General features: G+C 48.3%; 2 protein-coding genes and 1 non-coding gene across 7 annotated transcripts; 2 read left to right on the top strand and 1 right to left on the bottom strand.

The window, feature by feature from the left end:
• The first annotated feature begins 25,286 nt into the window (after positions 1–25,286).
• Positions 25,287–58,452, top strand: HLF (HLF transcription factor, PAR bZIP family member). Of its 2 annotated transcripts, none has more exons than XM_038757490.1 (4): positions 25,287–25,466; positions 28,990–29,358; positions 54,653–54,873; positions 56,660–58,452. In XM_038757490.1, exons 1-4 carry the CDS (start codon positions 25,352–25,354, stop codon positions 56,873–56,875), a joined length of 921 nt encoding a protein of 306 aa, XP_038613418.1. In that variant the 5' UTR covers positions 25,287–25,351; the 3' UTR covers positions 56,876–58,452. The 2 variants fall into 2 exon arrangements, with proteins under 2 accessions (XP_038613418.1, XP_038613417.1); XM_038757489.1 differs by having other exon boundaries at positions 56,657–58,452.
• Positions 40,548–40,619, top strand: TRNAA-UGC. The gene has a single exon. It is a non-coding gene; the product is annotated as a tRNA-Ala (tRNA).
• A 7,732-nt stretch (positions 58,453–66,184) lies between the features above and the next one.
• MMD (monocyte to macrophage differentiation associated) lies at positions 66,185–133,765 on the bottom strand. Of its 4 annotated transcripts, none has more exons than XM_038757384.1 (7): positions 133,745–133,765; positions 85,884–85,965; positions 80,046–80,206; positions 77,462–77,536; positions 75,290–75,391; positions 74,089–74,158; positions 66,185–68,082 (listed from the first exon to the last, which is right to left on the bottom strand). In XM_038757384.1, the coding sequence occupies exons 2-7, from the start codon at positions 85,959–85,961 to the stop codon at positions 67,882–67,884; spliced, it is 687 nt and encodes a 228-aa protein (XP_038613312.1). In that variant the 5' UTR covers positions 85,962–85,965; positions 133,745–133,765; the 3' UTR covers positions 66,185–67,881. The 4 variants fall into 4 exon arrangements, with proteins under 4 accessions (XP_038613312.1, XP_038613310.1, XP_038613309.1 ...); XM_038757382.1 differs by lacking the exon at positions 133,745–133,765 and adding an exon at positions 104,673–104,704; XM_038757381.1 differs by lacking the exon at positions 133,745–133,765 and adding an exon at positions 100,760–100,798.
• Positions 133,766–143,160: the final 9,395 nt, after the last annotated feature.

The raw sequence follows: 143,160 nt of genomic DNA, 5'->3' as shown, positions 1-143,160 counted from the left end.
ATTTTGTAACCTCCCCAGCGCTTAGAACAGGCTTCTGCACATATAATAAATGCCATTATTATTATTATTATCTCCTTGTGACCTCCCCAGCGCTTAGAACAGTGCTTTGCACATAGTAAGTGCTTAATAAATGCCATCGTTATTATTATTATTAATAGAATAATTCATTCATTCCATAGCATTTATTGAGCGCTTATTGTGTGTGGAGCACTGATTCATTCCATCGCATTTACTGAGCGCTTACCGTGTGCAGAGCACTGGACTAAGCGCTTAATAAATGTGATGGAATGAATAATTCATTCATAATTCATTCACTCCATCGCATTTATTGAGCACTTACCGTGTGCGGGGCACTGATTCATTCCATCGCATTTATTGAGCGCTTACCTTGTGCAGAGCACTGGACTAAGCGCTTAATAAATGTGATGGAATGAACAATTCATTCCTAATTCATAATTCATAATTCATTCACTCCATCGCATTTATTGAGCGCTTACTGTGTGCGGAGCACTGATTCATTCCATCGCATTTATTGAGCGCTTTCTGTGCGCGGAGCACTGGGCTAAGTGCTTAATAAGTGCGATGGAATGAATAATTCGTTCGTAATTCATAATTCTTCATTCCATCGTATTTATTGAGCGCTTACTGTGTGCAGAGCACTGTACTAAGCGCTTGGGAAGTACAAGTCGGTCACATATAGAGACGGTCCTGGCCCAACAACGGGCTCACAGCTATGGAATGAATAATTCATTCATTTATTCCGTCCTATTTACTGAGCGCTTACTGAGTGCGGAGCACTGGACTAAGCGCTTAATAAATGCGATGGAATGAATCATTCATTCATTGCATTCATTCATTCATTCACCTGTATATATGTATATATGTTTGTACCTATTTATTACTCTATTTCTTTATTTTACTTGTACATATCTATTCTATTTATTTTATTTTGTTAGTAGGTTTGCTTTTGTTCTCTGTCTCCCCCTTTTAGACTGTGATCCCACTGTTGGGTAGGGACTGTCCCTATATGTTGCCAATTTGTACTTCCCAAGCGCTTAGTACAGTGCTCTGCACACAGTAAGCGCTCAATAAATACGATTGATGATGATGATGATGATTCATTCATTCCATCCTATTTATTGAGCGCTTACTGAGTGCGGAGCACTGGACTAAGCGCTTAATAAATGCGATGGAATGAATCATTCATTCATTGCATTCATTCATTCAGTCACCTGTATATATGTATATATGTTTGTACATATTTATTACTCTATTTATTTATTTATTTATTTATTTTACTTGTACCTATCTATTCTATTTATTTTATTTTGTTAGTAGGTTTGGTTTTGTTCTCTGTCTCCCCCTTTTAGACTGTGATCCCACTGTTGGGTAGGGACTGTCCCTATATGTTGCCAATTTGTACTTCCCAAGCGCTTAGTACAGTGCTCTGCACACAGTAAGCGCTCAATAAATACGATTGATGATGATGATGATGATTCATTCATTCCATCCTACTTATTGAGCGCTTACTGAGTGCGGAGCACTTGACTAAGCGCTTAATAAATGCGATGGAATGAATCATTCATTCACTCATTCCATCCTATTTACTGAGCGCTTACTGAGTGCGGAGCACTGGACTAAGCGCTTAATAAATGCGATGGAATGAATCATTCATTCATTGCATTCATTCATTCATTCACCTGTATATATGTATATGTTTGTACATATTTATTACTCCATTTATTTATTTATTCATTTTACTTGTACATATCTATTCTATTTATTTTATTTTGTTAGTAGGTTTGCTTTTGTTCTCTGTCTCCCCCTTTTAGACTGTGAGCCCACTGTTGGGTAGGGACTGTCCCTATATGTTGCCAATTTGTACTTCCCAAGCGCTTAGTACAGTGCTCTGCACACAGTAAGCGCTCAATAAATACGATTGATGATGATGATGATGATTCATTCATTCCATCCTATTTATTGAGCGCTTACTGAGTGCGGAGCACTGGACTAAGCGCTTAATAAATGCGATGGAATGAATCATTCATTCACTCATTCCATCCTATTTACTGAGCGCTTACTGAGTGCGGAGCACTGGACTAAGCGCTTAATAAATGCGATGGAATGAATCATTCATTCATTGCATTCATTCATTCATTCACCTGTATATATGTATATGTTTGTACATATTTATTACTCCATTTATTTATTTATTCATTTTACTTGTACATATCTATTCTATTTATTTTATTTTGTTAGTAGGTTTGGTTTTGTTCTCTGTCTCCCCCTTTTAGACTGTGATCCCACTGTTGGGTAGGGACTGTCCCTATATGTTGCCAATTTGTACTTCCCAAGCGCTTAGTACAGTGCTCTGCACACAGTAAGCGCTCAATAAATACGATTGATGATGATGATGATTCATTCATTCCATCCTATTTATTGAGCGCTTACTGAGTGCGGAGCACTGGACTAAGCGCTTAATAAATGCGATGGAATAAATCATTCATTCACTCATTCCATCCTATTTACTGAGTGCTTACTGAGTGCAGAGCACTGGACTAAGCGCTTAATAAATGCGATGGAATGAATCATTCATTCATTGCATTCATTCATTCACCTGTATATATGTATATATGTTTGTACATATTTATTACTCCATTTATTTATTTATTCATTTTACTTGTACATATCTATTCTATTTATTTTATTTTGTTAGTAGGTTTGGTTTTGTTCTCTGTCTCCCCCTTTTAGACTGTGATCCCACTGTTGGGTAGGGACTGTCCCTATATGTTGCCAATTTGTACTTCCCAAGCGCTTAGTACAGTGCTCTGCACACAGTAAGCGCTCAATAAATACGATTGATGATGATGATGATTCATTCATTCCATCCTATTTATTGAGCGCTTACTGAGTGCGGAGCACTGGACTAAGCGCTTAATAAATGCGATGGAATAAATCATTCATTCACTCATTCCATCCTATTTACTGAGTGCTTACTGAGTGCAGAGCACTGGACTAAGCGCTTAATAAATGCGATGGAATGAATCATTCATTCATTGCATTCATTCATTCACCTGTATATATGTATATATGTTTGTACATATTTATTACTCCATTTATTTATTTATTCATTTTACTTGTACATATCTATTCTATTTATTTTATTTTGTTAGTAGGTTTGGTTTTGTTCTCTGTCTCCCCCTTTTAGACTGTGATCCCACTGTTGGGTAGGGACTGTCCCTATATGTTGCCAATTTGTACTTCCCAAGCGCTTAGTACAGTGCTCTGCACACAGTAAGCGCTCAATAAATATGATTGATGATGATGATGATTCATTCATTCCATCCTATTTATTGAGTGCTTACTGAGAGTGGAGCACTGGACTAAGCGCTTAACAAATGCGATGGAATGAATCATTCATTCATTCATTCCATCCTATTTATTGAGCGCTTACTGTGTGCGGAGCACTGGACTAAGCGCTTGGGAAGTACAAATCGGCCAAATATAAAGACAATCCTTACCCAATAACGGGTTCACAGTCTAGAAGGGGGAGACAAACAGCCAAACAAAACAAGACAAGTGTACAGTCTAATAATAATAATGGCATTTATTAAGCGCTTACTATGTGCCAAGCACTGTTCTAAGCGCTGGGGAGGTTACAAGGTGATCAGGTTGTCCCACGGTGGGGCTCACAGTCTTCATCCCCATTTTACAGATGAGGGAACTTGGGAAGCACTTGGGAAGCGCTTAATAAATGCCATGAAAAACAAAAAAAGAGGTGATGCCGGATTTAGATCCCATCATCATCATCAATCGTATTTATTGAGCGCTTACTGTGTGCAGAGCACTGTACTAAGCGCTTGGGAAGTACAAGTTGGCAACATATAGGGTCTGGGGAGGAAGGAAGGAAGACAGGAAGACTCCCAAGCCTGTGCTCTATCCACTAGGCTTAATTACCCTGCCAGTTTCAAATCAGGGGTGTGGATATGTGTGTGTGCGTTCAATTAAATCGCATTTATTGAGCACTTACTGTGTGCAGAGCACTGTGCTTAGTGCTTGGAGAAGCGGCGTGACTCAGTGGAAAGAGCCCGGGCTTTGGAGTCAGAGGTCATGGGTTCAAATCCCGGCTCCGCCAACTGTCAGCTGTGTGACTTTGGGCAATACTTGTATATATGTTTGTACGTATTTATTACTCTATTTTACTTGTACATATTTATTCTATTTATTTTATCTTGTTAATATGTTCTGTTTGGTTGTCCGTCTCCCCCTTCTAGACTGTGAGCCCGCTGTTGGGTAGGGATGGTCTCTATAAGTTGCCGACTTGGACTTCCCAAGCGCTTAGTACAGTGCTCTGCGCACAGTAAGCGCTCAGTAAATACGATTGAATGAATGAATGAATGAATGAATGAATAGGCCATACCAAAAGGAGAAGGCACCGGGCACTCAGCTACAGAATGGGCATAAAATGTAGTGGGAACCCCATCTTGTGGGTGAGAAAATGGAGGCTCAGAGAAGTTAAGTAGCTTGCCTGAAGTCACACAGCAGGCACACGGCTACATAATGGGAATAAAATATAGTGGGAACCCCATCCTGTGGATGAGAAAATGGAAGCTCAGAGAAGTTAAGTAGCTTGCCTGAAGTCACACAGCAGGCATACGGCTACATAATGGGAATAAAATCTAGTGGGAACCCCATCCTGTGGATGAGAAAATGGAAGCTCAGAGAAGTTAAGGAGCTTGCCTGAAGTCACACAGCAGGCACGCAGCTACATAATGGGCATAAAATATAGTGGGAACCCCATCCTGTGGATGAGAAAATGGAAGCTCAGAGAAGTTAAGGAGCTTGCCTGAAGTCACACAGCAGGCACGCAGCTACATAATGGGCATAAAATATAGTGGGAACCCCATCCTGTGGATGAGAAAATGGAAGCTCAGAGAAGTTAAGTAGCTTGCCTGAAGTCACACAGCAGGCACACAGCTACATAATGGGCATAAAATATAGTGGGAACCCCATCCCGTGGATGAGAAAATGGAAGCTCAGAGAAGTTAAGGAGCTTTCCTGATGTCACACAGCAGGCACACAGCTACATAATGGGAATAAAATATAGTGGGAACCCCATCCTGTGGATGAGAAAATGGAAGCTCAGAGAAGTTAAGTAGCTTGCCTGAAGTCACACAGCAGGCACACAGCTACATAATGGGCATAAAATATAGTGGGAACCCCATCCTGTGGATGAGAAAATGGAAGCTCAGAGAAGTTAAGTAGCTTGCCTGAAGTCACACAGCAGGCACACAGCTACATAATGGGCATAAAATATAGTGGGAACCCCATCCTGTGGATGAGAAAATGGAAGCTCAGAGAAGTTAAGTAGCTTGCCTGAAGTCACACAGCAGGCACACAGCTACATAATGGGCATAAAATATAGTGGGAACCCCATCCTGCGGATGAGAAAATGGAGGCTCAGAGAAGTTAAGTAGCTTGCCTGATGTCACACAGCAGGCACACAGCTACATAATGGGCATAAAATATTGTGGGAACCCCATCCTGTGGATGAGAAAATGGAGGCTCAGAGAAGTTAAGTAGCTTGCCTGAAGTCACACAGCAGGCACACAGCTACATAATGGGCATAAAATATAGTGGGAACCCCATCCTGTGGATGAGAAAACGGAGGCTCAGAGAAGTTAAGTAGCTTGCCTGATGTCACACAGCAGGCACACAGCTACATAATGGGCATAAAATATAGCGGGAACCCCATCCTGTGGATGAGAAAATGGAAGCTCAGAGAAGTTAAGTAGCTTGCCTGAAGTCACACAGCAGGCATACGGCTACATAATGGGAATAAAATATAGTGGGAACCCCATCCTGTGGATGAGAAAATGGAAGTTCAGAGAAGTTAAGTAGCTTGCCTGAAGTCACACAGCAGGCACGCAGCTACATAATGGGAATAAAATATCGTGGGAACCCCGTCCTGTGGATGAGAAAATGGAAGCTCAGAGAAGTTAAGTAGCTTGCCTGATGTCACACAGCAGGTCAGTGGCACATCTGTGACTCAAACAAGTCTTTGGGCTCCCAATTCTGTGCTCTTTCTACCAGATTAAGGCTGCAAGGTTCCTGTTCTCCCTTCCTCTTGTGGTGGAGGGGGAAGGAATTTTTTTTTTTTGGAGGGGGGTAGGGTATTTGTCAAGCGCTTACTATGTGCCAGACACTGGACTAAACACTGGGGTAGATACAAGATAATCAGCTTGGATAACAGCGTGGCTCAGTGGAAAGAGCCCAGGCTTAGGAATCGGAGGTCACCATCATCAATCGTATTTATTGAGCGCTTACTATGTGCAGAGCACTGTACTAAGCGCTTGGGAAGTACAAATTGGCAACATAGAGAGACAGTCCCTACCCAACAGTGGGCTCACAGTCTAAAAGGGGGAGACAGAGAACAAAACCAAACATACTAACAAAATAAAATAAATAGAATAGCTATGTACAAGTAAAATAAAGAAATAAATAGAGTAATAAATATGTACAAACATATATACATATATAGGTCGTGGGTTCTAATCCCGGCTCCACCACTTATCAGCTGTGTGACTTCGGGCAAGTCACTTCACTTCTCTGTGCCTCAGTTACCTCATCTTGTAAAAGGGGGATTAAGACTGTGAGCTCACGTGGGACAACCTGATTACCTCGTATCCCCCCCCGCCTTACCTCCTTCCCTTCCCCACAGCACCTGTATATATGTTTGTACGGATTTATTACTCTATTTATTGATTTATTTTCCTTGTACATATCTATTCTATTTATTTTATTTTGTTAATACGTTTGGTTTTGTTCTCTGTCTCCCCCTTCTAGACTGTGAGCCCACTGTTGGGTAGGGACCGCCTCTCTATGTTGCCAACTTGCACTTCCCAAGCGCTTAGTACAGTGCTCTGCACACAGTCAGCGCTCAATCATCATCATCAATCGTATTTATTGAGCGCTTACTGTGTGCCGAGCACTGTACTAAGTGCCCCAGATCACACAATAAATACGATTGAATGAATGAATGAATGATCTTCAATCTATCCCAGCACTTAGTACAATGCTTGGCACACAGTAAGTGCTGAACAAATGCTGTTGTTATCCTTATTATAAATAAATAATAACAAATATTATTTATTGAAGCAGCGTGGCTCAGAGCACGGGCTTTGGAGTCAGAGATCATGGGTTTCGATCTCTGCTCCGCCACTTGTCAGCTGTGTGACTTTGGGCAGGTCACTTAACTTCTCTGTTGGTAGGGACTGTCTCTATATAATAATAATAATAATAATAATAATAATAATAATAATAATAATAATGGCATTTGTTAAGCGCTTACTATGTGCAAAACACTAAGCGCTGGGGGGAATACAAGGCGATGAGGTTGTCCCACATGGGGCTCACAGTTTTAATCCCCATTTTCCAGATGAGGTAGCTGAGGCTCAGAGAAGTGAAGTGACTTGCCCCAGGTCACACAGCAGACATGTGGCGGAGCCTGCCAACTTGTACTTCCCAAGCGCTTAGTATAGTGCTCTGCACACAGTAAATACGATTGATTGATTGATTGATTGACTGTGAGCCCACTGTTGGGTAGGGACTGTCTCTATCTGTTGCCAACTTGTACTTCCCAAGCGCTTAGTACAGTGCTCTGCACACAGTAAGCGCTCAATAAATACGATTGATTCTCTGGGCCTCAGTTCCCTCATCTGTAAAATGGGGATTAAGACTGTGAGCCCCCCGTGGGACCACCTAATCACCTTGTAACCTCCCCAGAGCTTAGAACAGTGCTTTGCACATAGCAAGCGCTTAATGAACGCTATCTTTATTAAATCATAACAATAAAATAAAAATGATAAAAAAAATAAATAAATAATTTACGGACGGAAGGGCCCTGACTCTCTGTATATACAGGTCTCTCCCTGACCTGTATATATGTATATATGTTTGTACATATTTATTACTCTATTTATTTATTTATTTATTTTACTTGTACATATCTATTCTATTTATTTTATTTTGTTAGTATGTTTGGTTTTGTCTCCCCCTTTTAGACTGTGGGCCCACTGTTGGGTAGGGACTGTCTCTATATGTTGCCTTACTTGTACATATCTATTCTATTTATTTTATTTTGTTAGTATGTTTGGTTTTGTCTCCCCCTTTTAGACTGCGAGCCCACTGTTGGGTAGGGACTGTCTCTATATGTTGCCAACTTGTACTTCCCAAGCGCTCAGTACAGTGCTCTGCACACAGTAAGCACTCAATAAATACGATTGATTGATTGTACATATCTATTCTATTTATTTTATTTTGTTAGTGCATTTGGTTTTGTCTCCCCCTTTTAGACTGCGAGCCCACTGTCGGGTAGGGACTGTCTCTATATGTTGCCTTACTTGTACATATCTATTCTATTTATTTTATTCTGTTAGTATGTTTGGTTTTGTCTCCCCCTTTTAGACTGCGAGCCCACTGTTGGGTAGGGACTGTCTCTATATGTTGCCAATTTGTACTTCCCAAGAGCTTAGTACAGTGCTCTGCACACAGTAAGCACTCAATAAATACGATTGATTGATTGTACATATCTATTCTATTTATTTTATTTTGTTAGTATGTTTGGTTTTGTCTCCCCCTTTTAGACTGCGAGCCCACTGTCGGGTAGGGACTGTCTCTATACGTTGCCTTACTTGTACATATCTATTCTATTTATTTTATTCTGTTAGTATGTTTGGTTTTGTCTCCCCCTTTTAGACTGCGAGCCCACTGTTGGGTAGGGACTGTCTTATATGTTGCCTTACTTGTACTTCCCAAGCGCTCAGTACAGTGCCCTGCACACGGTAAGCGCTCAATAAATACGATTGATGATGATGATGATGACTCTCTCCTTCTCCTGTTGGTTCTCAGTTGGTCGTGCCCTGGGGGGGTAAGAAGGTATCATCATCATCATCATCAATTGTATTTATTGAGTGCTTACTATGTGCAGAGCACGGTGCTAAGCGCTTGGGAAGTACAAATTGGCAACATCTAGAGACAGTGGGCTCACAGTCTAAAAGGGGGAGACAGAGAACAAGACCAAACATACTAACAAAATAAAATAAATAGAATAGACGTGTAATATGTAATATCTAATAGATATGTGTCAGTGCGAGGGTTCAGTCACCCTCTCCTTCCTCCTTCCCGGGCAGGGCTTATCCCCAACTGAATGCCCACGGTGTTTGTCTCCGCTTTTCCCAGATTCTCCATTACCACCTGGCCTTACACGTCTGTTTGTTGGCCAGTTCGAGTCCTAATCCCGCCAGTTTCCCTTCCTTGTTGGGCCTGCACGGGGTGAGTTGGCCAGGATCCCTCCGGGTCCCTCCGGATGATGCCCGGGTGATTAAAAGTGTCCGGTAACGAAGGCCCTGAGCGGCTTAATCCTCCGGGCCCCGGGTCCCTTCGCTTAATAATCCTTGGCTTCGGCCCATCCTGTTTCTCCAGAGGCTGCACCTGCCTGGCGAACCCTTGCTGTGTGACCTGGGACACTCAGTACAGTGCTCTGCACACAGTAGGCGCTCAATAAATACGACTGAGAGTCACTTTGCTTCTCTGCGCCTCGGTTACCTCACCTGTAAAATGGGGATGAAGACTGTGAGCCCCACGTGGGACAGGGGTTCTATCCAGCCTGATTAACTTGGATCCGTCCCGGCGCTTAGAACAGCGTTTGACATCATCATCAATCGTGTTTATTGAGCGCTTACTGTGTGCAGAGCACCGTACTAAGTGCTTGGGAAGCACAAGTTGGTAACATATAGAGACGGTCCCTACCCAACAGTGGGCTCACAGTCTAAAAGTTTGACACACAATAAGCGCTTAACAAAAGCCATCATCATTATCGTTATTCTATCTGGCTCTCTAATAAAAATTGTGGTGTTAATCAATCAATCAATCGTATTTATTGAGCGCTTACTGTGTGCAGAGCACCGTACTAAGCGCTTGGGAAGTACAAGTTGGCAACATATAGAGACGGTCCCTACCCAACAGTGGGCTCACAGTCTAAAAGTTTGACACACAATAAGCGCTTAACAAAAGCCATCAGCATTATCGTTATTATTCTATCTGGCGCTCTAATAAAAATTGTGGTGTTAATCAATCAATCAATCAATCAATCGTATTTATTGAGCACTTACTGTGTGCAGAGCACTGTACTAAGCGCTTGGGAAGTACAAGTTGGCAACATATAGAGACGGTCCCTACCCAACAGCGGGCTCACAGTCTAAAAGTTTGACGCACAATGAGCGCTTAACAAAAACCATCATCATTATCGTTATTCTATCTGGCTCTCTAATAAAAATTGTGGTGTTTGTTAATCAATCAATCAATCGTATTTATTGAACGCTTACTGTGTGCAGAGCACTGTACTAAGCGCTTGGGAAGTACAAGTTGGCAACATATAGAGACGGTCCCTACCCAACAGTGGGCTCACAGTCTAAAAGGCTCACAGTTAATTGCTTGCTATAGGCCAAGCACTGGGGTAGATGGAAGATCATCAAATAAAACAAGGTCCCTATTCCACACAGGGCTCATGGTGAAAGTAGGGGATGGCGTAATGAATCCCCATTTTACAGATGGGGAAACTGAGGCACACAGAAGACAAACTGAGGCACCAGTCATCCTAGCGGGCACAGGCTGGAACTGGGATCAGAACCAAGGGCCTCCCTCTCCCAGGCCCGTGGCCCTTTCTAGTTTCTTTAATAATAATGATGATGGCATTTGTTAAGCGCTTACTATGTGCCAAGCACTGTTCTAAGCACTGGAGGGGATACAAAGGTAATCAGGTTGTCCCACGTGGGGCTCACAGTCTTAATCCCCATTTTGCAGATGAGGGAACTGAAGTACAGAGATGTTAAGTGACTTGCCCAAAGTCACACAGCTGCCAAGTAGCGGAGCCAGGATTCGAACCCATGACCTCCGACTCCCAAGCCCGGGCTCTTTCCTCTGAGCCATGCTGCTTCTCTTTCTAATGGGTCACGTTGCTTCTCGCTCTCCCTCTTTTAATAATGGCATTTATTAAGCGCCTACGCTGTGCAAAGCACTGTTCTAAGCGCTGGGGAGGTTACAAGGTGATCAGGTTGTCCCACAGGGGGCTCACAGTCTTAATCCCCATTTTACAGATGAGGGAACTGAGGCCCAGAGAAGTTAAGTTACTTGCCCACAGTCACACAGCTGCCGAGTGGTGGAGCCGGGATTTGAACCCATGACCTCTGACTAACAAGCCCGGGCTCTTTCCATTGAGCCACGCTGCTTCCTGCCAACTGGAGGGTGAAAAAAAATAGCCAAAAGAGACCGTGCCCAAAGGGGTGTATACGCAGGTCTCCTGGGGAGGGAGTGGGTTTGGGGTTGGGGGTGGCACACGGGAAGATGTGTAAGCTTGTTGTGGGCAGGGAATGGGACTGTTTATTGTTGTACTGTACTCTCCCAAGGGTTTAGTACAGTGCTCTGCACATAGTAAGCGCTCAATAAATACAATTGACTGAATGAATGAATGGTTATCACCTGTTTTTCTCCACACTGGTAGTCAGTCAGCACTTACTTTGTGCCGAGCGCTGTGCTCAACGCTGGGATAATAATAATAATAATAATAATTGGCATTTGTTAAGCGCTTACTATGTGCAAAGCACTGTTCTAAGCGCTAGGGAGGATACAGGGTGATCAGGTTGTCCCACGTGGGGCTCACAGTCTTAATCCCCATTTTACAGATGAGGTAACTGAGGCCCAGAGAAGTTAAGTGACTTGCCCAAGATCACACAGCAGACATGTGGCGGAGTCGGGATTCGAACCCATGACCTCTGACTCCAAAGCCCGGGCTCTTTCCACTGAGCCATGCACAAGAGGATTGGATTAGCCCCAATCCCTGCCCCACATGGGGCTCAAAGTCCAGGAGGGAGTACTGGATAAAAAAATGATGGTATTTGTTAAGCACTTACTATATTCATTCATTCATTCATTCAATCGTATTTATTGAGCGCTTACTGTGTGCAGAGCACTGTACTAAGCGCTTGGGAAGTCCAAGTTGGCAACATATAGAGACGGTCCCTACCCAACAGCGGGCTCACAGTCTAGAAGGGGGAGACAGACAACAAAACGAAACGTATCACCAAACTAAAATAAGTAGAATAGTAAATGCGTACAAGTAAAATAAATAGAGTAATAAATCTGTACAAACATATATACAGGTGATGGGAGGAGGGGAAGGAGGTAGGGTAGGGGGGTGGGGAGGGGGAGAGGAAGGAGGTACTATATGCCAAACACTGTACTAAGCGTTGAGGTAGATACAAGGTAATCAGGTGGTCCCACATGGGGCTCACAGTCTTCATCCCCATTTTACAGATGAGGTCACTGAGGCACAGAGAAGTGAAGTGGCTTCCCCAAGGTCACGCAGCAGACAAGTGGCGGAGCCAGGATTAGAACTCACGTCCTCTGACTCCCAAGCTCGTGCTCTTCCTACTAGGTGGTAGCCACCAACCAAGGCGACAAAATCAAATGGGGGTAATGGAGGCGTGTGATCTTGGGGTGACAAGTCCTCAGACGCCCTCCTTGCCCATCAGTCAAAATGAGAGAGCCTCAGTTCCACCACCTGTAAAATGGGGATGAAGATTGTGAGCCCCATGTGGGACAGGGACTGTGTCCCACCTGATTAGCTCATATTTACCCCAGCGCTTAGTACAGTGCCTGGCACATATTAAGAACATAAATAGTACACAAAAAAATCAGCCCATCAGTGGTATTTAGCGAGCGCTTTCAGTGTGTGAGACGCCGTACAATTCCTTGGGAGGGTCCACTACAGTCGATACCCACGACCGCAGCCCAGAAGGAGCTTTCACTCTAAACTTTGAGCCTTAGCTACCAACCCCTGAATCCTCTTCAGGTTTGAAAGGTTGCCAAGGAGGCAATGGGGCTGCCAGGGATCCGATCCGGGCCACCGGGCATGGGGATTGAGCAGCAAGCTTCAGTAATAATAATAATAATGATGGTATTTGTTAAGCGCTTACTATGTGCAAAGCACTGTTCTAAGCACTTGGGGGATACAAGGTGATCAGGTTGTCCCACATGGGGATCACAGTCTTAATCTCCATTTTACAGATGAGGTAACTGAGGCACAGAGAAGTTAAGTAGCTTGCCCAGGTTCACACAGCTGCCAAGTGAAGCAGCGTGGCTCGGTGGAAAAGAGCCCGGGCTTGGGAGTCAGAGGTCATGGGTTCAAATCCCAGCTCTGCCGATTGTCAGCTGGGTGACTTTGGGTAAGTCACTTCACTTCTCTGGGCCTCAGTTCCCTCATCTGTAAAATGGGGATGAAGACTGTGAGCCCCCCGTGGGACAACCTGATCACCTTGAAACCTCTCCAGGGCTTAGAACAGTGCTTTGCACATAGTAAGCGCTTAATTAATGCCATCATTATTTAAGTGGCTGAGCCGGGATTCGAACCCATGACCTCTGACTCCCAAGCCCGTGCTCTTTCCACTGAGCCACGCTGCTTCCATACCTTCACCTTTAGGGGCCCGGGGCCGGGTGTGCCCCTCTGCCCCCCTTCACCCGGACCCCAAAACCTTCCCTAATAATAATAATGACATTTATTAAGTGCTTACTATGTGCAAAGCACTGTTCCAAGCACCGGGGAGGTTACAAGGTGATCAGGTTGTCCCATGGTGGGGGCTCACAGTCAATCCCCACTTTACAGATGGGGGAACTGAGGCCCACAGAAGGGAAGTGACTTGCCCAAAGTCACCCAGCTGACAATTAGAGAAGCAGCGTGGCTCAGTGGAAACAGCCCGGTCTTTGGAGTCAGAGGTCATGGGTTCAAATCCCAGCTCCACCAAGTGTCAGCTGGGTGACTTTGGGCAAGTCACTTTGCTTCTCTGGGCCTCGGTTACCTCATCTGTAAAATGGGGATAATAATAATAATAATTTTGGTATTTGCTAAGCGCTTACTATGTGCAAAGCACTGTTCTAAGCACTGGGGGGATACAACATGACTGTCTCACGTGGGGCTCACAGTCAATCCCCAATTTACAGATGAGGTAACTGAGGCTCAGAGAAGTTAAGTGACTTGCCCAAGGTCACACAGCAGACAGGTGGTGGAGCCGGGATTCGAACCCAAGACCTCTGACTCCAAAGCCCAGGCTCTTTCCACTCAGCCACGCTGGGATGAAGACTGTGAGCCCCCCGTGGGACAACCTGATCACCTTGTAACCTCCCCAGCGCTCAGAACAGTGCTTTGCACATAGTAAGCGCTTAATAAATGCCATTAAAAAAAAAATTGGCAGAGCCGGGATTTGAATCCATGATCTCTGACTCCAAAGCCCGGGCTTTTCCCACTGAGCCACGCTGCTTCCCGAGGGGCTCAACCTCCAAAGTCTAAACGCCTAAGACATCCAGCTCCCCACCCAACCACCAAGCTACCTCTTGGCCTCCTCTTTTTTGGCCCAGAATCTGGACTGTGCAGATTTTTCTCTCCTCCGCCCCACTCCTTATCTCTGGGAGCATTTTCCCAGCCCAGACAGGATTGATCCGGTTTCCGTGGTTCCCCACACTGGCCTGATTCCGGAACCTCGTCTCACCTGGGATTCGGAAGGCTTTGTCTTCAGTTGGACCAGGAATTAGAAAGAACACACGGGGAAAGGAAGGGTGGGAAGGATTAGCGCAGAACAGAGTCCCCTGTGAGTTCACTTTGGGCTTGAAGGGGGGGTAATCAATCAATCAATCGTATTTATTGAGCACTTACTGTGTGCGGAGCACTGGACTAAGCGCTTGGGAAGTCCAAGTTGGCAACATATAGAGACAGTCCCTACCCAACAGTGGGGGGTAGTAGAAATAGTAATAATAATAATAATAATAATGACGGCATTTGTTAAGCGCTTACTATGTGCAGAGCACTGTCATAAGCGCTGGGGGGGATACAAGGTGATCAGGTTGTCCCGCGTGGGGCTCACGGTCTTAATCCCCATTTTACAGATGAGGCCGCTGAGGCCCAGGGAATCAATCAATCAATCAATCGTGTTTATTGAGCACTTACTGTGTGCGGAGCACTGTACTAAGCACTTGGGAAGTACAAGTTGGCAACATATAGAGACAGTCCCTACCCAACAGTGGGGGGTAGTAGGAATAGTAATAGTAATAATGACGGCTTTTGTTAAGCGCTTACTATGTGCAGAGCACTGTCGTAAGCGCTGGGGGGGATACAAGGTGATCAGGTTGTCCCACGTGGGGCTCACAGTCTTAATCCCCATTTTACAGATGAGGCCACTGGGGCCCAGGGACTCAATCAATCAATCATGTTTCTTGAGCGCTTACTGTGTGCAGAGCACTGTACTAAGCGCTTGGGAAGTACAAGCTGGCAACATATAGAGACAGTCCCTACCCAACAGTGGGCTCACAGTCTAGAAAGTTAAGTGACTTGCCCAAGGTCACACAGCAGACATGTGGCGGAGTCGGGATTAGAACCCATGACCTCTGACTCCCAAGCCCACGCTCTTTCCGCTGAGCCATGCTGCTTCTCTTTAAGCATTTATTAGGTGCAATCAATCAATCAGTTGTATTTATTGAGTGCTTACTGTGTGCAGAGCACTGTACTAAGCGCTTGGGAAGTCCAAGTTGGCAACATAGAGAGACGGTCCCTACCCAACAGTGGGCTCACAGTCTAGAATCAATCAATCAATCAATCAATCAATCGTATTCATTGAGCGCTTACTGTGTGCAGAGCACTGTACTAAGCGCTTGGGAAGTCCAAGTTGGCAAAATGTAGAGACGGTCCCTACCCAACAGCGGGCTCACAGTCTAGAAGGGGGAGACAGAGAACAAAACAAAGCATATTCACAAAATAAAATAAATAGAATAAATATGTACAAATAAAATAAATAAATAGAGTAATAAATACGTACAAACATATATATGTGGGGAGGGGAAGGAGGTAAGGCGGGGGGATGGGGAGGGGGAGAGGGGAAGTTAAGTGACTTGCCCAAGGTCACAAAGCAGACATGTGGCGGAGCAGGATTAGAACCCATGACCTCTGACTCCCAAGCCCGTGTTCTTTCCACTGAGCCACGCTGCTTCTCTTCAAGCGTTTATTAGGTGCAGAGCACCGTACTAAGTGCTAGAAGAGACTATACAGGTGAAAATTAGACACTCTCCTTGTCAGTCAGTCGTATTTATTGAGCACTTCCTGGATGCGGAGCACTGTATTATTTATTTTATTTTGTTGGTATGTTTGGTTTTGTTCTCTGTCTCCCCCTTTTAGACTGTGAGCCCACTGTTGGGTACGGACTGTCTCTATATGTTGCCAATTTGTACTTCCCAAGCGCTTAGTACAGTGCTCTGCACATAGTAAGCGCTCAATAAATACGATTGATGATGATGATGATATTAAGTGCTTGGAAGAGGACAATATAACAATAAACAGACACATTCCCTGCCCACAAGGAGCTTAAAGTCTACAGCCTTCCGGGGCGGGGAGTTGCCATTCTTAGAGTAGAGGGACAGGGGTATTCATTCAATCGTATTTATTGAGCGCTTACTGTGTGCAGGGCAGATTTATTGAGCGCTTACTGTGTGCAGGGCAGATAAGCACTTGGAAAGTACAATTAATCAACAAATAGAGATAATCCCTAGCCAACAACGGGCTCACAGAGAGGGTGTTCTGTAATAAACATTTGACAAGCAAAGGAAGGCACCAGAAAGGGCAAATACCTAGGCTAAAGGAGGGTCAGGGCCCTTGCTGGTTTTTTTTGTGCCGTTTTATTTTTTTAGTGCTACTTGTTAAGCAGTTGCCATGAGCCAGCCACTGTACTAAACGATTGGGTAGATTCAAGTTAATCAGGTTGGACATAGCACCTGTCCCACCTAGGGCTCACAGTCCCAATTCTTATTTTACAGACTGGGGCACGGAGAGGTGAAGCGACTTGCCCCAGATCACGCAGCAAAGTGACAGGACCAGGATTAGAACTCAGGTCCTTCTGACTCTCAGGCCTGTGTTGTATGCGCCAAGCCACGCTGATTCTCAGTCCTCCTCTGCTCGGGTCCACACTGCCAGTCAATCAATCAATCAATCAATCAATCAATCGTATTTATTGAGCGCTTACTGTGTGCTGAGCACTGTACTAAGCGCTTGGGAAGTCCAGGTTGGCAACATATAGAGACGGTCCCTAATAATAATAATGATGATGATGATGATGGTACTTGTTAAGCGCTTACTATGTGCAAAGCACTGTTCTATGCGCTGGGGGGGGGGATACAAGGTGATCGGGTTGTCCCATGTGGGGCTCACAGTCAATCCCCATTTTGCAGATGAGGGAACTGAGGCACAGAGAAGTTAAGTGACTTGCCCAAAGTCGCACAGCTGACAATTGGCAGAGCCAGGATTTGAACCCACGCCCTCTGACTCCAAAGCCCGTGCTCTTTCCACTGAGCCATGCTGCTTCTCTAACAAATGATGGCATTTGTTAAGCGCTTACTATGTGCAAAGCACTGTTCTAAGCGCTGGGGGGATACAACGTGATCAAGTTGTCCCACGTAGGGCACACAGTCTTAATCCCCATTTTTACAGATGAGGTAACTGAGGCTCGGAGAAGTGAAGTGACTTGCCCAAGGTCACACAGCAGACTTGTCCCTACCCAACAGTGGGCTCACAGTCTAGAAGGGGGAGACAGGGAACGAAACCAAACATATTAACAAAAGAAAATAAATAGAAATGGAGAGAGAAACAGAGAGGGGGCAGAGAAACAGACAGAGACAGAGAAAGAGAGGAAGAAATAGAGAAATGGAGAGAGAGAGGGAGAGAAACAGAGAGGGGGCAGAGAAACAGACAGAGATGGAGAAAGAGGGGAAGAAATAGAGAAATGGAGAGAGAGAGAGAGAGAGAGAAACAGAGAGGGGGCAGAGAAACAGAGACAGAGAAAGAGGGGAAGAAATAGAGAAATGGAGAGAGAGGGGGAGAGAAACAGAGAGGGGGCAGAGAAACAGACAGAGATGGAGAAAGAGAGGAAGAAATAGAGAAAAGGAGAAAGAGAGAGAGAGAGAAACAGAGAGGGGGCAAAGAAACAGACAGAGACGGAGAAAGAGAGGAAGAAATAGAGAAATGGAGAGAGAGAGAGAGAGAAACAGAGAGGGGGCAGAGAAAGAGACAGAGAAAGAGGGGAAGAAATAGAAAAATGGAGAGAGAGGGGGAGAGAAACAGAGAGGGGGCAGAGAAACAGACAGAGATGGAGAAAGAGAGGAAGAAATAGAGAAAAGGAGAAAGAGAGAGAGAGAAACAGAGAGGGGGCAGAGAAACAGAGAGAGACGGAGAAAGAGAGGAAGAAATAGAGAAATGGAGAGAGAGAGAGAGAAACAGAGAGGGGGCAGAGAAACAGAGAGGGGGCAGAGAAACAGAGACAGAGAAAGAGGGGAAGAAATAGAGAAATGGAGAGAGAGAGAGGGAGAGAAACAGACAGAGATGGAGAAAGAGAGGAAGAAATAGAGAAAAGGAGAAAGAGAGAGAGAGAGAAACAGAGGGGGCAGAGAAACAGACAGAGACAGAGAAAGAGGAAGAAATAGAGAAATGGAGAGAGAGAGAGGGCAGAGAAGCAGACATAGACAGAGAGAGAGACAGGCAGAGACAGAAAGAGAAACAGAGACAAACAGGGAAACAGAGGCAGAGAAACAGAGACAGAGAGGCAGAGACACACACAGAGAGAGAGTTAATACAAGTTAATCAGGTTGGACACAGTCCCATAATCCCCATTTTACAGATGCGGTAACCGGGTCACGGAGAACTTAAGGGACTTGCCCAGTCTAGAAGATAATAATAATAATGGCTTGCTAAGCACTTACTATCTGCAAAGCAATGTTCTAAGTTTCTGGGGAGGATACAAGGCGATCAGGTTGCCCTATGTGGGGCTAACAGTCTTCATCCCCATTTTACAGATGAGGTAACTGAGGCACAGAGAAGTTAAATCCAAGAGGCACACTTAACACTAACACAACGACACCCACCCTCAGCACTTTGGAGTGTTTTGGGTGTCTCAAGCTGGCATATTCCCTCTTCTCCATATTTTCCCCTGCTCCCGCGGTAACTAAATCCTGTCTGCCCGTCTCCGCCCGTTGACTGTAAGCTCCTTGGGGGCAGGAACGGAACCTGTGGCCCTCTCCCAATCCATCAATCGTATTTATTGAGCGCTTACTGTGTGCAGAGCACTGTACTAAGCACTTGGGAAGTCCAAGTTGGCAACATAGAGAGACAGTCCCTACCCAACAGTGGGCTCACAGTCTAGAAGTGGGAGACAGAGAACAAAACCAAACATACTAACAAAATAAAATAAATAGAATAGATAGGTACAAGTAAAATAAGTAAATAAATAAATAGAGTAACAAATATGTACAAACTTATATACATATTGATTGTATAGAGATATATATATATTATATATATAATATGTAGAGATTGTATAGAGATATCTGTATAGACATACAGATTGGCACACAATAGACACTCAGAAGAAATAACCCTCTGCACACGTTAGGCATCTAGTACGGGAATCTGCACTGCCCAGAACAGTGGCCTGCGCACAATGGGCGTCCAGCACAGCAGTCTGCCAACAGCAGGTGCTCAGCACAGCGGCGTACCCAATAAGCACCCAATTATTTATTGAATTTGTACATATTTATTCTATTTATTTTATTTTGTTAATATGTTTTGTTCTCTATCTCCCCCTTATAGACTGTGAGCCCACTGTTGGGTAGGGACCGTCTCTATATGTTGCCAACTTGTACTTCCCAAGCGCTTAGTACAGCGCTCTGCATACAGTAAGCGCTCAATAAATACGATTGAATGAATGAAAGAAAGCACCCAATAAGAGAAGCAGCGTGGCCCAGTGGAAGGAGCCCGGGCTTTTTAGTCAGAGGTCCCGGGTTCAAATCCCAGCTCCGCCAATCGTCAGCTGCGTGACTTTGGGCGAGTCGCCTCACTTCTCTGGGCCTCAGTTCCCTCGTCTGGAAAATGGGGATGAAGACTGTGAGCCCCCCGTGGGACAATCTGATCACCTTGCAACCTCCCCGGCGTTTAGAACAGTGCTTTGCACATTCATTCATTCAGTCGTATTTATTGAGCGCTTACTGTGTGCAGAGCACTGTACTAAGTGCTTGGGAAGTACAAGTTGGCAACATATAGAGACAGTCCCTACCCAACAGTGGGCTCACAGTCTAGAAAGCACATAGTAAGCGCTTAATTAATGCTATCATTATGATTATTATAGGCATCCAATACAGGAATCAACAGCCCCAGTGCCCATCCCTTCGACTCTACACCCCCTGCCCTATGTGCATGGAAGTTGGATGGCGCAGCGGTTAGAGCACGTACCTGTGAGTCAGAAGGTCATGGGTTCTAATTCCGGCTCTGCCACCTGCCTGCTGTGTGACCTGGGGCAAGTTGCTTTAATAATAATAATAATAATGGCATTTATTAAGCGCTTACTATGTGCAAAGCACTGTTCTAAGCACTGGGGAGGTTACAAGTTGATAAGGTTGTCCCACGGTGGGGCTCACAGTCTTCATCCCCATTTTACAGATGAGGGAACTGGGGCCCAGAGAAGTGAAGTGACTTGCCCAAAGTCACACGGCTGACAATTGGCAAAGCCGGGATTTGAACTCATGACCTCTGCCTCCAAAGCCCGGGCTCTTTCCAATGAGCCACACTGCTCCGCTGTGCTTTACTTCTCTGTGCCTCAGTTCCCTCATCTGGAAAATGGGGATCGAGACTGGGACCCCCATGTGGGACAGGGACTGTGTTCGACCCGACTTGGTTGTATCCACCCCAGCGCTTAGTACAGTGCCCGGCACATAGTAAGCACTTAACCAATACCATTATTATTATGGTGATGATGGGCTCCACCACTAAACGGAACGGGGATTGAGACTGTGAGCCCTAGGTGGGACGGGGACTGTGTCCAACCCGATTTGCTTGTCTCCACCCCGACGCTTAGTACAGTGCCTGGCACATAGCAAACACTTAACCAAAACCACAATAATAATAATGGCATTTATTAAGTGCTTACTATGTGCAAAGCACTGTTCTAAGCGCTGGGGAGGTTACAAGGTAATCAGGCTCACAGTCTTAATCCCCATTTTCCAGATGAGGTACCTGAGGCCCAGAGAAGTGAAGTGACTTGCCCAAAGTCACACAGCTGACAATTGGCAGAGCTGGGACTTGAACCCATGACCTCTGACTCCAAAGCCCGGGCTCTTTCCACTGAGCCACGCTGCTCAGTGGAAATAATGATTACTATTATTATACGCTCCACCTCTAAACGGCAGGGAGATTGAGACCGTGAGCCCTAGGTGGGACAGGGACTGTGTCCAACCCGATTTAATAAATAATAATAATAATGGTGGCATTTGTTAAGTGCTTACTATGTGCAAAACACTGTTCAAAGCGCTGGGTGGGGGGGATACGAAGTGATCAAGTTGTCATCATCAATCGTATTTATTGAGCGCTTACTATGTGCAGAGCAGTTCCACGGGGGGTTCACAGTCTTCATCCCCATTTTCCAGGTGAGGGAACTGAGGCCCAGAGAAGTCAGAGGTCATGGGTTCGAATCCCAGCTCCGCCACGTGTCTGTTGTGTGACCTTGGGCAAGTCACTTAACTTCTCTGGGCCTCAGTGACCTCATCTGTCAAATGGGGATGAAGACCGTGAGCCCCCCGTGGGACAACCTGATCACCTTGTAGCAGCCCCAGTGCTTAGAACAGTGCTTTGCACCTAGTAAGCGCTTAATAAATGCTATCATTATTATTATTATTATTAAGAGACTTGCCCAAAGTCACACAGCTGACAGTTGGCGGAGTCGGGATTAGAACCCACGACCTCTGGCTCCCAAGCCCGGGCTCTTTCCGCTGAGCCATGCTGCTTCTCTATTGGATTTGCTTTCCAAGCGCTTAGTCCAGGGCTCTGCACATAGTAAAAGCGCTCAATAAATACGATTGAATGAATGCTTGTCTCCACCCCAGAGTTTAGTACAGTGCCTGGCCCCTAGTAAGCACTGAACCAACACCATGATGATGATGATGATGATGATAATAATAATAATAATAATAATAATGGCATTTATTAAGCGCTTACTATGTGCAAAGCCCTGTTCTAAGCGCTGGGGAGGTTACAAGGTGATCAGGTTGTCCCACGGGGGGCTCCCAGTCTTAATCCCCATTTTACAGATGAGGTAGCTGAGGCCCAGAGAAGTTAAGTGACTTGCCCAAAGTCACACAGCTGACAAATGGCAGAGCTGGGATTTGAACCCATGACCTCTGACTCCAAAGCCCACGCTCATCATGATGATGATGATGATGATGATGTGGCTCAGTGGAAAGAGCCCAGGCTTGGGAGCCAGAGATCATGGGTTCTAGTCTCGACTCCGCCACTTGTCAGCGGGGTGACTTTGGGCAAGTCACTTCACTTCTCTGGGCCTCAGTTCCCTCATCTGTAAAATGGGAATGAAGACTGTGGAGCCCCCCCGTGGGACAACCTGATCATCACGTATCCCCCCCAGCGCTTAGAACAGTGTGTCGCACATAATGAGCGCTTAACAAATACCATCATTATTATTATTTATGAGCCACGAAGCAGCGGCTCAGTGGCAAGAGCCCGGGCTTGGGAGCCAGAGGTCGTGGGTTCTAATCCCGACTCTGTCACTTGTCAGCAGGGTGACTTTGGGCAAGGCACTTCACTTCTCTGGGCCTCAGTCACCTCATCTGTCAAATGGGGATGAATAATAATAAAAATAATGGCATTTATTAAGCACTTACTATGTGCAAAGCACTGTTCTAAGCGCTGGGGTGGTTACAAGGTGATCAGATTGTCCCACGTGGGGCTCACACTCTTAATCCCCATTTTCCAGATGAGGTAGCTGAGGCCCAGAGAAGTGAAATGACTAGCCCTAAGTCACACAGCTGACAATCGGCAGTCAGGATTCGAACCCACGACCTCTGACTCCAAAGCCGGGGCTCTTTCCACCGAGCCACGCTGCTTCTCTATGAAGACAGTGAGCCCCACGTGGGACTTGTAACCCCCCGCCCCAGCGCTTAGGACAGTGCTTGGCACCTAGTAAGCGCTTAACAGATGCTGTGATAATAATAATGGTGGCCTTTGGTTGTTTTTTTTTTAAATGGCATTTAAGCGCTTACTGTGTGCAAAGCACTGCTGTAAGCGCTTGGGAGGATCCAAGGTGATGAGGTTGTCCCACAGGGGCTCACAGTCTTCATCCCCATTTTCCAGATGAGGTCACTGAGGCCCAGAGAAGTGGAGTGACTCACCCAAAGTCACACAGCTGACAAGTGGCGGAGTCGGGATTCGAACTCACGACCTCTGACTCCAAAGCCGGGGCTCTTTCCACCGAGCCACGCTGCTTCTCTATGAAGACAGTGAGCCCCACGTGGGACTTGTATCCCCCCCCCCCCCCCTCGCCCCAGCGCTTAGGACAGTGCTTGGCACCTAGTAAGCGCTTAACAGATGCCGTGATAATAATAATGGAGGCATTTGGGCCTTTTTTTAAATGGCATTTAAGCGTTCACTGTGTGCAAAGCACTGTTGTAAACGCTTGGGAGGATCCAAGGTGATGAGGTTGTCTCACAGGGGCTCACAGTCTTAATCCCCATTCTCCAGATGAGGTCACTGAGGCCCAGAGAAGTGGAGTGACCTGCCCAAAGTCACAGAGCTGACAATACCGGTGGCGTTTGTTAAGCGCTTCCTAGGTGCCAAGCACTGGAGAGGATGGGGATGAGGGGGAGCAATCAATCGTCTTTATTATAATAATGATGGCATTTATTAAGCGCTTACTATGTGCAAAGCACTGTTCTAAGCGCTGGGGAGGTTCCAAGGTGATCAGGTTGTCCCACGGGGGGCTCACAGTCTTAATCCCCATTTTACAGAGATAACTGAGGCCCAGAGAAGTGAAGTGACTTGCCCAAAGTCACACAGCTGACAATCGGCAGAGCTGGGATTTGAACCCATGACCTCCGACTCCAAAGCCCGGCCTCTTTCCACTGAGCCACGCTGCTTCTCTAATTTACTGAGCGCTTACTGTGTGCAGAGCACTGGACTAAGCGCTTGGGAAGTCCAAGTTGGCAACAGATAGAGACGGTCCCTACCCAGCAGTGGGCTCCCAGTCTAGAAGGGGGAGAGCAGGTGCGAAACGCTGCGCGGGCGGCGACGGCAACCGAGGATTGCGGCGGGGGGGGGGGCGGGCCGGGGGCGGAGCCTGACGTCAGGCTCTGCCGGGGGCGGGGGGGGGCCGCACATGGAGGAGAAGGGGGGGCCCCACGGCTCCAGGGGGCCACAGTCGAGGCTGCCTGCGGGTGGCTGAGCAGGACCGCCCGGCCGGACCCCCTGCCCACCCCCTGCCCACCCCCTGGGGAGCCCGGGGCGCCCCCCTGCGGACTCCGGCCGCACCTCGGGGCGCCCCCCTGCGGACCCTCTGCGGACCCCGGGGCGCCCCCCTGCGGACCCCCTGAGGACACTCTGCGGACGCCGGTGCGCCCCCCTGCGGACCCCCTGCGGACCCCGGGGCGCCCCCCTGCGGACTCCGGCCGGACCTCGGGGCGCCCCCCTGCGGACCCCCTGCGGACCCCGGTGCGCCTCCCTGCGGACCCCCTGCGGACCCCGGGGCGCGCCCCCCCTGCGGACCCCCTGGGGATCCCGGGGCGCCCCCCTGCGGACTCCGGCCGGACCACGGTGCGCCCCCCTGCGGACCCCGGGAGGTCCCCGGTGCGCCCCCCTGCGGACCCTCTGCGGACCCCGGGGCGCCCCCCTGCCGATCCCCTGCGGACCCCGGGGCGCCCCCCTGCCGATCCCCTGCGGACCCCGGTGCGCCCCCCTGCGGATCCCCTGCGGACCAAGGTGCGCCCCCCTGCGGACTCCGGCCGGACCTCGGTGCGCCCCCCTGCGGACCCCCTGAGGACCCTCTGACGACCCCGGGGCGCCCCCCTGCGGACTCCGGCCGGACCCCGGTGCGCCCCCCTGCGGACCCCCTGCGGACCCCGGGAGGTCCCTGCTGCGGACCCCGGTGCGCCCCCCTGCGGACCCCGAGGGGCCCCGGTGCGCCCCCCTGCGGACCCCCTGAGGACCCTCTGACGACCCCGGGGCGCCCCCCTGCGGACTCCGGCCGGACCCCGGTGCGCCCCCCTGCGGACCCCCTGCGGACCCCGAGAGGTCCCTGCTGCGCCCCCCCTGCGGACCCCCTGCGGACCCTGGTGCGCCCCCCTGCGGACCCCGAGGGGCCCCCGGTGCGCCCCCGGTGCGGCCCCCCGCGGGCCCCGGAGGGCGGGGTGGCCCATCGCCCCGGCCCGCCCCATGGAGAAGATGGCCAGGCCGCTGCCCCTGAACCCCACCTTCGTCCCCCCCAGCTACGGGGTCCTCAAGTCCCTGCTGGAGAACCCCCTGAAGCTGCCGCTGCACCATGAAGACGGTGAGAGCCGCCCGCCGCCGCCTAAGGTCGTGTGGCGTCGTCGTCGTCCCCCCTCAAACCGGTCGGATTGGCACCACGCTCCCCTGCCCCCCGGGATCCATCCCCGGGGTGCCCCCTTAAGCCCCCTGGGCCCCGGGAGGGGCGACACCCCGAGAGTCGCGGGCGGCCCCGCACTGGCACACAGTGCCACCTCCTTCTCCTCCTTCTCCTTGGGGAGCTGTGGCCATGGGTGGAGTTGGGGTGCGGGATGGGGAGAGACGAGAGCGCACCCCTCAACCGTGCCCTTTTTCCGCTGGGGATCTGGCCCACCTGTCCACCCCCTGCCCCTCTACCCCAAGAGGGTCTCACGTCACTAGGCCCAAGGCAGATAACCCCCTGCCCCTCTACCCCAAGAGGGTCTCACATCACTAGGCCCAAGCCAGATAACCCCCTACCCCTCCATCCTCACCACCCCACACCCCCCCTTACCCCCTGTCTCCCCACTCCCCCGCACCCCCAATCCGCCTTTCGCAGTGTGCGCAGTGTCTTCAGAGCAGCGTGCGCCCGTGCCTTCTCGTCCACCCCAAGTTTGTCTCGCCCCATCTGCCCTGCCCCGGGCACGTTGGCAGAAAACGCAGTCGCCCCGTGACAGGTTCCTCCAAGAGCCTGGAAATATTCTTCCGGAGAGAAAATCAATTTTGGGGGAATTCCAGCCATCCGGCGGCTGGAAGCCCAGAGCTGGGGGAACTCGGGGTGTTCTCCTCGCCCCACAGAACCAGCCCTTTCCTTTCCTTTCCTTTCCCTCTGGCCTCCGGCTGCTCTCGAAGCCCCCTGGGCTAATAAGATCAGTAACTCGTTACCAAAGCAAAAGCCCGAAATAATAATAACGATGGTAGTTGTTAAGCGCTTACTGTGTGCAAAGCACTGTTCTAAGCGCCGGGGGGATACAAGGGGATCAGGTTGTCCCACGTGGGGCTCACAATCTTAATCCCCATTTTACAGAAACGTAGTTGAAATGTATTTGTCTGTCTTCTCCTCCCTCCCACTCCTTGCTGGTTTGCAAGCTCCCTTTTCTAATGGTATTGGTTAAGCGCTTACTATATGCCACGCACTGTACTAAGCACTGGGGTAATCGGGTTGGACGCAGTCCACGTCCCACATGGGGCTCACAGTCTTAATCCCCATTTTTCAGATGAGGTCAATTAGGCCCAGAGAAGTGAAGTGACTTGCCCAAGATCGCACAGCAGACAAGTGGCAGAGTCAGGATTAGAACCCAGGCCCTTCTGACTCCCGAGCCCGTGCTCTTTCCACTAGGCCACGCTGCTTCCTCGAGGGCAGGGATCTTGCCTACCCACTCTGCTGAACTGTCCCAAGCGCTCAGTACAGTGGTCTGCCCCAAGTAGGTGTTCAGTACGTGACATCTATCGATTGATGAAGGCGGACCCCCTCACGCTTGCCGAATTTTTTCCAGGCTGAATTATTTCCTCTTGGTCAGCTGCCAGACAGGGTTTGGGGGAAGCACTAGCAGTAATAGCATTGACTGAGCATCTACTGGGTACAGTGCACTGTACTGAGCGTTTGGGGAAATACCACAGAAGAGCCAGGTGCAATCCCTTCCCACCAAGAGCTCCTGCTCTGCCAGGAGAGGCAGACAAAAGCGTTTTCAGATAGTGGAATTAGAATCAAGAACTGAATGTATAAGTGAATTAACCGATTCACAAATTGCTAAAGGTAGGGATAAAAAGGCCGTGAATGCTAGCGACAGTCGACAGGGTCTGTGATGGCGGTGATGATTCATTCATTCAGTCAGTCAGTCGTACTTATCGAACGCTTACTGTGCGCGGAGCACTCTAGTAAGCGCTTGGAGAGTACAATTCGGGCATCTGTTTATTTAACTTGTACATATCTATTCTATTTATTTTATTTTGTTAGTATGTTTGGTTTTGTTCTCTGTCTCCCCCTTTTAGACTGTGAGCCCAATGTTGGGTAGGGACTGTCTCTATATGTTGCCAATTTGTACTTCCCAAGCACCTAGTACAGTGCTCTGCACATAGTAAGCGCTCAATAAATGCGATTGATGATGATGATGATGATCTGTTAAGTGGTTACTATGTGCCAGGCACTGTACTAAACTCTGAACAAGCAAATTGAGTGGGACACAGTCCCTGTCCCACGTGGGACTCATTCATTCATTCCATCGTATTTATTGAGCACTTACTGTGTGCAGAGCACTGTACTAAGCGCTTGGGAAGTCCAAGTTGGCAACATATAGAGACGGTCCCAACAGTGGGCTCACAATCTAGAAGACTAACAACCTCAATCCCCATTTGACAGATGAGGTAACGGAAGCACAGAGAAGTGAAGTGATTTGCCCAAAGTCACACAGCGGACAAGAGCCGGGATTTGTACCCCTGACCTTCTGACACTCAGCCCTGGGCTCTGTGCACTGCACCATGCTGTGGGATGCCGGCAATTCGTCGGGGAAGGCTGGCTGCCAGAAGCGGGGTTTCAAGGTGGCTTTGCCCGAAATAACGGCCCGAGGGGAGAGGCCGTTTGGCCTGATGGAAAGAGCTCGGGGCTGGTAGGGCGGGAGACCGGGGTTCTAGTCCCAACTCCCGTTGCCTGCTCTGTGAAAATGGGCAAATCACTTATCAATCAATCAATCGTATTTATTGAGCGCTTACAGTGTGCAGAGCACTGTACTAAGCGCTTGATATCCCATATCACAACCGTATCAAAGGGACATCTCCTCCAAGAGGCCTTCCCTGACTAAGCCTTCCTTTCCTCTTCTCCCACTCCCTTCTTGCTCCCTTTGTTCATTTCCCCTCCCCAGCCCCGCAGCACCTAGGTACATATCTGTAATTTTATTTATTTATACATATACATACAATAGTACATATTTATTACTCTATTTATTTATTTATTTATTTATTTATTTATTTTACTTGTACATTTCTATCCTATTTATTTTATTTTGTTGGTATGTTTGGTTCTGTTCTCTGTCTCCCCCTTTTAGACTGTGAGCCCACTGTTGGGTAGGGACCGTCTCTATGTGTTGCCAATTTGTACTTCCCAAGCGCTTAGTACAGTGCTCTGCACATAGTAAGCGCTCAATAAATACGATTGATTGATTGATTGATTGATTGATTGATTTGTATTCACATCTGTCTCCCCTCTAGACTCTAAGCTCACTCTGGTCAGGGAATGTGTCTGTTATCTCTCCCAAGGGCTTAGTACAGTGCTCTGCACTCGATAAGTACTCAATAAATACCACTGACTGACCGGGGAGAGCGTCGATGGAGGGGGAAGGAGGGGGGTGCTGGCAGAGGGGAAAAAGCGTGAGCGAGGGATGCAGAGTCAAGATTGTAGAGTGTCCTCTCCCAACCGCTTAGTACAGTGTTCTGCGCAAAGTAAGCACTCAATAAATACGATTGACCGACCGCCTGGCTCACTGAGGGTGAGGGAGGGAGGGGATAGGGTTGGGCCGGGGAGAGAGCGTGAAAAGAAGTAATGGTGGCCGCGTGCTCTGTGCTCCCGCCCACAGCGTTCGGGAAAGACAAGGACAAGGAGAAGAAGCTGGACGACGACGACGGTGGAGGCGGGGGCGGTTGCGGGGGCGGAGGGGGCAGCGGGGGTCCCGCGGTGCCCCAGTCCGCCTTCCTGGGCCCGACCCTCTGGGATAAGACCCTCCCGTACGACGGAGACACCTTCCAGCTGGAGTACATGGACCTGGAGGAGTTCCTGTCCGAAAACGGCATCCCCCCGAGCCCCGCCCCGCACGACCACGCGCCCCCACCTGCGGCCCACCAGCAGGGACCCTCCGTCGTGGACGCGAGCGGCCGCGCCAACGCGGCCCTGCACCCCGCCGGCCTCGGGACCACCCACGGCTGCCTGCCGGGCCCCGGACGACCAGGTACCTCTGGGGCCCGCCCTGGCACCCCCTTCCGCCCCGGGGGGCGAGGGGACAATCCGACGACCCACCCTGGGCCGGCCAGAGAGCGATCCTCCCTTATCCCAGATTCCTCCCACCCCCCACCGTCTGGATGAGCGGGTGGGGAAGTGATCTCCATGTTGTGCCTTAGCACTTAGTACGGTGTCTGGCACATAATAAGCGCTTAACCGATACCGTTATCATCACATGCCCAAATTCCCCAGGGGGCACCGGGTGGTTTGGGCTGGAGTGATGGGGTGATGGATCTTTGGGGTGGTCAGACATGACAGGAATCAATCAATCAATCGTATTTATTGAGCGCTTACTGTGTGCAGAGCACTGTACTAAGCGCTTGGGAAGTACAAGTACAACATATAGAGACAGTCCCTACCCAACAGTGGGCTCGGGCTAAGCGGGAGGCCCACCCCACTGACCTGGCCCGGTGTGGGCTTCCCCGATGGGGCTGAATCTCCCCACCGGAACCTCTGGAAAAGGCAGGGGCTGGGGTGATAGCATCTCCCTGGACCCTCCACGGGTTCCCTGCCCACATTTTTCAGCACTCTGGCCCCAGTTCCTCCAAAGGCCGCACGGCTTTGCCGAGGAAGGTGTCCAGATGGCATTCCGGTGCCCCTGTAGCAACCCTGGTGTTGGACGCTTCAGTCGCCTATTTGTTAATACAGTCAGCCAAGTGGGGCTGCTGATTGGGGCAGGATGGGGAGAGCTGGCCTGGGGTTTGGAAAAAGGGTTGGCAGACCGCGCAGCCAAAGAGAGGGAGCGGGACAAGCCAGGGAGGAGAGAAAGGCCCGTCATCAAGTAGCCTTGGGATGGAGAGTCTCTGATCCTCACCCTCCCAAGTCAAGCTCCGTGGTTTTCATTACGGTGTAGGTACCAAGCACTGGGTAAGCACTGGAGTACATATAAAATAATTAGATCATGCACTGTCCCTATCTGCACGGGGCTTACACTCTCAGAAGTAGGGAGATTGGGTAGCTCATCCGCCTTTTCACAGATGAAGAAACTGAGGCCCAGAGAGGCGACTTGCCCAAGGACATGTAATAGGCCAGTGGCAGCCCTTGGATTAGAATACAGATCTCATTTCCTAGTTGGTGTTCTGCCTTTCCTTGTAACCTATCCCCCTGCCAGATTCCTCGCCCGAAAACAAAGAAAGCAACCTGTTGCCTAGCTGTTTTGCTCCCTAGTTTTTAAAGCCTCAGACCCCATCCCTCAGGATTTTCTGGGGATGCGTTTCCATCCAAGTTGTTAACGGGAAAAAGCCACCTCGCCACCCTAGTTCTGACAGGGAAGAAAACCATCTCGCTCCCTTGTGACTTTCCACTTCATCGGTATGTACTGAGCACCTCCCGTGGGCAGAGCGCTGTGTTAAGCTCTTCCGAGAGTACAGTAGAGTTGGGAGACACATCCCTGTCCTCAAGGAGCTATTCCAACTGAGTTTGGCATCTCGCTGGCCTCTCCCGAAGGTGGTCTGTGCCTCACCCCTTGAACCCCGGCCTGGTATTTATTCCTGTGGGAAAACCAGAGGTGGAATCCCTCTCTTTCCCCATCGCAAGTTCTCCGAAGGGAAGACAGCCTCTCACCTGCCACCGGAGCTCTTGGCTATTCAGGGTTAGGGATCAGTCCCTCCTTCTCTCTCACTCTCACCTTCTCCAGCCGCTCCTGGTCTCCTTGCGATTGGGTGGAACATCCTGCCCACACAGACATATTCCTCATTCCGTCTTCTCCTTGCCCATTCCGTCCCCCAGCTTCTCACCTCCCTCCACAGCCACTGCACTCAAGGTATTGGACATTCTGCTCATCCTATACCCATCTAGAGTGCTTCTGGACTATCCTGTGAGGGACTGCCTTCTTCTAGAATAAGCATCAATTCCCAAATGAAATACTCTTATTTCTCCTTTCCTCACTGCAAATCCACTGTTGTTGCATCTCAAGAAAAAGAGACCGGATCGAATATTTCCCTCGATCAAAACAGCGCCGCTGTTTCAAAGCTGCCGTGGAAAACGTTGCAAATTGCCGAGGAAAATGGATTTCCGAGTGGCAAATTCCAAACGCTTAACCCAGGGACCAGCGCCTTCCTGGAAGAGATTCTGAGAGATCGTTCTGAAGGAGTCCTTGAGCCGTTTCGCAATGGGGAGGCGGATTGCTAGTTGTGGTGGTGGTGATTACTGAGGATCTGCATGTGCCAAGCATGGTACTGCGCTAAATACAAGGGTGTGGATTTAGACACTGAATATATTTGGTGGCTTGGATCCCCACTAAGTAGAGTGGGAAAGAAAGATAGCTGGAGGAGAGTGGATGAAGACTACCCAGTGCCGCTTGGGAAATGACTTTCAAAGCTCTCAGCCTGCTTCAGTGAAGCAGGGTCACCCTAGATTTATCAATCCATTTGTATTTATTGAGTCCTTACTTGTGCAGAGCGCTTGTGCTTTAGTTGAGAAGTAGCACGGCCTAGTGAATAGAGCAAGGGTCTGGAAGTTATAAGGACCTGGGTTCAAATTCCGCCCCACTACTTGTCTGCTGTGTGACCTTGGGCAAGTCATTTCACTTCCCCTGTGCCTCGGTTACCTCATCTCCAAGTGGGGGATTAATACTGTGAGCCCCACATGGGACATGGACTGTGTCTGACTTAATTAGCTTGTATTCATTCATTCATTCAATCGTATTTATTGAGCACTTACTGTGTGCAGAGCACTGTACTAAGCACTTGGGAAGTCCAAGCTGGCAACGTATAGAGACGGTCCCTATCCAACAGCGGGCTCACAGTCTAGAAGGGGGAGGCAGAGAACAAAACATATTTACAAAATAAAGTAAATAGAATAAATATGTACAAATAAAAGTCACGCAGCTGACAGTTGGCAGGGCCGGAATTTGAACCCGTGACCCGTGACTCCGAAGCCCGGGCTCTTTCCACTGAGCCACGCTGCTTCTCAAAAGCCGGCGGCAGGGTGGGTGGCGCGGAGGAGGCGGTGGCCTCGGTCCGGCCCCTCTCGTCTGTGCAAGCGCGCTCGCCCATATCTACCCCAGCGCTTAGTACAGTGCCGGGCACATAGTAAGAGCTTAAGAAATACCATTCAAAAACAAAAAGTTCTGAAATAATGACCTGCAGAGAAGGCCGTGTGGCCTGGTGGAAAGAGCCTGGGCCTGGGAGAGAGGAGACCCGGGTTCTCGTTCCAGTTCTAGTTGCCTGCTGTGTGACTTTGGGCAAATGACTTATCCCCCCTGAGCCTCAGTGTCCTCATCTGAAAAATAGGGTTTAGACAGATTGTGAGCCCTGCACAGGCAAGGAACCATGTCCAATCTGATGATTGTGTACTGACCACAGTGCTTGGCACATAGTAAGCACACCATCATCACCGTGGTTATCATTATTCATTCATTCATTCGTTCATCCAGTCATGTTTATTGAATGCTTACTGTGTCCAGAGCACTGTACTAAGCACCTAGCAGAGTACAATATAACAATAGACAAACGCATTCCCTGCCGACGAGTTTACAGTCTAGAGGGGAGACCGACAATAAATAAATAAATTACAGTTAGGTACGTAGTACGTAGTGCTGTGGGGCTGGGAAGGGAGTTGAATAAAGGGAGCATTATTATCATTAATAAAGAAGCAGTGTGGCCCAGTGGAAAGAGCCCGGGCTTTGGAGTCAGAGGTCATGGATTCAAATCCCCGCTCTGCCATTTGCCAGCTGTGTGACTTTGGGCAGGTCACTTAACTTCTCTGGGCCTCAGTACCTCATCTGAGACTGTGAACCGCCCGTGGGACAACCTGATCACCTTGTAACCTCCCCAGTGCTTAGAACAGTGCTTTGCACATAGTAAGTGCTTAATAAATGCTATTATTATTATTATTAACAATAATAATGATGATGATGATAAAAACAATAATAATAATAATTGCCCAGAGCTTTCACTCGGCTCAGGGATTCTATTCTTTGCCCCTTGTGGGTCCTGATGCCAGTCCTGCCCTCCTGGAAGAAAGGAAGTGAATCCGTAGTGCTATCTCGGGTGCGTTCGGAGCTGCCCAGGGGGTCTTGGGCAGTAAAAGAAAGGGAGTTGGCAATGAAGGGAAGGCCCTGGCCCCAACCCAGCCCACACTCGGGGTCAAGTTTCCTCAACAAATGGCCTTTAGTGCGGTGCTCTGCACACAGTAGACTGCTAGCTCGTTTAGGACAGGAATCACTACTATATTCTTCTTAAAGCTTATCTCTCCCAAGTGCTCAGTACAGTGCTCTGCAGACTAAATCAGCTCCTTGAGGTCAGGGATCGTTTCTACTAACTCTGCTGTCCTCTCCCAATCACTCAGTACAGTTTTCAGTATCCTTTGGCCCTCAGGCCGTGTCCGGCTAACATCCGGGAGATGGGCCCAGACCGAGCCGGTCTCAGCGGAGGGATCGGGTGAAGATGGGAGCTTCCCCGGCTCTCCTCCCATGGCCCTCTGGTCCCTACCTCAGATAATAATCATGATAATAATGATGGCATTTATTAAGTGCTTACTATGTGCAAAGCACTGTTCTAAGTGCTGGAGAGGTTACAAGGTGCTGAGGTTGTCCCACGGGGGGCTCACAGTCTTAATCCCCATTTTCCATCCTAGCCAGGGTGGCTCAGAAATGAACAAACCTCTGTGAGATGATGCAAAGTCAGAGCGGCCTAGTCTTCATCATCATCAGTCGTATTTATTGAGCACTTACTTTGTGCAGAGCACTGTACTAAGCGCTTGGGAAGTACAAGTTGGCAACATATAGAGACAGTCCCTACCCAACAGTGGGCTCACAGTCTAAAAGTCCTGGCCCTTTTCAAAACCTGGCGCTGGTAGTAAGGAAGGGGCAGGGGAAGTGCCCCCAAATCTCCCTGGCACAGCAGCAGCCATGGACCCTACAATGTCCTCCCTTTCTCCTTCTGTCTCTACCTCTTCAACCCCTTCCCCTATCTCCCCCAATTTCCCAAGCTCACTGTTCCTGGCAGTCACTTAGAAATGCTCCCAAGTGTTAGCACAGGGCTGGGACCCTCCAGGGGCTGACAACTCACCCCTGCAATCTGGTGAACCAGTCCTCCATCCCCAGCAACCGCTGATGGGCCCCTTCTTTGCCCTGGGGTGCTGGGCTCCCTACAACTCTCTCTCTTTCTCTCTCCACCCCCCTCCCCAGGGACATGTCTCACTGTCTGTCTGTCTCCATTTCTCCTCCTCCTCCTCCGTCTCTCCCTCTCTGTGTCTCATTTTCTGGAGAGCCCCGGGCTGGAAATCTAAATCTATTTCCAGCTCCATCCATGTCCTGTGGCCACAGCTAAGTCTTTGGGACCTCAGTTCTTCGCCCGTGAGGTCAGAGAAATCAGAGAGTCGATTTCAAAGCCCCGTCTGCCTAGCCGGTGCTGAGACAGTAGGAACCGTATTGGCTGGAGGCAAGGAGCAGAGGAGGAGAGGAGGGGAGGGGAATGGGGAGGAAGGGTAGGAAGACGGGAGAGAGAGGACAAAATTTGTTGGGAATGTGAGTTCCAGCTGGTTTGCAGGTCGGGGAAGCCTGCAAGTAGTCCTTGGCTATCCCCGTTTGGTAACCCCTCAGTCACTCTGAGAACCTCATTCTAAATTCTCACATCGATCAACCTGGCCATAATCCCCCCCCCCTCCCCCTACAGCCTGCCACCTCAGTAGGATAAATCAGCCTGTGCAGGATTCAGGCAAGATCATCATCATCATCATCAATCGTATTTATTGAGCGCTTACTATGTGCAGAGCACTGTACTAAGCGCTTGGGAGGTACAAATTGGCAGCATGTAGAGACAGTCCCTACCGAACAGTGGGCTCACAGTCTAAAAGGGGGAGACAGAGAACAAAACCAAACGTACTAACAAAATAAAATAAATAGAATAGATATGTACAAGTAAAATAAATAAATAAATAGAGTAATAAATATGTACAAACATATATACATATATACAGGTGCTGTCGGGAAGGGAAGGAGGTAAGAAGGTGGGGATGGAGAGGGGGACGAGGAGGAGAGGAAGGAAGGGGAAGGAAGGAAGATCACGTGCTGAGAGCCCTTAACGCTCATGGGAGAGTCACTGGACAGGGCCGGTGGGGAGCTGACCTCTCGTTCGCTATGGGCAGGGAACATGTCTAGCAACTCTGTTACATTGTCCTCTCCCAACTTTTTAGTACAGTGCAGTAAGTGCTCAATAAATGCAATCAGTTGATTGATTGATTCCGGGCAACAAAGTAGAGATGCCCACCAGCCCCACTCCCCTCCGCCACCAACTCTCGGTACTGGTTGGCAACAAGGAGGTGGTACTTCCCACCCCTGGTGGAGGGGTTTCGGGCAGTAAGACTCGTGGGTACCCCCCCAACCCTGCCGCACCTCTTCTCTTCTACCGAGGGTGTTTCAAAAGCTCCCAGACCAGGCACTCACCCATCGACAGAATAATCACACTGGTATTTGTTAAGCGCCTATAATCTGCCTAGCTTGAGGAGCCAGAGTGTGAAAATGGGGCTCTCCCAGGGCTCCTCCTGCCCCCCTTCTGCTCTGACTCCTCCAAAGGTCGGTGATCCACAGCAACCAGGAAGGGGCCTTGATTTCAGATGAGCAACAACCGCCACTCTGCACTCATTATGTGATTGAAAGCGATAAATTACTGTTGAGGTTTTGACAGCGACTCATGAGCCAGAAAAGCCATTGTTAAACAGTTCACTGTCATCGCAAGCTCTCCTTAACCAGGGTCTTTTGGGTTGCCATTGATGTCCGCTCCCCCAAAACACACAAACCCCCCCTTGCCCTCCTCCCTTCTGCAGTCGTAGGCGGGGTGCCCCTGGGGGAAGCCAGGCTGTCCAGCAAAGAGCTGGACACTGCAGTAGCTGCCATAAATATTGTATACGTATGGAAAGCAATAAGACCTAGTGGATAGAGCATGGGCCCGGGTGTCAGAAGGACCCGGGTTCTAATCCCAACTCTGACCCTTGTCCGCCGTGACCGTGGATGAGTCATTTCGCTTCTCTGTGCCTCAGTTACCTCAACTGTAAAATGGGGATTGAGACTGCCATCCCGACATGGGACAGGGACTGCGTCCAACTGGATTTGCTTGTATCCACCTCAGTGCTTAGTTCAGTGCCTGGAAGCACATAGTAAGCACTTAACAAATACCACTATTATAATTATAATCATTATTGTTAAATCGGCACGTTTTGCTTTGGTTTTGTTTTCTTAATAATAATGATAATAATATTTACTGAGGCTCTTTCTGTGGGTTAAACAAAGTGCAGGCCCAATCCCCGTCCTACAAGGGACTCGCATTTGTTTTATCCCCATTTTACAGATGAGGAAGCTGAGGCCCAGAGAGGTTAATTGACTTGCTCAAGGTCACACGACAGGCCAGTGGTGGAGCAGGGGCTCGAACCCAGGTTTCTCCCATCTCCCGGCCACGTGTGCTCTCCATTGAGGAAGTTTCCCTGGAACTGGGGTTCTCGGCCACCCTCGGGGCTGGGCGGATAATCACCCCAGGTGAACCCGCAAGCAAGCCAGTGAGAGCAGGGTGCACTTCCCCAGGCATCTCATCAGGGACAGAGTGTACTAGGAACACCATTGCATAAACGGATTGGCAGAAATAAGGAGTTTAGCAGGGACAGCCCTCTGAATCCTTGACTGCCCAGTCCAGATGTGGATGGGAAGCAGAGATTAGAAACCTCACTGCCTGGCTGGAGCTTCCTGATGGAATGCCGGTGGGGACAGGGCCCGGCTTGACCAGCTGCAGGGGGAACCTCAATCTGTCCTCCCCCCGCTCTGTCCGTGAAAGCGGCCCTCAAAATAGTGCATCGCACACAGTGGGTGCTCAGTACAGGGCATTGCCCGCCGCTTCAATGGGCATTCAATACAATTATTCACACCCAGTGGGTGCTCAGGAAAACAGGATAAATTACCACCCAAAAAATCCAAGAATCTACATTCCTGAAGATGCAATTCGCCATCCTGATCATGACGTCATGATCACCGTCCTCACCGCCACCACCGCCACGGGCTGTTTGTGCCTCTGATGAAAGCAGGCAGATGAGCTTAACTCACTGTGGGGTTCCTGGAAGGGAGATGGACAGGGTGGACCAGACTCCAGCCAACATGAAGGGAAGCGATACACCATCTCAGTGGGCAGGTTTCTACCGGCCAGCGGGTGGTATACCCTTCCGAAGAGAAGCTCAGGCTTCAGGGAACCCTTCGGCCATTAACAGTTGCTTCAACCACCATCATTTTAAAGTCCTTTGGTCCACCTGAAAATCGAGAAGAAAATCGGGGTTTACCAGTTATCCCTTAATGACTACTGACAGGGTGCCTCTGTGCGTGTGTTTTTTGGTGCGTATGTACGCTGCCATCCTCCTTCTACCCCTCCTATTGTCGGTTTCTAAATCCAGAGCCTGCTAGCTCTCTGCCGACGAGGGGAGATGCCGAGAAGGAGATTAAGGGGCTTCCTAGCTCCTGGGCGGAGGCCCCCCGCCCAACGTAAAGCATTTGGAAAGCAAAGGAAGGCTAATAGGAGAAAGGGGAAAACATACGGGGGCAGATCTGGAAGAACCGAGAGGGAGAGCTGAGAAAGGGATTCATTTAGTTGTGGGACTTCACCCTCTCTGACTCTGCTCCCCAGAGGATTAAAAATGGAGAGCTTTCTGGCGGGGATCCCAAGGAAGCGCGGGGCAGGCGGGCACGAACACGGGTGTGTCGCCTAAAGCCGTTCAAGACGCGGCCACCTGAAGTGGGGGTTGGCATAGCCCGTGTGGGGACAGGCTGCTGTTTGGGGCTGGCTCGCTTCAGCGCCAATAATTATAATAATGATGGTCATATTTGTTAAGCACTTACTATGTGTCACTGTACTAAGCACTTACTAGGTGTCAAGCACTGTTCTAAGCACAGTCTCGGTCCCACATGGGTCTCAGTCTTCATCCCCGTTTTACAAATGAGGAAACTGAGGCCCAGAGAAGTGAGGTGACTTGCCCAAGGTCACAAAGCAGACAAGTGGCGGAGCCGGGGTTAGAACCCAGGTCCTTCTGATTCCCGAGCTCTATCCACTAGGCCATGCCGCTTTCCTTTCCGGCATGCATTTCTCATGCCTGGTCAGATCTCTGCATTTCCCTTCGCGAGGTGGTGGGTGGGTGGGCGAACTCTGTGGGGACTGCAGCCCAAATGGTCTGGTAACGAGGAGGCAGAAACTCTTACCTAGAAACCACTTCAGGGGTGGAAAAGGACAGTCTTCCCCCAGACCCGATCTCCACCTGTGGAAGGGATGGTGCCGGAGTGAGAGATCTCTCCTTCCCGGGTCAGGTCCGGCGGGTACAGGACTTGGGGACTGGCACAGGGTGAGCTCGGGAAACTGAGGCATCAGTCAGGACAGAATCAGTCAATCGGGGGTATCGATTAGATGCTTGCTGAGTGCTGAGGCCTGAAGCGATGGGGACAGAAGGCGAGAAGCAGCATGGCCTAGGGGAAAGAGGGCTGGCCTGAGAGTCAGTGGATCTGGGTTCTAATCCCAGCTCTACCACTTCCCACTTACCGCTTTATGACCTCGGGCAAGTGGTTTAACTTCTCTGTGCCCCGGTTTTCTCAACTGTAAAATGGGGCTTTAATATCTGTTCTCCCACCTCCTTAATCTGTGAGTCCCAGGTGGGAAAGGGACTCTGATCTCATTAACTGGTATCTACCCCAGCACTCAGCACAGGGCTTGGCACATGGGAAACACTTAACAAATATCACCGTCATTATTATTAACAGAAAACACACAGCCCCTGCCCTCAAGGAGTTTCCGATCTAGCAGAGGAAGTTGGTAGGCACCCAGGATGCTCATTGACTCATTGATTGCGTGGGGAAAAGGGATTATAGTTACTAAATCTAATATGCTTTCCCAAGTGCTCAGTACAGTGCTCTGCACAGAGTAGACTCTAAGCTCCTGGAGGTTAGGGATCACGTCTAACTCTGTGGTACTCCCCCACTTGTGCTTAGTAGAGTGTCTCACAATCAATCAATCATATTTATTGAGCGCTTACTGTGTGCAGAGCACTGTACTAAGTGCTCACACAGCGGGTGCTCAGTAAATACTTCTGATGGATTGACGAATGTGCTCTCCTAGTTGCTTAGACTTTCTCAAATATCAGGAGATTGTTGGAGGCAGCCGTGAGGGCAGTCCGAGTCACGTCTCCTCACCAAACTGGGAGCCATTTCTGTTCCACTGAGGAAAGTTAAATCTTTGCTAACAAAATTTTAGTTTTCCGGCACCCAGGACCTAATTGAGAGTGCTCACAATGGGCTCCGGCTTCACTTCCACGTATGAGACAGCCTAGGCCAGATACCTCCTGAAATCAAAGGGGGAAACTTTGCTATTATCCTCCCAAATGGGCTGCTGTGGAATGACCCGTTTCGCCAGTGACTTTATCTTGAGGCTCCCGGCGGAAGGAGGAGGACAAGGAGGAGGTGGAGAAAGACCAAAGCAAAATCAAGTGAAAAAGTCAGAGCAAACAAGAGGAAGGGGCTCGTTGGATCATTTGCCCAGTTCCCGCTATTCTGAGAATGCTGCCGAAGTTCCTTCCTCCAGGAGCTGGAGCTGGGCCAGCGGAGGAGACTTCTGTAGATTGTTGTGGGCTGCTTTTCCTTGAGAACAAAGCTGTTTTATCTGGTTGGCTCAAGGCTTTCACAGCCTTGGTTTTGATGTGTGGAGTCTACCTCGGTCTAAATTTATCCCGGGTCCCTGTTGTCCCAGCCGTGGGGTGTGCGCATTCCGGCCAGAAGGGAGGAGGATGGAGTCCGGGCCCAGGGGGTCTTTGGACTCCCTGCCCACCCTCTGGGGATCCCTTGGACCCCCAGGGGTGGGGAGTTGGATGGCTTATACCCATGGCTCCGGGGATGCCCCGCCGGAGGCTGAGGGGATCTGAGTGGAAATGGAAGCTTGGCCCCCAGCCCGGCTCCCTGCTGTAATTCTCCTTGGGAACGAACGGCACAAAAAATTGTAGCTCCATGTGATGGTGGCCACCGGGAGGTCCGGGCTCAGTCCCTTGTACTGACCCAGTGGGGTCTCTGAACTGGATGCTCCGGGAGCTCCAAAGACGAGTGAGAATAGACCAATCTGTGGGCACTTGCTATGGGCCAAGCACTATACTGAGCGCTTGGGAGCGTCCAACAGAGTTAGAAGGCCAGGGGATGTAGCTCAGTGGTAGAGCGCATGCTTTGCATGTATGAGGCCCCAGGTTCGATCCCCGACACCTCCACTTTTAGGCTTCAGCGTGGCTCAGTGGAAAGAGCACGGGCTTTGGAGTCGGAGGTCACGGGTTCAAATCCCAGCTCCCCCAACTGTCAGGTGTGACTTTGGGTAAGTCACTTAACTTCTCTACGCCCCAGTTACCTCATCTGGAAAATGGGGATGAAGACTGTGAGCCCCCCGTGGGACAACCTGATCACCTTGTAACTTCCCCAGCGCTTAGAACAGTGCTTTGCACATAGTAAGTGCTTAATAAATGTCATCGTCATTATTTTCAAGCGCTTAGTACAGTGCTCTGCACACAGTAAGTGCTCAATAAATGCGACTGAATGAATGATCCCCGCCTTCTTGGAGCTGACAGTGCATAGCACTGTATTAGGCACTTGGGAGCGAACAGCAAAATTAGGACATGATCCATGCCCCCTTGGAGCTTACAGTCTGCTATGTGCAGAGCACCATACTAGGCGCTTGGAAGAGGACAATCCAATAGAGTTAATAGATTCGATCCCTGCCCTCATGGAGTCGACAGTCCCGTGTGTACCGAACACCATACTAAGCTCCTGGGAGAGGACAGCAGAGCTAGGAGACATACAAATAATTATTTGTTATGTGCTTACTATGTGCCAGGCACTGTACTAAGGGATGGGGTGGATATAACCAGATACGGTTTGACCCGATCACTGTCTCAGGTAGGACTCACAGTCTTAATCCCTATTTTACAGATGAGGTAACTGAGCCTCAGAGAAGTTAAGTGACTTGCCCAAGGTCACACAGCAGACAGACAGTGGATTCGAATCCAAGATGACTCCCAAGCCCAGGCTCTATCCACGTGCCCGCCCTGTTTCTCCCTGCCCTCAAGGAGCTGACAAGCGGATTGCAATCTCTGCAGACTCAGATGCCTTTGGTTTATCTGGGGAAGTAATGTGAAGACATAACAATAATTATGGTACTTTTTAAGCACTTACTATGTGCCAGGCACTTTAAAATATGTGCTGGGGTAGATACAGTATAATCAACTAGAACACAGTCCCTGTCCCACCTGGGGCTAACAGCCTTAATCCCCATTTTTCAAATGAGGTAACTGAAGCAGAGAGATTTGCCCAAGGTCACCCAGCAGACAACCGGACAAGCCGGGATTAGAACCCACGACCTTCTGACTCGCCGGCCGGCGCCCCATCTACTACGCCACGCTGCTTCCTTAGTGGGGTGGATTTGGGGGGAGGGCTCAGAGCCCCCTCCATCCTGAGACTGTCTCTGGCCAAATTCTGGACACGCAGGTGGAGAGCTGGGATCCTGGCAGGTGAAGGAGGCGCCCGCCGCCAGTCTCGTTGGGGCCCGATATTTTCATGAGCTCGGCGGGGGTGGAGGAAGGTTGCAATCGTCTGACTCACTCAGGGAGAGGTTAGTTAAGGTTATGGGAGAAGGAGGGAAACCTCGGTAGCAACGCCGAAAGGCTTGTGGGACTAGAAAGAACACCCGGAGAAGGTTGGCAGAACATTGGCTCTTTAGGGGTTTCGCTTGTATTCACTCATTCATTCATTCATTCAATCGTATTTATTGAGCGCTTACTGTGTGCAGAGCACTGCACTAAGCGCTTGGGAAATACAAGTTGGCAGCATAGAGAGACGGTCCCTACCCAACAGCGGGCTCACAATCTTGAAGGGGGAGACAAACAACAAAACAAAAACTGAGCCATTTGTCTGCTGGGTGACCTTGGGCAAATCACTTAACGTCTCTGCGCCTCAGTTCTCTCAGCTGTAAAAAAAAGGGATCGAGGCGGTGAGCCCCGTGTGGGTTAGGGACCGCGTCCAACCCGATTCTCTTGTACTTACCCCCACAGTGACCGGTGCACAGAGAGCGCTAAGCAAATACCACGATTATTGCAGTATTAGTGAGCGCTTACTTTGTGCACAGCACTGTCCGAAGCACTTGGAAGCATCAGCCGAGTGGCTAAACACGATCTCTGCCCACAAGTTCTCACCTTCCACTGAGGCTCAGGCGAACGAGCGTTTCGACGGCCAGTTGCTTCAAGGGAATATTTGTCTGTGGGGTCTGGGAGAGATCCAGCAATTTCCACCCCGGGTTTCTGTCAAGTAGGATTTCCAATAAGGAATGATCGAGACGCACTCCAAACCAGAGAACGGCGGCCAGAAGCGCCCTTGCGGGCCGGGTGCCCCGTTTCCGGAACTACGCTTCACTGGGCAAAGGAAAAATTGGCAGGCGATTTTCATTAGTGCAGATCGGAAAGGGTCATCTCCAGGACACTTGGACCAACAGAGCTCATTTATCCCTCCCCCTGCTCCTGTCACCTTAAATCCTCTCTTCCCCCTATTTCAACACTCCAAATACTGGACGTTGCCACTAACCTCGACACCCCTAAATAACCACGGTGTTATTTGACTATCCAGCCTCTGGGATCTAAAACACTTGGCCAGCTTTGTTTTTCAGAGCGTCCGGCGGGGAAGCTAGGGGAAAGAAAATAGTCTCACAAGCAAAGAAGGCAGGAGATCAGAAATATCCTGGGCCCTGCAAGGTACAGAAGCCGGAAACATGGGCAAAATCACAGGGTATTTTCTGCTCACCAAACTGTGGTAGCCTCTAACTCACTGGCTTCCAAAAAGTAGTAGTTGTAGTAGATGCAGTAGTTGGAGTGCATTGTACTAGATGCTTTGAGAAGCAGCGTGCCTTAATAGATAGAGCACGGGCTTGGGAGTCAGAAAGACCTGGGTTCTAATTCCGGTTCTGCCACTTGTCTGCTGTAGGACCTTGAGCAGGTCACTTCACTTCTCCGTTCCCTCGTCCATTATTATTATTATTATTATTATTATTATTACTTGTGGTATTTAAATGAATGCTTCTTATGTATCTTCTTTGGAGGCCTTCCCAAACTGAGCCCCTTCCTTCCTCTCCGCCTCGTTCCCCTCTCCATCCCCCAACATCTCACCTCCTTCCCTTCCCCACTGCACCTGTATATATGTATATATGTTTGTACATATTTGTTACTCTATTTATTTTTTTATTTATTTTACTTGTACACATCTATTCTATTTATTTTATTTTGTTAGTATGTTCGGTTTTGTTCTCTGTCTCCCCCTTTTAGACTGTGAGCCCACTGTTGGGTAGGGACCGTCTCTGTATGTTGCCAACTTGGACTTCCCAAGCGCTTAATACAGTGCTCTGCACACAGTAAGCGCGCAATAAATACGATTGATGATGATGATGATGTATCAAAATGCTAAGATAAGGCTGGAGTACATCCAGTCAAAGTCCCCGCCCGATATGGGACTCAAAGCTTAAGATGGAGGGACAGTGGGCATCTTACCCCCGTTTTACAGATGAACAAAGCGAAGCCCCTGAGGGGCTAAGTGACTTGTCCAAGGTCACACACGGAAAGTCAGTGACAGAGTCGGGACTAGAACCCAGGTCACCCCGACTCCCAGCCCCATGCCCTTTCCAGTAGGCCACGCTGCTTCGGTCCAACTTTTCCTCCCCGGGGGCCTCGTCCCCTCCATGGCCGGCTGCTGTCCAACCCTGGGACCAACACCCCCTCCATCCTGGCTTCTCCGCTCCATACGTGCCCTCGGCACTTACAGAAACCTCCAGCACCAGCGTAGCGGAAGATGGCTGGGGCTGAAACCGTTCGGGGCGTTTAAAAATAAAAGCAGCGCCTCGTGACGGGGGAGCGTAATCTGCAGTCAGCACTTCCAGCGGGCAGCGGGCACCTCCTCGGAGGCTGCTGGCAGCCTCCGGGCACTCGTGCAAGTAGAACCCACCCGACGGGTTCCCGATTGAGTGGGTTCAGTGTGGGGAGAGGGGCGGGCCGGGCTGGGTGGGCCTGGAGGGCTTGGCCCGCCGCCCTTTGGGGTAGATTTACTTGTTTCTCACCAAAGAGTCCTCTAGGCCGCTCCCAGCAGAGTGGGCGGGGAAGGTTTCTTCCAAATTACTTCTTCTCACCCCTCAGGGGACGGCTGGTGGACCTGTGGGAGATCTGGGGTGGGAGGGAACCGAATGGAAGCCAGTGCCAATCAATCGATCGGTAGATCGTGCCTATCGAGTGCTTATTGTATGCACAGCGTCGAGTCATTCGTGCTTACTGAACTCTTACTGTTTGCAAAGCCTGGTACTAAGCGCTTGGGAGAGTAATAATAGCAATAATTATGGCATTTGTTAAGCGCTTACTATGTGCCAGACGTTGTACTCAGCACTGGGGTGGGTACAAACAAATCACGTTGGACACGTGGGGCTCACAGTCTCAATCTTTATTCTATGGACAGGGTAACTGAGGCCCAAAGAAGCAAAGTGACGCGCCCAAGGTCACACAGCAGACAAGTGGAGGATTAGAACCCATGATCTTCCTACTCCCAGGCCCGTGCTCTAACTGCTACACCACGCTGCCTCTCAAACAATGCAAAAGACACATTCCCTGCCCTTGGCAAGCTTATGGTCTAGGTCGAGCTTACTGTCTGAAGTACCAGAACCAGTACCGACTGGGCCGGGCCACTGGAAGCACTGGGCTGCATGTTCCCAGTCCCAGTCACCAGTAATAATAATAATGATGGCATTTATTAAGTACTTACTATGCGCAAAGCACTGTTCTAAGCGCTGGGGAGGTTACAAGGTGATCAGGTTGTCCCACGGGGGGCTCACAGTCTTAATCCCCATTTTCCAGATGAGGTAACTGAGGCCCAGAGAAGTGAAGTGACTTGCCCAAAGTCACACAGCTGACAATTGGCGGAGCCGGGGTTTGAACCTATGACCTCTGACTCCAAAGCCCGGGCTCTTTTCCACTGAGCCACGCTGCTTCTCTAGTCCACCAGTTGCATTTCCTGAGCGCCTACTGTGTGCAGAGCACTGTACTAAAATCTTGGGAGGGTGCAGTAGGAGCTAGTGGACACACTCCCTGCTCTCGAGGAGCTGACAGTCTTCTGCATGCAGAGCACTGCACTAAGCGCTTGGAATACTACGGCAGAGTTAGAAGACATAATTCCTGCCTTCGGCATACTTAAAATTGAGTCAGGGAGACAGGCACGGAAGCGAATTACAGAGAAGAAGGAAGCAGTAGGTCCGTAAGAGGTTGTTGTCAGCAGGGAATGTGTCTACCAATTCTATTATATTGTTCTCTCCCTGGCAGTTGGTACTGTGCTCTGCACACAGTAAGCGCTCAATAAATACAATTGATCGATTGGTTAAGGGGGCAGGCAGCAAGAGGGAACTCACTCAAGGCAAGAGGGAACTCTTCCTCCTCCTCCTCAGCAATACTGACCGGCTTGTACGTTGTGCCAAGCATTTGCATTTTAGACTGTGAGCCCACTGTTGGGTAGGGACTGTCTCTATACGTTGCCAATTTGTACTTCCCAAGCGCTTAGTACAGTGCTCTGCACATAGTAAGCGCTCAATAAATATGATTGATGATGATGATTTGCACATCACCCCTTAGAGAGGAAGCTCCCTGGGGGCGGGAAATATGGCACTGCTTGGCACTTCCAGAGCGCTCAGTACAATGCGCCACAACCAATGCACATCACCCTCAGTCCCTCTCCCACATGGGGCTCATGGTCTAAGAAGGAAGAAGAGCAGTTGTCTTACTCTCTGCATGGAAGCAGAGTGGCTCAGTGGAAAGAGCACGGACTTTGGAGTCAGAGGTCGTGGGTTCAAATCCCTGCTCTGCCACTTGTCAGCTCACTTAACGTCTCTGTGCCTCAGTTACCTCATCTGAAAAATGGGGATTAAAACTGTGAGCCCCTCGTGGGACAACCTGATCAACTTGTATCCTCCCCAGAGCTTAGAACAGTGCTTTGAACATAGTAAGCGCTTAATAAATGCCATTATTATTATTACTCCCAATGTACAGATGAGAAAACTGGGGCCCAGAGAGGTCCAGTGACTTGTCCCGAGATCACACAGCGGGCCAGAGGCAGAACAGGGACTGGAACTGAGGTGTCCTGACTGTCAATCCTGTGCTCTTTTCCACTAGACCACACTGCCCCAAAACTAAGAGAAGCAGCGTGGCTCAGTGGAAAGAGCCCGGGCTTGGGAGTCAGAGGTCATGAGTTCTAATCCCGCTCCGCCACCTGTCTGCTGTGTGACCTTGGGCAAGTCACTTAACTTCTCTGAGCCTCAGTTACCTCATCTGTAAAATGGGGATTAAGACTGTGAGCCCCCCATGGTCCAACCTGATCACCTTGTGTCCCCCCCAGCGCTTAGAACAGTGCTTTGCACATAGTAAGCGCTTAACAAATGCCATCATTTTTATTACCATCATTATTAGCCCCCAAGCTGCTAATCACCAAGAAAGTAATCTAAATCGGTGGTATTGGTGGAAGTCAACTATGATGTCTGTGGTGTGTATAGGTATTCTATTTGTTAAACACTTACTGTGTGCCAATCACTGTTCGCTAGAGGCCAGGGTAGGTGCCGGATTATCAGATCAGTCACTGTCCTTGTTCCACACGTGTGGGAGACGAAAAGCAGGTGTTGAATCTCCATTTTGCAGAGGAAGAAACTGATGCAAAGTAAAACGACTTGCCCAAGATCATACAATAAGCGAGTGGAGGAGCCGGGATTAGAACACACAGTAAGCCCTCAATAAATACGATTGAATGAATGAACGAACTCGGCTCTCCTGGCTCCAATCCTGTGAATTACCCACTAGCCCAGGAGGTACAAGTCTCAAAGCCATGAAGGACAAGGACAGGTCAACTCCATTTAAGCTCAATGTGGGCAGGGAATGTATCTACCAATTCTGTTATAATGTACTCTCCCGTGGGCTTAGTATGGTGCTCTGCACACAGAGAGTGCTCAATAAATACAATTGCTTTTGCGCTCTCTCTCTCTGAGACCCTCTACAGATATTCTAACCTTCTTGATTCTGTCATCTAGTTCCTTGGCTCTCCTTGCATCATTGGATGGCGTGCTGCCTAGGTAGCAGGTAGACCACATTTAGCTTCACCTCCCCCTTCATACTTACTATCCATCCATATCGCCTCTTTGGGGCCGGGAAATGGTTCATTTTCTGCTTTACGGCTTTGGGAGGAAAAGACTGAGAAGCTGCCTTTCCATGGGTAGATGCATCAGCCTCCTCTTCCTCCTCCTCCTCCTCCTCCTCCTCCTCTGTATCCGTATCAGTGGCACAGTTCTGCTCCAATTGCTTCCTTCAGAGTGGCGTGCCACCCCTCCTCTGTGTTTGTGCAAGCCAGGCACTAATAACAGAAAGCACACAAAGGTGTGGAAGAATGAGGGAAGAATTCATGCCTTTTCACTTTCCTATGATTGTAGGGAGAGAAAGCTGCTTGTTTGTGTGGGCACCGTATGAATCTCTACAGACCTTCCAACTTAGAGAGAGAGACAGAGACACAGGGAGGAAGAAAGAGAGAGAGGAGGTGTAGGGAGAAGCTGAGACTTCATCCTGACATTTCCAGAGAAGCAGAGAAACATGTCTCTGAGGTGGTGGTTTTAAGGAAGACGCTCTGTAACTTAGAGGCGCTATAATTGATGTGATATGACAGTTGCTGTGGCAACACTACCCACTTCATGAAAATCCGTATTAACCGGAGCATCTAAGGTAAACCCACGGCCCTTTCTCAGAGACGTGCGGTTCGTATCGTCGGCTGCGATCTCCGATCCCCGGGCAGGCCGTGCAGAAGTGGTTTCAGACTTTCGGGGTCACCTGCAGCCTTGGTGGGTGTGACCCGCCATTTACCAATAAATGGTGGAGTGAAGCTGGGAACAGAGAGGCCGAGTGGCGGAGGTGGGAAGAACCGGAGCTAGTAGGAAGAACGGCTAGGCCCCCCAGGAAGAATCCATGTCCCCATTTCTCCGCTGCACGGATGCAGCTATTTGTGTCTTAGGCGACGTCTCACTCTGTTCTCCGTCAGAGCGATCGTTAAGTACAGGCCAGGAAAATCCACCTATTCGCAATGGCCCTGCAACAAAAGTGCATCTGGGGTCTTCTATCCCTGCATGCCTAGGGACCCCACCGGCCCTCCTCCTCTTCCTCATCCCCTCCTTTCCCAAAGACCACCCCCACAGTGCAGATGCCTGCAGCCCTCAAGTTCGGCTTGGCGCTCCGATCACCCAGTTTTCTGAAACCCGGGGGCCCAGGCGGTCCAGGATCTGCGACCTGCCGTGCGAGCAGTGAGGTCGCCGTTCCCAAAGGGTGCTGAAATCGTGCAGTCTGCTGTGGCACAAGCTACCCTGGGCAGAAGGCTGGGCTTCCTTAAAATGGACCGCTCAATGTCAGAAGGAGGGCTTTCCTTGGCTGTTTTTCTCTCGCATCTCTTTTTATTTTTAATTTAGTGCGAAAACGCTTGGGAGCAGAGACACTGCGGAAAGTGTAACGGATCCACGGCTTTCTGGCCGGGAGCCGCTGTTCCCAGACTAACTTAGGGAGAAGAGCCTTCCAAATCCCCCCGCCACCATCTCCGCTGCCACCACCCCACTGACCATCCGAGTGGGTCATCATCCCAGGGTTAGCGGAGGTAGGGGTTGGGGTCCGTCCACCCTTGACCCGCGCAGCAGCTGTGACCTGGGGCAAGTCGCTTCCCTCTCTGGGTCTCAGTTTCCTTATCTGTAAAGTGAGAGGCCAGTCGGTTTCGGCCAGTAGCTGAGATGCCAGGCGTCCACCGCTTGTCTCCATGTTTTGTTGTCTGTCTCCCCCTTCTAGACTGTGAGCCCGTTGTTGGGTAAGAACCCTCTCTATATGTTGCCGACTTGTACTTCCCAAGCACTTAGTACAGTGTTCTGCACACAGTAAGCGCTCAATAAATTAGATTGAATGAATGAACGAGGGGGGCGGGGGTCCCCACGGCTGGGGGAGTTGGACTCCGCATTTGATGGGATGCTCATCACAGTTCTTTGGCAAGACCCGAGTCTCCGGTCAGGGCCAACCAACCCCCAGTAGCGGGTTTCTGGGCAGTTCATTGCCTGCGGCCCTAGACTGAACCCCCTTTTTCCCCTCCTCCTCCCCACCCCCCTGCCCTACCTCCTTCCCCTCCCCACAGTACTTGTATATATGTTTGTACAGATTTATTTCTCTGTTCACTACTCTATTTATTACTCTATTTATTTTACTTGTACATATACTATTCTATTTATTTTGTTAATGATGTGCATCTAGCTTTATTTCTATTTACCCTGATGACACCTGTCCACATGTTTTGTTTTGTTGTCTGTCTCCCCCTTCTAGACTGTGAGCCCGTTGTTGGATAGGGACTGTATCTATATGTTGCCAACTTGTATTTCCTGAGCGCTTTAGTCCAGTGCTCCGCACACAGTAAGCGCTCAATAAATACGATTGAATGAATGAATGCAGCCTGCCCCTGCCCAGCCTCACCACCTAAAGTCCCTGCGACCTCTACTTGGGGAAGTTGTCCTTTTGGTTCAGTGGTCTGCGTGCTGTGAGCCCCCTCGGCTGACAGTGCATTGGAGGAGCCGTCCTGTTCGTTGCGGGCTTCTTTCTGGAGGGCATTTTGGTGATTCATTCATTCAGTCGTATTTATTGAGCACTTACTGTGTGCAGAGCACTGTACTAAGCGCTTGGGATGTACAAATCAGCAACAGATAGAGGCGGTCCCTACCCAATAGTGGGCTCACAGAGCACTGTACTAAGCACTTGGCAAGAGAACAATACAACAAGAAACAGACACATTCACAATGCAGTGGCCTGGCCCTCAGGCAGGTATCTGGGGTGGCTTCCGGGGGGCACAACTTCCAGACCCTCTGCGGCTTGGGTGGGGGGAGCTTATTCGCCCCCCCCGGATAGTTTCCCCAAAGAATCAACCGAACCCCGGACCCAAAGTGGACCGTCCCAATCAGAACCTGCAGCCACTGGGAGTACAAACGTGGCTCTGGCCATCAATCAGCGGTGTGTGCTGAGCACCTACTCAGACAGACCATTGTGCTAGGCATCATCATCATCAATCGTATTTATTGAGCGCTTCCTGTGTGCAGAGCACTGTACTAAGCGCTTGGGAAGTCCAAGTTGGCAACATATGGAGACAGTCCCTACCCAACAATGGGCTCACAGTCTAAAAGGGGGAGACAGAGAACAAAACCAAACATACTAACAAAATAAAATAAATAGAATAGATATGTACAAGTAAAATAAATAAATAAATAAATAGAGTAACAAATATGTACAAACATATATACATATATACCGGTGCTGTGGGGAAGGGAAGGAGGTAAGATGGGGGGGATGGAGAGGGGCACGAGGGGGAGAGGAAGGAAGGGGCTCAGTCTGGGAAGGCCTCCTGGAGTAGGTGAGCTCTCAGTAGGGCCAGTAGGCACCGGGGAGAGTCCCATAGAATTAATAGAAACAATCTCTGTCCCCAAATCCAACAATTATTCTCCCCTCCATCAAAGCCTTATTGAAGGAACATCTCCTCTAAGAGCCCTTCCCTGATTAAGGAAATTGTCAGCTGTGTGACTTTGGGCAAGTCACTTCTCTGGGCCTCAGTGACCTCATCTGTAAAATGGGGATTAAGGCTGTGAGCCCCCCGTGGGACAACCTGATCACCTTGTAACCTCCCCAGCACTTAGAACAGTGCTTTGCACATAGTAAGCACTTAAAAAATGCCATTATTATTATTATTATTAAGCCCCCCTTTCCTCTTCTCTCACTCCCTTCTGCATCTCCCTCATTTGCTCCCTTTATTTATCCCCTCTCCCACCTCCACAGCACTTATGTATATATCTGTATTTTATTGATTTATATTAATGTCTGTCTCCCCCTCTAGACTGTAAGCTCATTGTGGGCAGGGAATGTGTCTCTTTATTGTAATATTGTACTCTCCCAAGTGCTTAGTACAGTACTATGAGAAGTAGCATGGCACAGTGGATAGAGCAAAGGACTGGGGGTCAGGAGGTCATGGGTTCTAATTCCGACTTGGCTACTTGTCTGCTGTGTGACCTTGGGCAAGTCACTTCACTTCTCTGGGCCTCAGTTACCTCGTCTGTAAAATCAAGATTGAGACTGTGAGCCCCACATGGGACAGGGACTGTGTCCAACCCGATTTGCTTGTATCAACCCCAGAGTTTAGTACACTGTCTGGCACATAGTTAAGCACTTAAATACCATCATTATTATCATTATTTTTACTGTACACACGGCAAGCACTCAGTAAATACAACTGACTGACTCAAAGAGGTTAGTGTATACTGCGTGCAGAGCACTGTACTAAGCATGTGGAACAGTCTAACAGAGTTAAAGACAAAATCCTAACTGGGGAGAGTGACCATTAAAGTACAGACAGGGGGAAATACTGGCATGTAAAGACAGTACATAGGTGCCTCGCAGCTATGGTGGGGAGATAGTTCTGACGTGAAAGTAGGGAGACGAGAGATGAATCAGAGAAGGCCTCCCGGTAGAGATGGGCTTTCAGTTAGGTTTGAAGATGGGGAAAGCAGTGGTCTGCTGGAGGGGAAGGGCCAGGGATTTCCAGGCTTGAGGGAAGACATTAGCATCAGACACGAGAGTAAGGTCCAGAAGTTTGCTTACCAAGAGCCGGGGGCTTCCGTTGGCTGGACTGGGCCTGTAGTCCATTCCATTGGCTGAAAAGGGCCTTGGGGGGCCCGCTTCCTTTGGCTGGGCTGGATCAGGGCTCCCATTTCCATTAGTTGGACTGGTACAGGAGTCCCGCTTTCATTGGACAGGCCGGGGGTCCCACTTCGAGGAAGGTATAGCCGTGTGACGGGAAACATCTGGCTCCTACCCCTTAGCGGGAGAGAGTCCGAGTCTCTGAACTCTGTCCAGCTCGCTTGGGAATGCTTTGATCCGCCTTTGCGGTTCCCAGATCCTCCCTCCCCCTTCCCGGGAACACGGGGCCAGAGAGCCTCGCGGTCGTCGGCCGCTGGTCGGCCTCTCCCAGACCACCAACCCCGTACTCCACAATTTTCTACCTGTGAGTTGGCCTCCGAGAGGAGTCATGTTGAGACCTCTGCAGCAGCCTGTCACTTTGGCCATCAGCCCTCAGTCCAGCTCCTGTTGGCCCCGGCTGCACCTGGGAGGAGAGATTGGCAAAGGAGAGAAATCAGAGGGGCTCCTTCTGAGAAATTACAACGTGCTGAGTGGTTTTTGCCTAATCATTGTGGCACTCATTTTGTATTGAATGCTGTGCTGAACCCTGCGGAAATTAAAGGTTATCAGATCAGATACCCATCCCTATATTAAACAGGGCTCCCAGTCTAAGTAGGAGAGAGAAAAGGTATTGAATCTCCATGGTACAGATGAAGGAACAGAGGCCCAGAGAAGTTAAGTATGTCCAGGGTCACACAGAAGGCAAGTGGTAGAGCTGAGATAATAATAATAATAATGATGGCATTTATTAAGTGCTTACTATGTGCAAACCACTGTTCTAAGTGCTGGAGAGGTTACAAGGTGATCAGGTTGTCCCACGGGGGGCTCACAGTCTTAATCCCCATTTTACAGATGAGGTAACAGGCACAGAGAAGTTAAGTGACTTGCCCAAAGTCTCGCAGCTAAGTGACCTCCCCAGCGCTTAGAACAGTGCTTTGCACATAGTAGCACTTAATAAATGCCATCATTAAGAGTCGGAGCCGGGATTTGAACCCATGATCTCTGACTCCAAAGCCCGGGCTCTTTCCACTGAGCCACGCTGCTTCTCTTTGTCCGGAAGGGACCTCGTGACCTCTGTCCAACTCCGGCCTGCCTCCCCAGAGTTGTCTCAGGCTCTGTGACTGAGGGAGAGTTACTTAGCCTAATTGTTGCCAAAGTGCACTGTGTCAGCCGGGAGCTGGAGGCCGTGACCTCAATTCGGGTCCTCCGAGCTGAGGAAACTGTGTCAGCCCCCCAGCTCACCCCCGGATCGGGGGCCCTTTATGGAGGAAGAGTATTAGGACTAAGGGCTCAGGCCGGCTCCTGCCCATACAGGGTTGTAGCCAGTAGTAAGATTGTCCATCCCTCAGCCCAGGGGAAGCGCCCACAGCTCCCAGCCCAGGCTGGGGTTTCTTTCCGGGGCAATGGCTTTTTTCTACAGGGAATGTCAAGAGGGCCGTAGCACTGCCCTACTGCCTAGCCCAGTACTGAGTGTCCCCCTTCTAAGAGGGATGAGGGCCAAGCCACAGTGGCTGTGCTGATGAGGCCCCCCGGTCTCCCCTGTCCCAGTGGGAATCATGAGGTGACTGCATCTTCCCTGGCCAGGCAGCCAAGCGCACACTGCATTCTGATTCAGGGGTCAGTTCGGACGTCCCGATGTCCACCCTGAGAGCAGACGGCCTCGGCATTCTGTCACAGGAGCAGCAGTCCCTGAAGCAGGGGGTAGCTCAGATGACCTTGCCCAGAGCAGGTGGCCTTGGGCTTCCCAACGCAGAAGGCTGACCCCACTAACTATCAGTCGGTCAGTCAATTGTATTTATGGAGCGCTTACTGCGTGTAGAGCACTGTAGTAAGCACTTGGGAGAGTATAACAACTACAGAGACATTCCTGACCCACAGTGAGTTTACGGTCTAGAGGGGGAGACGGGCATTACTATAAATAAATAAATTAGGGATATGTACATAAGTGCCTTGGGGCTGGGAGGGAGGAATGAATAAAGGGAGCAAGTCTGGGCGACGCAGAGGTAGTCGATGAATAGGAAAGGAGGGCTTAGTTTGGGAAAGGCCTCTTGGAGCTGTGCCTTGAATAAGGCGGGGAGAGAAATAATTGTTGGATAGGAGGAGGGAAGGCATTTCGGGCCAGGGGAAGAACGTGGGTGAGAGGTCGGCAGTGAGACAGATGAGATTGAGGTATAGTGAGAAGATTGGTATTAGAGGAGCTAAGTATGCTGGCTGGGTTGTAATAGGAGAATAGCAAGGTGAGATAGGAGGGGGCAAAGCGACTGAGTGCTTCAAAGACCACCCCGAGAGAAGACCCGATTTCTTTTAGGAAACTTCCATATCGACAGATGATCATCGTGATCGAGCTCCTGCTTTTCCAAGTGGTGATGAGGGGGTGTGATCAGCCGGGCAGGCGGGAATGGGAGTCTCTGGGGGCAGGGAAGGGACCGCCGAATCCACTCAGACCTCCCCCCTCCTGACCTCTGCAGGGCAGATTTTAGCATCAAGCCGCAACACGCCGAGCCCCATAGACCCCGAGACCATCCACGTCCCGGTGGGCTACGAGCCCGACCCGGCCGACCTGGCCCTGTCCAGCATCCCCGGACAAGAGGTCTTCGACCCGCGGAAGCGCAAGTTTTCGGACGAGGAACTCAAGCCACAGCCCATGATTAAGAAAGCGCGGAAGGTCTTCATCCCCGAAGACCTGAAGGTAAATTGGAAACGGTGACGGGGCCGGGGGGATCTAAGGGGAGCAGATGCCTGAGGGGCTTGGCCTTCCTGGAGAAATCACTTATCTTCAGCGCACCCTAATTCTCCCATTCCTTGATTCCCGCTTCCCTTGAATGGCCAGCGTCATGTTGGGGGAACTTGGAGCCCTTTGGTTTGGGGGGTGAGGGGTGATGTGAGTTAGTTTAAGGAGTCAGTCAAAGATTAGGAGTTGGAGCAGAGCCCCGAACAAAGCATTTGGGAAAGCACGAGAGCTAGTAGACAATATGCCTGCCCTCACAGAGTTGTCAATCTTCTGTGGGCAGAGCACTTTGGAGGACACAAGAGCTAGAGGAACAACGTGGCTTAGTGGCAAGAGCCCGGGCTTCAGAGTCAGAGGACGTGGGTTCTAATCCCATCTCCACCACTTGTCTGCTGTGTGAATTTGGGCAAGTCACTCAACTTCTCTGTGATTATTGACACCTGTCTACATGTCTTGTTTCGTTGTCTGTCTCCCCCTTCTAGACTGTGAGCCCGTTGTTGGGTAGGGATCATCTTTATATGTTGCCGACTTGTACTTCCCAAGCACTTAGTACAGTGCTCTACACACAGTAAGCGCTCAATAAATATGATTGACTGAATGAATGTAAAATGGGGATTAAGACTGGGAGCCCCACATGGGACAAGCTGATTACCTTGTATCTACCTCAGTGCTTAGAACAGTGCTTGGCACATTCATTCAATCCTTCAGTCGTATTTATCGAGTGCTTACTGTGTGCAGAGCACTGTGCTAAGCACTTGGAAAGTACAATGCAGCAGTAAAGAGATACAATCCCTGCCTGCAACGGGCTCACAGTCTAGAGTGGGGGGAGACATTCAACTTACAAGTAAACAGGCATCAATATAAATAAATAGAGTGAAGCATAGTGGAGTGGTCTAATAGGAAGAGCACAGGACTGGTAATCAGGAGACTTCATTCCAGTCCTGGCTTTGCCACTTACCTGCTGTGTAACTATGGAAACTTATAATAATAATAATAATGGCATTTATTAAGCACTTACTATGTGCAAAGCACTGTTCTAAGCGCTGGGGAAGTTACAAGGTGATCAGGTTGTCCCAAAGGGGGCTCACCGTCTTAATCCCCATTTTACAGATGAGGTAACTGAGGCCCAGAGAAGTGAAGTGACTTGCCCAAAGTCACACAGCTGACAAGTGGCAGCCGGGATTTGAACCCATGACCTCTGATTCCAGAGCCCATGCTTTTCCCACTGAGCCACGCTGCTTCTCTGTTTCCTGGTCCATAAAATGGGGATAATATTAAGGGCTTAAGAAACACCATAATTATTAATAATAATAATAATGATGGTATTTGTTAAGCGCTTACTATGTGCAAAGCACTGTTCTAAGTGCTGGGATAGATACAAGGTGATCAGGTTGTCCCACGGGGGGCTCACAGTCTTAATCCCCATTTTACAGATGAGGGAACTGAGGCCCAGAGAAGTGAAGTGACTTGCCCGAAGTCACACAGCTGACAAGTGGCGGAGCCGGGATTTGAACCCATGACCTCCGACTCCAAAGCCCGGGCTCTAGTAGCAGACACGCTCCCTACCCTCATAGAGCTGACAGTCTACTGCGTGCAGAGCACTGCACTGACTGCTTCAGAAAGTACAGTACAGCAGAGCAGGTGGACACAGCCCCTTCCCTCAAGGAGTTTGCAGTCTAGAGTCCAAGTGTGCTGGGCCTACGGAAGTCGAATCCGTCTTTGCTTCACCCCTGTCATTCCTGAGCAGGATGACAAGTACTGGGCGCGGCGCAGGAAGAACAACATGGCGGCCAAGCGCTCCAGGGATGCCCGGCGGCTGAAGGAGAACCAGATCGCCATCCGCGCCTCCTTCCTGGAGAAGGAGAACTCCGCCCTCCGCCACGAAGTGGCAGACCTACGCAAGGAGCTGGGCCAATGCAAGAGTGCCCTGGCCAAATACGAGGCCCGACACGGGCCCCTGTAGTGGGCCCAGGAGGAGGGGTCATACAGGGTCCACCAGGCGCCCGGACGGCTGGATAGCAAAACCCCCACTCGATAGCCCCCCGCCCTTGGCCGACCATCCCGGAGTCAGCACTTTACCCAAAGCAGACGCGCAGCGGTGGACTGTCCCGGAACCTCCCACTTTTTCAAATCCCCAGGCTTCCCCGACCCCCTTTTTCATCACAAGCATGGGCGGCCCACCTTTTTAACGCGTCATCTGCCGCGGCCTTCCTGCCCCCTCCCTCAACCCGTCCCCCTTCACGCTAGATATCGGTTCCCTCCCACCCCCGTCCGCTCAGCTATCGGGGAGAACCCCAGCCCCAGAGGCAGATCTCAGTTTGAAGGGAGCAAGCCATGGTTGACGTGTCCGGTCAGATGCGACGACGTGCGAATCAGGTGCCCAAAATAACTCCGTCCCACCAGATTCACTCCTAGCTTGCTCTCCTCAGACTCCATCTTCAGATTCCAATGCCCTTCCACCCACTGGGTCCCACGTTCTCCCCATCGGCTAAGTTTCCTTCGGATTTCACCATCTCCAGGTAGGTCAGAGATCCCAGAGTGCCCGTCCGCACGCGGAAACCAGGAGCCTGTCGGGCACCGGAGCATGTTGGCCCCTGATTATCTGTAAAGGACACCGGCCCAGGCCCTCATCCTTGCAAATATAGAGAGAAGAAAACGTTGACGCATGCCAAAACACTCCCACCCCCCAGTTTCCTGGGACCCCCTGGCCCTCCAGAGCACAGCCCGCCGACCTATCCCTTGCTGGTGGGAAGAGAGGGCTGAACCCAAGTCAGACAGAACGGAACCAAAAAACAAGTAAATGAAAAAAAAAAAACCCAACAACCAGGTCCCCTGCTCTGGACGTTGAAAGCAGTTCCAAAGCTCCAGGCAATTCCAGGACCGACTCTTGTTTTTCACTTCTGTAACATATTTTATGTAGATAGCTATTGCTGCTTTTTTTTTTTTTTTTTTTAAATAATTCCAATTCAGTTCGCAAAGTCCCTGTTTCGCAAAGCCCCCGGTGAAGGCCATTTTGAAATGGGTCCAAAAGGGACGGTTCTGGAATTGACCCCCTCGCTGTCGCACCTTTGCTTGCTGTCGGACGCGTTCTGCGAGAACGCGGGCTCTGGAAGAATGAATGTAAGAGACGTTGGAGAATCCCAGACGGGGTTGGTGTTGTCACAAACTGTGCTTAATCCAATCCAGTTCAATGTTTACTAGAGACCAAAAGGAGAGATTATAAAGTTGTGTAATGTTTATACAGAGTAATTATAGGAAGTCCTTTTTGTACAGTATTTTTCAGATACAAATACTGACTATGTATTTTGAAAGACATATATTATATATAGCGAAGAGAAAAGGAAAAATATTTCGTGTTTTGAAACTCTATAGCAAAGATATATATTCACCGATGCTGTACAGAGAAGAACCACTTTGGAGACTTTTTTTTGAAATCTTTCCTATTTTAAGCCTGTCACCCACCACTCCCCAGCCCCCGACCCCAGCATGGTTTCTGCTTGAAATTAAAATGGAGGTTGCGAGGCTTTCCATCGAGTCGCAGAGTTCACAAGTGGCTCCGTTATTTTCCAGGAGGCTTTAGAGGTTGGGGGGGACGGGCGGCCCGCCGGCGCTGTCGGGACAGGAGGTTGGCTCAGTGCAACGAGGGCAGGCCCCCGTCGAATGCCGGCTCGGGCCTTTGGAGAGACAGTTCTTTTTTCCCTACACCGCAGCTATCCGAGAGCTTCCCAGGTGCTCAGGGAATTCCGTTCTCGACTAAAGTCACCCTTCGCCCCCAGGGACTCCAGGTGTCTGGCATTTCACCTGGTTAGAGGTTGGCAGCCAAAGCTGGGGCACCCCGTGCTCAGGGAGGGCGAAGGGTCAGCGCTCCAATGTGGGCTTCACCTACAAGTCTGTCCGTGCCCCCACCGCACCCCTTCTTCGGCCGGGGAGCATCCCTCAGCACCCAAGGAGCCGGGAGAACTCACACAGGTGGCCATCAATCAATCATTCAATTAATCAATTGTATTTATTGAGCACTTACTGTGTGCAGAGCACTGTACTAAGCGCTTGGGAAGTCCAAGTTGGCAACATATAGAGACAGTCCCTACCCAACAGTGGGCTCACAGTCTAAAAAGGGGAGACAGAGAACAAAACCAAACATACTAACAAAATAAAATAAATAGAATAGATATGTCATCATCATCAATAATACTTATTGAGCTCTTACTGTGTGCAGAGCACTGTACTAAGCGCTTGGGAAGTCCAAGCTGGCAACATATAGAGACGGTCCCTACCCAACAGTGGACTCACAGTCTAAAAGGGGGAGATGGAGAACAAAACCAAACATACTAACAAAATAAAATAGAATAGATATGTACAAGTAAAATGAATAGAGTAATAAATATGTACAAACATATATACAGGTGCTGTGGGGAAGGGAAGGAGGTAAGATGGGGGGATGGAGAGGGGGGCGAGGGGGAGAGGAAGGAAGGGGCTCAGTCTGGGAAGGCCTCCTGGAGGAGGTGAGCTCTCAGTAGGGCCTTGAAGGGAGGCACTACAGCAACTAGAAATGATTGATAAGCCCCCTCTCCACCCCCCACATCACCCCTTTCCTTAGCCAGGGTATCAGCATCACCTTCCCTAAGAGCACTGCAGGTCCTGGAGAGAAGTGAGAGACTTGAGCCCACTGTTGGGTAGGGACCGTCTCTATATGTTGCCAATTTGTACTTCCCAAGCGCTTAGTACAGTGCTCTGCACACGGTAAGCGCTCAATAAATACGATTGATTGATTGATTGGCCTGGAGGGGCTTGGGAGCCTGGACTGCTTCACTAGGCGGGAGGTTGGTTTCAGCGGGAGGATAATTCCCAGCTGGAGATGGGAAGAGCTGGAAATCCTGCAGGGGCCCAGATCACGGCGCTGAATCAGATTGGCAAGAAGTGACACCTGTGGTCCCATTCATTCATTCATTCATTCATTCATTCATTCATTCATTCAATCAGCAACTTAGGGTGCAACTAGGCTTCTGCAGCAGGGCAACCCAAAAAGGGGCCGAGGCTCTTCTGCTTCAATCAATCAATCAATCAATCAAACGTATTTATTGAGCGCTTACTGTGTGCAGAGCACTGTACTAAGCGCTTGGGAAGTACAAGTTGGCAACACAACTTCAACTTCACAGCCAGCTTCAATGCTGGCTCACAATGGGTTTGCCAAAGCAACACCCCCTTCACCTCCACGCTGCAGCCCCTCAAGGTGAAACCAAAGGCCGCCGGGACCCGAGGGTCACCCGAACTCCACCAAGAAAACTCCACAGTCTTCTAGACTGTGAGCCCACTGTTGGGTGATCAATCAATCAATCAATCGTATTTACTGAGTGCTTACTGTGTGCAGAGCACTGTACTAAGCGCTTGGGAAGTACAGACAGTAAGACTGTGAGCCCCCCGTGGGACAACCTGATCACCTTGTAACCTCCCCAGTGCTTAGAACAGTGCTTTGCACAGAGTAAGCACTTAATAAATGCTATTATTATTATTATTATTATTATTATTATTATCTGAAGCCCAAGCAATATAAGCACAGCCAAAGGGGCCTCAAGGAGGGGACTCTGAGAAAGCTGAGAGATGGGAAGCAGTGTGGCTCACTGGAAAGAGCCCGGGCTTTGGAGCCAGAGGTCCTGGGTTCAAATCCCGCCTCTGCCGACAGCTGTGTGACTTTGGGCAAGCCACTTCACTTCTCTGGGCCTCAGTTCCCTCATCTGTAAAATGGGGATTAAGACTGTGAGCCCTCCCTGGGACAACCTGCTCACCTTGTAACCTCCCCAGAACAGTGCTCTGCACACAGTAAGCGCTCAATAAATACGATTGAATGAATGAATGCTTTACACATAGTAAGCGCTTAATAAATGCCATCATTATTATTATTATGATGATTATTTGGGGCAGGAGGGGCAGACGACTGTGGGTCCGTTGTTGGGTAGGAATGGTCTCTGTTGCCGAATTGTATTTCCAAGCGCTTAGTCCAGTGCTCTGCGCACAGTAAGCGCTCAATAAATACGATTGAATGAATGAATGGCAGAAAAAGGGAGAACCAAATTAAAGAATGGGCAGGAGCCAGAAGGGACAAAGCCAAGGTTTTGATATCCCTATAAAACTTCTGCCAGATTTTAACCCCCCCTTTCCACAAAAGCAGCATGGCATAGTGGACAGACTATGGGCCTGGGAGCCTGAAGGTTATGGGTTCGAATCCTGCCTCTGCCACTTTGCTGTGTGGCTTTGGGCAAGTTACTTCACTTCTCTGTGCCTCAGTTACCTCATCCGTAAAATGGGGCTTAAGACTGTGAGCCCCACGTGGGACAACCTGATCACCTTCTGTCTACCCCAGGGCGTAGAACAGTGCTTGGCACATAGTAAGCACTTAATCACCATAATTATTATTAATAACCCGGTTTCCTTGTATCTACCCCAGTGCTTAGAATGGTGTTTGGCACATAGTAAGCGCTTAACAAACACTAATTATTATTATTACTAACCCAATTGCTTGTATCTACCCCACGCTTAGAACGGTGCTTGACACATAGTAAGCACTTAAACACCATTATTATTATTAATAATAATAAACTGATTTGCTTGTATCTACCCCAGTGCTTAGAAAAATGTTTAGCACATAGTAAGCACTTAGTACCATAATAATAATTATTATTAGTAACCCAATTTGCTTGTATCTACTCCAGTGCTTAGAATGGTGCTTGACACATAGTAAGCACTTAAACACCATTATTATTATTATTATTATTATTATTATTATTAACCTGATTTGCTTGTATCTACCCCAGTGCTTAGAAAAATGCTTAGCACATAGTAAGCACTTAGTACTATAATAATAATTATTATTAATAACCCAATTTGCTTGTATCTACTCCAGCGCTTAAAATGGTGCTTGGCACATAGTAAGCACTTAAACACCATTATTATTATTATTATTATTATTATTAACCTGATTTGCTTGTATCTACCCCAGTGCTTAGCAAAATGCTTGGCACATAGTAAGCACTTAGTACCATAATAATAATAATTATTAATAACCCAATTTGCTTGTATCTACTCCAGTGCTTAGAATGGTGCTTGACACATAGTAAGCACTTAAACACCATTATTATTATTATTATTATTATTATTATTATTATTATTATTATTAACCTGACTTGCTTGTATCTACCCCAGTGCTTAGCAAAATGCTTGGCACACAGTAAGCACTTAGTATCATAATAATAATAATTATTAATAACCCAATTTTCTTGTATCTACTCCAGCGCTTAAAACGGGGCTTGGCACACAGTAAGCGCTTAACACTATTATTATTATTGTTGTTGTTGTTGTTGTTAATAACCCAATTGCTTGTATCTACCCCAGCTCTTAGAATGGTGTTTGGCACATAGTAAGTGCTTAAACATTATTATTATTACTATTATTATTAATAATAATAATAACCTGATTTGCTTGTATCTACCCCAGTGCCTAGAACAATTCTAGGCACATAGTAAGCACTTAATACCATAATCATTATTATTAATAACCCAATTTGCTTGTACCTACTCCAGTGCTTACAATGGTGATTGGCACATAGTAAGTGCTTAACACTATTATTATTATTATTATTATTATTATTATTGTTAATAACCCAATTGCTTGTATCTATCCCAGCACTTCGAATGGTGTTTGGCACATAGTAAGTGCTTAAACATTATTATTATTATTATTAATAACCTGATTTGCTTGTATCTACCCCAGTGCCTAGAACAATTCTAGGCACATAGTAAGCACTTAATACCATAATAATAATTATTATTAATAACCCAATTTTCTTGTACATACTTCAGCACTTAAAACGGTGCTTGGCACATAGTAAGTGCTTAACACTATTATTATTATTATTATTGTTAATAACCCAATTGCTTGCTATCTACCCAAGTGCTTAGAATGGTGTTTGGCACATAGTAAGTGCTTAAACATTATTATTATTATTATTGTTATTATTATTATTAATAACCTGATTTGCTTGTATCTACCCCAGTGCCTAGAACAGTTCTAGGCACACAATAAGCACTTAATACAATAATGATTATTATTAATAACCCAATTTGCTTGTATCTACTCCAGTGCTTAGAATGGTGCTTGACACACAGTAAGTGCTTAACACTATTATTATTATTATCATTGTTAATAACCCAATTGCTTGTTATCTACCCCAGCACTTAGAATGGTGCTTGGCACATAGTAAGTGCTTAACACTATTATTATTATCATCACTGTTAATAACCCAATTGCTTGTTATCTACCCCAGCGCTTAGAATGGTGTTTGGCACATAGTAAGTGCTTAAACATTGTTATTATTATTAATTCTTATTATTAATAAAAATAACCTGATTTGCTTGTATCTACCCCAGTGCCTAGAACAATTCTAGGCACATAGTAAGCGCTTAACACCATAATAATTATTATTATTAATAACCTGATTTGCTTGTATCTACCCCAGAGCTCAGAATGGCGTTTGGCACATAGTAAGTGCTTAAATACCATGATGATGATTATTATTACCATTAATAGCCCAATTTTCTTGTATCTATCCCAGCCCTTAGAACAGGGCCTGGCAAAGAGTAAGCACTTTCCAAATACCGTAATTATTACTAATTTTTAGACTGTGAGCCCACTATTGGGTAGGGACTGTCTCTCTATGTTGCCAACTTGGACTTCCCAAGCGTTTAGTACAGTGCTCTGCACACAGTAAGCGCTCAATAAATACGATTGATTGATTGATTATTACAACCAAGGCAGAGCTTGAAGAAGCTGACCTGGCTGTCAGCGCCCCCTGGTGGCATCCCGTGGCCATACAAGCACGTTTCACCGCATAGGCAGCAACGCTAACACACATTAAATCGCATTTATTGAGCGTTTACTGTGTGCAGAGCACTGTACTAAGCGCTTGGGAAGTCCAAGTCGGCCACACAGAGAGACGGTCCCTACCCAACAACGGGCTCACAGTCCAGAAGGGGGAGACGGACAACAAAACAAAGCATGGAGCCAGGTGTCAAAATCATCTGAACAAAGAGAATTATAGAAACACACGCATACACAATTAGGGAAGGCTTCTCAAAGTGTGTAGTGAGTGTCTCTGCCTGGTCCTCTTGCCCTTTTTCAAATCCCCCAGCCCAGAGGTCTCTCCACCTTCCAAGCCAACTAAAATTCCACCTCCTCCCTACCCCCCTCGCCCCTCTCCATCCCCCCCTTACATCCTTCCCTTCCCCACAACACCTGTATATATGTATATATGTCTGTACATATTTATTACTCTATTTATTTATTTTACTTGTACATACCTATTCTATTTATTTTATTTTGTTAGTATATTTGGTTTTGTTCTCTGTCTCCCCCTTTTATCATCATCATCTATATATCATCATCTATATATATCATCACCTATATATGTATATATGTCTGTACATATTTATTACTCTATTTTACTTGTACACATCTGTTCTATTTATTTTATTTTATTAGTATATTTGGTTTTGTTCTCTGACTCCCCCTTTCAGACTGTGAGCCCACTGTTGGGTAGGGACTGTCTCTATGTTGCCAACTTGTACTTCCCAAGCGCTTAGTACAGTGCTCTGCACACAGTAAGCGTTCAATAAATATGATTGATTGATTGATTGAAGTCTTCAATCAATGGTACTAGGGAGCATCAATAATTAATAATAATGGATTTATTAAGCGCTTACTATGTGCAAGGAACTGTTTTAAGTGCTGGAGAGGTTACAAGGTGATCAGGTTGTCCCACGTGGGGCTCACAGTCTTTTCATTCATTCATTCGTATTTATTGAGCGCTTACTGTGTGCAGAGCACTGTACTAAGTGCTTGGGAAGTACAAGCTGGCAACATATAGAGACGGTCCCTACCCAACAGCGGGCTCACGGTCTTAATCCCCATTTTACGGTTGAGGTAACCGAGGCACCGAGCATCAATCTTATTTATTGAGCGCTTACTGTGAGCCGAGCACTGTACTAAGCGCTTGGGAAGTCCAAGTTGGCAACATATAGAGACAGTCCCTACCCAACAGCGGGCTCACAGTTGAGAAGTTAAGTGACTTGCCCGAAGTCACACAGCTGACAAGCGGTGGAGTCAGGATATGAACCCGCGACCTCTGACTCCAAAGCCCGGGCTTTTTCCACTGAGTCACACTGCTTCTCAATCAATTAATTCCACCGTGCGGATGTCATCACCCCCACAACCACCTTTGGCACGTCTAGACACATTGATTTACATTGGGTGATCTACTCATCACTCCACTCTGTTCTGCCGTTACTGTTGTACCAGCTTTCCCCTCCAGCTCCCACTGTATGTATGACGCCTACCTGCCCACCTCCATCCATCCTTCCTTCTGCCCGGTAGAGTGGAATCAATCAATCAATCAATCAATCGTATTTATTGAGCGCTTACTATGTGCAGAGTACTGTACTAAGCGCTTGGGAAGTACAAATTGGCAACACATAGAGACAGTCCCTACCCAACAGTGGGCTCACAGTCTAAAAGGGGGAGACAGAGAACAGAACCAAACATAGCAACAAAATAAAATAAATAGGATAGAAATGTACAAGTAAAATAAATAAATAAATAAATAGAGTAATAAATATGTTATAGTGGAAGCTCCCTGCGGGCAGGAGCTTTGCCTCATCCTTGGGGACCGCTCTCCCGGGTGCCTTGTTCAGAGCTCCGCACCCAGTACAAACCCAAGAGATACCATTGTCTATCGCCTAAAGGAACGGGACACCCTAAGGTGTCAGTTTCATAAAATAAACCATTCTGTCAGGAATTCGGACAGATAGAGGATGATGAACACAACCAAGGGCTCATGAGAAAGGCCTACGTTCATGCATCTCACTTGGATCATGTGGTCCCGTGGCCACAATATCATGAACAGCCTTGTTCTTTCTAATTAAGATATTCATGGTCTATAGCAAGTTCAGGGGAGGACGGTGCAAGCGAGGACTAATGACAGTAAAATTTCTTTAGGGGTGGGGGAGGAATAAGAGGAGGGAAAGGAGAGAAAAAAGGCGAAGAAGAGAGGGTAGATGAGGGAAGAAGTGCGGGACCTTTCCCCCTTATCTCTTTTTCTCTCCCTCCCATTCTTCCTTTCTTCCCTGATGATTTCACGATCCCCTCCATGCCCCTCCACCCTTGTCCTCCGGACTGGCTCAAGATCAAAACCGAAAAAAAAAAAATCTTCACCTTAGAGAACCGATCGAATCCGAGGTCGGGCTTTATTCTAAGTCACAGCAGAAGTTCGCATCCGTTTTAGTGGGTTTTTTTCTGTTTTTACACTGTGGCATTTGAATGGATTGATACATTAAAAGAGTTAATACGTGAAAACGACACACATGTTAAAAAGAAACAGGCGTCCAGACGTCCGAAGGACAGGCGTTCTGAGAAGGCGGTCTGTCTGGTTTCGATTCGACCGTGAATCTGGAGAAGAGCAGCCTGGGCTAGAAGTGTGGTTGTGTTACCAACTTCTGCTCATCCTTCTCCACAAAATTCATACAGTATCCAGAATTCTAGACCCTGACATTAAAAACCTCACAAAATTCACTCCTCCCCAACCCCCGCGTCCCCAAATTGCAAAAAGTCTCAACACTTGTGAATCTAGAGTGACTGACACTCCTGCTGGGAAAAACACTACATCTGAAATCAGTCCTGAAGGCAACAAGTTTGTTTTTTGTTTTTTTTAAAAAAAGATCCACCCCAAAATCAGGCATCGATCAAGCTGGGGGAGAGCTTCGATCTTAATATAAGACCCGGAGAGTCGATCGGGACATCGGGCAAGCGGTAGACACCCCGCAGCGGCTCTGAGCAGGGAAACGGTCAACACGACAAAGGAAGCAGGTGTCACTGGGCCGAGGGGGAAGCCGTGGGAACCCAAGCGTCCCATCGTGTGATTTCAAAAGCACCTCAAATCGCACCCACACAAGTCCCAATCATGCCACATGACGTGAGGCGTCCACACGCTAAGATAACCGTCCCATTCCCTCCAGCGTAACATGGCTGGCCAATTCATGATCAAGGCATGATCCACCCATCCTTCGAAGCGTTTCCGAAGCAAAGCCACGAGGGGAGGAGGGGAGGGTGAACGCGGTCTCCAGGAAAAGCACTTGCTCTCCCTTGCTGGAAAAACCACGTCAGGTCAAGCGATGTTGTTCGAGATACAACTCGGCAGGAAAGTGGCGAAATCCGTAGTTCTTAAAAATTGGCAATTACTCTGCTTGGAGTAAAATCGTTGGAAGAGGTATGCTTGTCAGTAGGTGGAATGTTAGCTGTTCATTGCTCGTCTTCGCAGTGTGCATGAATGACGGCTGCATAGATATGTTTTCAGTGAAACACTTAACAAAAAACTACAACCCCCCCCGCCCCCCAAAAAATTACCATTAATGAATAACCGTACTTTGTCCACATGAAACATGGTTTAAAAAAGTGGCCTGGTAGTTCCATTTGCATCCATGATTCTGGTTTCTCACAGCTAAAGGAAAAATGGTAGAAATCAATTCAAAAACAAAAACAAAATCTTCACGACGATTGCACTGGACTTCACGAGTCAGCTCAGTGGTTTAGAGGGGGAAAAAAAAAACCACACACAAAAAACTCACATCCACTAGGAAAACCTGAAAAATTAAAGTAGGATACAAAACCATGGTTTGTAAACATCAGTCGGCGGGCTCTACAGATTCCTTGGGGCCATGGGATGAAATGGACCGTCTGTTTGGGAGCCCCATTCTCCCGCCCATAGGAGAAGCTTGGGTCCAGAGTCACAGATCCATAGACACCTCCCCATGTCAGGGTCTCGGTTTTCCTAGGCGGGGGCAGGGATCTCCACACCCTAACCCGGTCTCCCCAGCCCCGCTTCCCAAAGGGAGAGCACCCCGGTTGGGAGCCCAGGCCCCGACGGCGTCATAAGTGTCGGATGATGTCGGAGGAATTCAGGTACAAGTATTTCCAGATGGCATAGTAATGGACGGCGGCAGCCGTGGCCACGAACAGGTGCCAGATGGCGTGCGCGAAGGGGATGATGCCGTCGCTCTTGAAGAACACAACCCCCAGACAGTAGATCAGCCCCCCCCAGGCCAGCTCCTCGAGGCCCTCAGTGTTACTCTGTTGGGTAGAAAGAGATGAGGTCAGAAGAGTGAGCCCCCGCCCGACCATCCCGATGTCTAAGCCCCCAGAGTTCACAAAGCAATTCATTCATTCAATCACATTTATTGAGCGCTTACGGTGTGCTGAGCACTGTACCAAGTGCTTGGGAAGTACAAGTCGGTAACACCATCATCAATCGTATTTATTGAGCGCTTACTGTGTGCAAAGCACTGTACTAAGCGCTTGGGAAGTACAAATTGGTAACATATAGAGATAGTCCCTACCCAACAGTGGGCTCACATATAGAGACGGTCCCTACCCAACAACGGGCTCACAGTCTAGAAGGGGGAGACAGACAACAAAACAGGTGGACAGGCGTCAAAATCGTCAGAACAAATAGAATTAATGGAAAGAGCCCGGGCTTTGGAGGCAGAGGTCATGGGTTCAGATTCCGGCTCCGCTACTTGTCAGCCGTGTGACTTTGGGCAAGTCACTTCACTTCTCTGGGCCTCAGTTACCTCTTCTGTAAAATGGGGATTAAGACTGTGAGCCCCCTTGGGACAACCTGATCACCATGTAACTTCCCCAGTGCTCAGAACAGTGCTTTGCACATAGTAAGTGCTTAATAAATGCCATTATTATTGTTATTATTAGTTAAAGCTATATGCACAGCATTAACAAAATAAATAGTATATATGTACAGGTAATAGAGTAATAAATCTGTACAAATATATATATACAGGTGCTGTGAAGAGGGAAGTAGGACAGGGTGGATGGGGAGGAGGAGAGGAAAAAGCGGGCTCCGTCTGGGAAGGCCTCTTGGAGGAGGTGAGCTCTCAGTAGGGCTTTGAAGGGAGGAAGAGAGCTAGCTTGGCGGATGTGTGGAGGGAGGGCATTCATTCCAGGCCAGGGGAAGGACGTGGGCCGGGGGTTGACGGCGGAACAGGAGAGAATGAGGTACAGTGAGATTAGCGGCAGAGGAGCGGAGGGTGCGGGCTGGGCTGGAGAAGGAGAGAAGGGAGGTGAGGAAGGAGGGGGTGAGGTGATGGACAGCCTTGAAGCCGAGAGTGAGTTTTTGCCTGATTCGTAGATTGACAGGCAGCCACTGGAGATTTTTGAGGAGGGGAGTAACATGCCCAGAGCGTTTCTGCACAAAGATAATCCGGGCAGCACAGTGAAGTATAGAATCAGGTGGGGAGAGCAAGGAGGATGGGAGATCAGAGAGGAGGCCGATGCAGTAATCCAGTCGGGATAGGATGAGAGATTGAACCAGCAAGGCAGCGGTTTGCATGGAGAGGAAAGGGCGGCCAACTCTACCCCTTGGGAACTCATTTACACCTCCTCAGCTCGGATATAGAGCTATACGGGAGAAGCACTGTGGATTAGTGAGTCAGAAGAAAATGGGTTTTAATCCCAGCTCTGCCACTTGTCTGCTGTGTGACCTTGGGCAAGTCACTTCATTTCTCTGTGCTTCAGTTCCCTCATCTGTAAAATGGGGATTAAGACTGTGAGCCCTATGTGGGACAAAGACCGTATCCAACCCGATTACCTGCTTATCTACCGCAGCACTCAAAACAGTGCCTGGCACATAGTAAGACTTTAACAAATACCACAATTTAATAATATGTGCATCCTCCTTTGTTTTGACCTCTCTAGCTGTATATTTTTACTTTTGTCTTGCCTGTTTGGGAGGTAGAAAATAATCGAGTGACATTCCCTCCCCACAAGAGGCTTTCTCTCTAGCATCCAGTAGGTGCTCAGTAAATGCTACTATTATTCACTTCACGCCTCCTCGACTGGACTGTTCATGCTAACGACAGGAGGAAGCTGGTAGATCCAGAGTATGGATTTGACTCTGTTCAAGTTGGATAGTTTTTCATTGCTGGGCCTAAATCAGGAGCACCAAATTTTGTTTTGGCTCACAAGAGCAATTTCAGCCTTGCTAGATGTTTCTACTCCTTGCATAATCCAGGGGAAAAGCAAAAACCAAGGAGTAGCATGGCTCAGTGGAAAGAGCTCGGGCTTGCAAGGCAGAGGACCCGAGCTCTGATCCCAGCTTCACTCCTCGCCTGCTGTGTGATCTTGGGCAAGTCACTTCACTTCTCTGGGCCTCAGCTTCCTTATCTATAAAATGGGAATTCAATACCCGTTCCCCCTCCTACTTAGACTCTGAGCCCCACATGGGACAGGGACTGTGGCTGATGATCCCACTTGCATCTACTCTGGCACTTAAAACAGTGCTTGCACAAAATAAGAAGTCGCGTGGCTCAGTGGAAAAGCACGGGCTTTGGAGTCAGAGGTCATGGGTTCAAATCTCAGCTCTGTCAGCTGTGTGACTTTGGACAAGTCACTTAATAATAATAATAATGACATTTATTAAGTGCTTACTATGTGCAAAGCACTGTTCTAAGTGCTGGGGTAGATACAAAGTAATCTTGTCCCACGTGGGACTCACAGACTTAATCCCCATTTTACAGATGAGGTAATTGAGGCACGGAGAAGTTAAGTGACTTGCCCAAAGTCACACAGCTGACAAGTGGCGGAGCCGGGATTTGAACCCATGACCTCTGACTCCAAAGCCCGGGCTCTTTCCACTGAGCCACGCTGCTTCTCTAAACTTAACTTCTCTGTGCCTCAGTTCCCTCATCTGTAATATGGGGATTAAGACTGTGAGCCCCCTGTGGGACAACCTGATCACCTTGTAACCTCCCCAGGGCTTAGAACAGTCCTTTGCACATAGTAAGCGCTTAATAAATGCCATTATTATTATTATTATGTTAATAATAATAATAAAATAAGTGCTTAACAGACATAATAATTACAGTAAAACCCCGGATACTTCTTAGGCCCCTCAGTGTCACACTCAGGGGTGGTTTACGAATGAAGTTGGGCGGGGGCGTGCAGGAGCTCAGTGAGATTCTGTTCTGTGACCACAAATTCTACCCATTCTCCCCACCAGCAGTCTCGCAAGACATGTGAGCGTGGATGGCTCAGCGCCAACCACGACCACGACCGCAAACACAACTCCACAGTACATCCTGCTGAAGGTGGGTCACGCCTTTCCCCTCTTCACTCCTGGGGTCCGAGCAAGACCCTCCAACATGGCCAGGGGCAAAGAAAAGCCAGCCAAGGGCCATATCCTCACGGACTCAGAGTACCCCTCAATCACGGACACAGCCTCACTGCCGGACCACTCTACTGCTCCTCTCAATCAATCAATCAATCAATCGCATTTATTGAGCGCTTACTGTGTGCAGAGCACTGTACTAAGCGCTTGGGAAGTACAAGTTGGCAACATATACAGTCCCTACCCAACAGTGGGCTCACAGTCTAAAAGGGGGAGACAGAGAACAAAACCAAACATACTAACAAAATAAAATAAATAGAATAGACATGTACAAGTAAAATAAATAGAGTAATAAATATGTACAAACATATATACAGGTATATATGATTTTGATTTACCCAGAATGTCCCACCACCCAATTCATCACCACCTGGCAGAAGTTGGCCTTTCTTTCTCCTTCGAAGGCTGGCCCCGATAGAACCCAGAGCGGATTTGTCCCACTGAGTCAGTTTCTGATGTCGTGACCCAAACACGACACACACGTTTACACCTCAGAGACAAGTAGGCTTCCTTTTCAAAACATTCTCACTCTGTCCGTTTTAAAGCCGGGAATCCTTTGGAGGGGCTTGGGATTTGTTTTGCAGGACAGGAGAAGACTTAAGTGTTCATTGGGGGCTTTTCAATAACCCAAATTAAAGCCAGTGTCTGGGCTATCCAATCAAAGTCATCTATTGCAGAGAAGCAGCGTGGCTCAGTGGAAAGAGCACGGGCTTTGGAGTGAGAAGTCATGGGTTCAAATCTCTGCTCCGCCAATTGTCAGCTGTGTGACTTTGGGCAAGTCACTTAGAGCCTCTGGGCACCAGTGACCTCATCTGTAAAATGGGGATGAAGACTGTGAGCCCCCCGTGGGACAACTTGATCACCTTGTAACCTCCCCAGCGCTTAGAACAGTGCTTGGCACATAGTAAGTGCTTAATAAATGCCATTATTATTATTATTATTATTGAGTACTTACTATGTGCAGAGCACTGTAGTAAGCACTTGGGAGGGTATAATGCCACAGAATTACCCCATTAGAGGTAGATAGCTTTGGACGACTTCAGCCCATATGTAAAGCTGTTCTACAGGGTTTTTTAAATATTCAAATAAAGATTAAATTTTAATAACTCAAACATTTTTATTTTATAATAAATAAATAATAATTGGGGTGATGCCATCCCAGCTCCGCCAATTGTCTGCTGAGTGACCTTGGGCAAGACATTTCACTTCTCTGGGCCTCAGTTACCTCATCTATAAAATAAGGATTAAGATTGTGAGCCCAACTTGGAACAACCTGCTCATCTTGTATCTACCCCAGCGTTTAGAACAGTGCTTGGCACATAGTAAATGCTTAAAAAATACCATAATTATTATTATTATTATTTCATCACTATCTTCTCCTTACAATGCCAGGTCTCCCCCACTGCTTATCTCTAAATAGGTAAGCAGCAAGCTGGGTAAAGCCATTTAATAATAATAACGTCGGTATTTGTTAAGGGCTTACTATGTGCCAAACGTTGTTCTAAGCGTTGGGGGGGATACACGGTAATCAAGGTTGTCCCACGTGGGGCTCATAGTCTTAATCCCCATGTTCCAGATGAGGTAACTGAGGCACAGAGAAGTTAAGTGACTTGCCCAAAGTCACAGAGCTGAAAATTGGCAGAGCCGGGATTTGCACCCATGACCTCTGACTCCAAAGCCCGGGCTCTTTCCACTGAGCCACGCTGCTTCTCTAATCCCACTTGCCTCAAATCCCTGGAGGCTGCGGACCTCGGGCCACATGGTTCCTTGTAATTATCCTGAGACCACCAGGTTTCCCCGCACCAACCCCGTCCTGGGATAGCTGAGCAGGCCAGGGCTGTTTCTTTGCAGTGGTGGTGAGAGGAGTAATGGACTCCTTTAGAAAGGCGCTCACAACATCTCCAGTGATCACAAAGAGGTTCATACGTCCTTGTGTGCAGATTTCCCACCGAGGTCAGAAAATGAAAGACTTGGCTGAGTTTTAGACCCACTGCCCCACTTCGCTGCGGGCACACTCTCAGCTTAACCCTTCCTCAAATCCCTCGATGGAAACAGAAATCCCAAGTCTCCAGGAGAGACACAGAGAGGACACGGATCCACGGTGGGGCTGCACAGCCTGGCGGCAAGAGCCCTCGGCTGAGAGTCGTGGGTTCTCGTCCCGGCTCTGCCCGCTACCCGCTCTGTGACGTTGGGCAAGTTACGGAACTTCTCTGTACCTCAGGTGACTCAACAGTGAAATGGGGATGAAATCCCCAGTCTCCCACTCTCTTAGACCAGTAGCTCAGTGTGGGATAGGGACTGTGTCCGCTATTCTGATTCTCTTTCATTCATTCAATCAGTTTTCTTGAGCACTTACTATGTGCAAAGCACTGGACTAACTCCGTGGGAAAGTACAATATAACAATAAACAGACATCCATCCCAGTTCTCGGCATCGAATGAGCACTTAACCGATTCCATTAACATCAGTGAGTGCAGAACACTAAACTAAGACTTTGAGTCCGTAAAATGGAGGTAGCAAAAATGATCCCTGCTCCCAAGGAGCTTGCCACCTGGTGAAAAAGAATGCCTGAGCTGGCGGTGAAGGAGCAAACACAGAGCTCTCTATAATAATAATAATAATGATGGCATTTATTAAGCGCTTACAATGTGCAAAGCACTGTTCTAAGCGCTGAGGAGGTGACAAGGTGATCAGGTTGTCCCACGGGGGGCTCACAGTCTTAATCCCCGTTTTACAGATGAGGCAACTGAGGCCCAGAGAAGTTAAGTGACTTGCCCAAAGTCACACAGCTGACAATTGGTGGAGTCGGGATTTGAACCCATGATCTCTGACTCCAAAGCCCATGCTCTTTCCAGTGAGCCATGCTGCTTCTCTATGAGAACCGTCACATTTCATACCATTGATGTCACGACGACAGCAGGAGAAAACCCCATGGTCAGGTAGAAAAGGAGCTCGACCACCTTATACCTGGAGAGATAAGGTACAAACAAAGTGAAATGCACGGGGCTGCCAACTGGATGAATTTTTTTCAGAAAAGGATCGAGAGTTCTGGTTAATTTGGTAGGAAGCACTGCCCGTACGGGGGCCCACAAACAGTCCCCAGCAAAAACCCCTCAAGATTGACGGCTGGTGTTTCTCCCAGAATAATAATAATAATTATGGTACTTGTTAAGCACTTACTGTGTGCCAAGCACTGTTCTAATTGCTGGGGTAGACACAATTTCATCAGGGTGGGCATTGTCCTTGTTCCACATGGGGCTCAGACTCTTAATCCCCATTTTAATCCCGGCTCTGCCACTGTATATATGTTTGTACATATTTATTACTCTATTTTACTTGTACATATCTATTCTATTTATTTTATTTTGTTAGTATGTTTGCTTTTGTTCTCTGTCTCCCCCTTTTAGACTGTGAGCCCACTGTTGGGTAGGGACTGTCTCTATATGTTGCCAACTTGTACTTCCCAAGCGCTTAGTACAGTGCTCTGCACACAGTAAGCACTCAATAAATACGATTGATTGATTGATTGTCAGCTCTGTGACTTTGAGCAAGTCACTTGACTTCTCTGTGCCTCAGTTACCTCATCTGTAAAAAGGGAATGAAGACTGTGAGCTCCATGTGGGACAACGCGATTACCTTGTATCCCCCCCGGCGCTTAACAAATACTATCATTGTTATTTTACAGATGAGGTAAATGAGGCCCAGAGAAGTGAAATGACTTACCCAAGGTCACCCAGCAGACATGTGTCAGAGTCAGGATTGGAACCCGGGTCCTTCTGAGTCCCAGGCCCGTGCTCTGTCCATGATCTTTTCTTACCAGTAAGTGGACACACAGCACCTACGATCATACTTATTTCTCCCCGAAAACGATGGGGTGTTTGCTCCCAAGTGAGAAAAGGTACTTTTATTGTAGTTTGGATTTCAAGTCACTCTCAGAGAGCAGGCGGGCTGGTTCAGTTCCCAATCAATCAGTCGTATTTATTGAGCGCTTACTGTGTGCAGAGCACTGCACTAAGTTTCCAAGAGGAAGAGAGAACAGGTCACGGTGGCTTTTAGTCGGTCAGGAATGATAACTACGCTCGGGGAATCAGCTCTTACTTTTCGTGGTAGAGAAACACGTAAACTGTCCCGCCGGCAGCCATGAGCCAGATAAACCACCGCATGTGCGAGGCGAGGGGTCCCAGCTCTCGGAGGTTCAGCCTAAAAAACGAGAGGTGAAATGAAGCAGCCGCCGTCACGGAGTGGGAAAGACGCCCTCGACTCACCTCCATCTACCGAGGCAGTCAGGGGGAACACCACCCTCCTGCCCGCTGAATGCAAGTGGAATCACTTTTCGTTTTCCAAGACAAGAGGGGGAATCCAGATTTGTAAGCCAATCTTCACGTCAGGCCCAAACGGGGTTTTAATAATAATAATTGTGGTTCTTGCTAAGGGTTTACTATGTGCCAGGCATTCTACTAAGTGTTGGACACAGTTCCTGTCCTATTCACAGTTCCTGTTCACAGTCCTAAGCCATTTTACAGATGAAGTAACTGAGGCCCAGAGAAGTGAAGTGACTTGCCTAAATCAATCAATCATATTTATTGAGCGCTTACTATGTGCACAGCACGGTATTAAGTGCTTGGGAAGTACAAATTGGCAACATATACAGTCCCTACCCAACACTGGGCTCACAGTCTAAAAGAGGGAGACAGAGAAAAAAAAAAAAAACCAAACATACTAACAAAATAAAATAAATAGAATAGATATGTACAAGTAAAATAGAGTAATAAATATGTACAAACATATATACATATATACAGGTGCTGTGGGGAAGGGAAGGAGGTAAGATGGGGGGGACGGAGAGGGGGACGAGGGGGAGAGGAAGGAAGGGGCTCAGTCTGGGAAGGCCTCCTGGAGGAGGTGAGCTCTCAGCAGGGCCTTGAAGGGAGGAAGAGAGCTAGCTCTTGCCTAAAGTCACACAGCAGGCAAGTGGCGGAGCCGAGATTAGAACCCAGTTCCTTCCAACTCCCAGGCCCGTGTTCTATCCACTAGACCACGCTGTTTGCCAACTGGTTCCTGGCGCCCACTTCCATGAATGGGAAGTGGGAGGTGGGGCGCGATTTTGAGCTGGCCGTACCCTGTGAGCTTGTCTCTTTCCCAGAGGGGAAAACGCGCCTACCTGCCTCCTTGTGTTCTGGTAACATTGTGGAAAGGGTGGAAAGTTCCCAGAGGGTCTTCAATAAAATCCAATAGAGAGGGGTCGTTGACGAGGAGGGGGATACAGTTTCAGCTACACCGCCCCCTCAAAAGTGGATAGAAGAACGAAGGTGACGGCTTTCTCTGGCCATGGCAACACTTCCCTTCATTTCTTCAGTAGACTCAAGAAAACTCAAATCCAAAGCACCAATACAGTACTTTGTGCCCAGAAAGCAAATTCAGGCAACCTCTGGCCATCCCAGCTCCGCCAATTGTTAGCTGTGTGACTTGGGGCACGTCACTCAACTTCTCTGTGCCTCAGTTACGTCATCTCGAAAATGGGATTAAGACTGTGAGCCCCCCGTGGGACAACCCGATCACCTTGTAACCTCCCCAGCACTTAGAACATTGCTTGGCACATAGTAAGCACTTACTAAATGCTATTATTATTATTATTATTATTATTACTACTACCACTGTCCGAGGGATGACTGGAGAGCGAGATACCTCTTGAAACCAATCCCGACGAGACTATAAGCTCACTGTGGGCAGAGAATGTGTCTTCTTATGGTTGTGCTGTACTCTCCCAAGCGCTTAGTACATTGCTTTGCACACAGTAAGCACTCAATAAATACAAATGAATGAATGGATGAATGATAACAGCAACTCTGAAGGCCAAGTCTTGGATTGGGACACTGAGCTCAGTTTTCGTCTCTCCCCAGTGATGAAGCAGACACTTTGGGAGACGCATCAATGCTTTCAGGCTACTGGGTTTAGTGCAGTGCAGCGGTGTCCGCAAAATGACTGCCCTGACCCCTCTGAAAGGGTGCTTCAGGAAACAAACCTGGCTGTGTCGCTTCCGGATCAACGGGAAGCAAACCTGGCTGCCTCTGGGCTCGTGGGTTCATTGATCATCAATCGTATTTATTGAGCGCCTACTATGTGCAGAGCACTGTACATTGATGTCCTGGTGACAGACCGAGCTAGCCCAGTGACTCTTAAATAAGAAAAGAACACAGAAATATAAAACCCCAGCATCCCAAACCACTACAGCCTGCACGCTGCACTCTGAGAAATAAAGCCACTGCTTACCATGGTGCATAGGAAGCTGCAATGAAAAAATAGATCACCATTCTGTCACACATGTGGAAACACTGCTCCATTGTCCTGGTGGGTGAGAGAAGTTATTCAGGCGTATGTACTCACATCAAAATAAAGAATTCCCACCCTTCCCCCGCCCCCCATGTTGCATTTTCTATTTTCGGACAGCTGTGAGAGAGGCTCTCAAGGCTGGTTGACGCTAAAGACATGCTAAGAGCCGTTGCGATTTAAGTTTCATGCCAGCACATTTTAAAGCTTCACTGGCCGTGAAGCAATTGAAAGCCATCAGCTGCCTTGGGGATAACTCAGAAATGGTCCGCGCAGCTCGGGAAGACGATGGAGTTCCCTATCCGGAAGGGACAGGTGTGGCTCGGTGCTGACACTGGAGGAATTGATTATAGACCATTACTCTCCCCGCTGTTCAAGGTTTTATTGGAGGCACATCTCCTCCAAGGAACCCTCTTTTCCTCTTTTTCAACTCCCTTTTGCGTCACCCTGACTCGCCCCCTCCCAGCCCCACGGTGCTTATGTACATATCTGTAATTTATTTATTTATACTGATGTTTGTGTCCCCCTCTAGACTGTAAGCTCACTGTGGGCAGGGAATGTACCTGTTATATTGTTATAATGTACTTCCCTATGCGCTTCGTACAGTGCTATTTTATTTATTTTATTTTGTTAAATATATTTTGTTTTGTTGTCTGTCTCCCCCTTCTAGACTGTGAGCCCGTTGTTGGGTAGGGACTGTATATGTTGCTAACTTGTACTTCCCAAGTGCTTAGTACAGTGTTCTGCACACAGTAAGCGCTCAATAAATACGATTGAATGAATGAATGAATGAACAGTAAGCACTCGGTAAATACGATTGACTGATGCCGACTTGTACTTCCCAAGCGCTTAGTACAGTGCCTGGCACACAGTAAGCACTTAATACCATTAGTCCAGAATCAGGACTAGAACCCAGGTTACCAGAACCAGGGTCATTCCACTGCACGTATGGCAGAGCTACCTTGTGGAGAGACAAGAAGTTTTCCCTTACAGTTTTCCAAATTTAGGAGGAACAGTATTTCTAGGTTCTAGCCCCTGTTGAGACTGTAAACTCATTCATTCATTCATTCAATCGTATTTATTGAACGCTTAATTACAGGCAGGGAAAGTTTCTGCTAATTCTGTTGTACTGTATTCTCCCAAGTGCTTAGTACAATGCTCTGCACTTAGAAAGCACTCCATAAATACCCTTGATTGATTGACTGGACCAGGTTCTAATCTGTCAGGTTTTACCCGGGGTCTCGGATACTTGTCTAGCTAAGGCCTTGAAAGCAATGAGCTTGCAGGGAAACCATTCAATGGTATTTATTGAGCGCTTACTGTGTGTAGAGCACTGAAACTAAGCGTTTGGGAGAGTACAATTTAACAATAAATGGACACATTCCCTGCTCACATTCTCTCTCAGAGGGGGAGATATTAATATAAGTAAATTACAGATATGTACATAAATATTATGGGGCTTCAAGGGATGAATCAATCAATCAATCGTATTTATTGAGCGCTTATTGTGTGCAGAGCACTGTACTAAGCGCTTGAATAAAGGGAGCGAGTGCATAGATGACAGAAGGGAGTTGAATAAACGGAAAAGAGGGCTTAGGGAAGGTCTCTTGGAGGAGATATGCCTTCAATAAACCAAGGAGCATCTCTCCACGATGGAGGTTTGAAGCCGGAGAGTCCATTGCTGGCCAAGGTGTTACCATCCACGATGGAAACATAATGGAGTAACTTGCCACTTTCCCTATCTGTCATGTTTTACTGCCTGTCTCCCCTAAGAGACTGAATGTTCGTTGAGGGCAGGGATCCTGTCTACTGCGCTATACTCTCCCAAGCACTTAGTACAGTGCTCAGTACACTGTAAGCATCCAACAGATACCACTGACTGATTGACAATCAGGAGTCTTATCTCTATGCACCGCCCACCAAGTCAGGGGACACGCAGCCTGATGGTACCGAGACCAGGGGACCTCAGCTTCGGGACTGGGCCAGAAAGCTGGAGGGGTGTCTAATAAAACCCAGTCGGAGCCATCCCTCTCGTACACTGCAGTGGTGACTGTCGCTCAATCATCATCATCATCAATCGTATTTATTGAGCGCTTACTGTGCGCAGAGCACTGTACTAAGCGCTTGGGAAGTACAAGTTGGCTCAATGCATCCCCAATTTTGCTGCTTTGTTTTTAATCAGACGACGGGAGGCAGAGAGGAACTGACAGGGAGACATTGTGATGGCTGATCTCCCGGATTTGATCCCTGCCTGCATGGAACTTCCACTCTACAAAAAACCCCAGCCTGCCTGGACTCTCCAGGACCCTTCCCTGTCCCGCTCCCTTAGAGTAACGCGTCTGATGCTAACACCAGTACGGCAGGTAGCTAGGCTCCATCCCAGGCTGAGAAAATGCAAGGAGCGGGGAGATGCCAGGTCGGCTAACCAGAGGGGAGGGACCCTCCTCTGCTTTAAACTGGCAAAGGGGAATGGGGCGAGTCCTTGCCCGCACAAAGCTCGGCCTCCCCGCCGGTGGCACCACCGTACCTCAAGTGACTCTTCTTCCACGTCACGATGTGGAACACCGTGGACACGATGAAGAGGGTGCAGAGGCCCATCCCGTAAATCCATGCCGTTATCTTTTCCCAGCGGTCGTCAGAGAGCCGGTGGAGAAGGGCACTGCCCACAATAGCGGGAACGATGAGGAACTATGGAAACGGCAGACACGTAGACAGGCGCGCGATTCGGTTAGCCGCTGACCTTTGTCCTGGGATTTTACCTACGTGTTTACATCCGCCCGGCAAGCAGAGACAGAGCACGACAACCGGCAATGGCCACTTTGGTGTCAACTACTTCCTGAAGTCTGAAGCTCGGGGACCAATTACATCCACCCAAGGAGCCGCTAACATGAGAACGTGGCAGCATCACTCCCGTCTGAAGTCCTCTGAGCTCTTTTTGTTGGGTTGTTGTTTTTTTCATGAGAAAAAGCTTACCACCATTCCTTAAATGCTGTTACTTATATGAGATACACCAGTGGACGCTGAGGGGCTATCGTTGACTCATTTGAGCAAACTCCAGGCAGTTACTGATTTTTTCTTCTGCCATCCCCTCAATCAACCCCCAGATTGTACATGGTCCAGAGAGTAAGACCATCTGGGCTGTCCCTTACTTTATGGCAAGTGCCCTGGGATCTGCCTCTTTGGGGGCGAGGGGGGAGACACGCGGGGCAGCAGGATGGAGCAGGAGCAGCTGCTGCCCAGGGATGGGTACAACTACCTCATCTAGCTCGCTGGAAAGGGCAGAGACCCCTGAGACACAGCAGTCAGCCGGTTGGGGGAAAAGGAGGGAAGTTTATGGCCCAAACTTCCCCTCACAAAACCATTTCCTCTCTCCTCTCACCCCCTCCAGTCCGAGCGATTACAGCCACCTCCCCCCTCACTAGGCCTTTCCTCGGAGCCACCGTGGTTGGTCCGAGATCTGCTCCTCTGGGTTCCATCCTCTTCCTTCCCAACCTTCAGGGCCGGAATCCCCTCCACCTTTCCTGATGGATCCCTTTTGTCAGAGAGAACATTCCCCTTTCTAAATACCAGCGCCCACGGCTCCGGTGGCTTTATCTACAGAACTGGTTGTGCCGCCGGCACTTCCCCTACTGAAGGTTTAGAAATGCTGGAAGCAAGCCAGGGAAGTGCGGGAGGGCTGGAGAACAGACCCAATCTGCCAGTCCACTTTTCAGGGCTTTAATTTCATTTCTGAACGCAAACAACAGTGTGCTTTTTCAGGGACACCTCCCCCTCCGCTTCAGCCCGGCTCAGGCCCCCCAATCTCCAGCATCCAGAAACACCTTTCACTCCATCTTCAATCCCTCCCTTAAATAATGACTCTTTTTAGAGAGCACCCAATTGCTCCCCGTGGGGACCCGATAAATCCACCCATGCTGTTTATCGGCGCTGACTGTGTTCAGAGCCCTGGGCCTGTGACCGTAAAGAGACACACAGATGGAATTTTGTCTTTCCTTAGGGTGTCCTGCCTGGAAAGAGGAACCCAATTTTGGCGCCCCGTCCCTAAATTTGAGCATTTAGTGAATAGGCACCTTAACCTGCTTTATCAGGAAACTCTTCTATGACCACCTCGTATGCAGGGGCTTGGGAGTCGGAAGGTCATGGGTTCTAATTCCGGCTCCGCCACTTGTCTGCTGTGTGACCTTGGGAAAATCACTTCTCTGGGCCTCAGTTACCTCATCTGTAAAATGGGGACTAAGACTGTGAGCCCCAAACGGGATAACCTTCTAGACTGTGAGCCCACTGTTGGGTAGGGACCGTCTCTATATGTTGCCAACTTGGACTTCCCAAGTGCTTAGTACAGTGCTCGGCACACAGTAAGCGCTCAATAAATATGATTGAATGAATGAATAACCTGATAACCTTGTATCTACCCCAGTGCTTGGCACATAGTAAGTGCTTAAGAAGTGCCATAATTATTATTATTATTATTCCGTGCCCACAACGAGCTTACATCCTTCCCCAACTAAGCCCTCATTTTCCCAGTTCCATCACCGTTCCAAGTTACCCTTCCCTTTAATCAATCAATGGTATTTACTGAACACTAACTATGTGCAGAGCACTATTCTGAGCACTTGGGCGAGTCCAGTACAACAGAATTAGAAGAAACATTCCCTTCCCCCTCCCCATCCCCCCGCCTTACCTCCTTCCCCTCCCCACAGCACCTGTATATATGTTTGTACAGATTTATTACTCTATTTTACTTGTACATATTTACTATTCTATTTATTTTATTTTGTTAATATATTTTGTTTCCTTGTCTGTCTCCCCCTTCTAGACTGAGCTGCTGTTGGGTGGGGACCGCCTCTATATGTTGCCAACTTGGACTTCCCAAGCTCTTAGTACAGTGCCCTGCACACAGTAAGTGCTCAATAAATACGACTGAATGAATGAATGCTCATAGACATCTTAATTACACCCCGACTGGCAAGGAACTTGGAGCTTGCCAGCAGACTTAATCCCCTGTGACATTCATTGCACTCTTGACATGGTTAAGCTAATCAGGCACTCAGGGAAAGGTGACCGTAAGACATATTTGTTCATGCGTTCCAAGTTGGGCAGTTACCTCATCTGTAAAATGGGGATTAAGACTGTGAGCCCCACACGGGACATGGGCCGTGTTCGCCCTTATTAGCTCGAATCTAACCCAGCACTTAGTACCATGCCTAGCTCATTTAAAATGAAAAGTTCCAACTTGATGGCTCCGTGACGCGGAGTTAGCGTGTTCCTTGGTTTCCTCACAGTGCGGCTGGCTTATCCTGCTTGCCATTCCCAAACCAACATGACCTCCTGAGGCAAGTCCGGGATCTGTTTTTCTCCACCAACGTGCCCTCCAACCTCTCTTAACTGAACAGCGATAACCCCACGCGGTGCCTGAAGATTGCATCATCAGTAATCTGTATTCTCACTATTCAGATTACACAGAATTGGTTCTTTGCAGACTGCGGTTGGCACTAAGCGGGGACCAAATAGTTTTAGCTTTGTTTTTAACTGACTGATTAATGAATAAGAGTCCCAGATGATAAAGTAATCCAACAATAGAAGCTGGTTCATGTAAGGGATTATCCAACTTTGTAGTTTCCTGAATGGAAAACAGGTGGTGATTACTTGCTGGGAAAGATCTGGAGGCTCAAAAGAGGAACAAGGAAAGAGGGCAAGATTAGGAGGATCAAGGCCCATTCGAACAAAAACACTAGACTAATCCAGAAGACCTCTTAATATTATTTTAGCAAAGTACGGTTTTGCCAGATACTGATTTTCCACGATGAGGATCCCCAGTTCCACTGTAGGTTTCAGCATAATTTATTTTAATAATAAATAATAATAATTGTAGGGTCTAAGTGCTTATTATACGCCAAGCACTGACTGTTCTAAACACATGGTAAGAAGCTTGGACAGCATACACGGGGAGCAGTATGGCGTAGTGGATAGCGCATGGGCCTGGAGTCAGAGGTCATGGGTTCTAATCCCAGCTCCGCCACTTGTCTTGGGCAAGTCACTTCACTTCTCTGTGCCTCAGTTACCTCATCTGTGAAATAGGGATTGAGACTGTGTGCTCCACATGGGAGAGGGACTCACTCTGACCCGATTTGCTTGTATCCACCCCAATGCTTAGACAGTGCCTGGCATATAGTAAGCGCTTAACAAATGCCATAATTATTATACAGTCCCTGTTGCTGAGTTTAAGACAGAGAGAGAGAGAGAGAGAGAGAGAGAGAGAGAGAGAGAGAGAGAGAGAATAGGTATTGAATCCCCATTTTACAAATGAGGAAACTGAGGCACCGAGACGTTAACTGACTTAAGCGAGGTCACAGCAGCCAGGTGGTGGAGCCAGAATTTGAACCCAGGTACCCATGCTAGAGAAGCAGCGTGGCTCAATGGAAGGAGCCCGGGCTTTGGAGTCAGAGGTCATGGGTTCAAATCCCGGCTCTGCCAATTGTCAGCTGTGTGACTTTGGGCAAGTCACTTCACTTCTCTGGGCCTCAGTGACCTCATCTGTAAAATGGGGATTAAGACTGTGAGCCCCAGGTGGGACAACCTGATCACCTTGTAACCTCCCAGTGCTTAGAACAGTGCTTTGGACATAGTAAGCGCTTAATAAATACCATCATTATTACAGAAGATGGCAACAGCCTCTCGAACTTGCCTGGGATTGCTGTATTCGAGAAGGATCACTCACACCTTCCCTCGGGTTCCGAAGTGCAGACAGGGAGGAACCATCCGAATACATTTCAGAAGCCTCTCTTGGTGGCCCGTAAGCGAAATAACCCTGGCCCGAAAGAGGGAAAGAGCTGGGACCGGGCCACCAGGTAAATTATCGCCACTGTGCGAAGCAGCGTGGCTCAGTGGAAAGAGCATGGGATTTGGAGTCGGAGGTCATGGGTTCAAATCCCGGCTCCGCCACTTGTCAGCTGTGTGACTTTGGGCAAGTCACTTCACTTCTCTGGGCCTCAGCTACCTCATCTGTAAAATGGGGATTAAGACTGCGAGCCCCCACATGGGACAACATGATCACCTTGTAACCTCCCCAGTGCTTAGAACAGTGCTTTGCACATAGTAAGCACTTAATAAATGTCATTATTATTATTATTGAGAGGAAATGAAGCCCTCAGAACCACTGAGCAGAGAGGTTTTTCCAGCCTTACATGGTACACCTGAAAATGTCAACTGACTTCCAAGTGACTTCAAGAGCTTAGTACAGTGCTCTGCACATAGTAAGCGCTCAATAAATATGATTGATGATGATGAGGTGGGCAATTTCATCCCAGTGCATCTTTCTAGCAGAGGAATTAGAGAAACAGCATGGAACAGTGGACAGATCACACAACGGGAAGTCAGACCTGGGTTCTCATCCTGGCTCTGCCACTTCCCTGCTAGGTGTCTCTGAACAAGTTACTTTTCAGGGCAGGCAGCGCGGCGACGGGCTGGAAGCCGGAGGATCCGGGTTTGAGTCTGACCTGTGCCACCAGCTTGCTGTGTGGCCGTGGGCAAGTCACTTAACCTCTCTGAACCTGTTTCCTCACGAACTTCTCTGTACCTCAGTTTCCTCCAACACTGGGGTAATAACACCTGCCTTTCTACCTACCTTGCAGAGTTGTTGCGAAGGCAAAAATGAGGTACGAAATGTGAGGGTGCTTTGGGAATAAAAGCGCTTTACGAAAACTGAAGTGTTATTCTGTGGGCCTCAATTTCCTCAAATGTAAAATGGGGATGAAATACCTGTTCTTCCTCTCCTTCAGACTGTGAGCCCTGTATGGAGCAGGGATTGGGTCTAATCTCCAAAACTGGGGTAACAACACCTGCCTTTCTACCTACCTTGCAGAGTTGTTGCGAAGGCAAAAATGAGATACGAAATGTGAGGGTGCTTTAGGAATAAAAGCTCTTTACAAAAACTGAAGTGTTATTCTGTGGGCCTCAATTTCCTCAAACGTAAAATGGGGATGAAATACCTGTTCTTCCTCTCCTTTAGACTGTGAGCCCTGTGTGGAACAGGGATTGGGTCTAATCTCATTGTACTGTGTCTACCCCAGCTCTCAGGCCATAGTAAGAGCTTAATAAAGACCACAGTTAAGTTCCCTCAACCGTGGGCAGCATTCTGCTCCATGCCTTGCCCACGGAGCCACTTAAATTGTCACCAAAGTCGTCACAGCAGACTGGGACATCCTAACCCGCAGGGGATGGCAAGAACCACCCCACCCAAGCAAACCCCGCTCCGGTGTCCCAGAAGCCGGACAGGCGTCTCTGTCTATGCTTGGCCACCCCTCCGTGCCCCCCGACTCTCCCTGAGCCATCCCACCCGGACAGGGATGGAGAAGTGCATACTCACTGCGTGCGTGTAGCAGTTGGCCGCGTGTTCGTAGCAAGTGGGTTTGTAGCGGGTGTTTGCTGGCGCTCTGTGATTCATGAACCTGGGGAGAAATGGGCAGAGGGTCAGGAACGCTCCCTTTGACAAAGGACGCTGGCAAAGTGGGACCACGGGGAAGAGGGTATGGCCAAGCAGATACAGCACAGGCCTGGGAATCAGTTCTAATCCCGGCTCCACCACTCACTGGCTGTGTGACTTTGGACAAGTCACTTCACTTCCTCTGTGCCTCAGTTCCCTCATCTGTAAAATGGGGATTAAGACCGTGAGCCCCACGTGGGACACGGACTGTGTCCGAGCTGATTACTTAGAGAAGCAGCGTGGCTCGTGGAAAGAACCCGGGCTTGGGAGCCAGAGGTCATGGGTTCAAATCCCGGCTCCGCCGCTTGTCAGCTGTGTGACTTTGGGCAAGTCACTTAACTTCTCTGGGCCTCAGTTACCTCACCTGTAAAATGGGGATTAAGACTGTGAGCCCCACATCAGACAACCTGATCACCTTGTAACCTCCCCAGTGCTTAGAACAGTGCTTTGCCCATAGTAAGAGCTTAATAAATGCCATTATTATTATTATTATTATTATTATTATTATTATTGAAGAGCAAGAGCTTGGGAGTCTGAGGTCATGGGTTCAAATCCCAGCTCCGCCACTTGTCAGCTACGTGACTTTGGGTAAGTCACTTAACTTCTCTGGGCCTCAGTTACCACATCTGTAAAATGGGGATTAAGACTGCGAGCCCCCTCATGGACAACCTGATCACCTTGTATCCTCCCCAGTGCTTAGAACAGTGATTTGCACATAGAAAGTGCTTACCAAATGCCATCGTTATTATTATTAGTACTTTGTAGCTACCCCAGTGCTAGAATAGTGCCTTTCACACAATAAGCGCTTAACAAATACAACTAAAAAAAAAAAAAAGAGAGATAGAGAGAGCAGGCGAAAGGGATTTCCTGTTTCCAAATAACCACCGGCCTGTGGCCTCAATCTCAAGGGCCTGGGGTTGTTGATTGAGAGTCGATCCATTGCTTGGTCGGGGCCAGGTGGGGATGAGTGAGTCGACCCACGGCTTTCCCTCCTCGGGCCTGCTTCCTGAATGGTCGCGAGCACTCCTGATTGACAGCCGACTGCCAGGACTGCAGAAAATCCTTCCTTCCTCTCCAACTCTGCCGCAACCTGCTGGACTGAGGGGATCGTCCCAAGCCTCCCCAGGCTGAGTTCAATAAATACGACCGATTGGAAGGTGGACGGAGCTACAAACTGGACCTGTCCTATGTATAAATACACTGTCCTTCACGCATTAGGTGCTCAATAAATACCATTGATTGATCGATTGATTGTCCCTCATTCCATCAATCAATAATACTTTCTGAGCACGTACTGCTTGGTACAGTACAGTGGATTTAGAAACTATCCTTGCTTTCAAAGAATTTACAATATAGCGATGGGGACGCAGACACTAAAGAAAACTGATGCTGGATGGAAGCACTGGTTGACTAATAATAATACAATATAGTGGTACTTGTTAAACGCTGACTGTGTGCCAAACACTGTACTGACCCCTGAGGTTGATATAATAATCAGCACATGGGCTGCAGTCCCCCAGTCTGAAAGAGAGACAACAGGGATACAGATGAGGTAACTGAGGCACAGAAAAGCGAAGTGACTGGCCCGAAGTCACACAGAAGGGAAGTGGTGGCATCAGGAAAGAATGAACTGTTGAAGAGCCACCTGAGGGGCAAGCGCAAATCAAAAGCCGAGAGAAGAGTTCGAAAGGTGGGTCAGGAACATCGGGGCCGGGAGTGGGGGTGGCACCTGGTTGATTTCAGGCACAAAGGGGTCTTGGAAATGCTTCCGCCTCCACAAAAATCATCACAGCAAAGTGCACCGACTGCGAGAGGCCTGTTCAGTTCCACAGTTTGCTCAGCCCATTATTCCCCCGGTTTGCTCTGGAGAATAGCACATCCTCCCCGCCATCCCAGCTGGAACAAAGGACCTTTCCTAAGCCGGCACAGATGCTGTCGTGCCCCCCGAGGCTCCAGGCGGGAGAGGGAAGAAGCACCCAGAAGGCTGTGGTTGTTGCGGGGAGAATGGGCGGCTCAAACAGCATCGGATTTGGCCCTCCCTTCTTCTCTGCAAACATTGCGGTTTCTACAGCCCTGGCCTCTGGCCCAAGCGATGGATGGACCAGCCCAAACAATGCATCCCTCCCCTGCATGGCCCGAGTCCTGGCTCCAGTCACAAACGCTACTCTATTAATTCAAGTCCAGCGGACACGACCATAAAACGTGCTCCATCATTTTGTACGTGTCTCCCCGCTCCTCAGAAACCTCCACTGGTTGCCCACTCCTTTCCACATCAAGCAGAAACTCCTGACGATGATGCTATTTGTTATTTGTCAAGCACTGTTCTAAGCGCTGGGAGTAGATACAGGGTAATCAGGTTGGACACAGTCCCTGTCCTACGTGGGGCTCACAGTCTCAATCCCCATTTTACAGATGAGGTAGCTGAGGCCCAGATATGTGAAGTGAGAATCAATCATATTTATTGAGAGCTTACTGTGTGCACAGCACTGTACTAAGCACTTGGGAAGTACAAGTTGGCAACATATAGAGACGGTCCCTACTCAACAGTGGGCTCACAGTCTAGAAGGGGGAGACAGAGAACAAAACCAAGCATACTAACAAAATAAAATAAATAGAATAGATATGTACAAGTAAAATAAATAGAGTAATAAATATGTACAAACATATATATATATATATACAGGTGCTGTGGGGAAGGGAAGGAGGTAAGGCAGGGGGAGGGGGGGAGGAGGGAGAAGCAGTGTGGCTCAGCGGAGAGAGCCCAGGCTTTGGAGTCAGAGGTCATCGGTTCAAATCCCGGCTCCTTCAACTGTCAGCTGTGTGACTTTGGGCAAGTCACTTCACTTCTCTGTGCCTCAGTTACCTCATCTGTAAAATGGGGATTAAAACTGTGAGACTCCCATGGGACAACCTGATTACCTTGTAACCTCCCCAGCGCTTAGAACAGTGCCTTGCACATAGTAAGCGCCTAACAAATACCAGCATTATTATTATTATTAAGTGACTTGCCAAGGTCACACCGCAGACCAGAAGTGGAGCAGGGATTAGAACGTATACTTATAGCTATAATTCTATTTGTTCTGATGATTTTGACACCTGTCTACATGTTTTGTTTTGTTCTCTGTCTCCCCCTTCTAGACTGTAAGCCCGTTGTTGGGGAGGGAACGTCTCTATATGCTGCCGACTTGTACTACCCAAGCGCTTAGTACAGTGCTCTGCACACAGTAAGCGCTCAATAAATATGATTGAATGAATGAATGAACCCAGATCCTTCTAACGTCTAGGCCCAGGCTCTAACCATTAGGCCATGCTGCTTCTCCTGACCGTTGGTTTTAAGGTACCCCATCAGCTCTCTCCCTCCTATTGATGCTCATGCCTCTCCCGCCACACCTCAGCTCGCCATTCCCCGCAAACCGACCTACTCACTATGCCTCGCTCGGAAGCAGCGTGGCTCAGTGGAAAGAGCCCGGGCTTTGGAGTCAGAGGTCACGGGTTCAAATTCCGGCTCCGCCAACTGTCAGCTGTGTGACTTTGGGCAAGTCACTTCACTTCTCTGGGCCTCAGCTACCTCATCTGTAAAATGGGGATTAACACTGTGAGCCTCCCATGGGACAACCTGATCACCTTGTAACCTCCCCAGCACTTAGAACAGTGCTTTGTACATAGTAAGCGCTTAACAAATATCATAATTATTATTATTATTATTCATCTCACACCCTCCCTCCCACCTAGAACTCCCTCCCGCTTCACAACTGGCAGACCCCAGCTTTTCTTATCTTCAAAACCCTTCTGAAATCGCACATCCTCCAAGGGGCCCTCCCTGATTTAATTTCTTGTCTTCCCGGGTTATTTTGTCCCCACTATCACCTCAGCACTTCTGCACTCACACCCACCCACAGCAACTCTGTACATAGTAGTGACTTACTGAATTAAGATTCTTTCATCTACCCATCCCCTTTTCTTTCTGTCTCCTTCTATATTTTAATGTCTATCTCCCCGACGAGGCTGTAAACTCCTCTAGGGAAGGGATCGGGGCCACTGTTTCTACTGTCCTCTCCCAAACACTTGGCAGAGTGCTATGATAAAAGAGTGGATGCTCAATAAATATGATTAACTGTAAGAAAAATTCCAACGTTCCTCCGCTTACTTTTAGATGGAAACAACTGTCCAGGATGGTCACCTTTGAACCGCTTTAAGCCTTTCTCTGTTCGGGACCGAGCTCTTGATGGACTAAGGTGGAGAGGAGTCTTCCGCTGGTCCAGAGGGTGCCAGAGTTAACTCCGGCCGGGAATACCGCCTTGCTCTCTCACGGTACGGGGTGTGAGATGTGAGCCGCACAGACCTACAGCGGTAGACCGGTCTGGCCCCAAATGGCTTGGATCCAAGCCACAAATAACACGGCTTTATTTAGGAGCAGAAGATTGTGGCCAACGGGCCCATTCAGAGTCAAGCAGGGGAATCGATTCCTCCGCCGGGGTTCCCGGTCCCGAGATGCCCGGGCCGAGGACCACCTGCCCACCCCCCCCGCTGCCCTAGGCTCTCGACGGGACACTCCATCGTCAAAGTGGAACTGGATTTCTCAGGCCGCAGCTAGCCTGGGACCGGGAGAGTTGATTTTCTTTGAATATATTTGGAATTACGCCACTCTCCTGGACCAGAAGGATTTAGTCGTGATTGACGATGGTTACCTGCCCTCATCACTCTGTGGTTTTTTAGAGGAAACAACCTGGGACTGGGAGCAGAAGCTGGTTCAGCCCCTGGCCTGCTGTGTGACTTCAGGCAAGTTGCTAAGCCTTCCTGGGCCTCAAGTTTCCCGATCTGTAAAATGAAGTTAAGACACCCGGCCTCCCTCCCACACGCTGTGGGACAGGAACTGTGTCCGACCCCTCGATTTTATATCTATCCCAGTGCTCGGTCCAGTCAGGCTCATAGTAAATGCTTAACAAATACCATCACTACTCTTGTGGAATAACAGTATCGGGGAACTGACTGTTCCAGAACAGACATTCCACGGAACAGCTCTGGCATGCTCTGCTCGTGCGCTCTCACTGATTTAAAACCTTATAGGGCCTCCCCTGAGGTTCCTTAAATGATGCTGCTAATTTCCCCAGAGAGCACTGAGAGAGCATGTAGGTCTTATTAGCGGAAGGGAAAATAGCTAATCTCGGAGGGAATGGGCTTTAAAAGCATCCCGGATCTCTGCAGGATCCAGCAAACCGCCAACGGCAGACAGAATGCCAGCTCCCTAAGGGGTACCTTGCCGCTCTTCTGGCTGTTTAATGGGGGCAGTGGCCCAGGTCTGGGGACGAAGGGCAAAGGGGTGGTTGTGAAAACCTCTCAAGTATGTTTGATTTTGTTCTCTGTCTCCCCCTTTTAGACTGTGAGCCCACTGTTGGGTAGGGACGGTCTCTATATGTTGCCAATTTGTACTTCCCAAGCACTTAGTACAGTGCTCTGCACATAGTAAGCGCTGAATAAATACGATTGATGATGATGATGCGACTTGTGAATCTAGAACCATTTTGCCTTAAAAGCTAGCATAAATCTTCTATCTACCCCAGTACTTAGTACAAGGCCTGACATAGTAAGTGCTTAACAAGTACAATAACAATAATAATAATAATAAAAAGATAATGTGCGGCAGACATTCCATCAAAGGTTGGTAAGACACATCACTTTGGTCTAGTTAGGAAAAACAGCATGTTCAAGACAAAGCGTCCTCGAGCGTGCTGCTCTACATCTCATCCCTTGGTTTGAAGCCACGTCACCAAACAAGTCCAGCGAGCACCCTCTCCATCTTCACACTCCAAGCGCTTCTGACAGTCCGAGGGTCTCGAGGACAATTTCCCTCGGTCGCTGGGCTAGGACGTAAATATTTTATAGTGGTGAAGGCTGGCAGCAAACTAACTCCTGTATTCTCATGGCCTCAGGACCTACAGAATGCAAGGGTGGGGTGGGACTGATTTGCCACTGGGGATTTTAAACAGATTTCTTCCCGGGCGTTCAGCCTGGCAGTGGGGAGAGGGCTCTCCCCTCTCCTGGGAGCAGGCCCCTCCAAGGTCCGCATACTTTGGCGTCAGTCTGGCAGTCTCTCGAGTTCGAGGCATCAAACCAACACTTAGCAAAAAACGCGTGGGAGCCACAGCCAGGGAAGGAAGGAGATGAGGAAAGGTACCTAGAACAGTGCTTTGCACATAGTAAGCGCTTAATAAATGCCATTATTATTATTATTATCATTACCTGGGATGCCCAAATAAGTGGTTGTCAGATCCTTGGCCTAGTGACAAGGTATGTGTCTGTTATATTGTACTCCCTCAAGCGCTTAGTACAGTGCTCTGTACACAGTAGCTCTCAATAAATATGATTAACTCACTGACTCACAGGAAAATAGAAGGAGGTAGAAGTGGATGGGGGATGGAATACTATCAGCATAGCATAGTGGATAGAGCACGAATCTGAGAGTCAGAAGGTCACGGGTTCTAATCCCGGCTTTGCCACTTGTCTACTGGGTGGACTTGGGCAAGTCACCTCACTTCTCGGTGCCTCAGTTACCTCATCTCTAAAATGGGGATTAAGATTGTGAGCCCCATGGGAGACAGGGACTGTGTCCGACCTGATTTGCTTGTATCCACCCCAGCGCTTAGTACAATGCTTGGCGCATAGTAAGCGCTTAACAAATACCAACTATCATTATTATTGATAATAATACTACTGATAAAGAGGTGAATCTGCGCAAAGTTTGCAGAACAGATTTTAAAAGTCAGCCTTTCTGGAGGCAATCATGGAACATCTGCTGTGTGCATGCAGAGCACTGGACTAAGCACTCGGGGGAGTCCGGCAGAAGGAGGCTCCCTCTGACCAAGCGCTTAGTACAGTGCTCTGCACACAGTAAGCACTCAATAAATACGACTGAATGAATGAATAAGGGTGTCTACCTCCACTCCACTGGTGTGTGCAAACCCTAGGCAGCTTCCCAGGACAGTGCCACATGCATTAGAGAAGCAGCGTGGCTCAGTGGAAAGAGTCCGGGCTTTGGAGTCACAGGTCACGGGTTCAAATCCCGACTCCGCCAATTGTCAGCTGTGTGAGTTTGGGCAAGTCACTTAGCTTCTCTGGGCCTCAGTTACCTCATCTGTAAAATGGGGTTTAAGACTGTGAGCCCCCCGTGGGACAATCTGATCACCTTGTAACCTCCCTGGTAAGCGCTTAATAAATGCCATTATTATTATTATACCATGCCTGGCCCAGTCTCCCTCCCGTCCACGGAAGTGATGTCCTCCAACCTTTGGGCCGGGTCCAGGCTTCACATCCCGCCTCCTCCTGGAAGCCTTCTCCATTTCCTCCTTTTTCTCCCCAGGGCTCAACTCCCTCCTCAAGCACCCTGCACTCAGAGCTACCGACAGCACATACACGTGTGTCGGTTTACACTTGTTTTACACTACACGCTTCACTATTTAAATCCGTCTCAGGCACCGATCCAACTTTCCATTTACTTCTTCCTCTTATCGGTAGTTTCTTGTGTATCTCTCTCCTACTTAGCCTTTTAGGGGGTCTTCTAACTCTACTGAACTCCCCTCCCCACAAGTGCTCAGTACAGTGCTCGGCACACAGAGGGCATTCAGTACGTGCCAGGGACTGGAGTTACCAGTCGGTCGGGGGGGTCCTAGTCTGTGGACTGCCTGGAGAGGAAACCCAGGTTACATCTGGTAAACAGTACGGCGTAGTGGATAGCAGAGAAGTAGAGAAGCAGCGTGGCTCAATGGAAAGAGCACAGGCTTTGGAGTCAGAGGTCATGGGTTCAAATCCCGGCTCCGTCACTTGTCAGCTGTGTGACTCTGGTCAAGTCACTTCACTTCTCTGTGCCTCAGTTACCTCATCTGTAAAATGGGGATTAAGAGTGTGAGCCCCCCATGGGACAACCTGATCACCTTGTAACCTCCCCAGCACTTAGAATAGTGCTTTGCACATAGGAAGTGTTTAATAAATGTTATCATTATTATTATTATTGCACAAGAGCCTGGGAGTCAGAAGGACCTGGGTTCTAATTCCAGCTCCACCGAATGTCTGTTGTGTCACCTTGGGCAAGTCACTTCACTTCTCTGGGCCTCAGTTTAACCTCATCTGTAAAATGGGGATTATGACTGTGAGCCCCATGTGGGACAGGGACTGTGTCCAACCTGATTAGCTGCTATCTTCCCCGGTGCTTAGAACAGTGCTTCATCAATCAATCGTATTTATTGAGCGCTTACTATGTGCAGAGCACTGTACTAATCAATCAATCGTATTTATTGAGCGCTTACTATGTACTAAGCGCTAAGCACTGTACTAAGCGCTGCTTGACACATAGTAAGCGCTTAACAAATATACCATCATTATTACCATCATGATCTGTGGATCAAAGGAGGGGAGTCAGGGTGGAAAACAGTAGTCACTGCCAAATTGGAAAAAAAAAAGGTAGGAAATAGATACAAATGAGATAATAATCAGCTCTGAAACAGGAAGAGCCCTCTACAAAACAAAACCACACTCAAGGTTCCACCCAATCCCCTGGAGTACTTTTTTTTGCTTTTCTCCTCTGTTTCCCTCAACACGCGTCCAGCCCGGAGCGAAGCACGCTCGACCTTTCTCCTTCAAGAGAATAACTGCCCAGGAACCCCAAGGGACTGAGTTCAGCTCCCGGGACAGGGCTCTGATCCTTCCAACACTAACCCAGGCTTCAATCCATCATTCCAGACCACACACCCCACGTGCTTTAGGTTTCAGGCGGCTAACGCTTTTTAACAGAAGGGAAAAACTGTGGGAGACTTACGGGGCCGGAAAAAGAAGCCTGCCGAGGAGAAACGGTTCCTTCATTGTGTCAACTGCGAAGTTTAAATTAGACCCACTACCTTTCGTTGCATGTAGCCTTATAAAGAAACCCAAAGCAGAGAGACTATGAATAGCCCTGGCTGATCTCACCCTCAGTGATTCCCTACTTTCCCCATTGGACTTTTCCTTTGGCCCCAAATTTAGGAGGGTCAAAAGCTCGGGTGTGCAATGGACAAGGCAGGGAAGCCTCCGGGATCCCGGCACGGAGAGATGAACGCTGACAAACACCGGATAAATGACCCTTCACCCACTTAGACTAAAATGGAAACTCCGCCACTCACTCAGCTTCCTCTCTGTAAACTACCCTAGAACTTGGTGTTTATTTCCTGGGTTCTAATCCAGGCTTAGTCACTTAACTGCTGTATGACCTTAGGTAGCTCATTTGACATCTCTGGCCCTCAGTTTCCTCATCTGTAAAATGGGGATTAAAACACCTGCTCTCCCTCCCTTTATACTGGGAGTCGTAAATGGGACAGGTCTGATCAGCTTGCCATGTTTTATCCCCAGATAAAACAAGTATCATCATTGTTATTACTGTTGAGCAGGACTTCAGGTTGGGCTTTCTAGCCTCAACCTTTCCCCAGATGAGTGGGGATGGGAGGGAAAAAAAAAATCAGGAAAAAGCAGGAGTTCATATGCTAGAAATAAATGAACCACTTCCCTGTGTCTAAAATAATGCAATTCCCAAGGGATAAGGGAGAGGTTTACTGCCCAGTAGAATGTAAATTCATTATGGGCAGGGAACGGGTTTGCTAACTCTGCTGTACTGTAGTGCTTAGTGCTTAGTACAGTGCTCTGCACATAGTAAGCGCTGAATCAACACCATTGATTGATTGATAGGCACAGCCCTCTGCATTCCTCAATTCCCCCACCCTCCCCAACCACCACTATGCATGGAAGAGACGCGCCACATCTCCACGTGCCCCATTTGGACTAGTCTCCATTTCTCCCACCAGGCCCATCCCTTTGGCCCACGGTCCCCAGGATCAACCCAGATTGGGATAGCTGGGAGCAAGTGGGAATAGGGTGGGCTGTGAAAGAAGACAGGGGTACTGAGAGGAAGAGGATGAATCTCCACCACGGTGGGGGTGGGAAGGGGTCCTGAGGAGGGTCTGCGTTTAGGGGAGGCGGAAGATGGGGTTCTGGGAGGATGGAAGCGGGGCTCTACCAAGGAGACTGGCTATCCTGGTGGGGAGGGACCACGGTCAGGGGCAAGCTAGATGGGGAAGACAGAGCAGGACATCCAGGACAGGAGGAGAGGAAGAGGAAGAGAATGGGGGGCATGGGGAAAGCTGGGAGCCTGGAGGAAGAAGGAAGGGTCGAGGGGGCAAAGGAGGAGGAGGAGTGGAAGGATGGGTCATCAACGGAGGGAAGCGGGAGGAGGGGGAGGATGAGGAGCAGAGATGGGGAGGCCGAAAGGTGAAGGTGGGGGGGGAGGTATGGGGAGTGGAGATTGTGGGGGGATGGGGGGTGGAAATGGGGTGTGGGGTGCAATGGTGGGGGGAAGGGGGATGACGACGTGGGATGAGGGTGGAAATGGGGAGGAGGGTGCGATGGGGGAAAGGTGAAGGTGGAGGGAAGGTGAAGGTGGGGGGAAGGGGGTAGAGGTGAGGAGTAGAGGGGTGGAGATGGGGGATGGGGAGGAAAGATGGGGGAAGGGGGAGAAGGTGAGGTGGAGATGGGGGGACAAGGGAGGGAGATGGGGGGATAGGCCAAGGTGGGTGAAGAGGGGCAAAGGCGGGGAGATGAGGGGCGGGAATGGGAGATCGGGAGCAAAGATGGGGAAAGGGGGGTGAAAGTAGGGGAAGGGAGGCGGAGATGGGGGATGGGAGCAGTGATGGGGTGGAAATGTGAGGCGGGGGAGACATTGGAGGGGAGGAAGGTAGAGAGGAGGGGAGAAATGGGGGGAGGAGGGACAGGGATGGGGGCGGTGATGGGGAGAAGGGGGCGAAGGTAAAGAGGAGGAATGGAGATGAGGGGATGAGCGACAGAGATAAGGGGATGGTGGACGAGGGATGGAGGAGGGAGAGATGATAGGGAGAAAGGAGGAGAAGGTGGGGGGTGAAGGTAGAGAGGAGGAGTGGAAATGGGGAGACGGGACAGAGATGGGGGATGGGGCGAAATGGGGGATGAGGGATGGAGGGAGGAAAGGTGATGGAGGGATGGGGTGGTGATGGGGGAAAGGGGGGCGAAGGTGGAGAGGAGTGGAGATGGGGGGACGAAGGTCAGAGATAATGCGATGGGGGACGAGGGATGGAGGAGGGAGAGATGACGGGGGAAAGGAGAAGGCAGGGAGGTGATGGGGGCTGGAAATGGAGGGCGGGGGGCGATGATGGGGGGAAGGGGAGTGAAGGTAGAGAAGAGGAGTTGAGATGGGGGGACGAGGGACAGAGATAAGGGAATGGGGGACGAGGGATGGAGGAGGGAGAGATGATGGGGGAAAGGAGGAGAAGGTAGGGAGGTGATGGGGGTGGAAATGGGGGGCGAGGAGCGATGATGGGGGGAGGGGGGCAAAGGTAGACAGGAGGAGTGCTTAGTCCAGTACTCTGCATACAATACTTGTACATCCCAAGTGCTCAGTACAGTGCTCTGCACACAGTAAGCGCTCAAATACGACTGAATGAATGAATGAGTGCTTAGTCTAGTGCTCTGCACACAAGTGCTCAATAAATATGATTGAATTAATGAATGAATGAGTGGAGATGGTTGGGGGGGACAAGAGACAGAGATGGGGGATGGGGAGAGAGGATGGGGGAAAGGAGGAGAAGGTAGGGAGATGATGGGGGTCTGGGAGTGGAAATGGGGGGGCAAGGGGCGATGATGGGGGGGAGCGAAGGTAGACAGCATGAGTGCTTAGTCCAGTGCTCTGCACATAATAAGCGCTCAATAAATACGACTGAATGCATGAATGAGTAGAGATGGGAGGGACGGGGGGGGGGGATGGAGAGTGGGGAGATGATGGGGGGAAAGGAGAAGGTAGGGCGGTGATGGGAGGCTGGGGGTGGAAATGGGGGGTGGGGGGCGGTGATGGGGGGAGGGGGGCGAAGGTAGATAGGAGGAGCGCTTAGTCCAGTGCTCTGCACACAATAAGCCCTCAATAAATACGATTGAATGAATGAGTGGAGATGGGGGGAGGAGGGGCAGAGCTGGGGGGTGGGGAGGGAGAGATGTTGGGGGGGAAAGGAGGAGAAGGTAGGGAGGTGATGGGGGCTGGGGGTGGAAATTGGGGGGGTGGCGATGATGGGGGGAAGGGGGTCGAAGGTAGAGAGGAGGAGTGGAGATGGGGAGACAAAGGCCAGAAATAAGAGGATGGGGGACGAGGGACGGAGGAGAGAGAGATGATGGCGGGAAAGGAGGAGAAGGCAGGGAGGTGATGGGGGGCTGGGGATGGAAATGGGGTGCGAGAGGAGATGATGGGGGGAGGGGGGCGAAGGTAGACAGGAGGAGTGGAGATGGGGGGACGAAGGTCAGAAATAAGGGAATGGGGGACGAGGAATGGACGAGAGAGAGATGATGGGGGGAAAGGAGGAGAAGGCAGGGAGGTGATGGGGGGCTGGGGATGGAAATGGGGTGCGAGAGGAGATGATGGGGGGAGGGGGGCGAAGGTAGACAGGAGGAGTGCTTAGTACTGGGCTCTGCACACAATAAGCGCTCAATAAACACGATTGAATGAATGAATGAGTGGAGATGGGGGACTAGGGACAGAGATGGGGGATGGAGGAGGGAGAGATGATGGGGGAAAGCGGGGAGAAGGCAGAGAGGTGATGGGGGGCTGGGGGCGATGATGGGGGGAAGGGGGCAAAGGTAGACAGGAGGAGTGGAGATGGGGGGACAAAGGTCAGAAATCAGGGGATGGGGGCGAGGGATGGAGGAGAGAGAGATGATGGGGGGAAAGGAGGAGAAGGCAGGGAGGTGGTGGGGGGCGAAGGTAGACAGGAGGAGTGGAGATGGGGGGACGAAGGTCAGAAATAAGGGGATGGGGGCGAGGGATGGAGGAGAGAGAGATGATGGGGGGAAAGGAGGAGAAGGCAGGGAGGTGGTGGGGGGCTGGGGGGCGAAGGTAGACAGGAGGAGTGCTTAGTCCGGTGCTCTGCACACAATAAGCGCTCGATAAATACGATTGAATGAATGGAGCTGGGGGGACAGAGATGGGGGAGAAAGGAGGAGAAAGTAGGGAGGTGATGGGGGGCTGGGAGATAGGGGATGGGGAAGGGAGAGATGATGGGGGAGAAGGAGGAGAAGGTACGGAGGTGATGGGGGGCTGGGGGGCGAAGGTAGACAGGAGGAGTGCTTAGTCCAGTGCTCTGCACACAATAAGCGCTCAATAAATACGATTGAATGAATGGAAATGGGGGGACAGAGATGGGGGAGAAAGGAGGAAAAGGTAGGGAGGTGATGGGGGATGGAGAAGAGAGAGATGATGGGGGGAAAGGAGGAGAAGGCAGGGAGGTGATGGAGGGCTGGGGGGCGAAGGTAGACAGGAGGAGTGCTTAGTCCAGTGCTCTGCACACAATAAGCGCTCAATAAACACGATTGAATGAATGGAGATGGGGGGACAGAGATGGGGGAGAAAGGAGGAGAAGGTACGGAGGTGATGGGGGGCTGGGAGATGGGGGATGGAGAAGGGAGAGATGATGGGGGGGAAGGAGGAGGAGAAGGTAGGGAGGTGATGGGGGGCTGGGGGGCGAAGGTAGACAGGAGGAGTGCTTAGTCCAGTGCTCTGCACACAATAAGCGCTCAATAAATACGATTGAATGAATGGAGATGGGGGGACAGAGATGGGGGAGAAAGGAGGAGAAGGTAGGGAGGTGATGGGGGGCTGGGAGATGGGGGATGGAGAAGGGAGAGATGATGGGGGGAAGGAGGAGAAGGTAGGGAGGTGATGGGGGTGGAAATGGGGGGCGGGAGGGGGGCGAAGGTAGAGAGGAGGAGTGGAGATGGGGGGAGGAAGAGCAGAAATAAGGGGATGGGGGACGAGGGATGGAGGAGAGAGAGATGATGGGGGAAAGGAGGAGAAGGCAGGGAGGTGATGGGGGGCTGGGGGGCGAAGATAGACAGAAGGAGTGCTTAGTCCGGTGCTCTGCACACAATAAGCGCTCAATAAATACGACTGAATGAATGGAAATGGGGGGACAGAGATGGGGGAGAAAGGAGGAGAAGGTAGGGAGGTGATGGGGGATGGAGAAGGGAGAGATGATGGGGGGGAAGGAGGAGGAGAAGGGAGGGAGGTGATGGGGGGCTGGGGGGCGAAGGTAGACAGGAGGAGTGCTTAGTCCGGTGCTCTGCACACAGTAAGCGCTCAATAAATACGATTGAATGAATGGAGATGGGGGGACAGAGATGGGGGAGAAAGGAGGAAAAGGTAGGGAGGTGATGGGGGATGGAGAAGAGAGAGATGATGGGGGGAAAGGAGGAGAAGGCAGGGAGGTGATGGAGGGCTGGGGGGCGAAGGTAGACAGGAGGAGTGCTTAGTCCGGTGCTCTGCACACAATAAGCGCTCAATAAATACGACTGAATGAATGGAGATGGGGAGACAGAGATAGGGGAGAAAGGAGGAAAAGGTAGGGAGGTGATGGGGGGCTGGGAGATGGGGGATGGAGAAGGGAGAGATGATGGGGGGAAGGAGGAGAAGGTAGGGAGGTGATGGGGGGCTGGGGGGCGAAGGTAGACAGGAGGAGTGCTTAGTCCAGTGCTCTGCACGCAATAAGCGCTCGATAAATACGATTGAATGAACGGAAATGGGGGGACAGAGATGGGGGGGAAGGAGGAGAAGGTAGGGAGGTGATGGGGGATGGAGAAGGGAGAGATGATGGGGGGAAGGAGGAGGAGAAGGGAGGGAGGTGATGGGGGGCTGGGGGTGGGAATGGGGGCGGCTGATGGGGGGTTGGTACCGGCAGGGTCCGGGCGGAGGCTTGGGGTGGGGGTGGGCGTGGGCGGCGGCGGCGGCGGCGGCGGCGGCGTTGGGGCGGGGGGCCCAGCGCGGGGACCTCATCGGCGCGGGCGCGCTCCGGGACACATGCGCGCTCCCGGGCGCGCCCCCGCCGCGGGGACCACCACGGCGAAGCCCCGCCCACTCCCCCGCCCCATCCCCGCCCCCATCCCCCTCCACCAATCCGCAGCCCCGTCCCGAGCCCCGCCCACAATCCCGCAGCCAATCCGCAGCCCCGTCCGCAGCCCCAACCGAAGCCCCGCCCACACTCTCGTCGGCCAATCCGCAGCCCCGTCACAGCCCCGCCCGAAGCCCCGCCAGCCAATCCACGGCCCCGTCTCAAAACCCGCCCCCGGACGCCTTACGTCATGGCTCATTCATTCATTCGATTGTATTTATTGAGCGCTTAATGTGGGCAGAGCACTGGACTGAGCGCTTGGGAAGTACAAGTTGGGGACATATACAGTCCCTACCCAACAGCGGGCTCACAGTCTAGAAGGGGGAGACAGACAGCAAAACATATTAACAAAATAAAATAAATAGAATAAATATGTACAAGTAAAATAAATAAAGAGTAATAAATATGTACAAACATATATACAGGCTCCCGGAGGCCGATCCCCCTCCTCCCCCTCGCCTTACCTCCTTCCCTTCCCCACAGCACCTGTATAGATGTTTGTACGTATTTATTACTCTATTATACTTGTACATATCTATTCTACTTATTTTATTTTGTTAATATGTTTGGTTTTGTTCCCCGTCTCCCCCTTCTAGACTGTGAGCCCACTGTTGGGTAGGGACCGTCTCTATAGGTTGCCAACTTGGACTTCCCAAGCGCTTAGTACAGTGCTCTGCGCAGAGTAAGCGCTCAATAAATACGATTGAATGAATTTATTTATTTTATTTGTACATATGTATTCTATTTATTTTATTTTGTTAATATGTTTTGTTCTCTGCCTCCCCCTTCTAGACTGTGAGCCCACTGTTGGGTAGGGATCGTCTCTATATGTTGCCAACTTGGACTTCCCAACCGCTTAGAGTAAGCGCTCAATAAATACAATTCAATGAATGAATTTATTTATTTTTATTTGTACATACATATTCTATTTATTTGATTTTGTTAATATGTTTTGTTCTCTGTCTCCCCCTTCTAGACTGTGAGCCCACTGTTGGGTAGGCACCGTCTCTATATGTTGCCAACTTGGACTTCCCAAGCGCTTAGTACAGTGCTCTGCGCACAGTAAGCGCTCAATACAATTGAATGAATGAATGAATTTATTCATTTTATTTGTACATACGTATTCTATTTATTTTATTTTGTTAATATGTTTTGTTCTCCGTCTCCCCCTTCTAGCCTGTGAGCCCACTGTTGGGTAGGCACCGTCTCTCTATGTTGCCAACTTGGACTTCCCAAGCGCTTAGTACAGTGCTCTGCGCACAGTAAGCGCTCAATAAATACAATTGAATGGATGAATGAATCAAAAGCCGAAGTGGTGGCGTGTCCCCCCTGTCATTCATCCCCTGGAGCCGGGGAGGGCGAGGAGGAAGAGGAAGGGAAGCTGGGGGAGTAATAGTAATGTTTGAGCTATTTGTTTTGGGTCAGGACCGCACTAAGTGCTGGGGCAGATTCCAGTTAACCAGGTCAAACCCTGGCCCTGTTCTCTTGGGCCTCACAGACTTCATTCATTCATTCAATCGTATTTATTGAGCCCTTACTGTGTGCAGAGCACTGTACTAAGCGCTTGGGAAGTACAAGTCCATGTCCCACTTGGGGCTAACTCTCCCCAAGGGGGACTGAGCCCCCTTTTTCCTCTCCTCCTCCCCATCCCCTCCGCCCTACCTCCTTCCCCTCCCCACAGCACCTGTATATATGTTTGTACAGATTTATCACCCTACTTGTTTTACTTGTACATATTTACTATTCTATTTTGTTAATGATGTGCATTTAACTTTATTTCTGTTTGTTCTGACGACTTGACACCTGTCCACATGTTTTGTCTCCTCGTCTGTCTCCCCCTTCCAGACTGTGAGCCCGCTGTTGGGTAGGGACCGTCTCGATATGCTGCCAACTTGGACTTCCCAAGCGCTTAGTCCAGTGCTCTGCACACAGTAAGCGCTCAATAAATACGATTGAATGAATTGAATGAATGAATGTATAGAGACGGTCATTCATTCAATCGTATGTATTGAGCGCTTACTGTGTGCAGAGCACTGGACTAAGCGCTTGGGAAGTCCAAGTTGGCAACATAGAGAGACGGTCTTAAGTAGGAGACTGAACAGATGAGGCCACTGAAGCCCAGAGAAGTTAAATAATAATGATAATAATGATGGCAGCGCTTAGAACAGTGCTTTGCACATAGTAAGCGCTTAACATATACCATTATTATTATCATCATTAGTAAGCGCTTACTAAGGATGGCAGTGCTTAGAACAGTGCTTTGCACATAGTAAGCGCTTAACAAATGCCATTATTATTAAGCGCTCACTAATGATGGCAGCGCTTAGAACAGTGCTTTGCACATAGTAAGCGCTTAACAAATACCATTATTATTATCATTAAGCATTTACTATGTGCAAAGCACTGTTCTAGGCGCTGGGGAGGTAACAAGGTGATCAGGTTGTTCATTCATTCATTCAATCGTATTTATTGAGCGCTTACTGTGTTCAGAGCACTGTACTAAGCGCTTGGGAAGTACATTTTGGCAATATAGAGAGACGGTCTTAAGTAGGAGGCAGAACAGATGAGGCCACTGAAGCCCAGAGAAGTTAAATAATAATGATAATAATGATGGCAGTGCTTAGAACAGTGCTTTGCACATAGTAAGTGCTTAACAAATACCATTATTATTATCATTATTATTAAGTGCTTACTAATGATGGCAGCACTTAGAACAGTGCTTTGCACATAGTAAGCGCTTAAATACCATTATTATTGTCATTATTATTAAGCGCTCACTAATGATGGCAGCGCTTAGAACAGTGCTTTGCACATAGTAAGCACTTAAATACCATTATTATTATCATCATTATTATTAAGCGCTTATTATGTGCAAAGCACTGTTCTAGGCCCTGGGGAGGTAACAAAGTGATCAGGTTGTTCATTCATTCATTCAATCATATTTATTGAGCGCTTACTGTGTGCAGAGCACTGTACTAAGCGCTTGGGAAGTACAAGTTGGCAACATATAGAGACGGTCCCTACCCAACAGCGGGCTCACAGTCTAGAAGGGGAAGATAGACGACAAAACATATTAACAAAATAAAATAAATAGAATAAATATGTACAAATAAAATAGAGTAATAAATCCGTACAAACATATATACATATATACAGGTGCCGTGGGGAAGGGAAGGAGGTAAGGCAATAGGGGGCTCAGTCTGGGAAGGCCTCCTATGGGGGTCCACGGGGGGCTCAGTTTTCATCCCCATTTTACAGATGAGGTAACTGAGGCACAGAGAAGTGAAGTGACTTGCCCAAAGTCACACAGCTGATATGTTGCCAGCTTATACTTCCCAAGCTCTGCACACAGTAAGCGCTCAATAAATACGATTGAATGAATGAATTGGTGGCGCAGGGATTCAAACCCATGACCTCTGACTCCAAAGCCCGGGCTCTTTCCACTAACCCATGCCGCTTCTCCATGACCGCTCTAAGGTCACACCGCAGACACGTGGCAGAGCAGAACCCAGTTCCCAGGCTCGTGCTCTTTAACAATAATGATGATGGCATTTATTAAGCACTTACTAAGTGCCAAGCACTGTTCTAAGCGCTGGGGAGGTTACAAGGTGATCAGGTTGTCCCACGGGGGGCTCGCAGTCTTCATCCCCATTTTACATTTGAGGTAACTGAGGCAAGGAGAAGTTAAGTGTCTCACCCAAAGTCACACAGCTGACAAGTGGCGGAGCAGGGATTCGAACCCATGACCTCGGACTCCAAAGCCTGGACTCCTTCCGCTGAGCCACGCTGCTTCTCTTTCCGATAGGTCTTGGCTGGAAAGGAAGGAAATAAGGGGAGATGGAAAGGAGAAAAAGAGATAAGGGTTGGGGAAGGGAAAGAAAATAGAAGTGAAGAGGACTAATAATGACAATTAAGGTTTTTGTTAAGTACTCACTATGTACCAGGCACTGTACTAAGTGCTGGGTGGATATTCATTCAATCATATATATTGAGCACTTACTGTGTGCAGAGCACTGAATTAAGTGCTTAGAAAGTGCAATTCAGCAATAAAGAGACAATCCCTGGCCACAACAGGGTTGGATACAATCCCTGTCATTCATTCACTCAGTCGTATTCATCGAGCGCTTACTATGTGCAAAGCACTGTACTAAGCGCTTGGGAAGTACAAATTGGCAACATATAAACTCTGTCCCACTTGAGGCTCAATAGTCTCAATTTCCATTTAACAGATGAGGTAACAGGCACAGAGAAGTGACTGGCCCAAAGCCACACAGCAAACAAGTGGTGGAGCAGGGATTAGAACCCACGACCTTCTGAATCCCAAGCCCATGCTCTACCCACTTTCAGAGAATGTTAATAATAATAATAAAGGCATTTATTAAGCGCTTATTATGTACAAAACACTATTCTAAGCGCTGGAGAGGTTACAAGGTGATAGGGTTGTCCCACGGGGGGCTCACAGACTTAATTCCCATTTTACAGATGAGGTAACTGAGGCACAGAGAAGTTGTACTAAGTGCCGGGTGGATATTCAATCATATATATTGAGCACTTACTGTGCTCAGCTTCTTTCCCCTGCCCAAAGTCACACAGCTGACAATTGGTGGAGCCTGGATTTGAACCCACGACCTCCGACTCCAAAGCCCCGGGCCCTTTCCGCTGAGCCGCGCTTCTTCTCCAGATCATCATCATCAATCGTATTTATTGAGCGCTTACTGTGTGCAGAGCACTGTACTAAGCGCTTGGGAAGTACAAGTTGGCAACATATAGAGACAGTCCCTACCCAACAGTGGGCTCCAGATCCCACATGAGGCTCACAGTTTTAATCCCCGTGTTCCAGATGAGGAAACTGAGGGACGGAGAAGTGAAAGGACTTGCCCAAGGTCACAGAGTAGACAAATGGAGTCAGGATTAGAACCCAGGTCTTTCCGATTCCCTGGTCTGTGCTCTGTCCACAAGGCCATGCTGCTTCTCAGTACGTGGGGACTTACCTCTCCCCTCCTACCAGTCGCCCCCGCCACATACACAACAACAACAACAACAACAATCATATTTATTGAGCACTTACTATGTGCAGAGCACTGTACTAAGCGCTTGGGAAGTCCAAGTTGGCAACATATAGAGACAGTCCCTACCCAACAGTGGGCTCACAGTCTAAAAGGTGTGTGTGGGGGGAACACCTACACACACACATGAACACACACCACCCTTCATCCAGTGACACTCATATCTATAAAACTACTTCCTCCCTATGTGCAATGCATTTTAGTGTCTCCTCCCTGGCTGAACTGTAAAAACCTTGAGCACAAGGATCATAATTACTCCGGTGTAATCTTCCAAACGCTTAGCACAGTGCTCTGCACACAGTAGGCTCCTGGTAAAATACTACAGACTGAATTGCTTTTCATAATAAAGGTATTTATTGAGCGCATACTATGTGCATGGCCTGGGAGAGTACAACAGATTAAGCAGACACATTCTCTGCCTATATCAACCTTACTGTCCATTCATTCAATCATATGTATTTTAGCAAAATCATTGTATTTTCAATCATATGTATTCAATCACAGTCTTTTAGACTGTGAGCCCACTGTTGGGTAGGGACTGTCTCTATATGTTGCCAATTTGTACTTCCCAAGCGTTTAGTACAGTGTTCTGCACACAGTAAGCGCTCAATAAATACGATTGATGATGATGTATTGAGCGCTTACTGAGGGCAGAGGGTACTAAGTGCTTGGGAAGCACAAGTTGGCAACAACTAGAGGGGGAGACAAACTTTAATATAAATAAGAAACTTATATAGTTTAAAGATACGCTCATAAGTGCTGTGGGGATGGGTGACTATCAAATATCAAATGGCCAAAGGTCACAGATCCAAGTGTGTAGGAGAGGGGGAGGGAAGCTGGGAAAGGAGGGCTTAATTAGGGAAGGTTTCTTGGAGGAGATGTGTCCTGAGCAATGGGAGGGAGTTGAGGAATTCTGGAGGTACGATTGTCATTAGCTCTTTCAGGAGAAAGAATTCAAGAAGAAAACCAAGACAGGTGACCCCCTGTAGACTTCACAAATCAGAAACAAAATGGGATGTTAGCGAAAGCTCCCTCCACCCCCGCCTCCAAATTCTGCCAGTTACTCAAGTCTCCAGATTTATGTTGCCAACTTGTACTTCCCAAGCGCTTAGTACAGTGCTCTGCACACAGCAAGCGCTTAATACAATTGAAGGAAGGAAGGAAAGTGCTCTGCACACAGTAAGCGCTCAATAAATACGATTGAATGAAGGAATGAATTTAGTCTCTCTGCCCTCAGGAGCACTTGATACTTCTAGATGTTGACCCTCAATAAATAGCGAGGACACGCCTCCCTAGAGAGCAGAAACATCCTAGGAATTCTGGCTTCGCCTGGGCATTCCAAGATTTTTAATGAGGATTCCATCAAGCTCCTCTTTTAGGAGAACCCCATTTCTCTCCCAAGGAAGCTCCATTCTAACCAGTGAGGATTCTTAATCCCTTGTGATTATAACCACCGCATTCAAAAAGCATTTCCTGAGCACTCAGAATGCTAATTTCCTGAGCACTCAGAATGCTAATTAGAGTGTAATTTCCTTGTGGGCAGGGACTGCTTGTCTCCAGCTTCTGTTGTCCATTTAATAATAATAATAATAATAATAATAATAGCATTTTTTTAAGCGCTTACTATGTGCAAAGCACTGTTCTAAGTGCTGGGGAGGTTACAGGGTGATCAGGTTGTCCCACGGGGGGCTCACAGTCTTGATCCCCATTTTACAGATGAGGGAACTGAGGCCCAGAGAAGTGAAGTGACTTGCCCAAAGTCACCCAGCTGACAAGTGGCGGAGCCGGGATTTGAACCCATGACCTCTGACTCCAAAGCCCGGGCTCCTTCCACCCAGCCACGCTGCTTCTCATTTCTAAACACTTTTAAATTGTTCAGTCAGTCGACCGTATTTACTGAGCGCTTACTGTGTGCAGAGCACTGCATTAAGTCCTTGGGAGAGTACAATATAACGATGTAACACATTCCCTACCTTCAGGGAGTTTATATTCCAGAAGGGGAGAGAGAGAAATAAATAGATATAAATTAGAGATACGTACATAACTGTGCTGGGGCTGAGCTGGAGGTGCGTGGTGAACAACAAATGCCAATTAAGAGAGTAAGTCAGAACGATGCAGAAGGGAGTGGGAGAAAAGGAAATGAGGGCTTAGTCAGGGAAGGCCTCTTGGAAGAGGTATGCCTTCAATAAAGCTCTGAAGTAAGGGGAGAGTAATTGTCTGTTAGCTATGAGGAGGGATGGCATTCCAGGCCAGAGGTAGGATGCGGGCGAGAAAGATGAGATCAAAGTACAGTGAGTGGGTTTGCATCAGAGAAGCAAAGTATGCAGGCTGGGTTGTACTATAATAATAAGTACATATGTGTTACTCTATTTATTTATTTATTTTACTTGTACATATCTATTCTATTTATTTTATAACTGGGCCGCATGTTCCCAGGCCCAGATAGTCACCAGTAATAATAATAATAATAATAATAATAATGGCATTTATTAAGCACTTACTATGTGCAAAGCACTGTTCTAAGCATTGGGGAGGTTACAAGGTGATCAGTTTGTCCCACGTGGGGCTCACCGTCTTAATCCCCATTTTACAGATGAGGTAACTGGGGCCCAGAGAAGTGAGAAGCAAAGTATGCAGGCTGGGTTATACTATAATAATAAGTACATATGTGTTACTCTATTTATTTTACTTGTACATATCTATTCTATTTATTTTATAACTGGGCTACATGTTCCCAGGCCCAGATAGTCACCAGTACTAATAATAATAATAATAATAATAATGGCATTTATTAAGCACTTACTATGTGCAAAGCACTGTTCTAAAAATTGGGGAGGTTACAAGGTGATCAGGTTGTCCCACGTGGGGCTCACCGTCTTAATCCCCATTTTACAGATGAGGTAACTGGGGCCCAGAGAAGTGAAGTGGCTTGTCCCAAGTCACACAGCTGACAACTGGCAGAGGCGGGATTTGAACCCATGACCTCTGACTCCAAAGCTCTTTCCGCTGAGCCACGCTGCTTCTCTAATATGAGAGTAGGGAGGTGAGGTAGGAGGGGGCAAGGTGACTGAGGGCTTTAAAGCCAATTATCACCGGTACTTTGTTGGGCACTGTATAAATCAAGGAAACAAACCCAGCTGGTTTTCCAGGAGTTTACTATCTAAATGGTAATTAAGATCGGAAGGTTCTTGATGACAGGGATCGGTGGTATTTATTAAGCCCTTACTGAGTAAAAAACACTGTACTAAGGTCTTGGAGAATAGGACAGAAGCAAAACACACATTCCATGCCTTCAAGAAACTTACAATCTCACCACAGAGACAGTAGATAAAAATGATTTATAAATAGTAGTAGGAGGAAGAACACGATACACAGCACAGATAGGACGAAATAAGTGAATAAATAATTGAATATATATACATATACACACACACACATATATGTATATTGAAAATACAGATGTTTCTAAGTGCTGAGAATATATAGATGAGTGCCAAGAGTAGCTGTTGTGTTGACACAACAAATCCACTAACCTGCAGGCTCTCTGAGGGCAGGGATCCTGTCTGCCTCTATTGTACTCTCCCAAGTGCTTAGTACAGTGCTCTGCACATATTAAGCACACAGTAAATACCATTCTTTGATTGATAAGATGTGAATTAATATGGGAAAACTTCCCCTGTAGACCGTGAGCTCATTATGGGCAAGGAACACGGCAGCAAATCGTGTTGAATTGTACTCTCCCAAGTTCTTAGGACGGTGCCCTGTACAAAGTAAGCGGCGTGGCTCCGTGGAAAGAGCACGGGCTTGGGAGTCAGAGGTCTTGGGTTCTAATTCTGACTCCACCACTTGTCAGCTTTGTGACTTTGGGCAAGTCACTTAACTTCTCTGTGCCTCAGTTACCTCTTCTGAAAAATGGGGATTAAGACTATGAGCCCCACGTGGGACAACCCGATTACCATGTATCTACCCCAGTGCTTAGAACAGTGCTTGGCACATAGTAAGTGCTTAACAAATACCATCATTATTATAGTAAGCACTCAAAAAATACCATTGACTGATTGATTTCTGATGGAATGGGATGACAGGAGGCTTTGAAGAAGGGGAGGATGCACACAGAAATCTCTCAATAAATTCGACTGAATGAATGAATCCAACCTGATTAGCTTGTATCGACCCCAGCTATGAGTTCATTCAATCGTATTTATTGAGCACTTACTGTGTGCGAGCACTGTAATAAGCGCTTGGTACGGTGCCTGGCACATAATAAGCGCTTAAATACCATTAAAAAAACCAATAAGGTTAGAAACAGTCCATGTCCCACCTGGGGCTTACCGTCTTAATTCCCAGTTTTATAAAAGAGTTAAGTGAGGCACAGAGAAGTTAAGTGATTTGCCCGAGGTCACACAGCAGACAGTGGCGGAGCCGCAATTAGAACCCAGATCTTCTGATTCCCAGGCCTGTGCTCTTTCCATTAATTGCAGGAATATACCCACACAGATGTTCACATATATGCAGGTAGTGAATTTGATAATGTGACTGAAGACGCAGAGCCTCTCAGAGTTAGTCGGGCTTCTAATAGAGCCTCTTCATCTTGGCCCCCCATGAAAAAAAACCCAGGCTATAGAAATAATAATAATGGCATTTGTTAAGCACTTACTATGTGCAAAGCACTGTTCTAAGCACTGGGGGATACAATGTGATCAAGTTGTCCCACGTGGGGCTCACAGTCTAAATCCCCATTTTTACAGATGAGGTAACTGAGGCTCAGAGAAGTGAAGTGACTTGCCCAAGGTCACACAACAGACTTGTGGTGGAGCCGGGATTCGAACCCGTGACCTCTGACTCCAAAGCCCGAGCTCTTTCCACTAAGCCACGCTGCTTCTCAAAGAGAAAGAGAAGGCAGCGTAGCTCAGTGAAAAGAGCCCAGGCTTTGGAGTCAGAGGTCATGGGTTCAAATCCCAGCTCCACCAATTGTCAGCTATGTGACTTTGGGCAAGTCACTTCACTTCTCTGTGCCTCAGTTACCTCATCTGTAAAATGAGGATGAAGACTGTGAGCCCCCCGTGGGACAACCTGATCAATCAATCAACCTGCACAGTAGTGCAGAGCACTGTACTAAGCACTTGGGAAGTACAAGTTGGCAACATATAGAGACAGTCCCTACCCAACAGTGGGCTCACAGTCTAGAAGGGGGAGACAGAGAACAAAACCAAACGTATTAACAAAATAAAATAAATAGAATAGATATGTACAAGTAAAATATATAGAGTAATAAATATGTACAAATATGATCACCTTGTAACCTCCCCAGCGCTTAGAACAGTGCTCTGCATCTAGTAAGCACTTAACACATGCCATCACTATTATTCAGGAAGTACTTTGGCTATGAGAAGTTCCTGGTCATTCTTGAGGAATTTTTGACCCGTCAGAGTCCTTCCTGCCCAGAGAGGAGTGGCAGGAGGCCTAAAATCGGAGCAGGCCAGAGAAGCTTTATGGAGGAACATTGTATCATCATCAATTGTATTTATTGAGCGCTTACTATGTGCAGAGCACTGTACTAAGCGCTTAGCACTGTACTAAGCATTGTATGGGCAAGGGTGACCCTGGGGCGGCTGGCAGAGCAAGGTTCTGGCTAACTTGGTTTCTCATCAGTCTTCTGCCTCCCTCTCAGGCTCCCGGCCACCTGGGCCTGTTCTTCCCAACCTGCGATGGACTCTGGCTCCAGCATCCCTCCAATGCATCAGCAACATGTCCCGCCAAGGGTGGCTTAAAGTCATCAGCAGTTCAGAGCCCCGGGTCAACTGCTCAGACTTCACAAATGCCGGCCACAAGGGTAATCAAACCTACTCTCTTCCAGGCACATCCCACCCCATCAATCAATCAATCGTATTTATCGAGCGCTTATTGTGTGCAGAGCACTGTACTAAGCACTTGGGAAGTACAAGGTGGCAACATATACAGTCCCTACCCAACAGTGGGCTCACAGTCTAAAAGGGGAAGACAGAGAACAAAACCAAACATATTAACAAAATAAATAGAATAGGTATGTACAAGTAAAATAAATAGAGTAATAAATATGTACTAACATATATACATATATACAGGTGCTGTGGGGAAGGGAAGGAGGTAAGATGGGGGATGGAGAGGGGGACGAGGGGGAGAGGAAGGAAGGGGCTTAGTCTGGGAAGGCCTCCTGGAGGAGGTGAGCTCTCAGTAGGGCCTTGAAGGGAGGACGAGAGCAAGCTTGGCGGATGGGCAGAGGGAGGGCATTCCAGGCCCGGGGGATGACGTGGGCCGGGAGTCGAGAGGAAGGTGTGACAGTAATAATAATAATGGGATTTATTGCGTGCTTACTATGTGTTGAGCGCTCTTTTAAGCGCCGTGGTAGAGACAAGTTAATCAGGTCAGACACAGTTCTGACCATACATGGGGCTCACAGATTAAGTAGGAGGGATATTATTAGAAGTCATGAAGAAGCCTCTTTTGGGCCTCAGGCACTTGCCCAGAGGATGCTAAGATCACTATCCAGGTATTGAGGTCTCTCTTTTCTAGACCGTGAGCCCACTGTTGGATAGGGACCATCTCTGTATGTTGCCAACTTGTACTTCCCAAGCGCTTAGTACAGTGCTCTGCACACAGTAAGCGCTCAATAAATACGATTGATGATTGATTGACTGATTTGGTTCAACCGATGGGGTCGCTGGCCCAGTTAGCAGAGATGGTCATTTCACAAACCTTTAATAAAATGAATTCTGGGCTGAGGCTCCAGAGAATCCCACAGTGTTGGCACGAGTCCCTCCCCAAAATCATGTCCAGGCAGACAAGGACACACCCTGTGTCATTCAAATGATGTTGCAGAAACACTTGGCTTGTGCAAGATATTATAACCTCGCTCCTGGGAAAACAGGAGAGGATCCGTGCAGGGGAGCTTAACTCGAGTGTCTGTTTGCGATGTTAACTATTTTTCAGGAGGAAAATATCTCAAATAGGGCAGAGATCATTTCCAAGACATTACTACTGTGCTGGGATAACAATAGCAGAGAGAATGCCAGGTTTTTACGCAGTGGTTTCCTCTAAGTAGCCTTAACACGCTTCACAGATGCTGAAACAGATTTTAACGGCAGGGATCTTGTCTACTAAGTCTATTGTACTTTCCCAAGTGCTTAGTACAGTGCTCTGCATTCCATAAGAGCTCAATCAATATTACTGATTATCTAGTTCACTGACTTCAGTCAATCGAGAGCATTGAATGATGGCCCACGGGGTACAGAGCGCCATTCTCAACTCCAGTGAGTACAATGAAAGAGAATGTTCCCACCCTCAAGGATCCTACTATTAAACAGGAGTGACAAGGAGCTCCGAATCACATACTGGGAGTGGTTGGAGATACAGAGATAGAGCTGCTAAAAGTCAGAGTGTGGGAAGATGGCTAACTGAATATAGAAGTACAGGGATCAACTTCAGGCAGGGTTGGAGTTACCTTAATTTTTTCGGTTACCAATCCCCCATACGTCCCTCTCACCCGTGCCCTCCTTCTTTTTGAACTCCACTAGATTGTAAGCACCATGATGGCAGCGACTGTATCTTTTAACTCTAGTGCACTCTTTCAAGAGCTCAGTAGAGTTCTCTACAAGCTGTAGGCGCTCAAAAAGTAATACTGAATGAATACGTATGCCAAAGGCTGAAATATCCTCCCCACCCAGACTAGAGTGACTGTCAATCAGTCAGTCACTGATATTTACTGAGCACTTACTGAATGCAGAGCACTGTACTGCACACTTGGGAGACTACGACATAATGTAACAGACACATTCTCTGCCCACAGGAGTTTACAGTCTAAAGGGGGGAGACGGACATTAATATAAATAAATCATAGATATGTACATAAGTGTTGTGGGGCTGGGAGGGGCACAGAGAAAAGGAAACAAGTCAGGGTGACACAGAAAGGAGTTGAAGAAAAAGAAAAGAGGGTTACGTCAGGGAAGTGTTCTTGCAGGAGATGTGTCTTCAACAAGGCTTTGAAGGTTGGGAGAGTAATCGTCTGTCGGAAATGAGGACGGAGGGCATTCCAGGCCAGAGGCAGATTGTGGGTGAGAGGTAAGCGGTGAGATTAATGAGACTAAAGTACAGTGAGGATGTTGGCAATAGAGGAACAAAGTATGCAAGATGGGTTGTAGTAAGAGAGTAGCCAAGTGAGGTACGGGGGCACATGGTGATGGTATGTTTTAAAATCGATGGCAAGGAGTTTCTGTTTGATGCAGAGGTGAATAGGTGACCAGTGGGAAAACATGCACTGAATGTTTTTGTAGAAAAATGATCCAGGCAGCAGTGTGAAGTATGGACTGGAGTGGAGGAAGACAGGAGGCTGGGAGGTCAGAAAGGAGGCTGATAGAATAATCGAGGTGGGGTAGAAAAAGTGCCTGGATTAAGATACTCGCAGTTTGGATGGCCAGGAAGGGTGGATTTTAGTGATGTGGTGAAGGTGAAACTGACAGGATTTAGTGATGGACTGAATACATGGGTTGAATGAGAGAGAGGAGTCAAGGATAACGCCAGAAATAGTGACCGTCCCACAGAGGGGCAGCATCGGCTTGACGGGTGGAAGACCACCCAAGTCCTTCATGGATACCGATCACACGGGAAGTCAAATGCCTCACACCAGACATGTGGAGTCATGGAATGCCATCGTACACCCCTTTGATGGAGTTCGTCTGAGGCCGCCAGCATCCAGAGCACTACAGAGCAAGGTCCTTGGAGTCAGAAGGTCACGGGTTCTAATCCAAGCTCCTCCTCTTGTCTGCTGTGTGGCCTTATGAAAGTCATTTCACTTCTCTGTGCTTAGTTCCCTCATCTCAAAAAGGAGGATTGAGACTGTGAGCCCCATGTGAGACAGGGACTGCATCCAACCCAAATGGCTTGTATCCACCCCAGCTCTTGGTACTGAGCCTGGAACATAATAAGTGCTTAATAAATACCAAGATTATTATTACTTGGGACAGGGGGGCAGGGAGGGTCCTTTCTCTCCCTCCAGTCCCCCGTATCCCACAGTCATCACATTCCCACTGGGAACACCGATCTCTCTGCTCAGTGGGAGGAGTCATCGGGGAATCCAAATTTACAGCAAAGCCAGGAAGCAGGAGAGCATCATATAATGCCACTAGCAGCTTCTGTCCCTAGGGAGTCTCTCCTGGGAAATGGCTTTACCATAATTGTTATACCGAGGGAATCTAATAAGCACTTCGTGCCAGGAACTGGGCTAGAATCCAGGTCATCAGATTAGATGCCATCCCTGTCTCAGGTCCTCAGTCTAAGAGATAAGGTGAGCAGGACTCTTAGCCCATTTTACAGATGAGGAAACTGAGGTCCCCATAGCCCACTGTTGGGTAGGGACCGTCCCTATGCGTTGCCAACTTGTACTTCCCAAGCACTTAGTACAGTGTTCTGCGCACAGTAAGCACTCAATAGATACGATTGAATGAATGAATATGTAAATATCTTTAAGCTCTATTGCTTCCCTTTACTTGTATATCAGGGCTTGTCGCCTCTGCTAGATTATCATCTCTTGGAGGGCAGGGATCCCCTCTAGATTTTAAGCTCATTGTGGGTAGAGAATGAGCCTGTTATATAGTGCTCTCCCAAACACTTAGTACAGTGCTCTTCACACAGTAAGCACTCAATAAATGCAATCTATTGATCATGTCTACTAACTCTATTGTACGCTCCCAAGCACTGCACAGAGGAAGCATTCAATCAACAACCTTGACTGGTTGGTAGAGGAGTTCCCCAAGTTAACACGGCACATCAGAGGCCAAACAGGTACTTGAATCAATCGTATTTATTGAGCGCTTACTGTGTGCAGAGCACTGTACTAAGTGCTTGGAAAGTCCAAGTTGGCAACATATAGAGACAGTCCCTACCCAACAGTGGGCTCACAGTCTAAAACGGGGAGACAGAACAAAATCAAACATACTAACAAAATAAAATAAATGGAATAGATATGAACAAGTAGAGTAATAAATATGTACAAACATATATACATATATACAGGTGTTGTGGGGAAGGGAAGGAGGTAAGATGGGGGGATGGGGAGGGGGACGAGGGGGAGAGGAAGGAAGGGGCTCAGTCTGGGAAGGCCTCCTGGAGGAGGTGAGCTCTCAGTAGGGCCTTGAAGGGAGGCACTACAGCAACTAGAAATGATTGATAAACCCCCTCTCCACCCCCCACATCACCCCCTTCCTTAGCCAGGGTATCAGCATCACCTTCCCTAAGAACACTGCAGGTCCTGGAGAGGTGTGAGAGACTTGAGCCCACCGTTTGGCAAGAGGGGGAGACAGACATTAATATAAATAAATGAATGATAGATATGTAAGTAAGTGCTCTGGGCCTGGGACGGGGGATGAATTAAGGGAGCAAGTCAGGGTGATGCAGAAGGGAGTGGAAGAGGAAAAGAGGATTTAGTCAGGGAAGGCCTCTTGGAGGAGATGTGCCTTCAGTGTCTGACGGCCAAGGCCTTCACAATATTCTTGGGTTCAGTGGTCATGAATAGAAAGGTAACCCCACTGAACCTCATCTTGGACAGTTTCCTGCTGAGTTTAGGAGCTGAGTTGGGTGTCAGTTTGTGCGCTTCAGCGCCCGAAGGCCAAGCACTGGGGGTGGGGAGGGACAGGAACGAGGGGTTTCCTGTCAGGGCACGCTCTCTAGTCTGGAAATAACCAGCGGGACAAAGGGACATCTCTGCTGAATCTGAGGAGAGAACCCGACACTCCTGAGCGGCAATACCAGTTCTGTGTCAAATCCCCACCTGATTGAGTCATCGGTGGAAGCTAAGGCCAAATAATGTGTGGAGGCAGGATGGCGGATGGCATCTTGGGTTATCATGAGGGTATTTATTAAGCCCTGACTCTGTGCTAAGCACTGGAGGCAATGCAGGACAATCAGATCGGATCCAATCCCTGTCCCTAATGGGGCTCACAGTCAAAGGTGGAGGGAGAGCAGGTTTCTTATCCCCTCTGCACAGATGGGGAAACTGGGGCCCAGACAGGTGGGAAACTGAGGTACAAGAGGTTAAGTGTAGCAATTTCCCCATTTTACAGATGGAGATCCTATTCTGATGACTTGACACCTGTCCACATGTTTTGTTTTGTTGTCTGTCTCCCCCCTCTAGACTGTGAGCCTGTTGTTGGGTAGGGACCGTCTCTATGTGTTGCCAACTTGTACTTTCCAAGTGCTTAGTACAGTGCTCTGCACACAGTAAGCGCTCAATAAATACGATTGAATGAATGAATGAGTTCCAGAGAAGTGGTAAATTGAGGCAGAAAAAGGTTGGAAACCCAGGCACAGAGCGGCAAGTGACAGCAGCTCCTTCAGGCGTGGTTCTGCATTCGGGGCTAGAATCTTTTAGCTTTTGGAAACAGAAGTTGGTGCATTTGGAAATTAAAAGAAGGTGAGGAGAATCTATCCATTCTTCAAGAAAGAAAAAAAAGGAAGAAGACATTCTTCTCCCTGGAGAATGTTTGTCAAGTTCTTGAAATGAAAGGCACAGACCCAGGCTCTTAGTGGAAGCAGCATGAGAAGCAGCGTGGCCCAATGGAAAGAGCCCGGGCTTGGGAGTCAGAGGTCATGGGTTCTAATCCCGCCTCTCCCACTTGTCTGCTGTGTGACCTTGAGCAAGTCACTTCACTTCTCTGGGCCTCAGTTTCTTTATCTACAAAATGGGGATTGGACAAAAAACAAAACAGGACAAAACCTGTCCTCCTTCCTACTTAGACCGTGAGTGTGGGACCTGATAATCTTGTATCTACCCCATCACTTAGTACATTGTTTGGGACATAATAACATTTAACAAACACCACAATTAATTCACTGATTAGTGGAAGCTGTAGAAGCCCCCGCCACTGAGAAACAGTGTGGCTCAGTGGAAGGAGCCCGGGCTTTGGAGTCAGAGGTCATGGGTTTAAATCCTGGCTCTGCCACTTGTCAGCTGTGTGACTTTGTGCAAGTCACTTCACTTCTCTCAGTTACCTCATCTGTAAAATGGGGATTAAGACTGTGAGCTCCCCTGTGGGACAACCTGATCACCTTGTAACCTCCCCAGCGCTTAGAACAGTGCTTTGCACAGAGTAAGCTCTTAATAAATGCCATTATTATTATTATCATTATTATTAGACAGCCCACCCACTGAAACCAAATGCATCTAAGGGCTGTTGGAGGAGGGCTTTAAGGGAGTCGCCTTCTAGAAATCAAAGCCACAAAAGCCATCATCCCCGGTGACTCTGGCCAGAGGCAAGAGTTCAAAATTCAGAAAACCATTCAAACCCAAGACCCAGTCTGAGGGGAGAGGTTTAGTTTTCATGAAGAAGAACTGCTAATCCATCTGCTTTGCTCTTTATTTTCTCTAGACCGTAAGCTCGTTATAGGCAGGGAACCTGTCTGCTAATTCTGTTGGGTTGTATTCATTCAGTCATATTTATTGAGTGGTTACTGTGTGCAGAGCACTAGAGTTAGTAAGCCGAATGAACCATATTCTAGATTCCCCCTTAACCAATGTTCCCAGGCTCAGAGCTGTTCCTCTTATCAACCCGGACGTCCACCCCAAGCACTTAGTACAGTGCTCTGCATTTAGTAAGCACCCATTAAATGCCATTGATTGATGAACAGAAATGGAATGTGTGACCAAATCTACTGTGAGAAATTCTTTAGAGCATTGAAACCACCCCCACAAAGTCCCTTGTAAACTTTTAAATGAAAGGCCCAGAGCCTTTCAGTAAGATTTTATCAGGAAAGGGAAAACAATTAATCAGTGGTATTAATTTTTTTTTAAGATGGCATTTATTAAGCGCTTATATGTGCAAAGCACTGGGGATGTTACAAGGCGATCAGGTTGTCCCACGGGGGGCTCACAGTCTTCATCACCATTTTACAGATGAGGGAACTGAGGCCCAGAGAAGTGAAGTGACTTGCCCAGAGTCACACAGCTGACAATTGGTGGAGCAGGGATTTGAACCCATGACCTCTGACTCCAAAGCCCGTGCTCTTTCCACTGAGCCATGCTGCTTCAGTGCCCTGTACCCATTTATTGAGTGTTTACTGTGTGCAGGGCACTGGGCTAAGTTCTAAGGAGAGTTCAGTAGAGTTGGTAGACATGGTCCCCATCCTCAAGGAGCTTGCAGTCTACCAGAATGAACCACATTCTAGACGCCCCCTTGACCAGTGTTCCCAGGTTCAGAGATGCTTCTCTGGGCAACTTGGACGTCCACTCCAAAGGTCACTGCAGGAACAGAGTCCACCAACCTGGACCCCAGGAGGGGGAAGGCCAGGGGGAGAGGAGGGAGCAACACCACCATTCAGGTTGGGGCACCAGGGAGCACTTGGCGTCTGCCTCCTATCTGGTTCTTTCCTTATTTCCAAACCCTGGGCTCAGCCATTTCAGCCTCTTTCTCCTTCAACATAATAATAATAATAATAATAATAATAATAATAATAATAACATTTGTTATGCACATACTATGTGCAAAGCACTGTACTAAGCGCTGGGGAGGATATAAGGTGATCAGGTTGTCCCACGTGGGGCTCCCGGTCTTAATCCCCATTTTACAGATGAGGCAACTGAGGCACAGAGGAGTTAAGTGACTTGCCCAAAGTCACACAGCTGATAATCGGTGGATCGGGGATTCAAACCCATGACTTCTGACTCCCAAGCCCGTGCTCTTTCCACTGAGCCACGCTGCTTCTCCAGCTGAAAACTGGTGGTGGTAATTGCAGGTTTCAAGAATGGCTTAAGCCTGTGGGGACTCTTCAGTGCCTAATATGATAATTAAGATCAAGATCGAGTATAATCATCCCACATAGGAACTGACTAAATTGTTTACTGTTTGGGCTTCTTATTTATGATAGTGTACAAGTTTCCACAACAAGATCATTATCTTCAACTCTATATTTTGAAGACTCAAAGCCCCCAGACTAACCTATTTCCTGGAGGCAGGGAACATGTCTATTAATTTGTTTGGATTCTCTCAAGGGCTCAGAACCATTATTATCGTTATTGTATTTGTTAAGCACATACTTTGTGTCAAGCACTGTTCTAAGTGTTGGGGAAAATACAAGTTAATCAGGTTGGACAGTCCCCAGCCGATATGTATGCTTAGTATGGTGTTCTGCACACAGTAGATTGTAAACTCCTCGAAGGCAGGAATCATATCAATTGTATTTATTGAGCACTTACTGTGTGCAGAGCACTGTACTAAGCGCTTGGGAAGTACAAGTTGGCAACATATAGAGACAGTCCCTACCCAACAGTGGGCTCACAGTCTAAAAGGGGGAGACAGAGAACAAAACCAAACATACTAACAAAAAATAAATAGACTAGATGTGTACAAGTAAAATAATAGAGTAATAGATATGTACAAACATATATATATATCTACTTGTTCTGTCATACTCTCCCAAGAGCTTAGTGTAGTATCCTGCACTCTATGACCCCAATAGATATTATTGATTGAGGTTTAGTTTTTTTATATTTGTTAAGTACTTCCTAGGTGTCAGGCACTGTGCTAAGCACTGGGGTAATAATAATAATAATAGTTATGGTACTTGTTAACACCTTACTATGTGCCAAACACTGTTTTAAGCGCTCGGGTAGATACAAGCTAATCAGGTTGGACACAGTCCACGTCCCACATGGGACTCATAGTCAAATCCTATTTTACAGATAAGGTAACTGAGGCACAGAGAAGTTAAGTGACTTGCCTAAGGTCATACACCAGATAAGTGGCAGAGCCGGGATTAGAACCCGGTTCCTTTTGATTCCCAAGCCCGTGCTCTTTCCACTAGACCACGCTGCTTCGCAAGGTTTAATTTAGGACCAAGGTTTGGTGGAAAGAAGCTAAGGACCTCCTCCCCTTGGACTCTTACCAGGATTTCTCAATAAGAACTTCCAGACAATTCAGCTTTGTGGGTGAGTCCATGTAGAGGGAAGGCTTGTAGACATTTCGGTACTTATTTATAAGGCTACCTTAAATGAGCACCCCTCCCATGACAGCAGCTTCTAGAGAACCTGAGAGAGATATATCCCTGGTCTTAGTCTTGTAATCCCCATCGGGGCCCAGAATCCTGTATTCTCAATATGCCGCTCACCCTCCCTACCCACACCGCACGGGAAGGGAATGATGCAGGTCTCTGAAATATGATCCTGCTTATTGCCGAAATTTCCAAGAACTCAGATCGGGGCTCTCAGCCGTAGGAAATGAAGATTCATATCTCCACGTTGCTGCCCTTCCCTAGCTCAGTTACATTAGGCAAGACAGGCCAGGCAATAGAGTCCTGGAAAACCAAATGAGCCCTCTTACCCCGAAACCAGCAGGAGAGATTGGCAGCAGGATACTCAAACAGCTGCTATGTGGCCAGCTGATATAGAATAATTAGAAGCAAGAGGGTCAAAGAAAACATTTTGAAGCCCAGGGAGTGGAGAACACTACATCAAATCCAAACGAAAAACACAGCCCTAGACACACAGGCTTCTACAAACATGCCCTGTTGGACTCTGAACTGAACAGCAAAAGTTCGAAAACAACACCTTAAGCATGCTAACATGAGCTTTTATTCGTTTTACTCATGTCATCCTTGTCTTATGTTACTTGATTTTTATCCTTTCAGTCTTTCCGCGGATGTCCTTTCTACTTGTCCCCTTCATTCTTACTCGATGAGCCTCTTGAGGGCCAGGAACTCTGCACTACTCTTACTCGCCTTCTTTCCCATCTTGAGAAGCACCGTGGCTCAGTGGAAAGAGCATGGGCTTTGGAGTCAGAAGTCATGGGTTCAAATCCCTGCTCTGCCAATTGTCAGCTGTGTGACTTTGGGCAAGTCACTTAACTTCTCTGTGCTTCAGTTCCCTCATCTGTAAAATGGGGATTAAAACTGTGAGCCAACCTGATCATCTTGTAACCTCCCCAGCGCCTAGAACAGTGCTTTGCACATAATAAGTGCTTAATAAATGCCACTATTATTATTATTCCCAGTGCAGAGTGCTTTGTACATCAAAAGTGCTATTACTTCTGCTTCCCAATTCTTAGACTGCGAGCCCCTATTTGGGCCAGGGACCGTGTCTAGTTGATTCATTTATTCAATCGTATTTATTGAGCGCTTACTGTGTTCAGAGCACTGTTAGTCTATCTTTCAGTTTACTCTTCCCCAACATGCAATACAGTGCTCTGCACCTAGTAGAGGCTCAATAAATAACACTGAATGAGTGAATAAATCTTTAGAGTTTCTTTTACAGTCATCATTGGATGACGGTGTCCTCATGGTAAATCCACGGTAGGACCATCCACAAGGCTATCAGTACAGTTCCACGGCAAGAGAGCAAAGCGAGAGAAACCAGAGCGAACCTTTTCCTGAAATTCCCAGGCTTCATCCAGCTGGACTGTCCCTCATTCCCAGGGGATTCTAGGAAATGTAGGTCCCAGACAGGCTTCTTACTCCCTCTTTGCTCTTGTCCTTATCTCTGCCTATGAAGGAAGCCAGTTGAAATTTTCTCAGAATGACATCCTGAGGAAGGAACAGGGCTGACAGTAATAATAATAATAATAATAACTGTGGTAGTCACTATTTTTCAAAAACCAAATTTGTTAAGTGCCTACGATGTGCCAGACACTACTCTATGTGCTGGGGTAATAATAATAATAATAATGGTATTTATTAAGCACTTACTATGTGCAAAGCACTGTTCTAAGCGCTGGGGAGGATACAAGGTGATCAGGTTGACCCACGGGGGTCTCACAGTCTTCATCCCCATTTTACAGATGAGGGAACTGAGGCCCAGAGAAGTGAAGTGACTTGCCCAAAGTCACACAGCTGACAATTGGAGGAGCAGGGATTTGAACCCGTGACCTCTGACTCCAAAGCCCATGCCCTATCCACTGAGCCACGATAAAAGGTGATCAGGCTGGAGATAGTTCCACATGGGACTCGCAGTCTTAATTTCCATTTTACAGATGAGATAACTGAGGCACAGAAAGGTTAAGTGACTTGCCCAAGGTCACACAGCAGTCAAGCGGCAGAGCCAGGATTAGAACCCGGCTAGTGCTTACTTAGAAGCCGAGTCAGAAGGTCATGGGTTCTAATCCCCGCTCTGCCGCTTGTCTGCTGTGCGACCTTGAGCAAGTCAATTTACTCCCCTGGGCCTCAGTTACCTCATCTGTAAAATAGGGATTTGCCTGTGTCCATCCCAGCACATAGGACAGTGCCTGGCACATAGTAAGTGCTTAACAAATACCACAATATTAGAACCTGACTAGTGCCAAGGGCTTGCTATATGCCAAAGAGTGTTCTAAGCACAGGGATAGATAAAAGATAAGATCAAACAGAGCCTAAGTAGGAGAGAGAACAAGTAATAATAATCATCATCATTATTGTGGTATTTAAGAGCTTACTGTCTGCTAAGCACCGGGGTGGATACAAGCAAATTAGGTTGGACACAGTCCCTGTCCCACATGAGGTTCACAGTTTTAATCTCCATTTTGCTGTTAGGGAAACTGAGGCACAGAACAGTTTAGTAACTTGCCACAGTCCCACAACAGGCAAGTGACAGAGCTTGGATCAGAACCCAGGTCCTCTGTCTCCCAGGCCCAGCTCTTTCCACTAGGCATCTATTAAGAGAAGCAGCATGGCTTAATGGAAAGAGCATGGGCTTGGGAATCAGAAGATGTCAGCTGTGTAACTTTGGGCAAGTCACATAGCTTCTCTAAGCCTCAGCTATCTCATCTGTAAAATGGAGATCGAGAGAGTGAGCCCCATGTGGGACAACCTGATTACCTTTTATATACCCCAGGGCTTAGAACAGTGCTTGGCACATAGTAAGCACTTAAATACCATCATCATTATCCCCCTCTCCATCCCCCCCCCTTACCTCCTTCCCTTCCCCACAGCACCTGTATATATGTTTGTACGTATTTATTACTCTATTTTACTTGTACATATCTATTCTATTTTATTAATATGTTTTGTTTTGTTCTCTGTCTCCCCCTTCTAGACTGTGAGCCCACTGTTAGGTAAGGACTGTCTCTATATGTTGCCAGGTTGTACTTCCCAATTGCTTAGTACAGTGCTCTGCACACAGTAAGCACTCAATAAATACGATTGATTATTATTATTATTATTATGAGGCAGAGGGGGGGCTCAGGCGCATTTGGGCTCAGGATTGTGATGGAGGTGAAACAGATGGCATGTCACCGCTGGGAAAGCAATGGAAATGAGAAGCAGCATGGCCTAGTGATTAGAACACGGGCCTGGGAGACAGAAGGATCTGAGTTCTAATCCTTCCTCCACCACGTGTCTGTTGTGTGACCTTGGGCAAATCACTTAACTGTTACGTCATCTATAAAATGTGAATTAGGTGGGCCCCATCTGTGATAGGGACTGTGTATGATTAGCTTTCATTCAATCATATTTTTTGAGCTCTTACTGTGTGCAGAGCACTACATTCATTCAATCATATTTATTGAATGCTTGCTGTGTGCAGAGCATTGTACTAAGCACTTGGGAAGTACAAGTTGGCAACATATAGAGACGGTCCCTACCCAACAGCAGGCTCACAGTCTAGAAGGGGGAGACAGACAACAAAACATAGTAACAAAATAAAATAAATAGTAAATATGCACAAGTAAAATAGAGTAATAAATCTGTACAAACATATATACAGGTCCTGTGGGTAGGGCCGGGGGGGATGGGGAGAAGGAGAGGAAGGAGGGGGCTCGGTCTGGGAAGGCCTCCTGGAGGAGGTGAGCTCTCAGTAGGGCTTTAAAGGGAAAGCCCTACTTTCCTAAGCGCTTGGGAGAGAAGAATATAACAATAAACTGACACATTCCCTGCCCACAGCAAGCTTAGTCTAGAAGGGGAGACAGACATTAATATAAAGAAGTTTGTATCTACCGCAGCATTTAGAACAGTGCCTAGTATATAGAAAGCGCTTAACAAATACCGTTTAAAAAATCAGTTTTCTTTTGTTACTGGGTTGCTGGAGACCCTGAGGGAAGGTCAGCCCCATTTTCAACTTGTCTGCCAAGGGGTCTGTTGGGGCTGGCTGCTAGATGAGGTAGCTGGAAAGTTTCCAGCGTGAAGCCAGTTTCTGGGGTCCTATCCAAGGGGGAGCGGGAGTCTTCCTCTGACAAACAGGCAGGGCCGTCACCTGAACTGAACTCGGTCAATAATATTGTCCCACCCTGGGCCCCAAGAACCCAGCTTCCTTTCCAGAGTGGAGCTCATGAGGAGTGGGAGTTCACTTACTGATGACGGAATGATCTGCCTTGGCTTAGCTGGTCTCCCTCTTCCAGGCCTTTAACGTCATCCCTCGACTTGGAGCTGCAAATGTGTCCCAACAGCCAATCTCGTGTTGACAGTCCCTATCACTCCCCGAGTAATAGAAATCATTGGTTGGGCTTTATCACGCTCTCATATTTCTTGCAAGACACTGATTTCCACAGCTCAAAACGCACCCAAGCCGTGAAGAATCGGTTTATGAAGCGATAGAAAACCCTCCAGAAAATTAATTAGTTAATAGAAAGGAGCCAATGCGCAAGAAGCTCTCTACAAAGTAAATCTATTCACAGTTCCCAAGTAAAACTGGCACAGAACCCACGCCTGCCTGCCCCGTTTGACGTAGCAGAGGGTGATTATGTTGGTACTTGGGGAACAGCCATCTTTAAAATGAGGCAGAATTAACGTCACCTGAAACGCTTCCAAGTGGAAAGCACCAGAGCAAATTAAAAGCAGGAGAGGATTTTTCTGGTTTGGGAATAAAGGAGCGATCTTTCAGGGTTATAATCTTGTTGGCATACCGAGAGGATTAGCGGGGTTTTTAGAAAGCTTGGATGGTTTGGTCACAGAGGCCCTGGGACTTGATCATGATCTTCAAAACCAAACAGAAGAAAGGGGTTCCCTAAGTTCTCTAATAATGCAGTTATCATCAACTTCATCAATTAGTCAATCAATCAATGATATTTATTGAGCACTTACTGTGTGCAAAACACTGTACTAAGTGCTTGGGAGAATACATTCATTCAGTCATATTTATTGAGTGCTTGCAATGTGCAGAGCACTGTACTAAGTGCATGGAAAGTGCAATTCAGCAACAGAGACAATCCCTACCCAACAACGGTGTCTCAACATTGCCCAAAGCCACCAGTTTTCAAAACAACCGATATTACTTGAGCACCTAGTGAGTACAGAGCACTATACTAAGCACCTGGGGGAAAACAAGAGAGAATCAGAAGACACAATCCCTGCTTTCAAGGAATTTATAGTCTGCTTTTTTATGGTACTACGGTACTATCTGCCAGACACTATATACAAGATAATCAGATTCAGTACAGTCCTTGTCCCATATAGAGCTCACAGTCCAAGTCAGAGGGAGGATGATTTAATCCCCATTTTGCAGATAAGGAAACTGAGGCACAGAGAAGTTAAATGACTGGCCGTGGTCACACAGCAGGCAAACTGGGGGGCTGTGATGAGGTCTTCTGATGCTCAGGTCCATGCTTCTTGAGCCAGCCTGCTTTGCTTCCCTGATGTATGCTGTCTACTATTGCAGGGCACTATACTAAACACTTGGAAAAGAAAAGAACAGTGCTGTGTGACTTTGGGCAAGTCACTTAACCTTTCTGTGTTTCAGTTTTCGGTAAAATAGGGGTGAAATAACTCCTACTAAGATCGTGAGCCTCGTGTGGTCCAGAAACTGTGTCGAGCCTGATCCATCTTGGATCTCCCCCAAAGCTTAGTCCAGTGCTTGGCATGTGGTAAGCGCTTAACAAATACCACAGTTATTATTGTTGAAGACAAAATCCCTGCCCTGGAGGAATTTGCAGTCTTACATCATTGACTGCTCTTTCAGTTTCTCCATCTGTCGAGGCCGGAAGACCTTTGGTTTGGAGTTTGTGACCCAGATACAGAGAGATAAATGCTCAAGGCGAGAAGCAGCATGGCTCAGTGGAAAGAGCCTGGGCTTTGGAGTCAGAGGTCATGGGTTCAAATCCCGGCTCTGCCACTTTTCAGCTGTGTGACTTTGGGCAAGTCACTTCACTTCTCTGTGCCTCAGTTCCCTCATCTGTAAAATGGGGATTAAGATTGTGAGCCCCACGTGGGACAACCTGATCACCTTGTAAACTCCCCTGCGCTTAGAACAGTGCTTTGCACATAGTAAGCGCTTAATAAATGCCATTATTATTATTATTTATTATTATTATCTCTGTGCCTCAGTTACCTTCCCTGTAAAATGGGGATTGAAAATGTGAGCCCCACATGGGACAGGGATTGTGTCCAACTCATTCATTCATTCATTCATTCAATCGTATTTATTGAGCGCTTACTGTGTGCAGAGCACTGTACTAAGTGCTTGGGAAGTACAAGTTGGCAACTTATAGAGACAGTTCCTACCCAAAAGTGGGCTCACAGTCTAGAAGAGGCCCTGGGACTTGATCATGATCTTCAATTTCGATTTGCTTGTATCCACCCCAGCGCTTAGTACAGTGGACTTAGTAATCGCTTAACAAATACCATCATTATTATTATTAGGATGGATGCTCAATTGCCCCGGACTCTTCTTTCCCTGCACGGAATATTTAGAGCAGCCCAAAGCTGGAGAGGTTCGCGGAAAATCTCTGAGCACGTGTCGTCTGATAAAGGCCAGGTTCATACTTCCTCGCTGCAATGATTGCCCAACAGAATAACAGACACGTGAACGGGCTATGTGGAATGGACTTTCCACCGGCGTTTTTCTGTGGCATTCTTGGGGTGAGGGCGGGTGAGATGGTGTAGAACGGGGAGAAACAGCAAGAGAAACAAGAGAAGCAGCATGGCCTAATGGGAGTCGGAAGGAGCTGGGTTCTAATCCCGGCTCTGCCACAGGTCTGCTGTGTGACCTTGGGCAAGTCGCTTCACTTCTCTGGCCCCAGGTAACTCACCTGTAAAGCGGGTACAACTTAGTACATTGACCGGCACATAGTAGGGACTTAAAAAACACCATGAAAGAAATAAACTAGCATCGGCCACGGGCAAGGAGCCACGATTTTTCTAACCTGGTTCCACAGGCTCTCGCCGAGAATGCTGGTACTGCCAACAGGGTAAAAGTAGAGATTGGCACAGAAAATTGTGTTTTATCTTTGCTCACCTCTGCCTCTGGACAGCCAAGGCCTTCTGGAGTCAACCAGAGCTGTCAGACTGTCGGGGAATTCTGCTAGAAATGATGCTTCTCCCACAGCCCACAGCTGCAGCTGGTGAGCCTGGAGGATGGGCAGAGACAGCTACTCAGGACACATAGCTTCTTAAATCCCCTTGAAAACATTACCATAGCATCTTCCCTAAGTCAATCAATCAATCGGCGGTTTCTACTGAGCGCTTGCTACAGACAGAGCACTGTCTGTACATAGTACATAGACACAATCCCTTCCCCGAAGGAGCTCACAATCCTGCTTACAGTCTTCAAAATCAATGGTATTTTCCAAGTTTGCATGCATGTAGAGGGTTGTCCTGGTCTCCTTCTGTGTGCAAAGCTCTGTACTGGCCACCTACTTTTTGCAGAGTGCTCTACTGAGCATCAACTGCACGTAAAGCATTGTACTCAATCGATCAATAGTATTTATTGAGGGCTTACTGTGTGCAGATCACTGCACTAGGTGCTTGGGAGAGTACAATATAACAGAGTTGTTAGACACATTCCCGGCCCACAACAAGCTTGCAGTCTAGAGGGGGAGACGGGCATTAATCCAAATAAATACTCATCACCTGCAGAGTGCAGAGCACTGTAATGGATGCCTACCGTGTACAAAGTACTGTGGTGGGTGCTTATTTTGGGCCGAGTATTGCACTAAGCCTGAAGAGAGTACAAGAGAGTGAGTAGAAATGATCTCTGCCCTCAAACAGCTTTTAATCTAGCAGTGAGTGATCTCTACATTAGTTATTCATGAGTGTTCCTTGCTAGAGAAATGATTACTATTATTTGATATTCAACCCAACCCCACAGCACTCACGGATACATCTTTAAATTATATATTATAAATTATAAACTACTTATTCATATTGATGTCTGTCTCCCCACTCTAGACTGTAAACTCGTTATGGGTTGGGAATGCGTCTGCTAATTTTGCTGTCCTGTACTCTCCCAAGTGCTCAGTACAGTGCTCTGCACATAGAAAGTGCTCAAAAAATACCACTGATTGATATTATGATGGTTTTCACTAGGGGCTTGTATTGTGCAGAGCCCAATTATAAACTACTTATTCACATTGATGTCTGTCTCCCCACTCTAGACTGTAAACTCATTATGGGTTGGGAATGCGTCTGCTAATTTTGCTGTCCTGTACTCTCCCAAGTGCTCAGTACAGTGCTCTGCACATAGAAAGTGCTCAAAAAATACCACTGATTGATATTATGATGGTTTTCACTAAGGGCTTGTATTGTGCAGAGCCCAATTATAAACTACTTATTCATATTGATGTCTGTCTCCCCACTCTAGACTGTAAACTCATTATGGGTTGGGAATGCGTCTGCTAATTTTGCTGTCCTGTATTCTCCTAAGTGCTCAGTACAGTGCTCTGCACATAGAAAGTGTTCAAAAAATATCACTGACATTGATATTATGATGGTTTTTACTAAGTGCTTGCATTGTGCTGAGCTCTCAGGACCGGACACAGTCCCTGACCCACATTGGGGCTCTCAGTCTAAGAGGAAAGAAGAATGGGTATTTTATCCCCATTTTACAGATGAGACTGTGGCCCGGCGAGGCCAAGTGACTTCTCCAGTGTCTCCCAGGAGGCTGGAGACAGGGTTGGAACTACAAGCCGGGTCTCCCAGCTCCCAGGACTCTGCTCTTCACCCCCGAAGACCCCATACCTCCCTCCCTCCTCCACCCCCGGTCCGGCTCCACACCCAACAGGGCAGGTGGGAAATCAGGGGAATGAAGACCAGAAGAGGCCTGGCAGGGCTGCCACTCACCTAGACCCGAGGGAGTCCTGCCGGGTGACTTTAAACCCGATGAGCGGGACAGGCACTCTTACACGGCCGTGACCCTCTTCCCGGGCCGGACGGGATCCCCCCGCCGCGGGTCCGGGCCCGGCTGCCCATCCGCCGGCCCGGGCGCCCACTCCGTGCTCGGGTCCTGCCCTCGGCAGTCATACAGGACACAGGAGACCAGGAACAGGAGCAGCAGGAGCGCGTAGCTGGCTACCAGGATGACCAGATTCAGGGTGACCGGGTCAATCTCCAGGTAGAACTCCATGGGAGCTTGGGCTGGGCTGGAGCGCAGAGGGGCTCTCCAGACCCGGCGGTGGGCGGACAAGCGGATGGATGATGGATGGACGGATGGACGGGCCCAGTCTCACGACAGTCTGGGCCGCTTCGCCGGCTTCGGGATAAAAATACGCTAATCCTCGATCCTCTGTGGGTTGGGCGGCACTTATCGCTGCTCCTCGCTTTAATAACCTAAGCCGCTTCTTGTAATTCCACGCTGCCTGCAGCTGCTCCAGATGCCTCTCAACAAATCATCCTTCCCCTAAAGTCCCTCCTACCCCCCACCTTGGAAAGCCCCTCTCCCCTTCTTACACATCCCAGTTCCTCTGGAAAAGGCAGGAAAGTGGAATAAGTTCAAAGCTGAGAGTCAGGAGACCCGGGTTCTATTCCTGGCCCTGCGTCCGGCCCGCTGCAGTAGCAGAAATCATCATCATCATCAATCGTATTTATTGAGCGCTTACTGTGTGCAGAGCACTGTACTAAGCGCTTGGGAAGTACAAGCTGGCAACATAAAGAGACAGTCCCTACCCAACAGTGGGCTCACAGTCTAAAGGGAATCAATCAAAGCCGGTTGTGGGCAGGGAATGTGTCTGTTTATTGTTGTGCTGTACTCTGCCAAGCACTTAGTACAGTGCACTGCACACGGTAAGTACTCAATAAATATGGCTGAATGAATCAATGATATTTACTGAGCGCTTACTATGTGCATTGCTCTGTACTAACCGCTTGGGTGAGTACAATACAACAGAATTAGCAGATATGTTACCTGCCCATAATAAGCTTACAGTTTGTAGTAGTAATAATGATGGCATTTATTAAGCGCTTACTATGTGCAAAGCACTGTTCTAAGCGCTGGGGAGTTTACAAGGTGATCGGGTTGTGCCACGTGGGGCTCACAGTCTTAATCCCCATTTTACAGATGAGGGAACTGAGGCACAGAAAAGTGAAGTGACTTGCCCAAAGTCACACAGCTGACAAGTGGCAGAGCCGGGATTTGAACCGATGACCTCTGACTCCAAAGTCCGGGCTCTTTTCATCATAGTTCTTATGGTAGCAGTAATAGTAAGCGCTTAGTACAGTGCTCTGCACATAGTAAGCGCTCAATAAATACGATTGATGATAATAGTAGCATTTATTGTGCATCCTTTCGGTGCAGTATATTGTATAGGGCGCTTGGGAAGTGCAGAATAGTGGAGTGACACGTTCTCTGCCCATGAGGAACTAAGTTACTTAAATTCTCTTAGCCTCAGTTTCCTCATCTGTAGAATGGAGTTAAAGTGCCTGCTCTCCTTCCATCGCACGATGAGCCCTCCATGGGATAGGGACTGTATCTGATGAACCCCAAAGGTGTAGCACAGTGCGCGGAAGTCAAGAAGCACTTTTTATTCATGGTATTTGTTAAGCATTTGCTATGTGCCAAGCACTGTACTAAGTACAAGCTACCAGCTAATAAGGCTGGACACAGTCCCTGACCTACATGGGACTCAACAGTCTCGATCCCCATTTTACAGATGAGGAAACTGAGGCACAGAGAAGTGAAGTGACTTGCCCCAGAGAAAACAGCAGACAAGTATCAGAGTTGGGATTATAATCCAGGTCCTTCTGATTGCCAGGCCCATGCTCTATCCACCAGGCCATGCTGCTTCCAATTATTATTATTATTATTACCACTGTGGGATTATTGGTTACCATCGCAGCCCTCTCCCTACAGTCACAGAGAATAAAAGCTTTATTTTAGAGAAGCAGCGTGGCTCAGTGGAAAGAGCCCGGGCTTTGGAGTCAGAGGTCATGGGTTCAAATCCTGCCTCTGCCACTTGTCAGCTGTGTGACTTTGGGCAAGTCACTTCACTTCTCTGGGCCTCAGTTCCCCCATCTGTAAAATGGGGATGAAGACTGTGAGCCCCACATGGGACAACCTGATCGCCTTGTAACCTCCCCAGTGCTTAGAACAGTGCTTTGCACGTAGTAAGCACTCAATAAATGCCATTATTATTATTATCATTATTATTATTAGAAAATCTACCCTTTGGGAAAATCAGCTTTCAGACTTCATGGGTTCTGTTACCACCCTGACCGACAACAACCCTGCCCACCACTGTTGCCTTGGCACCAAGTGCCCAGTGCCCGCTCAAAGAGAATGTGCAGGTGACCGTCTAGTTGGGAAGTAGACAACAACAAAGTGACGCATTCCCTGATGACAAGGAACTTCCACGCTGCTGGGGAAGACACATATAAAAATATTTACAAGAGTGGCCAAAATGAATAATCGTTTACATATGCATACATTAGAGCCGAGGAGGGTGTACACCTGATACCATGTAAGTTGTTGATTAGTAACCACACCTAGATCTCTCATAGTTTTGGACTATGAACAGTCACTGCTGGGCGGAAAGTAGAAGTAGTAGAAGCATTTACTACATGCCCATTGGGTGCAAAACACTGTACTAAGCACTTGGGAAGGACAAAACATGCAAATGACACATTCCCTGTCCACAGTAAGCTTCCACTCCAACAGATATAACATTCATTCATTCATTCATTCATTCAATCGTATTTATTGAGCGTTTACTGTGTGCAGAGCACTGTACTAAGTGCTTGGGAAGTACAAGTTGGCAATATATAGAGACGGTCCCTAATAATAATAATGGCACTTATTAAGCCCTTTCTATGTGCAAAGCACTGTTCTAAGCACTGGGGAGGTTACAAGGTGATCAGGTTGTCCCACGGGGGGCTCACAGTCTTCATCCCCATTTTACAGATGAGGGAACTGAGGCCCAGAGAAGTGAAGTGACTTGCCCAAAGTCACACAGCTGACAGTTGGCAGAGCCGGGATTTGAACCCATGACCTCTGACTCCAAAGCCCGGGCTCTTTCCACTGAGCCACGCTGTTCCCTACCCAACAGTGGGCTCACAGTCTAGAAGGGGGAGACAGAGAACAAAACAAAACATATTAACAAAATAAAATGAATAGAATATGTGCAAGTAAAATAAATAAATAAATAGAGTAATAAATACGTGCAAACATATATACATATATACAGGTGCTGTGGGGAAGGGAAGGAGGTAAGGCAGGGGGGATGGAGAGGGGGAGGTGGGGGAGAGGAAGGAGGACATAAAACAAATAACCGAACGTATACTTGAATAAACATGTAGATGTAAGTAGTGAGGCGGGCTATCATTGACTGGGTATACATACCTAAGTGCTAGAAATAGCTGATGGGTTTATGTGACTCAGAACCTAGGAATTAATCCTGACCCGTGGTCGTGGAAAGCAGAAGCTCGAACTTTTACTGAAAGTATTCAGCCGGTAAGAATCGTTCTTGGGGAAGCAAGGAGAGGTTAAGACAGTGCTGGATGAGGCTATAAAACCAGCGTAACAATGATTCTATGCCCCCCAACCCAATCCGACCGGATTTGTTGCACCTCTTACCTCTAAGTGTGTTAGCCACTCTTCTTGTCCTGCCCTCTGAAGCCGGGGACTAGCAGTTTTGGAAAGAGGGTTGGTCACTGCCGGACTTCCCTCTCTCAAGCACTCATTACGGTGCCCTGTGCTCAGTAAGTGCTAATAAATACCACTGATTGATTGCTTATCTCCCAGCCACCCAGCTGGTTATGTGCTCACTTCCCAGGAGTTTTCTTGTTCTGCCATCTCCTGGAGAGTGTGCGGGTGCAAGGGTGATGGAGAAGAGTCATCATCATCATCATTAATCGTATTTATTGAGCGCTTACGATGTGCAGAGCACTGTACTAAGCGCTTGGGAAGTACAAATTAGCAACATATAGAGACAGTCCCTACCCAACAGTGGGCTCACAGTCTAAAAGGGGGAGACAGAGAACAAAACCAAGAGGAAGGGGCTCTTGAGGCTGGGTGCAGGGGAGAGATGGGCAGTCCCTCTGGGACTGGGGGGGCCGAATGAAGCCGGAGATGTTTCAGCAGCCTGGGGAGGGGGAAAGGGCTTGCCAAGAGGAAGGGGAGGGGACTCACAAGACTGATTTCCTTGAACTTCCCAAGCCAACTTGTACTTCCCAAGCACTTAGTACAGTCTCTGCACACAGTAAGCGCTCAATAAATACGTTTGATTGATTGATTGAAGGCAGGCCTCACATCTACTAGATAAGCAGTGTGGCTCAGTGGAAATGATCATGGGCTTTGGAGTCAGAGATCATGGGTTCAAATCCCAGCTCTGCCAATTGTCAGCTGGGTGACTTTGAGCAAGTCACTTCACTTCACTCACCTCCTCCAGGAGGCCTTCCCAGACTGAGCCCCTTCCTTCCTCTCCCCCTCGTCCCCGTCTCCATCCCCCCATCTTACCTCCTTCCCTTCCCCACAGCACCTGTATATATGTATACATGTTTGTACATATTTATTACTCTATTTATTTATTTATCTTACTTATACATATCTATTCTATTTATTTTATTTGGTCAGTATGTTTGGTTTTGTTCTCTGTCTCCCCCTTCTAGACTTTGAGCCCGCTGTTGGGTAGGGACTGTCTCTATGTGTTGCTGACTTGTACTTCACAAGCGCTTAGTCCAGTGCTCTGCACACAGTAAGCGCTCAATAAATATGATTGATTGATTGATTGATTGATTGATTCACTTCTCTGGGCCTCAGTTCCCTCATCTGTAAAATGGGGATTAAGACTGTGAGCCCCCCGTGGGACAACCTGATTACCTTGTAACCTCCCCAGCGCTTAGAACAGTGCTTTGCACATAGTAAGTGCTTAATAAATGCCATTATTATTATTATTATTACTAACCCTATTGTACTCTCCCAAGCGTTTGGCATAGTGACCTGCACACAATACACCGTAAACTTCTTGAGGCCAAGGATGATGTCCTTTAATCCTACTGGACTCTTTCCAGAGTTTAGCAGAGTGCTTTGCATAAGGCAGACTAGTTAATTAACTACAGCATTCATTGAGAAGCAGTGTGGCTGTGGCTCAGTGGAAAGAGCCCAGGCTTTGGAGTCAGAGGTCTTGGGTTCAAATGCCAGCTCCGCCAACTGTCAGCTGTGTGACTTTGGGCAAGTCACTTAACTTCTCTGGGCCTCAGTTACCTCATTTGTAAAATGGGGATGAAGACTGTGAGCCCCCCGTGGGACAACTTGATCACCTTGTAACCTCCCCAGCACTTAGAACAGTGCTTTGCACATAGTAAGCCCTTAACAAATACTATTATTATTATTATTATTCTTAAGTGCTAACTGGATGTCAAGCACTGTTTGGAAGAGTTGCAGGAGAAACAAATTAATCAGGTCAGACACAGTCCACCTGAAGCTCTAAGTAAGCTCAATGAAGCTAGCTGTCTCTATATGTTGCCAACTTGTACTTCCCAAGTGCTTAGTACAGTGCTCTGCATACAGTAAGCGCTCAATAAATGCAACTGAATGCGTGAATGAATGAATTGGGTCTACTAACTCTACTGCTCTCTCCTAAGTGCTTAGAACAGTGCTCTCTCCCCAGTAATTGCTCAATACATTCTGCTGTTGGATGGATCAACTGACTGACCCTGATTCTAGGGTGGATACTTCCACGGCCCTCCCTCTGCAGTCGCGGAGAATAAAAGCTTTCAAACCCAGTGGGTCTGATACCACTCTGACCAGTATCATCCCAACTCAACCATTCTTGCCTTGGCACTGTCTGTAGAGTGCCCACGCAAATAGCACGTATATGTGACCATCTTGTTGGGAACGACAGAATGACAAAGTGACACATTCCCTGACCACAAGGAGCTTTCGCTCTGATGGGAAGACAAATATAAAAATATTTACAAGAGTGGTCAGAATGAATAATTGTGTATTCATGCCTACATGAGAGCTGAGAGGGTATAGAGAGGATATAATAATAATAATGATGATGGTATTTGGTAAGCACTTACTATGTGCAAAGCACTGTTCTAAGTGCTGGGGAGGTTACAAGGTGATCAGGTTGTCCCACGGGGGGTGCTCACAGTTTTAATCCCATTTTACAGATGAGGTAACCGAGGCACAGAGAAGTGAAGTGACTTGCCCAAAGTCACAGAGCTGACAGCTGGCCGAGCCGGGATTTGAACCCATGACCTCTACTCTGCTCTTTCCACTTTCCACTCTATTTATTTATTTCTTTTACTTGTACATATCTATTCTATTTATTTTATTTTGTTAATATGTTTTGTTTTCTTCTCTGTCTCCCCCTTCTAGACTGTGAGCCCACTGTTGGGTAGGGACCGTGTCTATATGTTGCCAACTTGGACTTCCCAAGCGCTTAGTACAGTGCTCTGCACACAGTAAGCGCTCAATAAATACGATTGATTGATTGAGCCATGCTGATATCAAATCACCTCAGAGAGGAGGATGGTAAGCAGTGGGAGGGCAGGAAACCCATGTCCTGTTCTTCTCAAGCTCTGCTGAGTGTTTAATTTAGAGTTATGTGCAGAAGGAGGTCAATAGCATCAACCAAAGTGGTTTTTTGTTTCTGAGAGCAGAGGGATGCTTGGATGCTGCCAGGAGAGGGCAGGAGAAGACCAGATCCATAAAAATCCCTGATCCCGCAGGATAATTCGCTCCTGGTTGGGGCGAAGAAGGATGTGGGAATCGCGGCATCTCTTAATGCGTAGGGTCCTTCCTTGGCAAAGGCTAGATAATGAGCCTCTTTTCCAGAGCAGAGGCCCTTAATGTCCTTCAGGCTAGTTCCTGGACGCTGGGAAGGATGGGGGTGTACGGGAGGATGGTCAGAGGTCACACTACGGCCTGGATCGGAGATGTATTTTCCACCGCTTTTGTTTGACTATAAAGGGGAAAATTTCGCTTTGACATCGGAAAGCAGACTTACTTAAGGCCAGCGCTAGCAGGCCGGTGGCCTAGAGGAAAGCGCAGAGTGCCAGGAGTCTGGGTTTAATAATACATAATAATGATGTTTTTTGTTAAGCGCTTACTACGTGCAAAGCACTGTTCTAAGTGCTGGGTGGGGATACAAGGTCATCAGATTGTCCCACGTGGGGCTCACAGTCTTAATCCCCATTTTACAGATGAGGGAACCGAGGCACAGAGAAGCTAAGTGACTTGCCCAAAGTCACACAGCCGACAAGTGGTGGAGCCGGAATTAGAACCCATGACCTCTGACTCCCAAGCCCGAGCTCTTTCCACTAAAGGCCCAGTTTGGCCACTGGCCCACTGTGTGTGACCCTGGCTGAGTCACTTAACCTCTCTGGACCTTGTTTTCCTCAACTGTAAAATGAGGATCAGATCCCTGCTCTCCCTCCCTCTGAGTTTGTGAGGGCTGTGTTGGACAGGGACTGCATCCCATCTGATTATCTTGACTCTCCCTATTTAATAAACGTTATAAATGAACATCCCCAGGCAGACCCTGTTCCAGCAAAGAGCCCAGCATAGCATCAAAAAGCAGAACCGGCAGTTTAGTCAAGTAGGGCGAGTGGTCTTCGATGATGAAGGTGGTGGTATTTTTTAAGCACTTACTATGTGCCAGGCACTATTCTAAACATGGGTAGATACCAACTAATCAGGATGGACACAGTTCGTGTCTCTCATGGGGCTCCCGGCATTAATCCCATTTTACAGATGAGGTGACTGAGGCACAGAGAAGTGAAGTGATTCGCCCAAGTCACACAGCCGACAAGTGGCCGAGCCAGGATTAGAACTCATGTCCTTCTGATTCCCAGGCCCATGCTCTATCTATTAGGCCACACTGCTTATGCAAGCCACATGGCTCAGTGGCGAGAGCCCGGGCTTTGGAGTCAGAGGTCACAGGTTCAAATCCCAACTCTGCCAATTGTCAGCTGTGTGACTTTGGGCAAGTCATTTCACTTCTCTGTGCCTCGGCTACCTCATCTGTAAAATGGGGATTCTGACTATGAGCCCTCCGTGGGACAACCTGATCACGTTGTAACGTCCCCAGCGCTTAGAACAGTGCTTTGCACATAGTAAGTGCTTAATAAATGCCATTATAAAAAAAAAGACACGCTGCTTCTCACTCTGCTGGGTGAAGGACAAGGCCACAATAAGGTTCGAGTCCAGCACTGACCCACATGTCTTCACAGAGCCGGTTGTGTTCTCTCTGCACTGTGGCTAGAACGAGGCTCAGGCTCATGACAGGAGGAGTGAAATCTGACAGCACAAGCAGGTGAGGATTTTGTTTTGTTTTGTTGTCTGTCTCCCCCTTCTAGACTGTGAGCCCGTTGTTGGGTAGGGACCGTCTCTATATGTTGCCGATTTGTCCTTCCCAAGCGCTTAGTACAGTGCTCTGCACACAGTAAGGGCTCAATAATATGATTGAATGAATGAATGAATGAATGAATGGAGAGCACACGTTTCCTTCAAGGCCTGCAGGCTTTTCTCCTGGAGGATACACACACACCTATATACATATGCATATATATATATATATATATATATATATATATATATACATATATATGTGTGTGTGTACCTGTGTAAATGCAGATTTCCACAAGCCTACAAGAAGAGGAGATTGTGATGACCACGTGAAGTCCCTGAACCTAGATACCAGCCCCCAGGAAACTCTTACACCAAGGGGAAGTCCTCTCAGGCCAGCCCTGAATGGTACTTGTTAAGTGCCTATTGTGGGCTAAGCACTATACTAAGCACAGGGACAGATATGAGATAAATCAGACCCTTCACAGTGCTGATTCCACACAGGGCTCACAATCTAGACGGAGAACAGGTTCAATTCCTTCATTTGATTCATTCAGTCATATTTATTGAGCGCTAAAGTGCGCAGCGCACTGTACTAAGCGCTTGAGGAAGTACAACATAACGGACGCATTCCCAGGTATTTCATCCCCTTTTAACTGACGGGGAGACCGAGGCATAGAGAAGTGACGCGATTTGTCCAAGGTCACACGGCAGGGCAGTGGCAGAGCTGGGATTAGAACCCAGGTCCCTTGACTCTCCCGCCTGTGCTCTCTCCGCCAGCCTAGTGCTTTGCACATAGTAAGCGCTGAACAAATGCCATCATTGTTATTATTATTACACTGCTTCCTCTTCTGCTGTTTGGACAAGTGATTGGGAGGACTGTCCACCTGGTCAGTGGCTTCTTTCCAAACCGCGAGGCTGCTAGCTGGCAAATAAACTCACTATAGCCCCCGGGACAACAGCCTATTAAAATCTGAGGACCGGGGATCAAACGGCCCTGGACAGGGAGTCCTTCTCTTAATTTCTTCCCTCCCAGTGGGAACACTGGGGAGTCACTGATCTCATCTCTCTAGCCACCAACCCCTCACTCCCGTCCTCCCTCCAGCCTGGAAATCCGGCCTCCTTTACATCCAACAGACTGTCGGTCTCCCCACCTTCAAAGCCCTACTGAAAGCAAACCTCCTCTAAGAAGCCTTCCCTGACTAACCCTCATTTCCCCACATATTTGCCCTCCCTTCTGCACCACCTATGCTCTTGGAGCTGTAGCCCTTTGGCACTCTGATTCTTTCCCTATCCCACATCCCCCTGAAGCACTGTGGTAATCACCCTTCCCCAGCCCCACAGCCCTGACATAAATTCCCTTACCCTCGGCCGCTTCCTCTGTCTATAATTTTTTTGAACAATAATCTCCATCATTAGATTGTCAGCTTCTTGAGTCAGGGATCGTGTCTACCACGTTTATGTACTGTTCTCCCCTGGGTGCTTAGTACAGTGCTCTGCACACACTAAGAGCTCAGAAAATACTCTGATTGATTGCTAGGAACCCGGACAGTGTCGACCTTACCAGGCAGGAGCAATGAACCCAAATGAGATGGCCTCAGTTTGAACTCCCATTGCCGAGTCTGGCCCCACTCTGACCTCAGGAGCTCAACACCCCCTGAGATGATGCGCTGGTGACCACAGGTCAAAGGGCATCCCACACAGGAAGCCGCTCCACATGAACAGATTTCAAAATCCCCAGGGGAGTCCTGGATGGGTTGGCAGCCTCCCGACTGATGGATTGAGTGTGAGGGAATTAGGGACTCCTGGCTCAGCTTCCAGGAGGTTGAGGCTACCATGAACGGAGGCTCCCAACATCGCTATCAGAGTTGCTGCAGATCTTTGGGATTTGAGCCGGCTCCACCTCCTCTCTCCCAGATTCAGGACTGGAAAGTGGGGGCTCTGACCCAGGCTGGCCACTCCACGGGGTGGAGGACTCTGACCCCCCCAACAGCTTTCTGACGAGACCATGGCAACTCTCTGGCCCGCTCGTTCTTGGAAACCTGCTCCTTTCCCATCTTCATCCCCCCCACAAAACTCAAGCCCCTTCCCATCCAATGTTTGAGTCAGAGGGGAATGAGATTGGGGGCCTTGCGGGTCGAGCAGCTCATATAGAGCCATTTACTCCTCCAGGAAGCCTTCCCTGATTTACTGCCAACACCCCAGCTCCTTCTAGCCAACTCCCCTCTCAACACCTGCCTTCTTTAACTCTGTCTCCAGCCTTTGAGTACATAAGCATAGATAAGCAGCACGTCTTAGTGGAAACGGAAAGTGCTGGGGAATCAAAGGATGTGGGTTCTAATCCCGGCTCTGCCACTTATCATCATCAATCATATTTATTGAGCGCTTACTGTGTGCAGAGCACTGTACTAAGCACTTGGGAAGTACAAGTTGGCAGCATATAGAGACAGTCCCTACCCAACAGTGGGCTCACAGTCTAAAAGGGGCTTATCTGCTGTGTGACCTTGGGCAAGTCACTTAACTTCCCTGTGCCTCAGTTACTTCATCTTTAAGATGGGGATTAAGACTGTAAGCCCCACACGGGACAACCTGATTACCTTGTAACCACTGCAGCGCTTAGAACAGTGCTTGGCATGTAGTAAGTGCCTAACAAATACCATTATTATATCTTGATTATCTAGACAGGCACCTGTACCTTCAATTCTGGGGCCGACTGTTTCATTCTAATGTGTTTCTATTGCCTAATGATGCTAATTTTGGCATTTGTTAAGCACGTACTATGTGCTGAGCGCTTTACTTAGAGCTGGTTTGGATATAATCAATCAGGTGGGACACAGTCCCTGTCCTTCATGGAGCTCACAGTTTAAGTAAGCCCAGGCCTGTTCTCATTCTGCTAGGCCACACTGCTTCCTTCTTTGTACTTGACCTCTCTTCCAGTCATCACCATCTGTAAATAAATGTTGTCTGTCTCTCCCAGTTAGACCATAAGCTCTTGGAGGGCAAGGATGGTGTTTCTGGCCAGTGACATACTCTCCTGAGTGCTTAGCATAGTGTTTAGCATCCAGAAGCTGCTCAGTAAATGCCACTGATTGATGATCGACTGATGGATTGGAAAACTTGTTTGCTCTTATGGCGATGTCCTGCGTTCCACTCTCTACATCGGGTTAACAGGAATATTATTTCTGATCCTCTTAACGGGGTTGTTGGGTCGAGAGAGATATTCGTAGATACCGAGTTTCTCTTCCTGCCTGAATTCAAGTTGAATTTTCCACGCTCCTCAGATGATTCATTCTTCTGTCTAAATACCAGGATTGGATTACGATTTCACATAAACACTGAATGTCTTCGGAGATAGGATCAATTCAGAAATGGGATGTAACCATAATAAAACCAAGGGGACACAATAGCAGGGAAAAGAGATCACAAACATTCTAAACAAACAGGACAGGGCCGAGATAAAGTCAGAGACCAGGGTATAACATTCCGAGAGTTGTTTGCCAGCGGGGGAAAGGGCCGATTTCTCGGCAAAGAGCCGGTGATGGTGGTGGCGATGCCTGGCGTAAATAAGGGCAAACTTTGCTGAAGCGGCACTGACATCATGGTGGAGAGTCTTCATGAAGGGGATTGGGGACCCAGGGTAGGGGAGGTGGTCAGATCCCTACAGGTGTGTCCAGAGAGCCAGCCACGGAAAATGATGATGACGATGCTTAGAACAGTGCTTGGCACATAGTAAATGCTTAAAAAATACCGTCACTATTATTATTATTATCTATTTTATTTTGTTAATATGTTTTGTTTTGTTCTCTGTCTCCCCCTTCTAGACTGTGAGCCCACTGTTGGGTAGGGACCGTCTCTGTATGTTGCCAACTTGTACTTCCCAAGCGCTTAGTACAGTGCTCTGCACACAGGAAGCGCTCAATAAGTACGATTGAATGAATAAATACGATTGAATGATCCCAGCTCTGACACTTGTCTGCGGTGTGACCCTGGGCAATCACTTAACTTCTCTGTGTCTCGGTTACCTCATCTGTAAAATGGGGATTGAAGGTGTGGGACAATCTGATAACCTTGTACCTCCCCCAGTGCTTAGAATGGTGCTTGGCACATAGTAAGCGCTTAAATAATACCGTCACTATTATTATTATTATCTATTTACTTTATTTTGTTAATATGTTTTGTTTTGTTCTCTGTCTCCCCCTTCTAGACTGTGAGCCCGTTGTTGGGTAGGGACAGTCTCTATATGCTGCCAACTTGTACTTCCCAAGCGCTTAGTACAGTGCTGTGCACACAGTAAGTGCTCAATAAATACGATTGAATGAATGAATGAATGACGATGATGGCATCTGTTAACACTTACTATGTGCCAAGCACTGTTCTAAGCACGGGGTAGATACAAGGTAATCAGGTTTTATACATTCCCTGACCCTCAAGGGGCTCAAGTCTTAATCCCCATTATACAGATGAGGTGATTGAGACCCAGGGAAATTAAGTGATCTGCCCAAGGTCGTACAGCAGACAAGTGGCAGAGCCAGAATTAGAACCCAGGCCCTTCTCACTCCCGGGGCCATGGTTCTTCCCTAGTAGTACATGTCAGTGGGCTTCTGTGAGAAGGGCACAGTACTAAGCGCTTGGGAGAGTCCAATACAGTCAGTAGACATTATCCCCACTCTCAAGGAGCTTACGGTTTACTGTGT

This window comes from Tachyglossus aculeatus, chromosome 15, assembly GCF_015852505.1.
Source record: "Tachyglossus aculeatus isolate mTacAcu1 chromosome 15, mTacAcu1.pri, whole genome shotgun sequence".
NCBI classification, from domain to species: domain Eukaryota; kingdom Metazoa; phylum Chordata; class Mammalia; order Monotremata; family Tachyglossidae; genus Tachyglossus; species Tachyglossus aculeatus.
This window is presented reverse-complemented; position numbering and strand designations above follow the sequence as displayed.

Excerpts from the sequence above, each read along its gene's own strand:
- MMD (XM_038757384.1), bottom strand. The coding sequence starts at position 85,961 with ATGAATCACAGAGCGCCAGCAAACACCCGCTACAAACCCACTTGCTAC. Across the intron at positions 80,207-85,883 it reads CCAACTGCTACACGCACGCA|TTCCTCATCGTTCCCGCTAT; the intron begins GTGAGTATGCAC and ends CCGTTTCCATAG. Across the intron at positions 75,392-77,461 it reads GCAGCTTCCTATGCACCATG|GCTGAACCTCCGAGAGCTGG; the intron begins GTAAGCAGTGGC and ends CTCGTTTTTTAG.
- HLF (XM_038757489.1), top strand. The coding sequence starts at position 25,352 with ATGGAGAAGATGGCCAGGCCGCTGCCCCTGAACCCCACCTTCGTCCCC. Across the intron at positions 29,359-54,652 it reads GCCGGGCCCCGGACGACCAG|GGCAGATTTTAGCATCAAGC; the intron begins GTACCTCTGGGG and ends TGACCTCTGCAG. Across the intron at positions 54,874-56,656 it reads TCATCCCCGAAGACCTGAAG|CAGGATGACAAGTACTGGGC; the intron begins GTAAATTGGAAA and ends GTCATTCCTGAG.